Source organism: Dendropsophus ebraccatus, chromosome 5 (assembly GCF_027789765.1).
Source record: "Dendropsophus ebraccatus isolate aDenEbr1 chromosome 5, aDenEbr1.pat, whole genome shotgun sequence".
Lineage (NCBI taxonomy): Eukaryota > Metazoa > Chordata > Amphibia > Anura > Hylidae > Dendropsophus > Dendropsophus ebraccatus.
In genome coordinates, this window is record NC_091458.1 from 43,312,037 (window position 1) to 43,456,215 (window position 144,179).

Genomic DNA, 144,179 nt, shown 5'->3' on the forward strand with positions numbered 1-144,179 from the left:
GGGGTGTAGAAGTACAGGTAGAGATAAGGGGTATAGTAGTAGCACAGGTATAGATGAGTGTGGTAGTAGTACAGGTAAAGATGAGGGGTGTAGTAGTAGTAGTACAGGTAAAGATGAGGGGTGTAGTAGTAGTAGTAGTACAGGTATAGGTGAGGGGTGTAGTAGTAGTACAGGTACAGATGAGGGGTGTAGTAGTAGTAGTACAGGTAAAGATGAGGGGTGTAGTAGTAGTAGTACAGGCAGGGGCGTAGCTAGGGGTTCAGCCTAGGGGGGCGAGTGAATTTCAGTGGGCCCCCAACCAATTATGTTACCCATAGGGAACCTCAGTAGATGACACTCAGTAGAGGCACAGCTCAGCCAGGTGTTATGTTGTCGTGACGCCAGTGCCGGTTGGGCACACAGGTATGCTGGCACATCTGCTTTTATTTGAGTGGCGAGGAGTGCGTGTGTAAGATACAAAGAGAGAGATCATAGGTTAGAAGAAGAAAGAACTCTCATTGGTGTACAGATCCATGTGGTACATAAGCAAAACAATAACCCTTTAGTTCCTACAGCTGTGCAACATCTATGTGCTATACCCTTTCCCCTGTATACAATAACCTGCTGGGCGGTTTTGGGTCCCTTGGGCAATTATCACAGTGGTCCGGAGTGGAGTAGTGACCCACCCGGACTATTTGCACTGCCACCCCCAGAAAGGGGAGATGACCCAAGGAAATAGTGATTACTGTGTGCTTGGTAAAGATACTCGATACAGAGAACATATAATACACTTTCGCCTTGATACGTTGCTTTACACTTTAGAGTCCAGATCTGTACCGAGAGTGAAAAGGTGACACAGCCGTACTGGCTGGGTTGTATGCTGAGAGATAGAAGAGGTTCAGAAGAGTAGAGAGGAGGATGTTGGGAGAGTCTTAACCCAAGTAGTACTGTGCTTTGCCGGAACTTTACAGGTAGAAAAAGTAGAATACTTGAAAATAGAGAGAATACTTGTGCCCGTGTTTTAACTCCTTGGTCTTTGCACCACCTATTGCCCACCGGTGTCGGGTGACCCATCCTAGAGGGTGACACAAGCCCCAAACCTTGTTACCTGGGATGAGCAGAGTGGTAAGAGTTCTCTGATTATACCCACGCTGCGAGATAGAGTGCATAGGCTTCTAGCAACTTTGCTCTATCCAAATCAGTTCCTTTACTTCTTGTGGATACTGTTGTGCACAGTGTTACGATGTCCACAGCGTGGGTTGAGATGATCCCTGACTTGTCCTCTCTAGTAGTGACTTAACACTGCATAGTGTGTAATAAGGTTGTTTGAGGGAAAACTGTGTCTAGAGACATGTGCTCTCCTCCACCTCTAGACCACAACTTGGACTGAGGACCTGGCAGAAGCCAGGGCCTAACTTGACTGCTGTAGGAAGTGTCCTAGTTTGCGTCCTTCCTCTACAGAATCCAAGGCAAGAAGACCTCACACTTCCTCTACCCATGCGACTTCCTTCCTACAGCATGTGTGAACTGTGCTGTGAGTGGACGAGGAGTGCGTAAGATACAAGGAAAGAGATTATAAGTTAGAAGAAGAAAGAACTCTCATTGGTGTACAGATACATGTGGTACATAAGCAAAACAATAACCCTTTGGTTCCTACAGCTGTGCAATATCTGGATATAAATACTTGGAACAACGACATCTAGTGGTAAAACTTTGGTACTGCTACATTACCACTTACTCTTATAAGTACAGGCTTTTGCAAAGGGTGTAACCAATAGCAACAGCCGTAGTGGGACACCGCAAATGCTCTCCTCGCCTTGTCAATATCCCTGATGCATTCAATTGTATGTTCTCCTCACATACAAGTTCATACAGTTAAATGGTCAGATACAACATTCGGTAGCCATGTGGGCCCCCCAGGAGCACTGGTTGTTGGCCAGGGGCCACCCACAGCCAATAGACATTTGTTAAGCCTGTCTGCAAAAACAATAGCTTTTGCGAACAGCATTAACTGGCAAAATCTTCAGTGGGCCCCCTGCCTGTGTGGGCTCGGGAGCGGCCGCCCCCTCTGCCCCCACCAAATTACGCTACTGAGTACAGGTATAGCTGAGGGGTGTAGTAGTACAGGTATAGATGAGGGGTATAGTAGTAGTAGTAGTACAGGTATAGCTGAGGGGTGTAGTAGTAGTAGTACAGGTATAGCTGAGGGGTGTAGTAGTACAGGTATAGATGAGGGGTATAGTAGTAGTAGTACAGGTATAGCTGAGGGGTGTAGTAGTACAGGTATAGATGAGGGGTGTAGTAGTAGTAGTACAGGTACAGATGAGGGGTGTAGTAGTACAGGTACAGATGAGGGGTGTAGTAGTACAAGTATAGATGAGGGGTGTAGTAGTAGTAGTACAGGTATAGGTGAGGGGTGTAGTAGTAGTAGTACAGGTACAGATGAGGGGTGTAGTAGTAGTACAGATATAGATGAGGGGTGTAGTAGTAGTACAGGTATAGGTGAGGGGTGTAGTAGTAGTAGTACAGGTATAGGTGAGGGGTGTAGTAGTAGTACAGGTATAGGTGAGGGGTGTAGTAGAAAGACATGAACAGATAAGGAGCATGGGTGTAGCTAGGAGTCATGGGGCCTTAACTCTGACAGCACCAAAAAGAGTGGGCAACTGGAGCAGCAGCACTGTGGGGTGCACAATTGGAATTGGGGAAGCTGGGAGGTGACTGGGGCAGAGAGGCAGCTGGGGCAGACTGTGGGTGACTGGGACAGACTGTGGGTGACTGTGGGTGATTGGGGCAGACTGGGACAGAGTGGGGGGTGACTGTGGATCACTGTGATCACTGTGCATCCCCTGTCCTCCTGCCCGTCCGCATCCTCTGTCCGCCCGTGCAAAAAAAGATTTTTTGTGAAAATCGAATTTCCGATTTTCACAAAAAATCTAATCGATTATCAAATTCTGGGCAAATTAATCTAATTAATTTAATTACTCGCCCAGCCCTAGGGTCAGTATTTTGTATCGCTATCTGTAAGCCAAGTCAATTCTATGGGCGGATGGCAGATTGAGAAATTCATTGAGTCAATGGGACAAGTGGCCTCCGCTTGAATTTTCCTTGCATATTCCGTAGTGTGAAAATATCCTAAGAGTGTTTTTGACGCACTCCAACTCCCTGAAGTGCTGCCACCCCACAACACTGCTGCTCTAGGCACAGAATCACAAGTGCCTAATGGCAAATACAGCTTTGTGTGTGCCTAGTGCCGACCAGTGATTCATTCCACTTTCTTTCTGTCAGAAGGAGCTAATGCCCTAACTTTATATTCCTAACTTCTTTTCTTTCTCATTGTGCAGGAAGATGCTGGACTAGATAGCCGCTAGTAGCACCAGAGCAGACAACAGTCTTGTCTAATCCAGTGGTTCTCAATCTGTGAGGCGCCCCCTAGTTACTGGTGAGGCACAGCTGAGGGGGCAGCTTTAATAAAAGTGACTGTAAGCTGCACAGCTCTGGAGTTTTGGATACAAATGAAGAGAAGATTGAGCAATAGTTTTTATTTTAGATGGATCACAGATGGTGAGGCCCTAGCGTCCTCTTGGTCAGTCTGGTCATGCCCTGGCATCCTTTTGGTCAGTCTGGTCATGCCCTGGCATCCTCTTGGTCAGTCTGGTCAGGCCCTGGCATCCTCTTGGTCAGTCTGGTCATGCCCTGCATCATCTTGGTCAGTCTGGTAAGGCCCTGGCATCCTCTTGGTCAGTCTGGTTGTGCCCTGGCATCCTCTTGGTCAGTCTGGTCATGCCCTGCATCCTCTTGGTCAGTCTGGTGAGGCGCTGGCATCCTCTTGGTCAGTCTGGTCAGGCCCTGGCATCCTCTTGGTCAGTCTGGTCAGGCCCTGGCATCCTCTTGGTCAGTCTGGTCATGCCCTGGCATCTTCTTGGTCAGTCTGGTCAGGCCCTGGCATCCTCTTGGTCAGTCTGGTCATGCCCTGGCATCCTCTTGGTCAGTCTGGTCATGCCCTGCATCCTCTTGGTCAGTCTGGTGAGGCGCTGGCATCCTCTTGGTCAGTCTGGTCATGCCCTGGCATCCTCTTGGTCAGTCTGGTCAGGCCCTGGCATCCTCTTGGTCAGTCTGGTCATGCCCTGGCATCTTCTTGGTCAGTCTGGTCAGGCCCTGGCATCCTCTTGGTCAGTCTGGTCATGCCCTGCATCCTCTTGGTCAGTCTGGTGAGGCGCTGGCATCCTCTTGGTCAGTCTGGTCATGCCCTGGCATCCTCTTGGTCAGTCTGGTCAGGCCCTGGCATCCTCTTGGTCAGTCTGGTCATGCCCTGGCATCTTCTTGGTCAGTCTGGTCAGGCCCTGGCATCCTCTTGGTCAGTCTGGTCATGCCCTGGCATCCTCTTGGTCAGTCTGGTCAGGCCCTGCATCCTCTTGGTCAGTCTGGTCATGCCCTGGCATCTTCTTGGTCAGTCTGGTCATGCCCTGGCATCCTCTTGGTCAGTCTGGTGAGGCCCTGGCATCATTTTGCTCTGTTGCATGAGGCTCCAGTAGAAAAAGTTTGAGAAGCCCTGGTCTAATCCCTATTTTATCCTATGAACAAAAGTGTTAGGCAAAGCAAGATATAAAAACATTTATACATTTACATCAAGGGTCTAGAACTTGTGGCTGTCATATTATTACTGTTATATAGCTGCAGATTACCATAATGGTGGGGTTGCAGTTCCAGAGTAACTGGGGGGGGGGGGGGGGGGGGGGTCGGCATATTGCAGAACATTGATTGAAATATATCAAGTCAGCAGATTGTTAATAATAAACAAACCACATTATCCACTAACAGTAAGTATTTCAAACAAACATACCATTAGGTCCATCACTTTCTTATTACTTTACAGTAGCCAATCAGCGCCGGTGCGGGGATTCTGATGGAGACGTCCTTCTTTTCAATCACCTCCCACTTCCCATGCTTGACACCGTTCTTTGGCCGAGCACTAGCCCGGCTCTATGCACTGGGGGATTGCCTGCCGCCCCCAGTGAAACCATATGCCCTTCCCTCTGTAATACAGCTCCATTAGAATCAATGGACCAGGTGACTTTAAAAAAAAAAAAAAAAAGTGCAACCGGGATCCCCGCGCTGCAGCCAATCTGTTACTGTAAAAAAAAAAAAAAAAAAAAAAAAAAAAACGATGTACCTAACGGTACATTGTCTTTAATGATAAGCTTTTATAAACTAATATGACTCAGTAAGGTCATCATTGAGGAAGTCCAGATAAGCAGGGGATTTCGACTCTTCCACAGAATTTAGTGGAATATGCAGCACATATACAGTGTAATGCAATACAATATGAAAAAAGAGGAAACCGATAGACTTTACACTTTTACAGAATGTACCCAAAAAGTTTTATCCAGTACACAAAGTAATACTAAATCTGTGAGAGAAAAAATATTGGACTAAGTTGTAATACCAGGCACAGTCAATAAACGAGTGTAACTCTTTTTGGAAAGCAAAGTTGTCATGAAAAAGAATGAATATTTTTTGTTTAAATTATCTTTTTAGTGTTATTCAAAATGTCAGCCTTTTATTAGAGATGGTTTAGGTAGTACTTTATAGATTTTTCAGGTTTCCCTATACCTCCTGACCTCCAGGTGAAAAGTCAGTATATTGCAGCGTCCTACTAAGTATCTTGCAGGGCTTGTTGGTTAAGTGCTATATCTGCTAGTTATGGCATGTGTAGTTGCACTTATAGGCTATGTTCACACAACATAGTTTTTTAATTAATCAAGGCCCTTGTTGCAATTTGCAAGTGTTAATTCTGTGTCAGGTTTTTCTATATTTAAATCTGACTTCTATGATCTCATTTAGTTTCAGTACCTCATCAGTTTCCTAATTATTGTACGGGGTGTACATAAACCAAAATTCAAAACAGGCCTTAGGGAGTATAACAAGGGAGCGATGCCATTATTCTGTGGGCCGCGGGACCACCTTATGGACCTACACAGATGTTTCATGTACTGTATATAGTCAATTCACTCAATATACCTATCCTCCTCCTCCAATATCATCCTATCTGGTCCACTGGAATAACTTGATGATGTGATTTCTATTTCTATTTTAATTAAAAAAAATATTCTAAAAATATTCTCCATGTCCAGTTTAGTAGTGTCTGGTAACTTTATAGTAAAATAGTTCAATGTACAGTATTAGTAGCTATACTCACTGCACTTACTGACAGCAGCTCCCTGTGTACCTCATAGAGCTAAAATCAGACTCCCCTCCTCCAGGCTGTGCTGTCCTGCTCTGTGGTAATTCTGTCATTAAGATGGCCGACATGGAGGAGCATGTGACCATGCCCCGCCCTATGAAGCCTATGAAGGACAGAGGATAGGGCATGATCACATGTTCCTCCATACTCCATCCTACGCCATCTTATGGACAGAATCACCACAGAGCAGGTCAGCCCAGCCTAAAGGTGGGGGCTGTGATTTTAGCTCTGTGAGGTACACTGTCAGTGAGTACAGTTACTAATACTGTACACTGAGCAATTTTACTATAAAGTGGCCAAACAGTTTAACTTAAGATTTATCTGTCTGAAGATAAAGCAGTTACTTACCAAATCATATAATGAACCAACCGATAGCAAACGCTTCATCTCAAAAGTTGTCATCTCTTCATCTGACTTATGAACATTCCCTAAAGTCAATTTGTCAGTTTATGAGAACACTTCTATACCAGTAATTAAGTATAATGAGGAGGCTGATTTATTACAGAAGAGGTTTTCAGCAAAGAACTATAATACTGACAGATGCTTGTTCTTTCTGCTGCCATCAAGGGCATTCTCTACTGAACAAGCAGGATTTTACGGTGCCGATTGCACTTAGGACATCAGGAACCAAATTAGAAAGGAAACAAGGAAATAACATGGGAAGAGATGAGTACCAGCAGCTATCTACACTAGTAAGGAGTTGAGTACTAAAGGTCTCACTATAGCTAGGTGTAAGTCCTGTGTCTTAGGGCCCTATTCCACGGGACGATTATCGTTCGCATAATCGTTAACGATAAACGACCCAAACGACCGCTATTGCGAAAGACCTGACATTGTTCACCCATTTACATGGAAAGATAATCTTTACTTATGATCGTTCTTACGGTCGTCTTGTCGTCGCTATTGTGTTCGTCACTACTGCGAACGACTGAACGACATCCTATTCAATGCGAACGATTTGCGAATGAGCAACGATAAAAATAGGTCCAGGTCTTATTAAACGATCAACGATTTCTCAGTCGGTCGTTAGTCGTTAACTGCTATTCAACCGAATGATTATCGTTTAGATTCGAACAATATAACGATAATCTGAACGATAATCGTGCCATGGAATAGGGCCCTTAAAAACTATATGTTAAAAGAAACCTGTTTCAAGGATACTTCAGCTAGGACTGCCACTGCTGCTTTGGACACTGTGGTCTATGGCTTAGATATTAGAGGTTGTAATAATAGAAATAGCACTGAAGAAGTGGACACAATGCAATAGAAGACTGACTGGTACCCAGGGGATTGTAATGTTTCCCAGGCTGTTTGCAGATATTGTTATCCATTTGGAACATAAAATATTGTTTTGTTTTGTTTTTTTTTTCACAAAAACAAATTTGTATGTAAAACATTTTCAAACAATTTGTAAATTGTAAAAACATCCACAAACATGTAAGAAACATCAGAAACGTGCTTACAAAATAATGTTCTCTGATAAGGATTCCCAGGATATTTATCTCTTACATCACAACAGTGACACATTCACACTACACTTTGCAAATCTCTATACCAGGAATGGGGAACCTTGGCCCTCTAGCTGTTGCCAAACCATGATTCCTATCTGCAAAACCACGATTCCCATCATACAAGACCATTTCTATTTGGATGACAGTCAAGTCCACCGCTCTGGCCCAGGTGTCACTGCTCCACCATTCAGGATCCTGGAATGCTATATTTTCAGCTATATTTTCCTTCTTCTCTCTCTTCTTTCTCAAACCAATTCTCACATTGTACTTTTCATATATCTGTCTGTGCTTCCAGAATGTAGAGAAGTGCTTTCATTCTATGGTACAGGAGTCAAAGTCAAAGGAGTCAAAGGGTTTTCAAAGCTCCTTAAAATGCTTCCTCTCTACTCCTCCTCCCTGCTTGATTGACACCTGAAGTCCCAAGTAAGATCAGGTATGGGAGGGGGAGTAAGGAGGGGCTACAGGTGGCTGCGCTTCAGGTGCTCGTGAAAGCCTCTTTGACTCTTCTTACTGTATAATAAAAGCTTTTTTTTTCTATGTTCTGGAAGCACAGATGGAAATTTAAAAAGTACCATGTGTCTCACAGATCTAACAGCTATCTAGCAGTGTCAGCAGTTTGGAACGTAAATTGCAGACAACAGATTCACAATGTAGAAACAGTATAAACAGTGACAAAAAGTTAGATACCTCCAGTTCATATGAACCTTGAGCTCTAGTGTTGGAAATTATAAGAGAGACAATCAGCCAAGGGTAGGCTATGCTTGGCTGGAGGTAAACACGGGTTGCAATGTCATGATATTCAGAAAGAACACCAGTAATAGAGAACCCCTTTTTTGGCAGCTGTTGGCAGTCCCGGAAACTAAGAAAACATCTGTATAAACAAGGACATGGAAAAAGGCACTGGTTCCCCTCCCTGGTGATCACTCACGAAGCGGTAAAATATATCGCCCCACATAATCTGAAAAATAATTGAAGCCTGGATTCATTTGCTTTATGAAGTTTTAACTCCTCATCTTTAATTCTTTTGAATGGTGATTTATGAACAACAATTATTAATGTCACTCTTGTTTCTGGAGGTTTAAAGTAGTGAAATATACGATAGGTTCTCTTTTGAGTAACAATTACAATATCCAAAAATACATAAAAAGATTATAAAAAGGGGTTATCTAGGCACCAATATGTTTTTATATATGGCTAGTTATGATATGAAAATAAAACAGAAGGCATATTCACCTACCTCAGTCCCCCATAGGTTCCGGTGTGACATCTTCCAGTCCCTGGCTCGTCCGGCTATGTCTTAAAGGGGTAGTGCGGCGTTTAAAAATTATTCACTGAATAACACACATTACAAAGTTATACAACTTTGTAATGGGTGTTATGTAAGTGAATGGCCCCCTTACCTGTGTCCCCCCACCCCCAGAAGTGTGGTGAGGTATATTCACCAGATTGTGTTGTGGAAGAAGTGTGAAGTAGCATTCACCCGTAATTTACAACTTTATGACTTTATTAGTTCCACGGAAAGCGGGAAGGGGAAGGGATTAGGTGCAGACGCGTCCTGGGACAGCCGTTTCGGGGACACCCCCCCTTTGTCGACCAGGTGCATAACTGTGTATAACTGTTGTATAACTTTGTAATGTGTGTTATTTAGTGGATAATTTTAAACACCACACTACCCCTTTAAAGGACAACTCCCACAAAAATGGATTGGCGATCGTCACCGGAGGGATGGTGAGTATGGTGTCTGTGTGTGTCTGTGTTTTTTTTTTTTGGGGGGTCCCGCGGGAGTTGTCCTTTAAGGTCCTATTACATGAAGCAATTATCAGCTGTATTCTGCCGCTACGGACGATAATCGATTTGTGTAATAAAAGACATTCAGGATGTTGGCTGATCGTTGTCTTTCAACAGGCTGAAGCGATCAACGATCAGCCTGGTAACGATCTGCTGCCGCTGCTCCGCGCAGTAGGATAGCAGACCGCCGCTGTCTCTATGTGCTGCCCGGACGATCTGATGATCACCCGGGCAGCCCCCCTCGCAGCTCCACATGGCCATCCTGGCTCTTACCTGCTCCCCCTCGCTCGCTGACGTCAGATGTAATAGCACCCACAGCAGGCGAGGGAACGAGGAGCAAGTGAGCACTGACCTGAGTAAAGAAAAAGAAGAGGTGGGGTACCGGATGACATCACATTGATCACTGCGGAGAACCAATGTAGGTGATTATGCTTTTTTTTACTTTCATATTACTACCAGCTATATATATGTATATATATATATATATATATATATATATATATATAAATGTTGGTACCCAAATAACCCATAAGTAAAAGCAAACACGTTTACTTATACTTATACTGTACTGAAATGCTTATTTACTGATAAACTCTTAATCCTGCACTGTAGTAAAGACACTTCGCAATCTTTATTGCACTTCAACAGAATAACTGTAAATACACCTTTGTGTTCTAATCTCCACTTGATCTGTTCCTTAAGCTGGCTATACACATTAGATTAAAGTTTACCGCTAGTAATTCACCTAAATGTCTATGAAATCACCACTATGCCGTTTATTAGCTTCAGTCACTTGCTGCTTACTCCATTCATTCCATCACTTACTGCAGCCCTTTAGTTCCCTCCTGTACTGTCAGCTGCAGGGGTATCTAACTGCATAGATAAAGACAGAACAGGGAAAAGCAAGCGAGAAATAATTGGCTAGATAATGTAATGGTGTGATTACACTAGCCTCACAAAGGTTCATGCCAGCACTCTCTGCAGTGCAGGCTCGGACTGGCCCAACAAGGAAATCCCCTGGAGGGCCCCAGGCATGATTTGGCCTGGCATCAGCATCCAGGCACCCTTCTCTTAGGGGACTCACTTGGCTGCCAGATTCTACACCTAAACACCTGGCCCTTTAAAGGGAACCAATCAACACATTTGTGCTGATTGAGCTCTCAGAACGGCTGCCATTAACAGGACTCCTTGCCTGTCAATCACCCTACAGAGCGCACTGACAGGTCAGAGAGCCGTGACTAGTCTCCGCCCAGATGACTAGTTCATAGCTCTCCGCCTGCCTTGCGCGTGGGAATAAAATGCATTTTACCTCACATGAAGCCCACAGAGCCTGAGCTCCTCAAAACCACCGGAGAGCCGGCTGCAAGGTTTGGCAGCCATTCTGGGAGCAGTCAGCACAAATGGGCTAATTGGTTTCCTTAACTGTAAGCACTTGTAATGAGCTGTAGTTTAGTTTGCTCTCAGTAACTACAAATCCCAGCAAACCCTGCAGAGCATTCTGAGAGTTGTACTTCAGTTCCACTGAAGGAGCCCATTAATATGTTTGACCAAACACTCCCCCGCTTACTTCAATGTGACTGGGGCCTCCTGCCTGCCCAGTGACAGCAGATTTTGGGGGGAAACTAAGCTTGGTTATATTAGATTTCAGCATGTGTATGGTTAGCTTTAGTCATAACCAATATCATAGCCACTTGTCATCTTAACCTACAGGATGATCTCAGATATCCCAGTATTTGCTTCTTATTCAGTGTCTGTATAAAATGTCTACTGTTATTTTTACCCTGGGAAGTACGAAATGATTTTATCAGCAACCAACAAAATAGTGAATGCAGGTCTGAAAAGTAACTCTACAACCCAGATCAATATGAGAAAAATAATGTCATCTATGTATCTAGAATCTAAAAAAGGATGTACCAATAGTTTAAACATAGGCACAGAATGTGAACTAAGAAATTTTACAGATTACTTTTGGTTCTGGATTTTAGGCAAAAATTCAGAGTAGGATATTTTTATGGAAATGGTTTGGTACATGGTTTAGCCATGTGTGAAATCACTTATTTTTATATGTTGATCTCTTTTGATTTTTTTCCAGGACTTCATATTTTCCAAATTGCCCTACATCATGGTAATACATTCATCCAAATATTTTTACTGGGAAAAAATAAAACTAGAGACCCCATAACAATGCTAAAAGTATCAATAAGAGTCATCTGTGGGGGATATTCTCACCAATTTGGTCCTTATCTAGTACAGGAGAATGGCTTTACAGGAGGTATAAAATACAATAAAATTACATCTTATCCTATGGATAGGTGATAAGTGATCGGTGGGGATCTAACCACACTTGAATACCCATAACATTTTTACACAAGGGCTCTATTTTCTTTCTTTGTGTGTGTGTGTGTGTGTGTGGTGGGGGGGGGTAGTCTTTATTGGTATAATTTTGTTGTCTTTTTCATAGGTAAGTGAATGCTACATTCAAACCTTGATTTTTCTAGAAAAAAAAATGTTTTACTTTCAAAGTGCTCCAATTTAAACTTAAAGTGGTACTTATCTATAGATTAAATTGAGGCTAAAATATTATAAGAGCCATAATTGACAAATTGTTTTAAAAACTACTCCCTTTAAGCCATCTGCTTCACATAAACATCATAAACATGTAGTTAAACAGATTATAAAACACAAAAAAAGAAAAATGTATAATAAATGAACATCCCAGCAGCCTCCAGCCCTGATTGGCCTCTTTAATTAACCATTTTCTTTTAACACCTTTCACTTTCAGCAGGAGGAAAAATGATTGTTATTGTAGAAAATGATAGGGTGTGGACTGTGATTACACCCTGCTACTTCTGTGTATGAATGATGGTTAGGTTTAATGTATATAATATATATGTTTATTTATATAGTGCCGACAGAGCACAAAGCACTTCATGCTTTCACCATACTAAGGATTTGCAGCAAAGCTCCAGAAGCTGAAAATGAATAGTAGCCTCATATAGGAGTTTAAATAATGTTAAAGGGAATGTCTTTCCTTGGGCACTACTGTTTTATCTGAATGGGTTTATTGCTTCAGTGTTTTGAGTTGATGAATTTTGTAATACATCTTTGTAAGAGTTTGTTTAAGTTTTTGTGTGTATGGGGTTTTTTTTAGGGAGAAGGAATCCTCTGAGTATCATATTGGCAGTTCTTTCTTAGCAAAGACTTCAGAAAAGAAGGATTTAAGGGTAGCAATTTGTGACAGCCTTAATTTGAGTCATCAGTGCAACCAAATTGTATGATGGGCTGTATAGTTAAGGGTATAACCAGTAGGAAGAGTGAGATAGAGTTCTAGTGAGATCACTTCTGGAATACTGTGTCTAGTTCCCAAGACCTCACCTACAAAAATATATTGATAGAATAGGAAGGGTCGAATAAAAAAATTGAATACAAGAACATGGGGACAAATTTTGAGGTTAGTTGGAAGTAAGATCAGAAACAACACAAGAAAATATTACTTTACTGAAAAAGTAGTAGGTGCTCGGAACAAACTTTCAGCAGATGTGGTTGGTAAAGTTACAGTAATAGAATTTAAACACGCCTGGGATAAACATATATTAATCCTCAGTAATAAGAAAGGAAAAACTGAAAGGGCAGACTAGATGGACCAGGTAGTCTTCTGCCAACAATCTTCTACGCTTAAAACAAAGCTCAAAATCCCCTGTCTAGATAGAGAGTCTTATCAATTATAAAATTCTGCATCCACCAATAGTTTAGGCTTATGATCTAACCATTGATTTTTCTTTAAAATTTAAAATTTTTTTAATCTTGGCATTCCAGGTAGTACTTTTTTTTAAACATTTCACATTTTATTTAATATTTTATACATTTGTATTTATATATTTTTATTAATTATTATTTTAAGATACACAAAAAGATTCCTCCATGATTTTCTCATTGTGAATCAGGAGATACAGTATAACTCTTATTGGAATCCGGCACTCCAGTGCTGAGCCATAAGCTTTAGAACGTTTATGCAAATTAGGAGATAAAGTCCCCAGGGAGTTTTCCAGGGCTGCAAAAGCCCAGCAATTTTTGAGCTTTGCAGCCCCAGTTGTAGGCCCTGGGCACACTTCCTTTATTGTTGTATTACTATTATGTTTTCAATACTTTGGAGGTTATTAGTGCACATTTTGGGTTTAAATTGTGTGAGTCTACTTTTCTAGGATGGGTCACTATACAAAATATTGCATCTGTATAATAGGAGATGAACTTTTCTCTCAGGTTAAGACCTACAAAATCAACACAAGATCGGTCAGAACCAGAGTTATTCTGTACTAAATAATAATCACCTTGGACAGAGCCAGAGCATGACCAAGATGGAGGCAGTCATCACCCACACATGTACAATGCAATGCAATGGCACATTTATTCATTACCTGCTAAGAGAGTGTGATAAATCGGCAGGTACCACTTAGGGCCCTATCAAGGGCTCCACTGGCTCCATCAGTATTGTTAATGGCAAGAGTACCTGCAGCTTTATTCTTGCCTTCAAAAATAGTGAACCGTATAACAAGACTAGCAATGAACATGATGCTGGCAAGCGGAAATGATAAATCAGAGACTTCTAATGTGCAAACTTCAAACGCAGTTACAAAAAAAACCTCTAAGATATATTCAATACCTGATGTCTTCAAAAAAAAACTAATCAGAATTCAGATGCTATTCCTGATTTATAGGGAAGCAGTTGAACTGTGGATGGAACTCAAACATATCATCAAAGAATAAAAGAAGCTAAGGAAAAAGGTAAGAAGTCAAGTGGATGACAGGAGATACAGAACCATTTCCCATTTTCATTCATAAAGAAGAAGGATAAACATTAAACAGAAAACTAAATCTTAAAGGGCAAGGACTAAAGTCAGAAGATGTCACTGTTATAAGTTATGAGTGATGAAACAAAAATCATACAAAAGTAAAAGGAATATACAAAAGATATGAGCTACATCATAGGAACCTCAGTCTTGGAGAGAGTTGGATTGGCTCATAGATTGTTACCAAAGAGAAAAAAATCAAGATAAATATACTAAATATTTAGACCAAAGTTTGCACTAACATCAGTTTCCTTCTTTTTCTCTTTTTACTCACCTGTCCCTGTTCCAGTGATGACTCCCCACTGGCAGCCATGGCTAAGAAGCCTGACATATATCTCCTTGCTACAGCATTGCCCCTGTGTCAGCAGCTGAGGATCCTTTGCATCCAAGGGGACTCTTGTACCTGGCAGCTCCTGATGATGACAGGGGGACTGTATAGTTAAAGAAGAAGTTGCCATAGATGGCTAAACTATTAATTACGGTGCATTCTTTTATGACTGTTGTTCTTGGCTTATCATCTTGACCGTAAATATGGCTTTTGTTACAGGATGCCATTTTTATTTGGCTCATTAGATTTGTCACCTGATACATATAGGGGGACATTACGTGTGACTTTTCTACAGTTACGTGTGACTTTTCTACAGTTTATTCGTCTGTTTTGTCCTATGGCCTAGCAAAATATTTATAGATTTGAGCAAAAAAAAAGTGGCAAAAAAGTTGCACACAAATTCGCCAGGTACCGACCAGACGTAGGCCTGCACCTTTTTGTGACTTTTTAAGAAGTCGCAAATGATAAATTTCCCAAAAGGTCAGTTAAAAAATAAAATGTTTTGTTTTTCTGTTTTGGTTATGAAGGCAAATCCTAAATCGTATCATAAATTATAACAAATAGAGCAGGGAACATTTGGCGTCCATAGTACATCTACTACTGTACATTCTCCAGCCACGGAGAAACGAGTCTGTATCTCGAAACTACAGTAGATGGATCATAGAGAAGTACAGTATCTTAAGATCAGTCTTCATTGTTACAGGTATTAAATAGGTCAACATGCTCTTGGTGACCTGAAGTCCTCTGATAATCCTGCCTGACATTTGAGGGCTATAAATGAAATAGTTGACTTGTAAAACGATTACAGGTTAACAGTGAACAAAGCAGGTCAGGTAAAAGAATATCAGACAAGAAATCCCTGTGACATTTATACAATGATTGGGAGATTTGAGAAATTTATTATGCTAAAAAAATTATTATTATTATTATTATTATTGCACTGGTACCATCCTATACTTACACTGATACCCAACTATGATGGACAGAGAAACTATTATATTATGTAGAACCATCAAATTCCATAGGAATTTACCAATTACAAAAGATGGTATGGTACAGGCAAATGACAGTGGAACAGAATTACTAAAACTGTCTAGTTCCTAGACAATGTTAACTTAGATGTCATCAAATGCACAAGATTGATAAGAGATTTGGGCTGTTCATCTGCTGTTTAGATCAAGTATTTGTTGGATTACTTCATGCCGAATTGTAGGCCAAAATTTTGGTGCTTTTTTTTTTAAGCGCATAGACCAAGTGTTAGGACTCGGGCCATGCATTCAGCTCGGCGTCCATAGCAGTCAGACTGTTTTTCATGTTTTGCTCTGCTCTGCTATTCCCGGTTGTAGCAGTGTCCAGTGTTGCACTCCACCTGCAGATCAGAACTAGGTGTTTGTGATCACAGTGATTTGACTGACAACTGTCTCTCCCAGTTAGCTGTCAGTATCTGGGCTGGGCTGGGCTGGGCGGTCTAGTCCTATAAGTACTTTCACTTGTCTCAAGTTCTTTGCCTGTGATAGAGCCTAGTTTCCTAGTGCCTCCTTGATCTAGCTTTTTGTGACCTGACCATTCTGTGTATTTTGACCTTTGGCTTTTGTGTCCTCGACTTCTCTTCCGGATATCGATTTTATACCTTTGCTTCCCGTACATTGCAGACTTGGGCCACTGACCCCCCTTTAATTGTGTGTGTATTGTCTCGTTTTGTGTAACCACTTGCTGCAGCATAGGGAACGCCGCCCAGTTGCCCGCTGCCACCTAGGGCAGAGTGCAAGTAGGTAGAGACAGCTGGGGTTGGATCAGCTTTAGGGACTGCACTGTCTGTGTCTTCCCTATTCAATCCTGACACCAAGCCTATTAGCATTAGTAAATCTGGGCCAGTATGTACAAATTACATTCAAAAGTTTGGAATCCACAGCTCCTTAAAAATTGTAGACTTTATTTCAGGTACATTGCCATGAGGCATAGCTGAGCAAGGGTTAGCTGAAAACTTTTTCTATACTTGATGTACAAATTACCTTAGACAGGAGCTGTGCCCATAAGAACCTAAAATCTACAATTAATAGATACAAGGGGTCAAGTAAAATACTAAGCAGCTACAGACATGGAAAAGGGGTTTCTGGATCATTTTTGATTGATGGCCTATTCTGAGCATGTCATTAATATCAGATGATTGGCGTGGTAATATCCGGCACTGCTGTCGATGAGAAGTTTTCCGGAGCCACAGTGCTGGCATAGATAGTGTTAAAAAAAAAAAAAAAATAGCAGAAAGCAGACATTTCCTTTTGGCTAGTGGGCGTGCTCTGTAAAGACGACTCAGCTACCACTGAAGTCAATGAAAGCTGCTGCAGTAACCCAGAGAGGCCACTGCACAATGTATGGCGCTGTCAGTTTCTTGTTCTGTTTAGTCCACATTATATACCATATTTTCCGGTGTATAAGATGACTTTCTAACCTTGAAAAATCAGGGTTAAAGTTGGGGTCGTCTTATACACCGGGTATGGTCACCCCATAAGGTGGGGGCTCAAAAATGGCCCCATCCCCACCGTATGGGGCGACCACTATAAAAAGAAAAAAAAACATTTAACTCACCTAGCCCGGCCTCCGCGTGTCACTCGTACTATTCCCGGCGCAGGCAGTGTGACATACACTACCTGCGCTGGGGACGGGGATCGCCAAAACTCTCCCGGGCAGCCGAGCGTCTCATCGGAGAGGCTCGGAGACGCTCTGCTGCTGGGAGAGCTTCGGGAGAATAAGAGAGGCGCTGGAAGTTCCCAAAGCCTCTCTCATTCTCCCGAAGCTCTCCCGGCAGCCGAGCGTCTCCGAATATCTCTGATGAGGCGCTCGGCTGCCCGGGAGAGTTTCGGCAATCCCCGTCCACGGCGCAGGTAGTGTACGTCACACTGCCTGCACCGGGAACAGTCCGGGAGGCGGTGGAGGTTGGGAACAGGCCCTAGGTGATTTAAAAAAATATTTTTTTTATTTAGCTGCAGTTAACCTCTGCCCGAACGCAGGGGTTAGGTCAGGCAGGGGTTAGCATTTTCCGGCTTATAAGGCGAACCCCTGACAATCTGCTCAAAAGTCAGGGGTCATCTTATACCCCCAGTCGTCTTTTACGCAGGAAAATACGGTACTTGTTAGAAGAGGGACGTTTTTAATGAGTTGGAAAATGTTGGATGGTATTAGGAAATTCCAGAAAGAGTAGAGGTGTGAAAGAAGTCTTGTATGTGAGAGTGGCCGGAGCCGCTCGCTTCATAGTGTGAACTGACAGGGTTTCCTACGGCCGCAATTCATTGAATTGCGGCTGCAGAAAACTGACATGTCAGTTATTTGCGGGGCTGCACGGAATCCCGGCCGGAGCGTATATGATGTGTATACGCTCCGGCCGGGATCCCACTAAAGCATTGTTCCATCGGCAACAACGGGTGTAGTTTTACGTAGTGTGAACATAGCCTAAGGGGTAGGGGGTTAACATTTACCAACTCCAAGGTTTACAATTTCTCCCTCTTCAAGCTTTCAGTTATCTTTGGGTCAGTTCTACACTCTCTTGCATGCTGTGGCAGTAATTCTGTTCTTGGTTAGGATAAGACTAGTCATGGCTGGTTTCACCAAGGCCCCATAAAGTAACATGGACTACCTCCATGGTTGGTTAACCCTTAAACCACACTTCTCTCCAACTAAAACACTTTTGTAAATAGATGCCCATTCTATAAGTAAGCAATGTATTTTTATTATTGGTTTCGCTCAATTTTTGAGCGATAATAATCCTTCTACAGTTGACTCTTTTTAGCTTTGGTTGTCCAGGCTAGATGGGAATTGTAATTTTGCAACAATGTGGGGCCACAAGTTTGACACCTGTGATCTATAAAGAAAAAATGGCTATCATGTCCAATATGTTTAGCTTTGGATCCAGATACATATCAGTTATAAAATATTTTGTTAGCATAGACAACTGAATTGATCACAAGGGGGGTTTTGCATATGGCAGCCCGGAAATTTTTTCTTCGTAACATTTTGCTGCTTTTATAAATAAAGTCTAATAACCCGGTTGAACAATTGAGATCTAACAGCATTGATGTCAGCTTTAGAGAACAAATAGCCACAAATAACAACTAAACTTTACTTTAGAAGTTCTCTTGTGTTTGCAATGAAAGTAAAAACGAGCCCTGTGAAATCACGAAGAAGACACTCAGAAAAAATCTGAAGAAGAGAAAAGCACATTCAATTTAAAAAACCTTTGATTATCATGGAAATAAAAAGGCATTGAAGCTTAATGACATAATTAAAAAGATGTCAGCTTCCATTACACAAGGACCTGATTGAAGGGGGCTCTGGATATAACATTGTATTCATTCTGTTCTTTTTTTCGTCTTCTTCTTCTTCTCTATAAAATTACTGGGCACTTGTCATGCTGTTCAGCCTCAATCCACTTGCATATATTTGCATGAAAACGTATGACTATTATCATGCAAAAAAGTAATTCAGTGGTATTATCTGCTATAGGGTAACACTGCCAGAAAGCTGCAGCAGGCAAAGAATTTCCACTGGGAGAAGGTCCACCTGTGTGACAACGCTTGCATCCTATGAATAATTGTATATACAGGTATAAACCTTGTCATCTGTTGCAAAGGTTTTGTATTTATGAGTGCACTTAAAACATATAGTTTACCTAAGGGCTTCTTAAACTTTTTCTATTCACTGCTTACCATGCAATCCATGTTGATGTTGGGGCCCCGCTGATACATACTACTGCACATCTTTAAATACTGCCACATAGTGCACATATTATCCCCTAGCAGCATCAAGGTGCAGAAATAAATACTTTTATACCAGTTATAAATCATAACCAAAGTGCAGAAATAAATACCTCTCCACCTGTTGTAAAGCAACAGCACAGTGAACCAATAAATACTGCTCCACCTGTAGGAAGTCAGCACCAGAGTGCTCAAATACATACTGCTCCACCTTATGTAACCCAAAACTACAGTGCAGAAATGCATAATGCTCCACCTGAAAGAACCCAACACCACAGTGCAGAGATTCATAAAGTTCTACCTGAAGTAACCCAAAACTACAGTGCAGAAATATATTACTCAACCTGAAATAACCCAACATCACAGGACAGAAATATATAATGTTCCACCTGTAGTAACTCAATACCAGAGTGCTGAAATGCATACTGCTCCACCCGTAGTAACCCAACACCACAGTGCTAAAATGCATACTGCTCCACCTGAAGTAACCCAACACCACCCCACTATCTATCTGGTTTTCACCCCTCCTACCCCCCACCCCCACCCCCCTTTCAATGGTATCTCCTCTCTTTTATTGTTACACCATTTCTCAAATTGAAAACTAATTAGAAGTCTCTAATTATCTCTCCAACCATGGCCATTATTGTATAGGTCTGGAAATCTCTATGTAATGCTGTTGGTCAGCTCTCCATTGTTATCCTGTCATTTACCCACTGCCATAACCCACTTTACTTCCTGCTCTCTGCTTCTGACTGCTGCTATGCCTGTTATATCTCACTATGCTTCTGCCTCATCCCTGTGTAGCATGTACCAGTCTGCTGAGTTGGAGCTAGTTTGCTGATATGAACCTATGTTCCTGACTGTCTCGTCTTGCTGCCTGCCCATGATCTATGCTTGGATCCTGACTTGTCTTGTCTGAGCCCTTGGTGCTTTCCACAACTGTCTTCTGATCCACTGGGCCAGCTACTACCCAAATCAGGACAACTCTTGGGAAGTGACCTACTATCCTCTAGCAGCAGAAGTTCAGCTTCCAACGGGAACAAAGAGTGAAAACCTAGAGGGTACTTATGGTTCTGTTCTTAAACATGACCCAAAACCAAACCGCTTAGGTAACAGCAAATCAGGCCCAAAGAACTGGCTGCAGCCAGGTGAGTATGGGTGTTTTTTTCTTTCAAATTTCAGAGGGGGGCTTGGATGCCTATATGGGGGATGTAACTACCAGGGGAATTACCTACAGGGGGATACAATCTACATGATTAGGCACTGAGAGTGTGAAACGCATTGGTGCGGTTCTCCCAAGGGGAGTAAAATATTTTTTAATCAAGATGAAATAAAGGACTGCTTTTTTTAATCATTTACAAATTTTGGTTGGAGTGCTGGAAGTAAAACCTTTCTTCTGATCTGCATTGGTTGGACAACAGCGTCTAGCCCGCGATTGGGAATCCGCGCACCCTCCTTCTTCAAATCTCAGGTCCATAGAAAAACACAAGTATATGAGGTGAGACGTTCATATTTACTATTTTGCATATATTATCTACAGGAAGGGTGGGCTTACTATCAGGGGAGTGACTTGCTTGGAGGTTACTACCTACTGGGGGGCTAATTAGCTTACTACCTACCAGGGAGACTACCTACAGGGGAGGAGGGTTGCTACATGGAGCATATTACTTACTAGAGGGCCTACTGTACAGAAAGGACTAATTATTATATGGATGCACCTGAGGCTCGAATGGGTATTCCCCTCATAACTTTTATTAGTAAAATGTAGAACCATACTTACCTACATTCTGTAAAATATGCCTCCATTTTCTTTATTGCATCATTCCTGAGCTTGCCGTGCTGATTCTCCCTCTCAGATAAAGAAAACAGCTTCTGTGCAGGTCCCACTCCGACACGTTCCTCTTCCCCCGGACAGAGGTGCATACCAGTGTCTCCCTGCAAGGACCTACAGCTACACCCAGCCTCACACTTGATCGCCTGCACCGCTCCTACCCCACCCCTGACAAAAGTGTCTCCCAGCCAACCCCTTTAGTAGTGGCCGCTGTAGCCAGCAGCACAAACACCCGCCCTCCCAGCCAGCACCTCCTACCTGTGCATCTACTACAGATCACTGTGCTGGGAGTTGTAGTTCCTCAGCAGCTATCAGTAATATGACTGCAGAGCAGGCTTTACATTATTCATAGCTGCTGAGGAACTACAATTCCCAGCATAGTGTTCATTTACTACAGAAAAAGCCAGCTCCAAACCTCTACTGCAGCTCTTAGAACTACATCATTATCAGCTCTGCTTCATGGACCAATCAGGGAGAAGCACTGCATGATGGGAAATGCAGTTTCCTTCCTGGTGCCATCTTGGATATAGACAGGCATTTAGAAAAACTTGTAAACCAGGAACGGCGGCAACTAGAAAGACAGGAGACGACTCACGAACTTGGTGAGTTAAGAACAGCTAGGTTTGGGAGCATTTAATTTTTTACCACTTGGAGGGAATACTCCTTTAACTACTTTATGGGGGCACAGATCTTCCTAACTGCTATATGGAGACAGAGGGGTCTGTCTATATAAGAGCTGAGTTTCAGTAACCAGGTACAACCACTACACAGTGAAGAGAGATGAGAAAACTGCCGCTAATATTGTTCACTGTACACTGTGACAGCCCACTTAGCCAATCACTGATCGCAGCAATGTCCTGCAGTGATTGGATGAGCAGATCATGACTGCCAAGAAAATGAATGTGGGACTGGATGAACTCACACTTAGGGCCCTATTCCACCGGACGATTATCATTTGCATAATCGTTAACGATTAACAATCTCAAAAGACTGCTATTGCGAAAGACCTGAAAACGTTCGCTCATTTCCATGGAACGATAATCGTTACTTATGATCGTATTTGCGATCGGTTTTTCTTTGCTATTGCGTTCGTATCTACTGCGAACGACCGAATGACTTCTTATTCAATGTGAATGTTTTGCGAACGAGCAACGATAAAAATAAGTCCAGGTCTTATAAAGCGATCAACGATTTCTCGTTCAGTCGTTAATCGTTAACTGCATTTCAACCAAACGATTATCGTTTAGATTCAAACGATTTAACGATAATCTGAACAATAATCGTCCGGTGGAATAGGGCCCTAAGAGTTTTGGGTGGGATCCAAGTAGGCTTTTTTTTTTTTCTTTTATAAAAAATGTTATAAATCCAGATAACCCTGTTAGGGTGCGTTCACATGTACAGGATCTGCAGCAGATATGATGCTGTGTTCAGTTATTTAGGTCAAATCTGCTGCGAATCCTGTACGTGTGAACGCACCCTTAAAAAAACTGTCATGCATTGGCTTACATAAAAAGTTTATTTTCTCCCATTTATGTCAGTTGCTGATTGAGTCATCTTTTAATACCTTTCTCTAAATGCGAAGTGGGCATTGTAGAAAGAATCAAGGCTTTTTCTACATTTCCAAGGAGACCACATTTCAGTATATTATATCCTTATACCTTGTCAATATACGGTTAAGGAATACAATGGCCCTCTCAAGTTGTTTATACAGAGATATGTGCGTTACTACTTTAATGGAAGAGACGTGTCACATTCTCTTCAAAGTTATTCGCTTCACCGCAGATTCAATCATATCTCTTGTACATAGGGTGCAAGGCAAGAAGCACAGACAACGTCACATATACAAACTCTTCAGTGCGAAAGCATTGCTAAGGCAAACATAGCCAACCTATCCTACTATCACCTGGTCCTCAAGTGACATCTATGCGATCTGCACAAATATTTATGATCAGTGATGGACCACTTATGTGCATATAGAGGAGGCTCTAATGATTGTTTACATACTTCAGGAAACATAAGACTTCTTATCTTCCCCATGCGGTAATCCCTCAGTCAGAGATAGCCTAGAAAGTACAAAGCAGATGGAAGAAATATTATGAAACTAGGTTATCGACCTTGGTTTAATTGTTAATAGCTCAGTGACCTGGGACCTTCTACTTTAATGATTTATCAATAAAGACAAAGAAAGTTTGCTGTTACATAAAGATGCAATAACAACATGTTTCTCAGTGCAAGGACCAGCACTCTGTGGTCCGGCTGCTTGACCCTCAGTTAACCAGATCCGTCCCTTATCATACATCAGACCTTTGAGTGCAGTCGGAATAGGTCTTCATACCAACCCAATTTCAATATTGTTCTACTACGCTAGTTATGAAGTAGTAAACCTCTATTCCAGTATCCCCATACACCTTCAATAACTGACAGCCGAACGATAATAATCTGGATTATTATCCGTATAATTATAACTGATGGCCAGAATAATACGACCATCAGTTATCTCTCTCGTCCGGTTCCCATCCACCTCATACACAGGAACATTCAGCACAGCTGAGCATTACTGTGTTCTCTATGGGGAAGGGAGGGTTAAGCCGCAGTCAGAGCTCTTTGGCTGCCGCTTAACCCTTCCTTTCCCATAGAGAAGACAGGAACGCTTGGCGGTATATCTTTCGGAACAAAGTGATTTTCCATGCCCAACCTCTATCTCCACCAACATCATCTGTCGGTAGTTGGTCGGAGGAGCCCTATATATCTTATGCCGGAGGCTAAACCTGCAATGGGTACAGCCAACAAAAGTATAATGTACAGTATATGGGGACCATAACAAGTTATATTCTAAAGGTAATGGGGTCATGCCTCAAGGAGGTTTAGGCCTCTCAATAGCGGGAACCCTGTTCTGTACTGATGAGGGGCAATAACCCCCAAAAAGTTGTCTACAGAGACTTTTCCTTTTGGAGAGATTTTTGGCTGGTGATAAATCCCTAGTCAATGTTCTAGGACTCCTAGTTGGATTAAAACATTGGCCTGAAGGAAAAGCCACCTTCTGCATATCCAGGAATTCCAATGGAGCAGGAATGGCTTTTGGGTCTCCATAGGTCTTTATGACACTCTTGCCAAACGTGACCTAGCCTCTCTGGATTCACATGTTCAGAACTCTAGCACTACTGTCTAGCGTGCCTGTACTTTCTAGCGTGCCTGTACGCTCTCCACCACACTGGTCGCCGACTACTGCTTTTCAGAGGTCTACCTACCTAGAAGGCTGAGGATTTACTTGCATATCTACCATACAGACTCCTAGATAAAGGTGTCACCACTAAAATAATAAGACTCTATTGTCTGCAACACTGTTACAAAATAAATTATGCACAAAAACACTTGCATCTGAAAACTGCATTTTCCATTCGTTTATTACTGGTATTGAGTATTGATACTTTCCTTTTGGAGAGATTTTTGGCTTGGCAAATATACCTTGTCAATGTTCTAAGACTCCTAGTCGGAGCGAAACACTGACTTGAAGGAAAAGTCACCTTCTTAAGGTGGTATGAGAGCTATTTTGCATATCCTATATTCCCAGAATTCCCAGTAGGGCAGAAATAGCCTTTAGGTCTTTATGACCCTCTTTCCGAGGAGAATTAGGGTCTTATTACACAGGCCGAACAATACTGTAAACGAGCGTCAATCTGCTAGATCGGTGCTCGTTTACTGGGCCTGATACACGGCCTGATAATTGTTTAACAAGGGCTGCATGCACATCGGTAGCGATGTCGGTGCAGCCTTTTCCCAAACAGTTTACATTACCTGTACTGTTACTGGACAGGTCAGCTATTACACGTAGCGATATACGGTCGATAATTTTTAGGCCTCGTTTCATCGGCTGATCATTGTCTCTATTACACGGAGCAATAATTGTCCAAATCGGGCTGATTCGGGCGATTATCGCTCCATGTAATAGGGCCCTCAGTATCCCTTTTACGTCTTGCAATGAAACACATACCGTATATAGTTAATACGAACACAGTAGTTCACAGCAAAATAAGTTCAGTTCAATAAAGACATAACACTTTGCACTTATTGGTCCCGAAGAAATTTGACATAGTCCACTGGTTACCCCATTTCACCCTCCGTCCAATTCTCCCTCATAAAAATGCACTTATTTATTGCATAACTGATCTGGAAGGAATGAGTTTAAGAAGCTCACATCTTATTCTGTCAGCTAATCTCCCGCAGATTGTTATAAATCTGTCAATTGTGTGATAAATGTGAATATTTAAAGTAAATAGCCAAAGGAATTGCTTTGACAGACAGAATCTTTCATCCGCTCATATCTTCTACATCTCTGCTGCCTCATTTTGGACAAATGCCACAACTTCACTTCGAGGTTTGACTTCATTATAAGAGTAGGCTATAGAAGATTAAGTTGGAGTCTGAAGAACATGGCGAGATGGTGTTCAGGACTGGGCTCTAGTGGATCAGGAGAGGGATTTAATTTACAGTCAAGATGACAAATTGTCTGCTATTGTAATACAGGTCATGTACATAGGTAGAAGGGTGGCCACTCAGCCTCTGACTGCTTTCAGTATAGAGATCCATGCTGATCCATGCTATGTATATACGTGTACAGGGCACATCAATGTATATCAAGGATATGGAACCTTCGGACCTCCAGCTGTTGCAAAACTACAATTCCCATCATGCCTGGACAGCCAAAGCTTTAGCTTTGGCTGTCCAGGCATGATGGGAATTGTAGTTTTGCAACAGCTGGACGGCCGCAGGCTCCCCATCTCTTAGGTATATTGTCAGTGTCGGACTGGGGTATCTGGGGCTCACCAGAGGAAATGATCCTGGGGGACCACCAATGAAGAACCAATGAGAAATGACATATCAGTCAGTGTTTGTGCAGGTTCTTAATCTGGGGGACCACCAGAGGATTCTCCAGTCCTCTGGTGGGCCAGTCCGACACTGTATATTGTCCAATAGACATGCATTAGCAAGATCAGATCATCAATAGAAACATAAAGACATAGAAGAGCTGGGCTAATCTACAGTAAGACTCACTAACCCCCAATTTAATAAATCGGCCATTGATTCATTTAGTCTTGTAAAAGACACTCGTTTCCAATAGTTCTGATTCCCTAAAGATGTCCGGAATGACACAGTCCAGAGTCTCTTAGAAAACTTACAAGACTTAATAAATCACTGAGCATTTTATTAGATGCAGGTGCAGTTAAGCAGCCCATACACATATGGTAAATGTCAGACAACATAACAGATTCTGACATTTTGGCCAATGATCACTTAGAAATTGTATACAATTTATAATTTATGATGGTCAACAACAGATTTAGGTTCAAAATGTGATCTGTTGAGTTAGATTTTAAAGTTTATAGTATGATTGACCCAGTGCCACTCTGTTTTTTTTACATTTTTACATACAGTTCCTGCCAGTATAACATCCTCAATGCCCTGTCAATAGCAATAATGACATTTAAAAGTAAATTAAAAGTAAAGTAAAATGATGCGCACCCCATGGTTTGGGTGACTGATCAGCAAATACACAATGCAAACATGGGGTGCCAATCAGTTAAAGTGGTTGGACACTTTATAGTAAAATAGTTCAGTGTACAGTATTAGTAAGTGTATTCATTGTATATACTGACAGCAGCTTCCTGTGTATATCATAGAGCTAAAATCAGACTCTCCTCCTTCAGGCCTTGCTGTCCTGCTCTCTGTTCAGTCTGTCCATAAGATGGCTGACCTAGAGCAGCATGTGACCATGCCCCGCCCTCTCTGTCCTTTATAGGAATATACAGGCTCAGTGGTGGACACTGGGGCGGGACAGGGTCACATGCTCCTCCATGTCGGCCATCTTATGGACAGACTCGCCACAGAGCAGGACAGCGAAGCCTGGAGGAGGGGAGTCTGAGTTTAGCTCTATGGGGTACACAGGGAGCTGCTGTCAGTATACACAGTGAGTACACTTACTAATACTGTAAACTGAACAATTTTATTATTAAGTGACCTACCTCTTTAATATAGCAGCCAGAGGGCTATTGGAGGCCTTCATGTCTGCCATATTAGCTCTGCTTATACTGCCTGCCTTAGGTAAGCTTTACATGAAGAGTACCAATCTAACTGATCTATGCGAAACAACAACAGCTTACCTACGTCTCTGATTTATGGACAAAGAATGTGTATATAAAGTGAATACAATAGCTGTAACTGGCTGCAGTTATTTTATGCTCTGTGTAACAAAATTCTTATAGGGTTACAAAGGGGTCGAACACTTAGTAGCACAATGCATTCATTAAATTACATTATCGCTCAACTTTTTGCAGGAAAAATGTAAATTTCTAAAACACATATAATCTATTTTAATGTATTTATGACACAGGAAGATGAAGTTTCAATGAAAAGAAGCAATGACCGCTAATATACATTGCTTAATCCTCGAAAAAAAGCAACTGCAGTTCTATATGGGAAAGTTGTAATCTTCCAACAGAGTGGTAAATTAGTGAAGATGGTCACCAGTAATTGTCTCTTTACCTACATAGTAATTTACTTATTATGCTGAATAATGGTGGCTCCTCTTAGGAAAACAATGTGCCCCTTCTGCTTGCTAATTGTTACTAGATCCTAGGAGAATTAAACAGTAATTTATAGAGGAACTTTGGCTTCTCCTGACCAGTCTGTTATAGTAGCTACTTGTATTCCCCATAAAATAACAATTCTAGAGCATTAGAATTGCTCTGTGATGTGTTGTTCCTCTGTTAGTAGAAATGTATGACTAAATAACCAACCAGGTGCTACCAATTGGAGGCGTGTCCCTACTCTGTCTTATGGTCCTTTTACACGGAGCGATAATTAGCCCAATCGAAACGATTAATGATTTCGAAGTGATAATGTGTTTTTTACAGCAATCATTTAGACGGAATGATAGATTGTTTGAAAAAATTGTTACTGCGATTGTTTTAAGATCACTTAACCCCATCTCACACATAGGGTGAATTGGTGAAAGACTGTTTAGATGAAGCGATCTGCTTATTTTCAGTGAACGACCAACGACGATTTGAGAACATGTTGAAAGATCAAAATGAACGATTTCTCGTTCGTCGTTTGATCATTCGCTGTGTTTACACAAGCGATTATCGCTCAAATGCGATAGTTATTGTGAAAATCCGAAGGATAATCGCTCTGTGTAAAAGGACCATTAGCCTGGCCAATCAAATCTGGCAGTGACAGGGTATGGACACGCCTTTATCTGGTAACACCCAGTTGGCTGTTTACTCATATAATTCTAGGAGGAATAACAGAGAACAGCACATCACAGAGCTATAATATAAGAATTATAAGAGGGAATACAAGTATTTACTAAGACAGGTCAGGAGTAGAGATGAGCGAACCGGCCAAGGTTCGGGTTTGTATAAACCTGGACTCTCGGCTTCTGATTCCCGCTGTCTGCCCGCTCCGTGGAAAGAATGGATACAGCCGGAGGACCGCCTAGAAAACTGGGATACAGCCTATGGCTATGGCTGTATCCCAGTTTTCCAGGCAGTCCTCAAGGTTGTATCCACCCTTTTCATGGAGGCTGCAGACAGCGGGGATCAGAAGCCGAGAGTTCAGGTTCATACGAAGCCGAACCTTGGCCGGTTGCTCATCTCTAGTCAGGAGAGGCCACAGGTCCTCTTCAAAGAATATTTCTGTTTCAACACATGAAAGTTAAACAGAAGCAGTAACAAGGGTGTTTGATCCAGCACTCCCAAGGGTGTCGGTAATCTGGTTAAAACACAACTTTTAATATAACCAGCTAAAAATATTTACTAATATTTGGTAAATTAGAATTAAATTAAAATTCGAATTCTGTTTATGTGGCGAATTGCTTGTTTATTCCACATTGGCTGTATACATTTATGATGTTTGTTTTTTCTATTTTCTTTATACTTAGGCCGTGTTATAGGCCTTGTATTATTTTCTTTGAAAAATCTAATAAAAATTAAATTAAAAAAAAAAAGAAGGAAATTAGAATATGTCCTTAAGTCCCTTAATGCACGTTGACCAACAAGCACTAAAATGCTTATTTATACAGTACGGTATAGTAATAAAGGAAATTATAAATATAAATATAAAAAACTTAAACCCTCCACGTCTGTTAGGTTCATCTGATTCTAGATGTCCTTTCTGATCATCCCAGAGAAGACAAACAAACTCCCAGTGACGCACTTTCCTCGTCTGTCCGTCAGATTTTCCCTTTAATTTAGTTTCCCTTCACTGAACTTTTTCATGTGTCATAAAATCTTTTTTAAGATCCGTTGCCAACATTGTACTCAAGTTCTTCTTCTCGCTTATTACAGATTATCTATAACTCAGTGTACTCCTGAATTCTTAAGTCTACCGAAATTTACTAGAAACATAAAATGAATGCGGCCTGGCCCCCAAACATGCACCATTTAGAACCCTCAAGAGGGCGACTGTAAAAAACATACATCAGTATATATGAGACTCTAAGGTTGGTTTAGTAGAAGTAGAAGAGGAGCAGATATGGTCATAACGGGCATAGAATCTGATATTGGCTAGAGATCAGCAGAACTCGAGCATACTTGGATCCGATTATTCGGCATTTGACTATCGGTGGATGAAGAAGTTGGATGCAGCTCTAGAGTCCTGGAAAACATGGATGCAGCCTTTACATTGACCCAACTACAAAGGACTGAAGTAGGCGCCAGGGAGAGCGCTCCTATCATGAGTACAACACAATCCATAGGTTAACTGCATAGGTTATCACTACTATTAACCAAATAGCAATTTTGTAATAATAGAAAAACAGACCCATCCCTGTAATATGATGTCCGTGCATAGAGAAGTGTATGCAGGTGACAGATCCGTTTTATGGATTATTCCTTTTACTCTCTAGAGTCTTCTTCTTCATAAGGATTGCTGCCATAGGCACAGTTTCACCAATAAAGTCACCAATAAATAATGGTTAATGGGAGGCTCAATCCTTTTCCATTTATATCCACCAGGAAGTTATAAAGATGTTTATAATAATAAAAATAATAATAATAATGTTCATTTCAAATAAAATGCAGACTTTATTTCATCCATCATGATTTATAAGTAGTTCTTATACAATTATGTTTTCTCCTCTTATATGTAAGGGGATTCCTTACTATAGTACTGATGGTGTTATGAGAAGCACATTGTAGCTTATATACTGCATACCCTGAATGGCCACTTTATTAGAAACCCCCATCTAGTAGTAGATTTTAGCCTTTAGAACTGCAGAAATTCATGGGACATAGATCCACTAAGTGATGAAATATTGGCCCAAATATTGGCAGCATCACCACCCAGCTGGATGGTAGCTGGATATGTGACACTGCAACAGCAGGAGCTGCAGGGGCTGGCAGCAGTCAGTGATGGCGTGGGGAGGGGTAAGTATACGTTCTTCATTATTATGTTCCCCAATGAGTTTTGAAAAGGTTTGATTTCTATTTTCTTGACTTTACACAACCTGTTTCTTGCCATCCTCCTCTAACCCCTATAGCTAAATTGTTCACATCTCAGGACCCCCTTTAACTGGATGTTTTTTCTCATTCATGCCATTCTTTATATACTGTCAACAACACAGCATTGAAAAGCCTCCCAAACTTGACAATGCAATCCTGGTCCTGGTTAGTCTAGCACCAATGACTAGGCCGTATTCGGAATCCTTCAATGGACTTTCCCATTTAATGTGGAGTCACCCTTAGGCTATGTTCACTAGCTGTATAAACAACGGCTATTCCCATGAGCGGCCATTGTTTAACGCTCATTAATTCCAGCCTTAGGTAGCGTTAAACAAGCGCCATTCACTGGGACCAGCCATTGTTTATACACTGTGTGAACATAGCCTAAAACTGATCCACGAAAATTTTGCTAACATGATTTTATGTCACCCTCTAGGGTCACAGGTCTCATTTCTATACAGGAAAGGGGAAAGGACAAATCTCCCTGATAAAATCACCTTTCAATGCTAATATAATCTATAGTAAAATAGCAAATTAGTAATTATATTGCATTAGTTGTACTGAGTGTGTATTGTAGTCCGCAGCTTCTTTTAGAATCTGGAACCAGGCGACATATATACCTATAAACCAAAACAATAAAGGGTAACTATAATTCAATATGCATTTAAACTTCCGACAAGTCTATATCCTGCTGCTAAAAAGAGAGCAGTATATGGATTGTCCCTTAGACTTGCATTGCAGCACATCTGCTGTGCAGGTCTATGGGACATACTGTAATTCTATATACCGCTCGCTCCCTTAGGGCCAGTTCAAACTGAGCAAGATAGTCGGAATTAAAGAGGAAAGTTTACTGGCCAAAAATCTGGCGTACTAGTTCCGTGCAAATTGCGCGCGGAACTAGTAGGCCAGATTCCTCTTCAATTCCGACAATCTTGCTCAGTGTGAACTGGCCCAAAAATTCTGCTTGAAATTCCTCCCGTAAGGGTGCGTTCACACCTACAGGATCTGCAGCAGATTTGATGCTGTGTTGAGTTATTTAAATGAAATCTGCTGCAGATCCTGTAGGTGTGAACGCACCATAAAAAAATGGACAGAGCAATGTCTCATTGTGTTCAATGGGATTTCCGCTCTGTTGTTCACACTGCAGAATTTCCGATCAGAATTTTCTGCCGCAGATCTGCTATCTGCCTAAAGAATTGACATGTCACTTCTTTGGGCGGATTCTGCTAGAGGAATCCTATGGAAGTCAATGGGGCTTGAATTCTGCTTGAAATCTGCTCAAATTCAGCTTCTATTCTGCTCCTGTTCTGCCAAAGCAGGAATTTCGAGCAGAAATCTTTCCTCTTTTCCTCGTCTTTTACTTAGTGTCCATGAGCCCTTACAAATAGCTATAAACTTATGGGGAAGTTTAAATGTGTATTCTGCTTCCTGAGAATTGTAGTTACTATTTACATTGTAGTTACGCTGCCATTAGGGAAAAATACTGCCAGTAGCTCTGCTGTGAGATCAGGCCAGAAAGGCTAGCTTTCACGAGCCACACATCAATAAGTCTTGGGCTTCCATGACCCTGTTGCCAGTTCCCTGGCTGTCCTTCTTTGGTCCCTCTGATAGGCACTAGCCACTGCATACAAGCAGCACCCCAAAAGGGCTACAGCTTTGGAGATCGACTAACCCAATCATATAGCCTCACAACCTGGTGCAAAAGAACACTTGCTGGCCATCAGTCGTTGATAATCCGAGTATTCCTCTTCCCTCTGGAGCCAGTAGCTGTGTAGGCATGTCATCATGTGTGGCCTGTTCAGTCAAAGGAGAGGACTGTCTCTGTATGGGAGCCAAGGGGAGTATATGTTTTTGTTTTGTTTTTTTCCTCCATAAGGAGGCAGATCTACATAATGGGGGACAACTATACGTACTAGTGGAGCAACTGTACCTAAGTGGGTATAGTTTCTGAAATAGAGATGCCTCACCACCACTGAACCATGTGACAATAGCGGGGACAAGCAAAAATTAACACTTGTAGTCTGTCAGTTTCTGATAATTCGATTTCCTCTTCCCCCTGGTGCCAGGAAGAACTGTGCAGATGCGCAAGATGACGTCCACTATTGTGTCGCCTGTACTAGCATAGGAGAGGTAAAAATATGGAGGGCAGCTCTATGTACATGTACTGTGGAAGACACTACAACCATACCTCCCAACTTTTGCAAAGAGCAAAGAGGGACATGTGCGCCGCGGTCCCCATAGCCACGCCCCCATATCGGCCTCCATAGCCACGCCCCCATAGCAACCCTCCATAGCCACGCCCCCATAGCCACTCCCCTACAGTCACCACATGCTGCTGACTGAATAGTGCCCTATACAGTATCCAATCCCGCCAAAAATGCCCCACATAGTATCCAATGCCCCCATATAATGACCAACATAGTATCCAGTCCCCCATAGTGCCCAATCCCCCACATAGTGCCCCACATAGAATCCAATCCCCCACATAGTGCCCCATATAGAATCCAATCCCCCATAGTGCCCCACATAGTATCCAATGCCCCCATATAGAGCCCCACATAGTAGCCTATGCCCCCATATAGTGCCCCACATAGTATCCAATGCCCCCATATAGTGCCCCACATAGTATCCAATGTCCCCATATAGAGCCCCACATAGTATCCAATGTCCCCATATAGAGCCCCACATAGTAGCCTATGCCCCCATATAGTGCCCCACATAGTAGCCAATCCCCATATAGTAGCCAATCCCCCCATATAGTGCCCACATAGTAGCCAATCCCCATATAGTGTCCCACATAGAAGCCAATCCCCCATAGTGCCCCACATAGTATCCAATGCCCCCATATAGAGCCCCACATAGTAGCCTATGCCCCCATATAGTGCCCCACATAGTATCCAATGCCCCCATATAGAGCCCCACATAGTAGCCTATGCCCCCATATAGTGCCCCACATAGTAGCCAATCCCCATATAGTAGCCAATCCCCCCATATAGTGCCCACATAGTAGCCAATCCCTATAGTGTCCCACATAGTAGCCAATCCCCCATATAGTGCCCCACATAGTATTCAATCCCCTCATATAATGCCCCACATAGTAGCCAATGCCCCCATATAGTGCCCCACATATTATCCAATCCCCCATATAGTGCCCCACATAGTAGCCAATGCCCCCATATAGTAGCCAATCCCCCATATATGCCCACATAGTAGCCAATCCCCCCATATAGTGCCCCACATAGTATCCAATCCCCCATTATAGTGCCCCACATAGTAGCCAATCCCTCCATATAGTGCCCCACATAGTAGCCAATCCCCCAGAGTGCCCTACATAGTAGCCAATCCCCCAGAGTGCCCTACATAGTAGCCAAACCCCCATAGAGTGCCCACATAGTAGCCAATCCCCATATATGCCCCACATAGTAGCCAATCCCCCCATATAGTGCTCCACATAGTAGCCAATCCCCCATATAGTGCCCCACATAGTAGCCAATCCCCATATAGTGCCCCACATAGTAGCCAATCCCTCCATATAGTGCCCCACATAGTAGCCAATCCCCCAGAGTGCCCCACATAGTAGCCAATGCCCCCATATATGCCCCACATAGTATCCAATCCCCCATATAGTGCTCCACATAGTAGCCAATGCCCCCATATATGCCCCACATAGTAGCCAATGCCCCCATATATGCCCCACATAGTAGCCAATGCCCCATATAGTGCCCCACATAATAGCCAATCCCCCATATATGCCCCACATAGTAGCCAATGCCCCCAAATATCCCCCACATAGTAGCCAATCCCCCATATAGTGCCCCACATATTATCCAATCCCCCATATAGTAGCCAATGCCCCATATAGCACCCCACAGAGTAGCCAATACCCCCCATTTGTGTGGCCCCAGCGGAAAAAACAATAAACCAGTAACTCACCTGTCCTCCAGTCCCAGCAGCTCCTCTCCCGGCAGAGCGCGCACTCCCGTCATCCTCCGGGGCGGGCAGCGGGATACAGAGTCACTGACTGTACCGGAAGTGATTCATGATGGAGGCTGCAGGTCACTTCCGGTACAGTCGGTGTCTGTATACTCCGCTGCCCGCCCCGGAGGATGACAGGAGTGCGCGCTCTGCCGGGAGAGGAGCTGCTGGGACCGGAGGACAGGTGAGTTACTGGGTTATTGTTTGTTTTTTTTCGCTGGGGCCACATATAATGCGGGACACGGGGGGGCCGTTCCGGGACTGCGGGTCAGCACCCCGAAAGCGGGACTGTCCCGCGAAATCCGGGACGGTTGGGAGGTATACTACAACTGGGGCAACTCTTATGTACTGGGGGAGCAACTACAGCTAACTGGGGGCAGCTCTATGTATGGGGGGGGGGGCAGGGCAACAATACCTAACTGGGAGCATTTTAACACACTGTTGGGCAGTTCTATATACTAGGGGCAATGATGCTAAATGTGGGCAGGTTACAGGCTGGTAAAAACTATACTTACTAGGAGACAGCTGTAACTAATGGGGTGCGGGTAGCCGGTGGTAACTAATCTCTATATTGTCACACGATGGGGGTATTAGTAATCTGTTTATTGCATTTTTTTTATTTTTTTTTATGCAGTAGTTTTGATGATCGTTTTTGGTCATAAGGCCAAGGTCATTTGTGAAGAGGCGACAATTTGTCTTTTGTATAGTTTTAATTGGTAATATTAGGCTGTGTGTAGTAACACTATGGTTAGTCAGTCACTAAGTGGTGGCAATACCTGGTGTGACAGTATAATTTGATCTTTGTATAATAGAAGTTTGGTGTAGAATCCTTCCTTTCGTAGTGGTTTTTGGCAATTGTATGACTATTATATACAGTCCACTTTTCTGGTACTGTTACACACAAACCTTTACAGAGTTTATCCTCTGGCATCAGAAAAGCTAGAATGAGTCCTGCACTCAATGATCCCACAACTAGTATCAGGCTGGATTCACACATCTGTGCTCGATCCATGAATCCCTCAGTGTACCGGACTATTTCCCCGCATAGCATGATGCATTAAAGTACAACTCTGGTGAAAAGCCTTTTCCCAGTTATTGAAACACATTACATATAACTTTGTAATATGCTTCAGTTACCTATCTGCCCCCTTCCCTATCTTTTCCCCCCTCAACCCCCCCACCAGGAAGTGAAGTAAACTCATTCTTACCTAATGACTGTTGACCCCAGGCTGCACTGTGGCAGCCATTTTATGACAGTGACATCATCTAGAGGGAGGCGGGTCTAAGCCCTGTTAGGCCGGCCTCCCTTTGTCAGATGACTCAGATTGCTCAGCTCTGATTGGCTGAGCAAGCTGTGAGCCATCTAACAGTTCTACAGAGTCAGTTAGACATCACAGGAGACAAAGTGCACCATGGGAAAAACCAGGAAGTGAAGAAAAAAAAAAAAGAAAGAAATGAAGACACCAACTGGAGCTTCAGTTCAGTTTTTTTATTTTCATTAGCGCCGGAGTTGTCCTTTAGGGTATATTCACACGAACGGATCTCGCTGCGAGACCGGCAGGTCCTGGCAGTTCCCACAAACTATATACTCGCTGCGGTCTGAACGACCGCAGAGAGTATGTAATTCTGCCGCCCTTAACCCCTTCTGCTCCCGTCCGGCTCCCCCGCTGTAAGCATACATTACCTGCCCTCGCTGCACGGGTCCGGCGTCCTGCTCTCCCGTCCGGCCAATCAGTGGCTGCGGCTGGGCAACACACTGATTGGCCGGGCGGAAGAGCAGGACGCCGGACCCGTGCAGCGAGGACAGGTAATGTATGCTTACAGCGGGGGAGCCGGCCGGGAGCAGAAGGGGTTAAGGGCGCCAGAATTACATACTCGCTGCAGTGTGAATATACCCTTAATATCATGCAGGAGACTTTTGTGGCACTGTAGTGACTGAGCCACGTGGCTGTCTTAGAGTGCTGCGGGATTCCCCGCTCCTGCCATGATATTGATACATCATGCCGTGGGGGGAAACAGTCCAAGACAAGCATTTACTGTCCATGATTTACAGAGCGAACACAGAACGTATGAATCCATTCTGGAGCAATATTGTGAATTATGCTTCTTAATGTACTAGCTTGATGAGAATAAAGACAGGAGACAAGCAGAGGACAGTCATTTGTAGCATAATTTATATACATTTATGGCTTCATACAACAGATTGTTCTTGTGTCTGTAAATACATCAGGCACTTGTCTGCAGATATTGAATCATGAATTGTTAAGAAAATAAAAATAAACACATGAAAATGCTGCAATACAACAAAAGAAAGCAGGTTTTTTTACATGCCACCATTACACATATTGCTGATTTATTGACTTCATGTTGAATGGATGATTTAAAAAAGAAAAAAAAAAAGAAAAACAGGAAAACAAGTGTCAGAGTCGTTTTGCTTGCATGAACCACTGTGTAGCCTCTAAGGAATATACAACGTAAAATTAATATAAATCAGTCATAAATTAAAAAGGGATTTTACAAATTTTTATAACTAAAATATGAATAAAATATCAGCTGATGCACTGATAACTTTTTTTTTTTTCCAGTGGTTTAACAAGTGCAAATATAGGATTTTAGATTGGTCCGATGAAGAATCCCCCTACATTTAAAAGGGTGTGTTAACCCTTTAAAAGCCTAAATAAAAATCTATATTGTTTTGTTTTTGTTTGTTTTTGTAAATGAAGTTGAGCACAATTTCACACTACACTACTACTGAGGTCTATGAAGAAGAGATCTATGGTCCTGTCTGCTGCAGGTAAGGAATACTAGATCTATTTCCTAAAGAATATTTAAATAAAGGGTCGTTTCTTCCCGAACAGAATTTTGGCTCTACAGTATCCTAGCCCTTGTGGGGGGATATTTTGTTGAAATCTTATTGGCTCCCACAAATTAGGGTAGCGAAAACCGCTTTAGGGCTCATTCACATACAGTCTTTCATTACATATTTAATATGCACTAACAATGCACAGAATTAAAAGTAAGTAGCATAAGGCGTGACAATTATACCATAATATATTTGGCACAACTGTGGGCAAAGATTTTGTCCGTATGCCACAATATGGCTCCTGTAAATGTATGGCCCAAAAAAAGTCTATATTACAGGTGTCAAACTCACGGCCCTCCAGCTGTTGCAAAACTACAATTCCCATCATGCCTGGACAGCTTCGGCTTTAGCTTTCCAGGCATGATGGTAACTGTAGTTTTGAAACAGCAATTTTTTTTCCCATCTGTACTAAGGTCTTAAGTCCAGGCCAGTCTGATGACCTGAACAGACAGCAGTCAGTTCAGATCTTTAGTAGTGTTAGGCTATAGGCTGTATCCATGTTTGTCAGGACTGCATCCAATTGGCAGCCACAAGGAGTCAAAGGCCGAGCACTCCAGAACAGTTCCAGAACAGTTAGGCCTCTCTGCTCAACACTAGTCTTTACATCCACAATTGGGCTTGGACTTGCAGCCTTATCATGGAAGCAAAAAAGCACCTTGTGTGAACCGAGGCTTATAGCGCAAAGATCCTGCAGACTACAACATAGACCTCTACTTTGTGGATCCCAGGTGGTGGAGAATGGGGGGGGGGGAGGGAGGGTAGCGTTGTGCTCAACTCCAATCATATATAAATTTTCAGGTGTTGAGTTAGGCTTAAAGTCTTAAAGCAGTTAGATCCTTGTAGACAAAGATCAGCAGTATAACCTGCTCAGACACCGATCATCGATATCATCACTGAAGCCCACGTGAGCTGGTGCAAAAATTAACAGCTTGCTTACGGTATATATTGCACGTTATACAAAGTTGTCCAGTTACAAACTACTGGCGAGACGGCCACAAATGTCTGCGCAAGCAGGAGGAACTTCAGGCATGATCGCTACGTGGCCACATAATAAGTTAACATACGTAACAAGCTTGCGTTAATGCAAGGACTTAGCTTACTGAAACATCAACAACTGCACCGCTATATGCCTAACTAAACATTATACATAGTACTAATAAAACAAGGCATCTCCACTGACAATGGAACACAACATTAGAACGGCATGGGCGGAGCTGAGAAAAGCTGCATAGATAAATCCTTACAATCCGTACGTTTGGGCACAAGACGGGGTTTTCCACGCTGGAGGCCATGTTTCTTAGAGAGTTTGTTGTCATATGTCTAAGCATCCATGTTAGTGTTTTTGCAGAAGAGAATGAGCACCTACTGAACAGGAGGGAGAATCTTACCCCGAACATTTACCAAAAACACAAACCTCAAGTTAGCTAGACATTTTACATGATACGTATGAGAAAATCAGTTCCAGTTATTAGAAGAGTCTGTATTACTAATAGTGACGGTCACAGGCACGTACCTATAAACTTTTTGAAGTTTTTCGCAAATTTTAGGTGCGGTTACTTTACAGCAGGGATGGGGAACCTTTGGCCCTTCAGCTGTTGCAAAACTACAGTTTCCATTATGCCTGAACAGACTAATCTAATACTTTGGGCAGGAATGATGGGAATTGAAGTTTTGGGCCAAAGGTTCCCCATACCTGCTATACAACAATTCTCCCCAACCTGATCCAAGCTACTGTTTGACAACACCTAGAGAGGCAGAAGCTGGGAACCTTAAGTCTTAAGAAAGGCCAAAAACTCTTCAGGATGTCAATCACCTTCTCTCATCACTTGGTCAATATATTTATCTGTGTAGTAAAATTCATAAACTATTATTGGCTCTTTAAAAGGGAAAAGGTAATAATATAAATGGCTTGTCAGAACTAGGAAATATGGATCTACTGTTTATCTAGAAACACCACCACTCTTACGGGTGGTATCCGGTATTGCCGGGCACAACTATTCAAGAGAATAGAGCTGCAATAGCAGACAGACCCCATAGAATGGAATACAATTACTGTGGAAGGGGAGGAGGAAAGGGAGACCCTGTTATAGAATTCTGGATAAAACCTTTAAAAACATATCTACGAAGTTTTAGCAAAGCTAAGCTATTAAACCAATAAAAGCTCCTTACAGCTGTGATCCTACATTCGCAGATTTGTCGTCTTCCTTGGTCTACATAATTACAGCCTCACTGATTACGTATTCTTGCAATTTTGTCCAAATTGACTGTGAGGGTTATGGCATGTGATCAGTATAACCGGGTGGTTTTCTTGTTGTAAACATTCTTATTAGGCCTGGTAATAGTGATCCCATCGATGAAGGGCTGGTAGGGCTCATAAAATGTGGAGAAACCCATTTTCCAAGGCCCAACAAGCCCAAAAGGATCAGCACTTAGGGTACTTGCACACTACGGGATCCGCGACAGGTTTTCCGTCGGGATTCCGTAGTGTGCACATACCCTTATGTTGGATGTTTAGTGTGTCCAAGAACACCCTGTTATACCACAGCATTAAATAAAATTAAAGGGGCCCTCCATTGATTGTGAGAATGAAAGGGCTGCATCTCCTCAACAGATTGTTTCAGTGCTTAAATAACCATGGCTGACTACAGTTCTCAACACAGTCGGATGGCTCGAAACACAACTAGCACAGGGAAGACTCAGAAGGTGACAGTCCTGGTTTAGCGCATCCCCTTTTATAGCCGCACAATCATTGGGGGTCCCCATATAAGAGCTGACACACTGTAGAATATGGCATCTTTTTATAAGAGCGGAAAACCCTTTTTATTGGGGTTAATTGGGATTGAACAGAACAAAAAAAATGCTGCAAGGGGGCGGATAAATGTTTACTACTTCTACATTGCAGGTATACGTCGCCTTTAAGGCGGCATATAACTAATCCTAATCAGGTTTTATTACCAACCATGGAGACATAATAAGGAATAATGATGCTTTGTATATATAAGACAACACGGAACCTCCTTTTAGTTGTTTAGCGCTCACTATAGGCAAACTCACTGTATATTAAACCTATCACCCCAAAAGATGGCGGCAAACACTTCTTCGCCAACATTGTGCCTGTAAGTTACACATTTTTTGGCCAGGATCATATAGGTTGCAGGTTACCAACTCCAGGCGGGCAGTGGGCGGCCCATCCATGATGTGATTTCATTATAATAGAAGTTTGGTGGAGGGGGCTTTATACATGTAATTGCCAAGTCATGATTTTCTCCCAAGCAAGCGATACAAATAATTATACATTTCTTTTAGGCAAAAATGAAGAAATATTTACTTCTTATTTACACAACTTCCTCCATTTTTCCTTTCATGAAAATATCAAAACACATTGGTGGGGGGGGAGGGGGAAAAAAAAAAAGCACCCAAATCCTGTAGGTACAAAAGCTGGTATAAAGCACACAATGAAATACTGAATGCTTCTGTGCTATGGGAGGACTCTAGAACGCCGCACAGGTCAAACATACATGATTATCCACAATTATTTACCTTAACTGAAAATAAAAAAACAAGATAAAACAATTACAGAGATCTTAAAAACACTCTTTATACAAGTTCTGACATAACCCATTGTCTCTAGAGTTGACTGCTTGTAGGATAAACCCTTGAATTGGATCGACATAAAGCTGTTCCAAGATGTGCTTGAATTTAGGCAGAGAGCAATACAATACAGGCACTATATAGTGAAGAGCCAAAAATACAGAGTATGGCAGGCTCCAATTGACACTTTTATGAGTTTTGCATTAAAGGTAATGTACTTGCTCCCAATTCATTCTCTCTCCTTCTAGTGGATCTAAAGTCAAATATAAAGATATTTTGCAGATTTATGTATCTCTGTAGTAACAGACTACAACAGTCTGGTCATGCAGTCATTCCCTCTACCATGAGTATTTATAGCTAACCTACCAAATGAATATTAGCAAGAAGCCGAAGACTGGAGGGGAAATGTAAAATCTGACTACACACAGCTGGTTTGTAGTCTGCTACCATGGAAACACATAGGGGAGATTTATGGTGTAAAGTGAAACTGGGTCAGTTGCCTCTAGTAACCTATCAGATTCTGATCGGTTGCTACGGGCAACTGAGCCAATTCTACATTATACCAGTTTGATAAATCTCCCCTATAGTCTTCAACCGGTTCCAAAATATTTGTTGGGTTTGAATGTGCAGCTATGGATCTCTGTGCAGACTCATTCCCCATACTCCTGATAAGATAACTCTGTCATGGCAGGACGGTGATGGTACAACTCCATCTATCACCATTATATGGGCAGACTCAAAACAACTCTCTGCAATGGATAAAAGTATTTCAGTCTTTTTTTTACTTTTTTTCTCTCAAAATTTCTTGAAAATTTGTAGGGCAGATAACTTATATTTTTTGTTTTCTTTTCTTTTTTTAATAAAATACTAGCACCAACCCTGGATTATGTATATGTTGGTCCAATAACAGGGAGACTCCCTATTGGTTAGGAATGTAAATAAATTAGACTGTTGCCGCTAAACATACATTTGGCAGTTACCAAAGAGACAAATAGCATTAAAAAAGAATTTGCTGGCGATAGCTCTTTATACTTCTTGTTAGATCATTTAGTGCATTAGGGACTTATGTAGCTTCCAGTCTTGAAAAAAAAATGTAAAAGTCCCATTGCTGAGCCGGATCTCACATCCACAGCAAGCACCTAGAGCAAAGAAGCGGGTACACAACACCATAAAGTCATCATTTCTTTACTGCTTATACAAGCACCCGAATGGCAACGACAACGTGAGCTGTTTTTTTTTCCCCCCAGCAGATTTCTTTTTTTTTAGTCAGTTTGGCACTTCATAAAGAGAGAGGTCCAGGAGCAGCATGGAACTGGCATACACTGGGACACAACCGGATTTCTTCGGGCATGATGTATAACAGGCCAGAGAAGAGCATCTTTGGAGGTTTCTTCCGCTGTCCTTTAGGGTAATGCTGCCAAAAATATAAAGATTATTAGTTTAGGAGTCTAAGAAGTTCTTTTATAGACATGAACAATCTCTGACAAATTGACTTTCTTGTATACTTCTAAATGGCATCACTGAAAAAGACCACCTGATCCATCCAGCCTGCCCCTTTCTTTACTCCTTACCATACACATTAGTGAACAGGCCTGCCTTTTGCATCAAAGTAGCACTCTTGTCCATAGGCTGTATCCAGTATTCTCCATTCGAGCTGTAATATCACATACAGCTTATGGATAAGGGTCCTATTACACGGCCCGATCATAAAGTAGTGTGGCGGTAAAGAATTATTCACAAACTGACACACATTACAAAGTTATACAACTTTGTAATGTATGTTATGTCTGTGAATGGCCCCCCCTCCCCGTGTCCGACCACCCCCGCACGTGTACCCGGAAGTGTTGGTGCATTATACATTACCTGATCTGTGTCGCGCATGTCCTCCATCTTGTGCCAAACATCATCTTTGGCCGGCCAAATCGCTGCCGCTGTTCCCCCTCTGCCGCGTCATAACTGTGCTCATCCGCGATTGGCTGAGCACAGTTATGCTCAGCCAATCGCGGCTGAGCATCAGATGACGCTGCAGAGGGCGGGCGGCATTCGGGACAGTCGGAGCTGTTCGCCGGCCATCTGAAGAAGACGTCACTGACTGAGGATCGGGGACAGGGGTCGGCACGTGACGGGTGGGGGTGGTGGGACACTGGGAAAGGGGCCATTCACAGATATAACATACATTACAAAGTTGTATAACTTTGTAAGGTGTGTTATTCTGTGAATAATTCTTTACCACCGCACTACCCCTTTAACTGAAGTGGAAAATAAGAAAGTACTTACCTTACCATGTTCCCTGATGTCCTCGAGCCTATTCTGGTCTCTGCACTGACAGGCTGCTCAGCCAATCACTGGCTGTGGTCTTGTCTTAGCCAGTGATTGGCTGAGCGGCCTGTCAGTGCAGAGACCGGAATAGATAGAGCTGCAGCTACACCGACTGGAGCAGAAGGGAACAGAAGGCACCAGGGAATGTGATGATGATCGTTTCATTGGCTGATTGTTCTCTCTATTACATGGAGCAATAATCGGCCTGATTCGGATGATTATTGCTCCCTGTAATAGGGCCCTAAGAGTGGTATCATTCCTGAGAAGAAAGAAGGGCTTTGTTCTTATTCTGGAAAACACGTATATAACAGCCGTATACACTGTTTAGCATGCAGTCACCACACCCAATCTCAATGAGCACATTTCTACAAAGTCTGTGGGTAAGAGGCTGCTGCTTGCAGGAAACCAGCAAACTTTGAAGATCCCCCAGCCAAAACCCCACAAAATGGGTAATACTTGAGAGCAGTGTATTGTGGGAAATATAATATATGAGGGCACCTGGCTCACAATGTAGATAATTGGATGCCTGCTTCCAATGGCAATAACTGGGATTGTGAAGGCAGCTATTAATATGAATGGAAAATACAACCAGCCTATTATAGTATAAAACTATAAATCAAAAGTATTAACACTGTTAGGTTGACAGAAAAACTACAGGCACAGGTAATACATAAGGAACTGCATATACTGCTATGATGCAGGCCTGTATCACTGGAAAAGGTGTGATTCATAGAGGAGTGGTCACTACGGCTTCATAGCTAATTAAACACAAGGTTGTTTGGGGTGTTATTATCATACCGCCTCTTTTTTTAGTTATAAGCCATTGTATTGTAGACACTTTCTGCAGGTGCAGAGCAACTTTTGGTCTTCAGGCTAGCTCTTAAATGGGATGATAAAAAAAGAGCCAAGAAGAGCCAAGCAAGTTTGGGATTGGATGCATGAACTGTCTGAAGAATAGGTTTACTTATAGACTATAGGATACTCCACTAAATATACAGCAGTTCCCTAATATGAACAATTCTTGGAACTGAATTCCTATATATACAGAATTCATATAATAAATATTATATATATATATATATATATATATATATATATATATATATATATATATATATATATATATATATATATATATATATACACACAGACACAGCAAAAGATACAAACATTTCAGGGTATATAAGAAAGCTTAAAAACTGATACTTTTTTTCCCTTGAAATCCATACACCTGCACCCTGGTTTAACGCAAAGTTGTCTGCTGGAAAAGACTACTAGAGATGAGTGCATTTTGAGCATGCTCGAGTCCAGTTGTTCAGCATTTGATTATGGGTGGCTGAAGTTTTATTCTGCCCTAATTGAGAAGAAAATCCTGGCGGCACTCACCACTTTCATCATCATCATGCAATTTTATTTGGTTCAACTAGAGATGAGAGAACCTCGAGCATGCTCGAGTCCATCCGAACCCGATCGTTCGGCATTTGATTAGCGGTGGCTGCTGAAGTTGGATAAAGCCCTAAGGCTATGTGGAAAACATGGATATAGTTATTGGCTGTATCCATGTTTTCCAGACAACCTTAGAGCTTTATCCAACTTCAGCAGCCACCGCTAATCAAATGCCGAACGATCGGGTTCAGATGGAGTCGAGCATGCTCGAGGTTCTCTCATCTCTAGTTTCAGCCGATTGCCTTCGTCAAGTGCCTTTAAGCAGTTGAAGAAGGCAAATGGCCAAAACGCGTTCTGCTGTTCACACTGATGCAGTTTATGGAACGGAATCAAATTGCATGATAATGAAGGTGGTGAGTGCCGGGATTTTCTTCTGAATTACTGTACTGGGACTACGTTCTTTTCCTTGTGCACCACCTATATACACAGAGTGCCGCTCTAATCCTTTTCCGGATTCTGCCCTAAGGCTGCCTGGAAAGCATGGATAGAGCCATAGGCTGTATCCATGCTTTCCTGGACTCCCTAGGGCTGCATCCAACTCCTTCAGCCACCAGTATTCAGAAGCAAAATGAGCAGACTCAAGTATGCTCAAGTTACACAACTCTAATGTATACAGAGCTATGTAAGCAGCGAGTCTATCCATTTCTCTATTGTAGTTGTCCGAGGCTTCAATCACCTGAGTATTAGTTATTGCTTTAAAAGTGTCAGAAGTGTGGTCAAAGCCCTACAGGGCACTGTCCACACCTCTATGACACTCCAGAGCAGCAATAATTTATTTTCGTATTTTTCTTAGGTGACTGCAGCGTCTGACAATTACAGTTAGGTTATGTCTCACTGCTTACATAGTTATGTAGACACAAGCAGTTTGGGACGTCTTTCCTAGCTGAAAGTTTCTTTTGAACAGGTAGATAAAACAAAGCCAAGATTTGCAAAAGAAGAGTCCATGGAGCCTCATCAAAGAGTCTCGAAACACAGGACTAGCCAGATATCCCTCCGGAAAGGACCCAGCCAAGGGGTGGCTCCTGTAAGGAAACCACCGAAACCACCATATTAAGTGGCCCTATAAGTCAATGTAATGACAAGGGAAAAACCAAGGCCAGGTATCCATCTACATACAGCTGTTTCGGGGTGTTGCCCCTCATCAGTGTGGAGCAGGATTCTGGCTAGGTGGTTTTGGTGGTTACCTTACAAGAGCCACCCATTGGCTGGGTCCTTCCCGGAAAGCCAAGATTTGAGAGACCACCATACACATTAGAGAGACAGTGCCATCAAAATCGGATGACAATTCTCTAATTCGTATGCAGGCCGTATATAAGTAATTCTTCCAGATTTTTGGAATACTGTAAGATCTGAATGTGAATACATATTTTAAGCTTTATTCATGCAGTCTTTAAAACAGCTGTGAAAAAAAAAAAATCGTATAAAATGTACAAATTAAAAGAGGGTTAATCCAAGATCCACAGTACTGGGGATATCAAGCTGACTGGTAGGGGGTTCTGACGAAAGGGACATTCACCAATCCTAATAACGGAGGTCAGTGCCCCAAATTAATGTTCATGCACCAACAATGCTGCATTTATTCTCTATGGGGCCTCTAAACACTGTATTCAGCAATGTTCAGAAGCCCCATAGAGTATGAAATGAGCACTGGCTGCTCCATTCAGTCCGGGGACAAAGACCTCTGTTGCCAGAATTGGTGAAGTTCTCACCACTGGGACCCCCAGGGGCTTATTCCCTATCCTCTGGATAGGGGGAATACTTTTGATCTTGGGATAACCCCTTAAATACTGCCATACATGTCACATACTTACAACTGTTTGTTTCTATCCCGATACCCAGCTGTGTGTGGTAGTTGTGACACTGTGAGGAAAGCTTTGGTTTGATAATAGGCTATCAAAGTTAAAATCTGCTTCTCCATCTTCCATGAGGTCATTCCGAATAATGGACTCCATGTCACAGTCCAAGCGTTCAACGAACATGTCATCCAAGTCACTAGGCAGCATCTCCTGGTGGATGGAGACTATGCCAACTCTGCCGTAGCCATTACAGCTATGCATGGGATAAGAACCCATACTGGGCATTTGAAGGGGCTGAGACATAGGCACTTGTAATGAAGTTTTCACCGTTGATAGACGGCTGATGCCAGCAGTGTGAGTCATGGTACTCCCAACATGGGGCAAGGCACGACCATTCATGGAGGGCTGCTGAGTATGTTGATGTGTATGGGGAATGGTGTTCATTTTGCTGTGGGGTGGCTGGGTGCCGTATGCAGACATGCCAGAATTGGATGCCATCAACACATTCTGACTTAGAACCCTACCATTGCCTTGAGAGACCACGGGCTCTGAGGCCAACAAATCATTATGTGGTGGGGAATCTGTAGTAAGCAGTTCCTTCAGAAGTCCGGCTGGAACATTGTATGGGCCCACAGCCCTATAGGCCTGTTTACTGTCTGGGACACTTTGCATAGACATCTGTGATATGGAATTCATGCCGGCTTGAGCATATGTATATTTTCTGAACTCTGGATCGGGTGGGCTCATACTTGTGTCTGGTGAGGTGAATAAATACCCAGATTGCTGCTGCATCATTGAGGCGGGTGAGGACTGCGTGGAGACAGTCAATGAGGTGTTTGGGGATAGAAGATTCAGATTATCTAGAAGATTCTCCATATTCTCAGAGTTTCCAATCTCTGATAGACTTGGCAAAGTAGATGCCAATTTAGTAGAAGAAGGAGGATATACAAGACTGTGTACATCAGCATCTCCAAGGTCTTCTTCCTCCGGCATGATGGAGCTTGCATTGGAACTGGTTCTTGGACGAAATGTGTTCCAAGCTTCAAAGTCGTCATTGCTGTGTGAACTAGGGCTTCCCGGCCACTTCGGGAACTGTGAGCCAGGACTATCGCCGCTGCCTTCTTGGCCTGGCTGTAGAGAGGCCTTTTTCTTAGCAGCTCTTCCTCTGCTTTTTGCAAACTTGCTGTTGTTATCCATAGAGGCGGCTCGTCTTCTGGGGGATTTACCATTCTTTCCACCTTCTGGATTTAGGATCCACCATGAACTCTTACCAGTCCCTTCGTTCTGCACCCGCACAAATTTGCTGTGAAGGGACAGATTGTGCCGAATGGAATTCTGTAAGACATAAAGCACATAAAAATGAATATATGGCTCTGTAGGATGTAGTACATTAGCCTCATTGCTTACTATATGAGTAATACTTTCACTTTATTGTTCCCTATGAATCCTTTAAGTATTCATATAGAGCTGTGAAGTCAATTCACCTTGGCTTGTGTGTAGAAACACGGATCCTGTAGCCTTGTGCCTTTATGTGTCAAGGGGCTCTTTAGTGAAATTTCTTATGGTACCATGACATTCTTTGTATATAATAAAATAAAGCAGTGAAATGACGGTCATAGCATACCCTCTATACAAATATACAATCCATTCTACAAAAGTCCATGAACTTCAGTACTTTGAGATGCAGAATATATTGGGGCACTGAACAATTGTGGAATCAGTGTAAGGTAAACCAGGACTATTAATAGAAGGATCAGCTAAAGGCCAAGAATGGATCTTGTTCATACAGTCCACCATCATCAATGCCAAGCTGCTGCCCCAGTCTTAGAAAAACATAGCCGCTTCATTTCAGAAATTGCACCATTCTAGTCTCCAGTTTAGGTGTGGGGTTTGAAGTTTACTTCCATTAAAGTGAATGGAGCTGACTTTTAATACCACACACAACCTTACGACAGGTGTGGTGCAGTTTTTGAAAGCAGCCTGTATATATCCCCTCTTAAGAATCTCTCATTACAACAACTCCATCCATTAGACCATTGGTGTCCAACATGCGACCCTCTAGGTGTTGCAATACTTACTACATTTCCTACAATGCAAATCTGCAAGAAATCCAAGTGTCGGCTCATTGTAACAGTCCTGGTTGGGTCACTACAGGTTTCTCATGCTGGAGCTGTGGCAATCGGTGGCAATACAGAAAAGCTGACTCAGCCACCTTGAAGAGGAAGAAGTCAACTTTCTGACACTTACGTAAAGTAGAGTAGGAATCTATAGACTGAGAAGTTTCTGCTACACTTTTCTTAATAACTAAGACGATAGTATATACCGCTGACTATCCTGACAGGGCACCGAGAAGATCAGACGCGGAGTGCGGATGGATATACCACCTCTGGGATTGCACCATTGTCTCTCTGACAATTACACATCCAGTGTCCTCAACCACAGTTACTACAGCAAGGACATCTGGGGTCACACATTAACTCCGCAGCCAAAAAAGAAAATTATTTTGGAGGGGGGAAAAGCTTAATTTCCTAACAGGAAAGCGTCTGCTTGGCTCATTACACAGATTCCTGTTTTTACAGTTATTAAAATTATCCAAGGTTTTATATCATTGTAATGGCCATACAACTGGTACCATACCAGAATACAGGTAGACATACATCAACCTGGGCACAACACATACATAGCATATACCAAGAGGGAAACTACGTATATGTCATATCAAGCTGGGTACTACATATACATCACAATAAGCCGGACACTACACATACATAGCATATACCAAGAGGGGAACTACGTGTATGTCACTCCAACACACACACACACACACACAAACACACCATACTAAAGACTACACGTTCACAGCATATACCAAGTTGAGCACTTCTCATATATCACATATACTAAGCTAGGCATTACACATAGATGACACCTAGGTGGGAACTAAACATGTACATCAGGCTGCGCACTAGACGTATGTTGCATAAATGCTGGGCACTGTGCATACAGTAAATCACAATGCTGGGCACTATGCATACAGTAAATCACAATGCTGGGCACTATGCATACAGTAAATCACAAAGCTGGGCACTATGCATACAGTAAATCACAAAGCTGGGCACTATGCATACAGTAAATCACAAAGCTGGGCACTATGCATACAGTAAATCACAATGCTGGGCACTATGCATACAGTAAATCACAATGCTGGGCACTATGCATACACTAAGTCGCATAAAGCTGGGCACTATGCATACAGTAAGTCGCATAAAGCTGGGCACTATGCATACAGTAAATCACAATGCTGGGCACTATGCATACAGTAAGTCGCATAAAGCTGGGCACTATGCATACAGTAAATCACAATGCTGGGCACTATGCATACAGTAAATCACAATGCTGGGCACTATGCATACAGTAAATCACAATGCTGGGCACTATGCATACAGTAAGTCGCATAAAGCTGGGCACTATGCATACAGTAAATCACAATGCTGGGCACTATGCATACAGTAAATCACAATGCTGGGCACTATGCATACAGTAAATCACAATGCTGGGCACTATGCATACAGTAAATCACAATGCTGGGCACTATGCATACAGTAAGTCGCATAAAGCTGGGCACTATGCTTACAGTAAGTGCTTTATTACACAGGACGATTATTGTTCGAAAAATCGTTAGATCGTTCAGATTTGAACAATTGCTTAGTGTAATACATATAATAATAACTCACATAATGCCGGGCACTATGCATATAACAACTCACGTAAAGCCGGGCACTATGCATACAGTAAATCACATCATGCCGGGCACTATGCATTCAGTAAACCACATAATGCCAGGCACTATGCATACAGTTAATCACGCAGGACAACTTTAAACAAACTGCAAAAACGCAGTGTGAACCCAGCCTTACATCAAGGTGGGCCCTAGCCATAATGTGCCTTAATGTCCAAACAGCCACTAATGTTGTTGTGCATCATAAGAGCTTGGACCACTGTAAAGTCAGAGATTAATAATTTCATAAGCATTATTTAAGAACAGCTCCACCCTTGTCCATAGGAGGTGTCTAATACTGCAGCACTGCGAGTGACTGGACTACCAGCCTTCTTTCCCCCCTATTATCATGCAACCTAAAATATGGTAGCAATTTACCAAAACCCACAGGTAAACCTCACAGACAAGTGTTATGAACCTATGTACATAAAGCAGAATATTTTTCTATATAATTTTATGTATAAAATCCCCATTAGATGACAGTTCTGTGAGGCTGATCAGCAGCAAAACAATCTCAGCGAGACGACTTATACAGCCAGAGAAGTACATGGGTGGCTTCGGGGTCATGTGATCCCGGCCTTCTGTAAAAACACGCTTGTTGACAGAATTATGGTTTCTGCAGATTTCCATAGAGGGTGCATGGAGAATTTCACTAGCAAATAGAGCCAGGCCTGAAGTCACACTGGAAGCTAAACAAATGACTGAACGCTTGGTGAAGGGATTGGGGCATTTGTTTGAGGCGTCAGACCTGCACATAGCTACTGGAAGAAGGGGGTCCCGGGTGCAGCTGTATTCGTGCCCAGTGCTTCACTGGTCCTGGCAGAATCATGCTCAGGAATGTGTGAAAGGACTAGAAAAAAAATACACTAAATGAATAGAGCCTTCAGCTTGTGAAGCCAAATCCAGCAGCCCTGACTTTAACTCTTTAGGGTCACGCTATACAGATGTAGCAGAGCTGAAGTAGTCTTTGAATAGAAATTTTTAGTGCAACACCACAGGAAAAATAAGTGTACAGGCAGTCCCATGCCGAGTGTGAATTCACATGCCTAGTACTAAAAACACGTATGACAAGGCTAATCCCATAGTTTCCTATGTCGTCCAATTGGTGTCCAGTGATATCAGCTGTGATGCTGGACATCTCAAATTGCATATTATAGCACTGCACAGCAAGTATATAAACAGCAGCTCTAATGGTTTTTTTAATGGTTGAATTTTCACGATAACAACCGCATTTGAGTGATAATCGTCTCGTGTAAACACAGCAATCGCTCAAGCGACAAGCGAGAAATCCTTCATCTTGATCTTTCAACATGCTCTCATTGGTCGTCATTGGTCGCTTACTTAAAATTCGTGTAAACAGTCTTTCACATATTGATCCTATGTGTGAGATCGGCTTAAGCAATCTTAAATCGGTTGAAAAAATTGTTATTGCAATTGTTTTATCTTTTTATCTAAATGCTGATCGTTATAAAAATTATATTGTTCCCTCAAAATGATTAAAGGATCGATTGGCCGAATTATGACTCTGTGTAAAAAGACCATAAGATAACACCTTTTGGGGGATGGCTTTCCCTTCAACTCAGTGTTTGACTGATTAGAAGCCTTAGAACATGATTGGGGATTCAGGCAAAGCCAGAAAACTCTCCAGAAGGAAAAATTGCCCATCTGTAAATAAGTCTATAAGTCTCCATATGTCTTTGCAGCACTCTCCTCAAGGAGACACATTACCCCCACTAGTGTCAAGCTGGACAGAAAAACACTGCATCCAACGTTTCTCGATCTATGGTCGCTAGAAGAGTGCACAAGTGTTTTAGCTCAAACTTCGTTCTACTGCACCTGTAGATAGGAATTAAAGGGGTATTCCCAACCCTGCACATCCAGCTATCCTCTGTCAGTAGGATAGGGGATAGGATATTCAGTGGCAATGTGACTGCTTGGACCCCTAACAATTACAAGAGTAAGTGAATGGCGTGCACCATGCACGTACGATCAATGCCCTATTCATGACAATGATTCAAGCTAAATTTCTGGTATTTTTGTATAAAACCCAAGCCTATTAGTGAGCAGTCACCTTATATAAAGTGTAAGGCGTGCACATGCAGTATATTTGTACCTATACACACACAAACAACCTCGGCCAAGCTCAAAGTTCACCCCCTAGGCTCAGCCTTGCTCACCTTTGCTACACAACAAACAGCCAGGCTTGTGCCACCCCCTGCCTCTCTGTATTCTGTACTGTACATCCTCTGCCCTAGTAACCATGAAATCAGCAGTAAACATGGATTCGGGAGGGAACAGAAGAGAACATAAAATGCAGACTAGATACAAATGTGAAGACCTTGGGGATCAGCGTTTTGCATTTGTTACAATGGAATTCACAGGCTGAAAGCAAATGAAAACATCTCGATAGTAACATGGAGAGAAGAATATCGGGATCCTTCCCGCAGGTTAGCAGTATGAAGCGTATGCCGAGAGCTTATACTCTTACTATTTGTGCCTGACACAGCAAGAAGGGTCACGCAGGAAATTCCTCTCACAGGAAGCTGCAAACGTCTTAAGATATAAGCCAAAGCCAGTAAGGAATAGACCGAGAAGGGCAAAACACCCAGCACCCTACAGAGACCAGCCAGTCCATCAGTGCAAGGCACCAGTCAGGACCCCTCCACATTTATTTCATGAATGGTCAGACTTAGGGTATGTTCACACACAGCTAATGTGCTGAAGAGTTGTTGCTGATTATTCCAATTAAATCCAATACAGAAGCCAAAGTTTGCAACAAATGAATGTGAGCATACCGTTAAAGGGAATGTACCATCAGTCCTAGGCTGAAGCCCAGTGGGAGGAAACCCCTGCCCTTCTATGACACTGCTCTATTAGAATCAATGGAGCTGTATCATAGAGGGACGGGGGGTTCCTCCCACGGGGGGTGGGTTGGCCCGCTTTCAGTGCTTCAGCCCTGGACTGATGGTACATTCCCGTTAAAGTGTTTTTCCAGGATAAATTTATTGACTACCTATCCTCATCAATGTCAGATTGGTGAGATGGTGACAACCAGCACCCCCAATTAACTGTTTGTCAGGGAAATGTGTCTGGCATACACAGTGAATAGGCCTGGAAGCAGACAGCGCCATATATTGTGTAGTGGCAGAATTGGGTTACTGCAGCTCAGATCCCATTGTAGTGAACAGGAGAATAGCAATAACGTGTATAACACATCCTTTCTCCTATGGAGGGGCTGCGGGTGAATTGAAGTAATAAGCTAGGTCTCTTCAGGTGAAAGCGAACTGTTTCCAGCAGTAAAAGAACCAGTGGAAAGCTTATTGTGGGGAGACCGTCTTTATAACGTAGGGCTAAGCACAATATAGTCAGTCCCTGACCACAGCTCTCAGGGAGCACGGATGTTTTTCTAAAGAAAAGAGTCCAGTTAGGTTTTGTATGCAAATCACCACCAACATGTAACGTGTTGGTATAGCAAAGTCACAATAGCTCAGTCCAACATTTTAACACAATGACAGCTGGAAGTACGATTTATAAAGCAGAGCGCTTACCAAACCACAACAAATACAACCACATCATTGGAAATCAAAAAGGAATATTAAACTACACCAACAAAATAACATTAAGCACCACTGCATTTAACCACAACCACCAAAGGTTCATGTCTGATACCATGAATACCTTCATCACTGTTATATGCTAGTTGTGCATGTTGTGAACAGATGCAAAGGAGTAAGACAAAAAAGGTATTAACGAGGACGTACCATCAGGTACCTCCTCTTTAATCTGACCCAGGGATAGAACGGCGCAGTCACGGGAAAGCCGATGCTGCGGTCTATTTTTTTAACCTCGTCCCGCTTCCCGTGTACGGCGCCATTCTATCCACGGGAACCAGGCCGGGGCTGAAGCACAGAAGGCGGGCCGGCCCGCCCCCAGTGGGCGGAATCCCCCACCCCTGTGTGACACGGCTCCATTGATTCTAATGGAGCCATGTCAGAGGGGAGGGAATTCCCTCCCACTGGGGGCTGGCCAGCCCGCCTCCTGTGCTTCAGCCCCGGCCTGGTTCCCGTGGATAGAATGGCGCCGTACACGGGAAGCGGGACGAGGTTAAAAAAAATAGACCGCGGCATCGGCTTTCCCGTGACTGCGCCGTTCTATCCCTGGGTCAGATTAAAGAGGAGGTACCTGATGGATGTTCTTTAAACATCTAAGAGAGACTCTTTCAGTAAGTTTATGAGGTCCTATCTCAGGGTAGTATAAGCTAGTGACAGAGAAGCTGAACAGAATGATGTATTACTTACATTGTTCTGTGCAGCTGATGCAGAGATATCTTCTACCTGTGTAATGTATATACACTGCTGACACCAGAGAGCAATAGCCTGTACTCTCCTGTATATATATATATATATATATATATATATATATATATATATATATATATATATATATATATATATATACTCTACCTGTGTAATGTGTGACACCAGAGAACAATAGCCTGTACTCTCCTGTATTATACACCTACTCTAAATATAATAATGATAGTGCTGTGTCCTGGATTGGGGGGGCTAAAAGCGAATTCCGCACAGGGCGCCATCGACTCTAAGGCCGGTCTGAGGACCATGCGGCAGCGGCGGCCCTTGTACATATGACTTGGCTATTGCTGAAGCGCTTTCCATGGCCCATACACCAAGAGGACAGAGATGAGACCCGAGGGTAGCAGAACAGTGGTCAGGAGACTAGAGAGTTCAGACATTTCCTGGTCAATAACAAACTAAGAGTGTGCCTGTATGAGAGTGCGTGTACGAGCTGCCTGTATGAGAGTGCGTGTACGAGCTGCCTGTATGAGAGTGCGTGTACGAGCTGCCTGTATGAGAGTCAGGGGCGTTGCTAGGGTCCTAAAACATCCGGGGCCCGGGCCCTCTGAGTTTCTCTCCCCCATGCTTTTCTCCCCTCTTTCTCTCCCCCATGCTTTTCTCCCCTCTTTCTCTCCCGCTTCTCTCTCCCATGCTTTCTCCCGTTTCTCTCCCCTGTTTCTCTCCCCATGGTTATCTCTCCTGTTTCTCTCCTCCATTTCTCTCCTCTTACTTTCTCCCCTGTTTCTCTCCTCCATGCTTTCTCCCCTGTTTCTCTCCTGTTTCTCTCCTCCATGCTTTCTCCCCTGTTTCTCTCCTCCATTCTTTCCCCCCTGTTTCTCTCCCCCATGCTTTCCTCCCCTCTTTCTCTCCCCCATGCTTTTCTCCCCTCTTTCTCTCCCCCATGCTTTCCTCCCCTCTTTCTCTCCCCCATGCTTTCCTCCCCTCTTTCTCTCCCCCATGCTTTCTCCCGTTTCTCTCCCCCGTTTCTCTCCCCCCTGTTTCTCTCCCCCATGCTTTCCTCCCCTCTTTCTCTCCCCTCTTTCTCTCCCCCATGCTTTTCTCCCCTCTTTCTCTCCCCCATGCTTTTCTCCCCTCTTTCTCTCCCCCATGCTTTTCTCCCCTCTTTCTCTCCCCCATGCTTTTCTCCCCTCTTTCTCTCCCCCATGCTTTTCTCCCCTCTTTCTCTCCCCCATGCTTTCCTCCCCTCTTTCTCTCCCCCATGCTTTCCTCCCCTTTCTCTCCCCCATGCTTTCTCCCGTTTCTCTCCTCCATTCTTTCTCCCCTGTTTCTCTCCCCCCTGTTTCTCTCCCCCATGCTTTCCTCCCCTCTTTCTCTCCCCTCTTTCTCTCCCCCATGCTTTTCTCCCCTCTTTCTCTCCCCCATGCTTTTCTCCCCTCTTTCTCTCCCCCATGCTTTTCTCCCCTCTTTCTCTCCCCCATGCTTTTCTCCCCCGTTTCGCTCCCCCATGCTTTTCTCCCCCGTTTCTCTCCCCTCTTTCTCTCCCCCATGCTTTCCTCCCCTCTTTCTCTCCCCCATGCTTTCCTCCCCTCTTTCTCTCCCCCATGCTTTCTCCCGTTTCTCTCCTCCATTCTTTCTCCCCTGTTTCTCTCCCCCCTGTTTCTCTCCCCCATGCTTTCTCCCCTTTTTCTCTCCCCCATGCTTTCCTCCCCTCTTTCTCTCCCCTCTCTCTCCCCCATGCTTTCCTCCCCTCTTTCTCTCCCCTCTCTCTCCCCCATGCTTTTCTCCCCTCTCTCTCCCCCATGCTTTTCTCCCCTCTTTCTCTCCCCCATGCTTTTCTCCCCCATGCTTTTCTCCCCCATGCTTTTCTCCCCTCTTTCTCTCCCCCATGCTTTTCTCCCCTCTTTCTCTCCCCCATGCTTTTCTCCCCTCTTTCTCTCCCCCATGCTTTTCTCCCCTCTTTCTCTCCCCCATGCTTTTCTCCCCTCTCTCTCCCCCATGTCTCTCTCCCCCCTTGCTTCTTTCCCCCTGTGCTTCTCGCCCGTTTCTCTCCCCCTGTGCCTGCTCACCTCCTTCTAGATCGCGGCTGCTGCTGACCGCCTCACCTACCGTAGCGGCCGGAGGTGCTCCTACAACTCAATCAGCTCAGAGCGGGAGTGTGGGGCCGCTGCGGTGGGCCGTGGCGCACGCGTTAATTGGATGCGTGCACCACGGCCCACCGCAGCGGCCCCACACTCCCCGTTTCCGCTGATTGGATGGAGGAGCGTGTCCGGGCGCTGCGGGCGGCCAGTAGGTAAGGAGGACAGCAGCAGCTGCAATCTGCGAGCCAGATGCGGCCATCAAAAGAGCCGCATCTGGCTCGCAAGAGCGGGGCAGAAGAGATCCGGGGCAGCAGGCATTTTATTCGGGGCATGAGCCCCGAATAAAACTGCCTAGGGACGCCACTGATGAGAGTGCATGTACAAGCTGCCTGTATGAGAGTGCGTGTACGATGAGCAAATGTACAGTAATAGCAAAATGCTTTGCTATGCTCGACCATCAGTCGGCTACATTTGAGCTCCGCTCCAGGTGTTAGAAAAAGCTGGATACAGTCCTGGGAGAAGTTCCCCAGAGCTGTAACCAGATTTTCCAGAGCATTTTGCTATTACTGTACATTTGCTGATCCCAAGTGTACAGGCATGAGCTGTCTGTATGAGTGTAACAACAAAACTATGTGCATGTGGGGGATGGGCGGTGAGAAGTGCGGGAGGTGAGTGTGGGCAGGCGACCTGTATGTGGTTCTGCAGCAGGTTGAGGTGTATTAGGAGGTTCTGCAGCAGCTGAGGTTTATTTAGAAAGACTAGGGACACGCTTGTATCTGTACTGCTTTGCAGACAACAAAATGGCGCTGCCCAGCAGTACACATAATAGCACCTTTCCCCTCTTTGTTTCCCTGTGAAAAGAGGAGGGAGGTGATGATGTCACTGCAGTTGAGCAGGGACTGCCTCTTTTTTTCAGCAGCTGGCTTTCAGGCTGCTTTTACCAGCATTTTCCTGCTGGAGCTCCCCCTGGTGGCCATCACTGGGAAACATGAAAAATTAGATCGTAAATTTTTCATATTTCCTTACATGTAAAAAAAAATGAAAAACACCTATAAATTAAAAAAAATAACAAATTCAGTGTTAACGCTTTCAAATTTTTTTTTACTTTGCGACACATCCCCTTTAAGGGGTTAAAGATGATCTGCGCCTTCTCCTGACCTGCCCGTTTTAGTAAAACCTTGTGTCATTCATTAAATTATCTGTGCTGTGATGTTCCTGATAATCGAACTGGAAATGTAGGAATGAATAGCCAACTGGGTGTTTCAAGTTAAAGGTGTGTCCCTACACTGCATAAGACTATCCAATCAAAAATAATGGTGCCTGATTGTGAAGGGACGCACCTCTAACTCGCCACACCCAGTTGGCTATTTAGTTATATGTTTCTATTAAGAACAGAACATCACAGAGCTAGGAAAGATGTCCCAGAATTGTTATTATAGGGAATTATAAGCTTATTATTATAATATTTTCTAAGACAGCACAGGTCTAAGAATAAAATAAATAATGGCGAAAGACTGCAAAGTTAGGGCACCACTAAAAGGCTTCCATGGCAAATCAACTGATATACAGAATAATAAATGTTATCTGAATATTTATAGCATTACAATATAGCCTCATGGCTGCCTTCGCAGCTGTGTGCCGGGTACAGACAAGTTCAGTTAAGTTATTTTCCAGAAGTTCATTCATCCTTGGACAGCTGTTCTCCACAAGATAAACTCAGCCGCCACCAGTGGTCACTCATGTATGACCGGGCCAATGACACCAAAATACATCTGCAGGTGGAGACAACCGTTACCGTAAACAGGAACAAAAACTTCTGACTGACAACAGTCGTCGCTAACACATTGACAAAAACTTCATCAATACCGACAGCTCTCACTTTATGCTGGTACAAAAAAAAAAGTTTCAACAGAAAAACATATTGCAAAAGGCGCAAAGTCCAGGAGCCAAATCGATGACCCAAACAGGTTATTTTCCCTCACCTTAAAACTAGGAAGGGTGGTGGGTGTTTGGGGGACAAGGCCAACAGTCACTAACAGGGAAAAACATTGGAAAGGCCTCAACCAGATATCTGGGGTGTGCGTAAGAGAATAAAAACTAATCAGAAAAACAATAAAAAGATCAAAAACTGAAAAATAATGAACTGCAAAAACTACTTTAGGTATGGCACAAAGGTGATATATATATATATATATTATATATACACACACACACAGCTCATACAGAGCTCCAGCGCGCATGGCGCCACTGTAAGGTGTGCATGTCTCGGCCATTTGCATGAAGCCAAATAGTAACAAAACCTGGGCCAGGTGAGGTGAACCAGGGTGAGACAATTCTCCTAGGCCGTTGTCCTAGAAATAGAGTATTCAGTTGCCTTTGTATTGTATGTGAACGCTCACATCTGATGCAATACTTCACAACCCCAACGTCTGCAATTAACTAAAATAAAAGACATTTTCAGACATGAGGCGTATAGAAAGAAGACAATACACAGGGGAAGAAAGAACGTTCACTGTTTATTAACCATCTGCCAGAGGAAAAGAGATTTCACCTATGGTGTCCACAATGGACATGATCTTCCTATTTTAGTCACTGATAAAACCGGTATCAATATCCTAACAACGGCTGAGGGCCTGTGTACAGGTATTAGCAGCCCAGGACACGTTCGGGCTCTCTCATCTGCAGCTTGTCAGTTCTCACGTTAGATCTGCTGCAGATTTATTGTGGACTTTCCTTGTTGTCTTCATTGAGGGAAGTCAAAATCCACAACCACTTTTTTTTTTAAACACAATGGGGGAATTTATCAAGGGCTGCCAGTCATACGGTGTATCTGAAATTCCCCAATTCCACTGTGTGCGGCTCCAACCTGCAAGGTGGTGTGTCTGTCAGCATATTCCTTCTTCTAAAAGAGGCCTGGTCTGAATAAATCTGTAGTCACAAGTAGAGATGGGTGAATGCACAGTATGTTTGGGTTCGCTCAATCCTGGACTTTAAACATTTGACTCCTGGTGGCTGGAAAAGATAGATGCAGCCCTAGAACTGCTTGGAAAACATGGATACAGCCCATGACCCTATCCATGTTTTCCAGGCAGCCCTATAGCTGCATCCATCTTTTCCAGCCGCCAGGAGTCAAATGTCAAGAGTCCAGAATCAAGCGAACCTGAACATGCTGTGGGCTCGCTCACCTTTAGTTGTGATCATTCACTGCTGTCACTCCAACAACTAGTCCCCACTGCTCATCACATCCAGGGATCTCTGTACAGGTTTTTTTTGTTATCACGCTAGACAGCCCCTTCAAAATGATGTATACACACTGTGATCCAGCTGGCAAAACAATCTGTACACATTCTAATTTATTAGGCTGCGATACTGAGCAGATAGGTGGAAACCATATATACCACGTCACAAGCGGCATTAAAAAAAGAAGATCAGAAAAAGACAGTTCTGTGGACTCTGGAGCAGCAGGAAGGAATGGATGTGGCCATGTTGTGGCCCGTTCACATCTCTTTTTGCACTAAGCATGTGGTAAATACAAGGTGTGTGGTGTATGGTCACTCCACTATGGCAGGCGTGAGGTGCAGGAGAGTAGCCCAGTTCCCATTTCGCCATTTACACTCACTGAGTAAACCAAGAACAAAAAAAAACAAAAAAAACACACCAATTAATTTTTGGAACTTTAACAAAACAAAATGTCTTCCCCATCCAATCCAAATGGGTAGTGGGGACTTGTGATGTAAATGGAACAGGGGAAGAGCGATGTATGTTCAGCTAAGGAATGCCCGGTTCGCTCTCATTAACTTCCCGTTAGCATAAACATCACAAGCAGACTTTGAAGTTTCGTTCTTCACAACCTTTGCCCTAGTGGTACAAAGAATGCGGCCTGATAATAGCTTTATGACTTGAAAACAAAGGAAAACAGCTAGTATTGTGGAATACAGGCCCTCACAACTGTTCAGGTCTTGCAGAGTTCCGGTTCTCCTTGTGGAGATCCAGCTTAAACCGCAAAGCCCCCTGGGAGAAAGTATGTAAATTGTCTCTTCTCCAGAGGGAAGAAAAAGTGCCACCTATAGGTAGCCATTTTGTATCTCAAGTCTGAAACACAAATAGGGATCTCAGACAAACATGGGAACTGCTCAAGGTCAAATGACTTAAGACATCAGGGGGGGGGAAGAATTGGGCATGCTGGATTTCAACAGCCTCCCTCTTCTGTTCTCAAAGAGATAAGCTGCCACCAAGGGGTCTGGCAGCGGCTTACTCCCCCTCTGTACATATAGAACACAAGCTTAACATTCACATGTATGGAGGGAATGGGAGAGACAGCCATCAGCTATCGCAGGTGTATGTGTAGCACTTTCTTGTTTGTAGGGATATACTGTACCTTCATTCTGTTACTTACACATCATATAGTATACATACTCAACATACAGGCTGGTCACTACTTTCAGTTTCTGTGTTCTTTGAAGAAGTTTGCCATCTCATTCCCATTTTAATGCCAACAATTTGGGGGCACAAAGGATACCACAAGACATGTCAGGATTCTGAAAGGGGTTATCCAGCGCTACAAAAACATGGCCACTTTCCTCCTACTGTTGTCTCCAGTTTGGGTGGGGTTTTGAAACTCAGTTCCATTGAAGTAAATGGAGCTTAATTGCAAACTGCACCTGAACTGGAGACAACAGTAGGGGGAAAAGTGGGCATGTTTTTGTAGCGCTGGATAACCCCTTTAAGAACCATAGATATAGGATACCTCCCCACAACCCTCCTCTGTCTATTACTAGCTCCTGCACAGAAATGAGAGAAGTTCCTAGTACTGACTGCACACACTTTTACTTCCACATCAAAACCAGGTAAATTCCAGGCCACCTGTACTACAAAAAATTTCTTCACAGTAATTCTCATAAGCGACAGTCTATGTTTCTATGAAGAAATATTCACCGTAACCCAATAACTAAACCAAAACTACCACTACCAGTCATGACAAACCACTTTATATCATAATGGCGAAGTTCAGGATATTATTCCGATAAGAAGAGGAGAAAGCTCAGCACTGACACTACTCGTTACGGCACAGACAAGCTATCTACACAAGGAAGATACCCCCTTTAATGTAACCTCCTATAGGCCAGGCTCGCTACTGTAACATAAGCTATATGAAAACCCAATAAAATGGTAACACCTTTAGGTGATATGGACCCAGAGGCAGATTTCTCCCATGGGCATCAAAAGATTTTATTGTCAAAATTCACAAGGAATCTGCAAACAATGTATTGTTGATGTGAAAATTATTAATTCTTGCCTAACCATCCAGTTCAGAATCCAAGGGGTTTTCCAATTACAAAAAATAAATTGCTACAGGGCAGTGATTGGGATGGGAAATAAGAAGTCTGCCACACTGGCGTCACTGGTCATGTGCACTTCCTCTTACACAAGACTGTTGACATCATCGGGACACCCCTGCCACAATTATTTATATTTTTTAATTCCCTTTCCAATCTCTGTCTCATGGCAATTGGAATCCCTTTAAATAGTGTATGTGATGTATATGAAATCACCACCATGTGTTCATATAGTACTGCACCTGGGCAGGCTCTGGGCTCTGTATTACAATAGAGATGGGTCATGTGAATCGGGGTACTTTGGAGGGAAAAAAATAGTTTTCAAATCAACTGGTATCTGAAAGTCATATAGATTTGTAAAGTACGTCAATTTAAAAATTTCAAGTCTTTCAGTACTTATCTGCTGTATGTCCTGCAGGAAGTAGTGTATTCACAGTACTCTCTGCTGCCACCTTTGTCTATGGCTGCAAAGGTTTTCTATGAGGATTTGCTACTAGTTTGGACAGTTCCTGTCACTGACAGAGGTGGCAGTGGAGAGCACTGTGTCAGTCAAGGTCTAATTTAAAATGGTCTAATTTAAAAAAAAAAAAAAAGGTTGAAGTAACATAAGGACAGCATTCTGCATCAGAGGGACATACAAAAAGCAGAGCATAAAAAGTATCCAGGCATAAAAGCAATATTTATTAGGCAAGTCATGTCTTATGAGGATATACAATACAAGATACCAATAAAGCAACTCACAAAGGAGACATTTTCCATATAAGAGGGCCTGTCCTGAGCTGGCCTAATGTACTGTACTTTGATCATGCTTAGATGAGATTATTACCTAGTAAAAAACGAAAGTGATTAATTGTCTTTCCCGTCTCTGGATCACAACGTGACGAACAGCGAGGCGATCCTCGCCACACCTTGCTTTAATGATATTTAGCATATCTAGTTAATGTGTCACTGCCGCCGAGATTCAGAACAGCCATAAAAATCCATTGTTCATGGCTAAACAAAATGCATACGCTAACACGCAAAAAAAGGAGCGACTCCTCATGACTGACCAGGGCTTCATGAGCGGCTTACAAAAGCCGGGACGCTAACAGTTGCCAACCTTTTCAGTTTCAGATTAGCTCGGCTAAATGTTTTAATCCCAAAGACCTGGAGGGGAAAAAAACAGACCTGTTTTACACATGGTCAGAGGTCAGGAATTTCTAGCCAGGATTCAATAACAACAAACAGTTCCCGATGCGTGTGTTACGTAGGTCAGCACGGAGATCTTATCCAACTATGTCACGAAAACCTACCTGCCAATGACCCTTGGCCCTGCGGCTGTGGACAGTGCAGCACCCCCCAAGGCCATAAAGAAGTACAAACGCAACAAAAGTAACAAAAACAGAAAACGTCACTGGTTACATTGTCACCAATAAACCAGGAGAATAAATATTTATCTGAAACAATAGATCAAAAACATTCATGTGACAATAGTCACTAGAGGAAAAGGTGTACAGGTATGATGGGAATTGTAGTTTTGCAACAGATGGAGGGCCGCAAATTTAACACCTGTGCACTAGACAGAATACATCTATATGATTTACTGTAGTCTACCTTTAAGGGACTTAAAGGGGACGCAGCCAAATCACCTAGAACTTCCACAGTCTAAGGGCCTGTTCACACGGAGCAAAAGTGGAGGAATATCAAGCAGAGCCCGCGGCGCGGACACAGCTTGAAATTCCACCTGTCACTCTCCGCCCAAAGAATTTACATGTTTGAGTGCGGTAAAGGAGACGCAAACAAGCCCCCGTCCAGTGAGTTTGTGGCCTAAAGGCCCTATTCCACTGATCAATTTTCGTCCGTACTTGGCGGACATGGGCCGTTACGGCCGATAATCGTCCCGTGGAATAGAAGGCAACGATCAGCCAACATCGTTCATGTCGGCTGATCATTGCAGTCGTTTGTTTTTCAACATGTTGAAAAAACAAACAACTCATACGGCAACGATCTGTTGCCGTCGCTCCGCAGAATAGGAGCGGCGGCAGCAAACGCTGCTATACGTTATGGGCTTCCCGGACGATCTAGGAAGGGCATGGATTTACAGACTTCCAGAAGGCAATTGAGCAGCAGATGGCAGGGTTGTGGGGTCTTCATGATACCTAACCCTGTATTTTAAGTCATAAATACTGCATATAAAGTTCAAAATAAATCATGTACTTATTGAAGGAAATCTATTAGCACATTGCGGGAGATTTATCAAACTGGTGTAAAGTAGAATTGTCTTAGTTGCCCCTAGCAACCAATCAGATTCCACCTTTTATTTTTCAAAGCGTCTGTGAGGAATGAAAGGTGGAATCTGATTGGTTGCTAGGGGCAATTTGAGCCAGTTTCACTTTACACCAGTTTGATAAATCTCCCCCCATTGCCATGAAACGAGCCAAAGACATTGTTGGATAGACTATAAAGGCCAGTACACAATTTTTAACAGTGACAAAACAACAAGAACGCCACACATCATTTTTCTTTTTCCCCAGAAAGTCGAAATTTCTTTGTGTACTTCCCATTTTCAACCACGTGTTCTACTTCACCCGTACGGCATAGAATTATGTCAGCATTACATAAACTCTATGTAACATATTCCCGGCGTCCAGCACTACACTCAGCCTGTCAGCTCCCTTAGTCACTCCTCATTAAGTAATGGCAGCAATATCCGCACCCAGATTATGGTAACCTCTAATAACATGGCACCTCACTGGATTTAATGGGTCCTAGACAGTGTCATTGCTATGTGGAGTCAATCCCATCCGCGGCTGTAAAATTACAGATTACGGCCAATTAAGCGCTAATTAACATAAACATCTCCATTGATATTTACATCAAAAGCTTAATATAATTGTCACGGAGTAACGCAGATCATTTACTCCGTGGATACGTCGTCTGTGAGCGCTGTAATAAGTAGGTAATCCCCAGACCTGGCGTCCATAGTGTCTGCCTCAACCTGTTCCTTGTGATTAGGTCCTAAAACATCCCGGTGTCAGCAAGTTCAAGTTGAGTCAGGGCTGTAATAATAAATGGGCCCTTCGCAGCGGAGGAAACACATTACGACTTATTGTGGATCGGTGGCAAGGCTATTTTTACAGGAAAATATAAAAATAACTAAGCCATTCTCTTGCAGTTTTTTTTGTTTTTTTTTATTAACAAAGACACCACTGGTACAAATTTTCATAAAGAAATGTTTTCTTAGTATATAGACTCGGAAAAAAAAAGAAATACAATGAGCGGCACATGAAAAACACCAAAAAGGCACAAACAGCTTGGAGGAAAAAACGGAGCGAGAGAACAAGCATACGAGTGTGCCAAAAAGAATTTAATTGATCGGTGCAGAGCCGTAAACAACTGCTGCCTAATACTGAGGCTGACCCTTTGTTATGAAGGAAAACTGGAAAAGAAGCTGATCATATAATATTACTTCTGGGCAGCCTACATGGACCAGTCACTTCTTCTCCATTTTCATGTTTTTGCAGATTAAGTTTAAAAATAAGCATGAGCACAACACGAGTGTGCTATTGTCCAGTGATTTTAAATTCCAGCCCTCATGGCCCACCAAGAGACCATGTTTTGAGGATATCCCATACAAAGAACACATGTGATAATACCTGATACACTGAGTATAAGGGCCCTTGCACACTACAAAAATCGCGCAGATAACTTGCTGCCAGGGCTGTATTTACCACTAGGCACCCGTGGTCCGGAGTCTAGGGCAGTCTTGTCTCTCACCTCCCGTGCCAGCAAATCTGGTGTCTCTTCGAGAGGGGGAGGGGGGTATAGCGGTATTGGTCAGGTCTAGTATGGCTGTATTATCCTGTCACAGTATGGCGGTATTGGTCAAGTCTAGTATGGCTGTATTATCCAGTCACAGTATGGCGGTATTGGTTATGTCTGGTGTGGCTGTGGTAAATGTGACGCCTGGAGCTATTACCTACCAATCCTATGGTGAGAACTTCTTCAGACAATATGCGGACGGCTCGAATCATCAAAAGCATGATGATAATCGGTGAGTGAAGATGGGATGTCCTCAGGTTTAGCGCCTAGGGCGGCGGCAGCAGCAGCTAATGTGGCCCTGCTTGCTGCAAATTCCATCGCTCGCCTCCCTGCGCTCCCGCTTGAAGCTCCGCCGATCCCATAGGCTCCATTCTATGGTGAGGCGGATTCAGACGTCTACACAAAGAATTAACATCTCAATTCTTTGGGCGGTCGGCGGAATCGTCCTTAGCCTAAAATATAGCCTATGGGACGGCCAGATGCGGGAGTGCGCACAGAATCCACGGCAAGTTATCCGCACGATTTCCGTAGTGTGCAAGGGCCCTAATTATACAACCTGTGTTGGTGGACCATGAGGACTGGAATTGAGAAGCACTGCTATAGTCCCACCGTTCGGCATTTTAAGTTTAATGAGGCTATAGGCTGTATAAATGTTTTCCAGGATTCCTTAGGGCTTAATCCAACATATGCCACCGGTAATCAAATGCCAAACGATCAGACTCAAACTTCGTGTTCATCTAATCTAAGGATATCTATGAAGACAAAAATCACCTGGCACAAGTGTTCCAGTCATAATCAACTTATAGTAAGGATCACAGCCAGTAGCAGAGTAGTGGGACTCCAAGAGCAAAGTACTACTATTTGAGGGGAAAAAACAGGTTATCTAAAAATACTCCAATAGTCCCGTATCCAGATTACCAAATCACTGAGTAGTTTCAATGTTCAGTTCTGAGAGTGTCAATTCAGCCATTTACCATCACTTCTGGATCCAAAACCTACTAGACCATCAGTCCAGCTTATTTTGTAACCAGCAGATGCAACGGTATGTAGTCACTGGAGACTAGCAAAATCTAATTTTTCCCAGATGTCCCAAATATTCTGTTAATCTAAAAAGTTGGAAATTAGTTTCAAACAAAATTTCTTAAAATGTCGATTACTATCAGCCCTACATCTTCTGCCTTGTCCATTATGTTCTATACTGTACTGCTGGGTAATCTTACACAGGAAAATATTAATTCACAACACAAGTTTACAGGTGGGGCAACTTCTGATTTGGACCAAATGACCAATGCTAACCAAAATTCAGGATTTCATTTTCTCTATTAGGGTACGTTAACACTGCAGAACAGGCGAGAAGACTTCAAGCAGATTTTGCAGGACAGCCTCTGCCTGGAGTTACGCCACTTCCACAGGCTCAATGATATTTACCAGCGGATTCCGCCTTCCGCCCAAAGAGTTGACACGTCGATTCTTTGGCCGGACAGCGGAATTTGCCAGCAAATATCATTGAGTCTATGAAACGGGCAGAATTTAAAGCGGAGGGCTTCTGGCGGAATCAGCTTGAAGTCTCCACACTGATTCCTTTGGCTCAAGAAGCATCTGCAAAACACGGCTCTTTTTTGATACCCCAGTGAATTATAGAGAAAGGGACAATATTTAGCCATGCAGTCCATAGGCTTCCTTTATCCTGCCAATTTTGGTTGATTTAGGTCCTTTGAGAAGTATCCTACTTTTTTCCCCCATTTCTCTTAGGCCCCGTTCCCACTGAGCAAAACTAGTTCATTCTTCAGCGTGGACAGAGCAGGAGCATGCACCTCCCATAGACTCCCTTTATGAGTGGGAGGCTAACGGCATTCCGCGGCGGACAATTCCGCTAGTTTTGCTCAGTGGGAACGGGGCCTTACAAGGACCAGGAAACCAGACAGGGAAATATCAAGATCTTTAGAGAAAGAAAGCAGCACATGCCTTATGAGGGGTGAAGTCACAGGTGCAACCCTGGCCTGCTGCATCCAATGAAACCAGAAAAATGGCTTTGTCAGGAATGATGAATTGTTTGGACATTTCAGTATGGCACCCGTGATTAAAATCCACAGAGGAGTTTGTGAAAAGTTTTTAAAAGCAACTTCATGACTTGACTTTATGGAGTTATTTCAGGTAAAAATGCCTGCTGAATGCTTAAGAAAAAAAACAAAACACTCCAAGAATTTCAAGCATTTTTTCATAGTACTTTTTTACAAGCATGTTTGGTGACTTATTTTCTTGAATTTGCAAAGCGTTTTTACCAATTTATAGAAAAGTCATAAACAGAAGTTTATAAAAAAAAAAAAAAAAAAAAAGCAAACACACTATGTCAACAGCATGCCATTTCAAAAAAGTACTCCGGGGGAAAAATGGTTTTCAAATCAACTAGTACTAGAAAGTTATAAAAATTTGTACATTACTTCAATTTAAAAATCTCAAGTCTTCCAGTACGTATCAGCTGCTGTATGCCCTGCAGAAAGTGGTCTATTCTTTCCAGTCTTACACAGTGCTCTCTGCCACCACCTCTGTCCATGTCAGGAACTGTCCAGAGCAGGAGAGGTTTTCTATGGGAATTTGCTAATCCTTTGGACAGTTCCTGTCACGGACCAAAGTGGCAGCAGAGAGCATTGTGTCAGACTGGAAAGAATACACAACTTCCTGCAGGGCATACAGCAACTGATAAGTAGTAGAAGACTTGAGATTTTTAAATGGGAGTCATTTACAAATCTGTATAACTGTCTGACACCAGTTGATTTAAAAAAAAAAATTATTTCCTCCAGAGCACCCTTCAAAAATCACCAAAAAACATGAATATACCTAGTTTAAGGGTACAAACACACACACCATATACGCAGCAAATTTGCAGCAGATCTGCAGCAGATTTGATGCTGTGTTCAGTTATTTAGATCTAATCTGCTGCGTATTTGTTGCGTTTTTGCTGCGTATCACAGCAGTAAATACGCTGCGTATACGGTGTGTGGGTTTATACCCTAAGGATACAAACACACACACACCGTATACGCTGCGTATTTACTGCTGCGATACGCAGCAGATTAGATCTATATATCTGAACACAGCATCAAATCTGCTGCAGATCTGCTGCGTATACGGTGTGTGTGTTTGTACCCTCAGGCTGGGTTCACACACAGTATATTTGAGGCTGTATTTGTGAGGCTGTATAGCAACCAAAACCAGGAGTGGATTGAAAACACAGAAAGGATCTGTTCACATAATGTTGTAATTGAGTGGATGGCCGTCATTTAATGGCAAATTTTTGCTGTTATTTTAAAACAACGGCTGTGGTATTGAAATAATGGCAGTTACTTACTGTTATATGGCGGCCATCCACTCAATTTCAACATTGTGTGAACAGAGCCTTTCTGTGTTTTCAATCCACTCCTGGTTTTGGTTGCTATGAGGACCTGACTTGAGGACCAAATACAGCCTGAAATATACGTAGTGTGAACCCAGCCTCAGGGTGCGTTCACACCTACAGGATCCGCAGCAGATTTGATGCTGTGTTCCGCTATTTAAATGATATCTGCTGCGGATCCGCAGCAGAAAATCAGCTGCGGATCCGCAGCAGAAAATCAGCTGCGGATCCGGTAAGTGTGAACGTACCCTTAAGGTTTGTTTGTTTCAGCAAAGCACTATGTGAAGCCAGCCATAAAGTGACATCTATCCCTTAAACACATGGCTAAAGTCACAGTTCACGATTACGTCCATACAGCTTGTCTGTTTTAAGTCCATGTTTTCCCCCACAGAATCTAACAGGAAGATTGGATTGACAGTTCATATGTAGATATATATTTAATTTTTAATTTTAATTATAAGTGCATGGTACTTGTTTTTGAAGTTATGTACGTAATGACTGCAAGTCCTTGGTATTTAAACATTCAAAAATTGCAAGAAGACCTGGTTTGAATAAAACACACTAAAAACACCAAAAGCAAAAAAGGGACATTCACCCCCAAAAAATAAAATAGAGCTTTAAAAATACTACAATACTTCTAAATCAATAAATATAAATCACCATACACTGTATGAGCAGCCTTATAAGTGAGAGATGAAACTGCTGTAGGTCCTCCCATCACACCACGGTGCACAAAGCATAGCCTATGACCCCCGTGGCAGTGAATAAGGACAATGTCTGACCACAGATCTCGGAGCTTTGGGCTCGGAGGATGAGACAGCGTTTATACCAGGATCATGAGATGCTAATGTGTGAAATTAATTGCCGGTCTGGGCTGCGTTCTGTTTAGCTTGCTGTAGGAGGAATTAGAAGCCGCTCTCCGTCCTCACTTAGCAGACAGTAATTATTCATCACTATACTTATTATCCTATTATAATTGCTGCATTTGATCTCGCTGTGTTGGCAAAAGAAATATATAGAAGGACATTTTTTTTTTGTATGCGAAACAGTCGGCTGAAATATTTTATTTAATGTACAAAGTCCTGGCCAAAACGTGCTGAAACTGCAGAAGTGGCTGCAGTCTGTAGCCCGAGCCAGGTATCCGGCTGCATATTCATTGGAAATTTCCTCTGCCGAGATGAGTCGTCAGGAAAATAACTGCTTAAATAAGGTTTTTATGTTAAATATATTTTTTAGGGAATTTTTAGTGACAATTTTCCTACTTTTCCAATTTTTCTCTAATATAAAATAATCCTGAGATCTTGCAGTTTTCATTCTCACCACTGTCTAAAACTAAGGTGAGACTTCCTCTTGTGCCGGTGGTGATAAGAGGAGGCTGCTGTAAAATTATCTGTACAGCATTGCAGCGTCACATAACACCAGTAGATAGAGGAGACAATAGCAGCTCCCTGTAGAATGACCTCCTCAAAGGTTACAGAGCATGCTCAGTAATGTTTCCCATTCATCTAAAGGGTAAAGACTTTAGGGGAGATTTATCAAACTGGTGTAAAGTAGAATTATCTTAGTTGCCCCTAGCAACCAATCAGATTCCACCTTTCATTTTTCAAAGAATCTGTGAGGAATGAAAAGTGGAATCTGATTGATTGCTAGGGGCAACTAGGACAATTCTACTTTAAACCAGTTTGATAAATTTCCCTCTTTGTCTATTGTTGTCTATGTCCAGGAGTCTTCCTGTAAAGCATGTCACTAAATGCTGGTAAAAACAGCTCAGACAAGATGGCGGCCCCCATAACAATGTACAAAAATTTAAAGAAAAAAAAAGTCAGAAAACAGAAATAGAATAAAGAACAATTTTTTTTTTGTTTTTTGTTTTGTTTTTTAAACACACTGTAAGTAGTAAAACACTGTTAGGGTAGCTTCACACGTACCGTATCGCTGCGTTAATAACGCTGCGAGTCGGCTAGGTCCTGGCAGATCACTTTCACTACATACACACAGCGGTTCAGACCGCTGGGTGTATGTAATTCTGGTGGCTGCTTAACCCCTTCAGCTGCCGCCCGGCTCCCGCTCTGTATACATTACCTCTCCTCGCTGCACGGGGTCCCGGCGTACTGCTCTCCCGCCCGGCCAATCAGTGTGTTGCCCTGCCGCAGCCACTGATTGGCCGGGCGGGAGAGCAGTCCGCCGGGACCCCGTGCAGCGAGGACAGGTAATGTATACAGCGGAGTGGGAGTGGGAGCCGGGTGGGAGCTGAAGGGGTTAAGTGGCCAGCAGAATTACATACACGCAGCGGTCGTTCAGAACGCTGCGTGTATGTAGTGACAGTGATCTGCCAGGACCTAGCCAACTCGCAGCGTTATTAACGCTGCGAGTCGGTACGTGTGAAGCTACCCTTAAAGGGGTTTTCTGGCAACAGAAAAATTGCATAAAATCCTCAGACTGGCTTTTTTGTGAGGTTCTTGCTGTAGAGCAGGGATGGGGAACCTTCGGGACCCCCAGCTGTTGCAAAACTACAACTCCCATCATGCCTGGGCAGCTAAAGCTTTAGCTGCCCAGGCATGATGGGAATTGCAGTTTTCCAACAGCTGGAGGGCCGAAGCTTCCCCGTCCCTGCTGTAGAGAGAGATGATTCCCAACATGGGAGAACCCCAAAAAATTATATGATGGTGTCCTCCAAACTGTGGCTCTCCAGCTGCTCTATAATTCAGCAAACCACTACTCCTGGATGAGGGATGAAGGGTTAACTGCGCACAGTCCTGGTTTTAGAGCATGAGAGGATTTACAGTTACCCGGCTGAAGCCTGATGTATAGACATCTGTAACCTGTTAACAGGACTTTTTATAATGTGGTTTATATACCCTTCCAAGTTTATAACTTAAGCTGACCATACACATAAAATAGCCACTGAGGAGTTCTTGTTGGACAACTACCGTCATAGGACAGGACCCAATATAGATTAAAGGGGTTGGCAGATGCCCCAGTAGTCTACAGGGTATCCCTACAGTAATCTATCATCAGTAGCCTTCCTTCTAGATGAGCAATCAGTGCTTGAAGGTCAAATCACACCATATATAAAACATATATAGATAGCAATTTGCATCCACATATTATAACAATTACAAAACCAAGCCTCGGGCTTATAGGGCATCGTTCCCATACGCCGATAAATGTATGCTGACAAATAACACCCCCCCCCATCCGTTCACCAATGGCCGTGAAATGATGTTGATAATCAGGGCAACCCCGCACAGAAGATGCAACTCCACGCAGGTGATGTCCTTGGTTGGATTTAAACCCTGGTCCCCAAGGCTGCATTGCTAACCATGGAGCCTACTTTATTACTGCCTTATATCAGGGCTGGATCCCTGCCTTATATGCCCACCACCAACAGGTTAAATGGAAAAACAATAGGAATGACTAATCTGTATCCCTCTTCTAGCATAGTAATGTGTGCAGACACATGCACAGTATATACAATGATGAGAGTTGCAGTTTAAGGGTACAAACCCACACACCGTATATGCAGCGTATTTACTACTGCGATACGCAGCAAATACGCAGCAGATTAGATCTAAATAACTGAACACAGCATCAAATCTTCACCATCACATCTGCTGCGTATTTGCTGCGTATACGGTGTGTGGGTTTGCGTTCACACTACGTATATTTCAGTCAGTATATGTATATTTCAGTCAGTATTGCAACCAAAACCAGGAGTGGATTAAAAACACAGAAAGGATCTGTTCACATAATGTTGAAACTGAGTGGATGGCCGCCATTTAATGGCAAATATTTGCTGTTATTTTAGAACGGCTGTTATATTGAAATAATGGCCGTTATTTACTGTTATATGGCGGCCATCCACTCAATTTCAACATTGTGTGGACAGAGCCTTTCTGTGTTGTTAATCCACTCCTGGTTTTGGTTGCAATACTGACTGAAATATACTGACTTAAATATACGTAGTGTGAACGCAGCCTAATACGGTACAGAGACTTACACAGGGAGAGAATCGATCTTCAGCTCCAGTCATCCAGGAGTCCTTACGGCAGGCGGTGTGTACACTGTAAATATCATTAGTTACTGCCAGCACAGACACACGCCACTGTTTGCAGCCCAGCGGCAGCGAGCTTCTCCATTCACCTAGCTGGTGTGACAATGTCAGTCAAGACGCTGGTAAACAAGTAGTCTGATGAGTCTTTAAAACGTGGATCGGTCATAAGAAGTCTAGTGAGCAGCCAATATATGGAGAGTCTAATCTGTACCTGTCTGGCTGACTTAAAGGGGTTGTCCAGCGAAAATCTTTTTCTTTCAAATCAACTGGTGTCAGAAAGTTATATAGATTTGTAATTTACTTCTATTTAAAAGTCTCAAGTAGTATGGGGCTGAAATGTGACTCACATAGTCCAGATCTTTATGGTGTTTCATGACCTTCCCATTTTTTACTATTGCGGGTCCCTATCTGTAAGTACTGCCTCTGTATCACGCACACAATGTTTATATGCCAGATCTTCCATCCCCAGCTGACTATTTCTCAGGCAAAGTTAAAGTGTTAACGCTCCTGGTAGATAGCTGTGCTGCTTTTAGGTTAAAGGTTAATGTATGTGCCTCGCTGATCATGTGCTACATGCAATGGTATAATAAGCATTACCGGGAGATCTAACCTTATTATAGAAGGAAGAGTGTGGAAAACAGTTTTATATTGTAAATGCAACATTATTAAAGAGACTGTCAGTAGGTTTATGCTGTCCTATCTCAGGGTAGCATAAACTAGTGACAGAGAAGCTGGACGGAATGATGTATCACTTACATTGTTCTGTGCAGCTGATCCAGAGATATCCTCCTGAATAGCATGTACAAAAAGTATGCATGAGCCCAGTAGTCCTGGATATTCATGAGAAGCAGAAAACTCCGCCCACCAGGTGCTGATTGGCAGTTATCCATCCACATTGTGTATAGACAGTTAACTGTCAATCAGCAGCTGAAGGGCGGGGCAAGGGGTGTGGCAAAAATCTTATTCTCCTGCATATTAAGAGAACGGCTGAACAGAATGACGTAAGTAATACAACAATCTGTGCAGTATTTCCGTCACTAATTTATGCCCTCATTTAAGGCGGAGTAAACCTAGTGACAGATTCCCTTTAAAAAGGCCGAAATGGAAAGACTGCCTGAGCCGAGGCCATGGAAGATGCCTCAGTAAGCGCACAATATAAGGATACGGATGTGAGGTCTCATTTCTAGTGTATTATTCCCCACTAGTTTTGGTAGCTATTTACCAGACACCACGGACAGTACACTGAGCACACCAACTGCAGGCTATGGGCACCACCATTACTAGCTTCCTTGCTTGTCCAGGCTACTAAAATGTCCACTGACAGTCATGAAGCTCATAAACCAACTACTTCTCTATATAAAATGAACACTGACAGCTCCAGTGCTCACTTGGCAGCCCATTAAAGTATACAGGGCTGAGCTGCAGTACCAATTAAAGCCACACTCTTGCATACAGCGCTGATCAGCTGATCAGTGGTGGTCGCCAACCAATCTCAGGGTGCATTTATCTGACAGATTTTGGTAGCCAAAGTCAGGAATGGATTTGAAAAGAGGATAGATCCCAGTCTTTCCTTTATGACCTGATCCCTGTTTATAGTCTGTTCCTGGTTTTGGCTTCAAAGATCTGTCAGATAAATCTGTCTGTGTAAACACACCATTACACATTGATGGCTTAAGGCCCTATTACACTAAGTGATTATTGGCCGTATTCGTCCGGTATCAGCCGATAATAGTCTCGAGTAATAGAAGACAACGATCAACCGACAGATCGTTGTCTTTCAACATAAGTAAATGATGAGGATAGCAGCAGCAGACCTCCGCTATCTTCTATGGGGTGCCCAGACAATCTAGTGACCATCTAGTCCACCTGGGCAGCCCCCGCGGCCCCCACCTCCCGGCTCTTACCAGCGCAGACAGCGAGCGAGGAGCAAACGAGCTCTGACCTAACAAGTTGGTGCTCGCTTGCTCCCTCTAGTCGCCCCGTGTAATAGGGGTTTTATTCTAATCGCGTGTTTACACAGACAGATATATCTGACAGGTTATGACCACCAAAGCCAGGAATGGATTTAAAAGAGGAGAAATCACAGTCTTTCCTTTATGACCTGTTCTCTGTTTAAACTCTGTTCCTGGTTTTGGCTTCAAAAATCTGCCAGACATCAGATAAATCTGTCTGTGTAAACACACCGTAACGTGTGGTAACCAAATCAAAGTCCCAGTCAGGCACTTAAGGGAATTTTCAATCAGGATTTATTCGGATGCCAGCTGTCATCGGCGGCGGCTAGTGTTCCACTTCCCTGCAGTGCCACCACAGGGGACGCCATCCCCTCCAGATCCTGAACAAGGGAAAGCCACATTACTGACAAGGAATGCCATGATAAGGTAAGAGGGGAAAAAAGGGGCTTCCTGGGACTGACAAGCCCCAGACATTTTATGCTAAGGGGGGAGAAGGTGGGGCTCATGAAGATAACCTATAGGTAGTAAATGTCAACTTCGGGAAAACGGCACATACTCCCAGGATACCACTGTTATCGGCTGTTATAAGGCCAGGACTTATTTAAGGGGTTTTCCCACCATAGACTTGTGTAAACTAGATGCCATGAAGCTTATCTGTGGGATTACGTACAGTCCCAGTAGAGAAGTGGTCACCCCCCTTTGAAATGAATGAGTAGATGATACCTGTCTCTGTCATATCTTTATTCACTATACCAGCGGAGGTGTCAGGATCCGTCAACATAACCATCAGACTTGTCAATGTATATGAACAGGCTTTAGGCTTTGTAAATCTCTATATTTTATTGTTGCCCTTTCAGTATAACAGTCTCCATGGTGGGGATAGAATACAGCGCTTTGTTCTACCTGGTGATCTCCAGTCTGAGGCCTTTTACATGAACTCTTTGGGCATTGCTAATGCTGCGGCCCGCTCAGCCCTATTACACTGGCTCTGTCTGGGGACACCGCCTCAGGGTAAACTTCTACATTCCCATTCCTGTAGACTGGATGTCAGGGTCCGGTGTCTGGCGATACTGCCGCCGCCACCACACATGTGCTACTGCACAAACCCTCTGAAAGAGGTTTCATAGCTCTGGGTTGGTTATAACCTGCCTTCCCCTTTAGTAAGGTTAAACTACATAGAAAAGACAATTAAGATCTAAAACATTAAGTGAAAAAAAATGCTTAAAAAGAGAAGATGCACAGAAAATCTAAATGGTGAGGTAATGCATACTGATGTCCTATTGACAGCATTCTCAGTCCTAAGTGACAGCTCTAGCATCCAATCAGAAGGCTGGCAGAGCTGTCACTCAGAGCTACGATTTATACCAGCAAAGACCATGTCACCAGTGCTATACAGCGACTTGTACCAGTACAAACCATGTCACCAGTGCTCTGCAGCGACTTGCACCAGTACAGACCACATCACCAGTGTTATACAGTGACTTGTACCAGTAGAGACCATGTCACCAGTGTTATACAGTGACTTGTACCAGTACAAACCATGTCACCAGTACTATACAGCGACTTGTACCAGTACAGACCATGTCACCAGTGCTATACAGCGACTTGTACCAGTACAAACCATGTCACCAGTGCTCTGCAGCGACTTGTACCAGTACAAACCATGTCACCAGTGCTCTGCAGCGACTTGCACCAGTACAGACCACATCACCAGTGCTATACAGCGACTTGTACCAGTACAGACCATGTCACCAGTGTTATACAGTGACTTGTACCAGTACAGACCATGTCATCAGTGCTATGCAGCGACTTGTACCAGTACAGACCATGTCACCAGTGCTATGCAGCGACTTGTACCTGTACAGACCATGTCACCAGTGCTATGCAGCGACTTGTACCTGTACAGACCATGTCATCAGTGCTATGCAGCGACTTGCACCAGTACAGACCATGTCACCAGTGCTATGCAGCGACTTATACCTGTACAGACCATGTCACCAGTGCTTTGCAGCAAGTTGTACCAGTACAGACCATGTCACCAGTGTTATGCTGGCATGAAGGTACTAAGAAAGGGCAAAGGAACAAAAGTAAAAGTAATACCAAAACAAGTCAGTGCTATAAACAGATATACAGTGTAATACAAACAGCACGTGTAGCCTCCTTGGCACACCTTGCACACTGTCTTACACGGTTGCATAGAGTAGGGCTGGACGGCAGGATACATGCCATGACTCTGGTACCTATTAGTCAGGAATTTCCAGTATTCCCGCTTCTCTGGTATCAGGACACTCCTACTATAGCAGGCTGATGGGTAACTGGGGACGCTGGCTTCTAGCCTGCTCACTATGGCCTGGGCTAGATACCAGTAAGCCAGTCCAATAGGCACCTACAGGTGCGAGCATTTCAGGATAAAAGTCTCATGAACAGACCAGATCCTAAAGACACAATGACATACAGTATACATTACACGGCAGAGGCAGACCAGAAGCTTCCATCATTCAGCTGACAGAGCCAGCCAGGCGCCCTAACCTGCAAACCTCGGGGGCGACAAGAGGAGCAGAAAGACACAGAAGGAGCCGGTTTGCTCGACCAACACTGAGGGCAAACTAAGCGGCGGCGGCAGATCTATTACTGTATATTGTAGTCTACATAGTGCAAAGACTGGAACCGTGCAGAAGGCACCAATATTAGAGTTATTATAGGGAGAATGGAAGTCAGAGCCAGGAAGTGTTGTCATATGGCCTTTACTATGCAGAGGGTGGGGAGAGGAGTGTAATAAAGTTGTGTATTGGACAGGACATGGCCTTCATGACCATGTAACACAGTGTGACGTCCTGGCGGCAGCTACAGTATGTGTCCAGGAGGCGGGCTCTATCCTCTATACTATGATTGGTCACTTAGCCAACAATCACTGTATTGTTCGTGTGGCCATTAACATTCATTGTTATAGTCTGTGCATCTCCTGTTTACACAGATGTCTGGCTGATAACTGATGCACAAAAGATCCAGTGTCGCTTCTGCTGTCACTTTTAAACGGGTCGATCAGCCGAATATTCTAGGAATTGACGATAATCGACCAGTTTAAAAAAAGTCTGTATTAAAAGACGATGGAATGCAATCCAGCACTGCTATCATGGTTTCCCTTACAATAGCAGTGTGAACAGAGCCTAACCTTCCATCAAGGCTGAATTACATGGCCTGATAATCCAGGGGAAGCGAGTTCGTCAGCTCAGTCCTCGCTACCCCCTCATTCCTCACTCACTGCCTGTGCTATTACACACAGACAACAAGCAAGGAGCAGCGGGAGGGGCCACCCAAACAAACCTTATAGTGTTTTTATACAGACAAGATTCATCTGACGTATATATGACAGATTATTGAAGCCAAGGCCAGAAATGGATTTAAAAAGAGGAGAAGTCTCAATCTGTTCCTGGCTTTGGTCTCAATAGGCCAAGTAAGGCCGATAATTAGTGAGATAGGGTCTTAAGCAACAGCAATCTGGCAAAAACAGAGCCTGAGGCAGTGTTCACATCTGTGATTGAGGCTCCGAGTCTCCGCTGCAGATTCCTTCACATCTGATGGAGCGTGCAGCAAGGAATCTAAATTATAATTATATGTCACAAGGATCCATCAGACGCTACTGGTGTCCACCACGCACAGAGCCGGCACTCCATTTTTACTTCCTATGACAGAACAGAGGGGGGAATAAAAAGGAGTAGATGACACGGACGTGAACTCTTCTTTCTTCAGCAGAAGGCCATAAAGCTTATGCAGCAGTTCCTCCAAACCCTCAGGTCACCCCACACATCCACAATACTGAACACTCATCAGATCACATACAAACAATATGAGGCTCCAAGCCCTGGGGTGAGTAACCTGAAGCCCAGGCGTGAGTAACCTATGCAAATAGCACATCTCTACAGGGACATTTATCTGAGTATTGGGGAATTAGTCATACTACAAATGACGCTCAGCTTATTCACATCTGCCACACTTGTGGGTTTCTGTCAGTCTGCTCCACCCCTGCTATTTCCTCTGCTGAAACAAGCATGGCCCCGAATACTCATCTATGGAGCTCGTACATCCATACGTGTCTGTTTCTTACATGCACTAGGTATACCACTGGATGATTTATCACTAAATACACCCATGACATGTATAGAATATATATAGGTGAGGTGCAGATAAATGGACATATATTGCACTGGGCGATATAGGCCTGATCTGACCTATAATCATGTTATAGAGGCTTTATGCTGTTATTCTGCACGTAGTATTGAGGTGCATGGGGCAGCAGCAGAAATTCATGCAACGAACCAGCTGTAGGGATGTAAGGATACAGGGGGAGATTTATCAAACATGGTGTAAAGTCAAACTCTCAGTTGCCCCTAGCAACCAATCAGATTCCACATTTCACTTCCCAAACAGTCTGTGAGGAATGAAAGGTGGAATCTGATTGGTTGCTAGGGGCAACTGAGCCAGTTTCACTTTACACCAATTTGACAAAACTCCCCCATATTCTCTGGGCACATTAACACTGAGGACAGGAGGCAGAAAGTCCAAGCGGAATCCTCGCTGCAGACTGAGGCAGGTGGAATTGCGCTAGGCATTTCCGCCTCTTTTCCTCAGTGTGAACGTACCCTTAGTGTAGACACTAGGGTCGCATTCCCATGTGACTATGATCATATACAGTTAACATGCGCCCCCTCCCATGCGTTTACCTATGGCTATGCCATGTTCCCAGGATTATTGGCTGCAAGTCTTCTCTGGCATGTGGGAACACGGCCAAAGGGTATACTTAACGGGGAAAGAAAAAAAAAAAAAGCTCATTGCATGTACAGGTCACTACTTCTGGGCTCCCACTAAAATCAATAACAGTGAAAATTAAATTGCTCCCATATAAATCCATACGGTGGCCACACACCTTCAATAACTTATGGTGTGTTTACACACAGATTTTTTAAGCCAAAGCCAAGAACAGGTAACAGAGAACAGGTCATAAAGAAAAGACTTCTCCTTTCAAATACATTCCTGGCTTTGGCTTCAATAATCTGTCAGATAAATCTCTGTAAACGCACCAATATCAGCAGACTGGAAGCTCTGCAATATAATTATCAGTCATCCAAAGCAGACAAGTCCCTGAAGGGAACAGCCACACAGGTTTAATCCACTGCAGATTTCATGGTGCAGATTTAAAGGGGTATTACCATTTCGGCTAATATAGTTATACTTATAGGACTAGTTTTTTTTGCAAATACATTCATTTAGTAACCGTGTCTTCTCCTTCTGATATGCTGCTCTTTACCTCCCATTGTTGGCAGCTTGTTGCCTAGGTTACTGACCACCACTCTGCTCTAAAATCAGTGGTTGATACACACACACACAGGTCAGATACACACACACTCCCTCTCTGCATTTACATTATAGCTATATACATACCTGCCAGGTCACTGCTTTTAGAGCAGAGTGGTGGTCTAGAATCAGTTGTCAACAATGGGAAGGAAAGGGCGGCATATCAGGAGAAGGAGACAAGTTTGATAAATGAATGCATTTACAAATATTTAACTAATATAGTCCTACATGTATAACTAGTTGAGATGGGAATACCCCTTTAACTGATGTAAATAACAGCTGAATCGTGCCCGACTTACCTAAAATGAACATAAGCAACAAACAAAACATGCATAAAACACTCCAAAAAAAAAAAAAAAAAGAGTTTGGAAATGTGAGGCTCATTTTGACTGTATTTCCAAGCATCAAAATAAATTGTGTGAACACTGCCCTAGGGGCAACATACAGGACCTGTACACAGGGCTTCACTATGTAATAAGGATAACTCCGTTGTTCTTTTTTCCCCTTTTAACCCGAGAACCTGAGAACTCACACCTGAGAGCTGTGTGTAGATTATATATAGTATATTTACACTAGGATGAAAGCAAACCACAGTGCACACTTGTGTATCCTTGAGTCCCCATCTCCCATACATGCCGTTCTTCAGTCATACACTTGCAGCACGCTCATTATTTTCCAGTTAGTACCTCATTACTTTTACAGCGTATTTGTCGTCAGTAGTATTTGTTGCTATTGTTATAAAAACTCCGGAATAAGCCTCAGCCTTCATTTATAGTCAAGGTTTTATGGTGCAATTTGCAGGCAAACCCTCCGTGTCATTACAGGTAGCGAGGCCATTTTGCCGACTCAGAAAAATAAATTTTTCAACTAAATATTATTGGCCCTTCTGGGGAAAGAAAAAAAACCCAGAAACAATGCCTTTGTTACATGGACGGCATGTGAAGTTTAATCCCTAAAGAATGTAGGAAAACCTTCAGGATCGAGGACCTGACTCTCTTGAACGGTCTGCAGAACAGACACCGAGTGGACTTTGAGCATGAAGATTTGGATACAAAGAGCTGTCAGTACTCAACCTAATGCTCTCCAGATTGTGTACAACTACAACTCCCATCATGTACTCACAGCCAAAGCAGCTGCAAAACTACTATTCCCATCAGCCTTTAGGCTAACCTACGGCATTCTTGCTGTGGCAAAACTACAACTCCCATCATGCCCTCAAAGTCAAAGTTGTAGTTGTGCCACAGGAAAGTAAACACTACATTAGAGTCCAGGCAGTACTTCAATCCTCTTCACTCTTACACAACTCTTATCACGGACATGGTAAGTGTCGTAGTTTTCATCAACTACACGGCAACAGGTTGAAGGAAACGTCTGTGTATAACAATAAGTCACTTGGTAAGGGACAGGACAGCTTGGCACCAACAAAAAGGACCAATAAAGTCTACAGTACAGGTGTCAAACCTGTAGCCCTCCAGCTGTTATAAAACTACAATCCCCATCAGGCGTGGACAGCCAAAGTTCAGAACACAAACCAGAAACTACAATTCCCACTATGCCCTGGCTGCAATCATGCGGACAGTACATGATGGGAGTTGTAGTTTCCCAACCTCTGGAGAGCCTCAGGCTGTAAAACACTGTCCCACAGTCATCCTAGACTTTTCATAGAGAACTATGTACAAATAATGATACAAATCTAAAGAATAAAACCGTAAATAGATAAATAATCAGCAATAAGTGTTGAGTCATTAGGTTGCAGCCATTGATGGGCCAGGTAGGAGGAGAGCAAATACTCCCACACTTGTCTAGTCAGAGAACAGTCATAACCCACTAGAGAATGGTAACAGGAAGATTTAAAGGGGAAATCCAGCTTTATCAGGCTAACTCAAATTGCCTTTTTCCTAGCTGTAGGAATCATAAAACACATTTATTTCAAACCCTGAACCCTTCCCCAGTGTGTATATACACAGAGATCCTATGCAAGTTCTCCTAATGCACAGAATATCCAAGGATCCAGGGCTTCCTGACGCTTTAGAGAGCATCAGGACCTTCTCTAAGACGGCTGGGAAAAGCACTCTCTGGGACTTTGAATCATTTCCTGGACTTCCCCTTCAAGGGTCTACAATGAAAACAACAACCATCAACATACATGTGTATAGGAAACAAGAAAGCAAGATGTGAGGAAGCATCAGAGAAGATGCTGGGAAGCAGCGGGATGTCCATACACTGTTCTGCTGGATAGAACAGGTGCAATATCCAGTGATAGGGTACGTTCACACCATGTGGAGCAGGCGGTGATTACTGTAGCTGCAACTGATTTCACTTTTATTTAAAAGCAGGATTGCAGATTTTTTGCCACTGATCTGCATTGTGTGAACATACCTTAAAGAACAGCACTAGAGGTATATTACCCATCCTATACCAGGAGTGTCAAACGTGCAGCCCACCAGCTGGTACAAACAATATCGTCATTCCTGGAGAACCAAAGCTTTAGCTCTCCAGGCATGATGGGAATTGTAGTTCTGCAACAACTGGAGGGTCACAAGTTTGACAAGTGACCTATACCAAACCACTAAGCAGAACGTTATATATATGGGGGATCTCCAACCTTTCTGGCTATTGTGAATATACAGCACCCCCTTATACACACCAGGCAGCTGGACAGTCACAGGTTAATATGAAGGTTACCCATAAGAACTGTTCTCAGATCAAACAACCACAAAGAAATAACAGGTCAAGGTCCCTTTATGCCTAAAATAGAGCTGAACATAACACAACCTAATAAAACACAGCATAAAGGAAGACCCAAGGGCTCAAGGTATATGCTCCCCGCACAATCATCAGCGTTTTCCTCCGAGGAGTAACCTGACAATGAGCTCTTCCTCAGGATACTCTCCGGAGGAAATAAAGAGTGGAGAGAATGTGTCACTACACAATGTACTATGGGGAGGGGGGCCACAATGAAGATGCTGCACACATACAACCCACTATAAGTATCGGCCATAGCGGAGAGAGCGGGACATATGGGATCTGCTAAGAGTAGCATCTACTAAGTAGTGTACAACCCACTATAAGTATCAGCCATATAGGAGAGAGCGGGACATATGGGACCTGCTAAGAGTAGCATCTACTAAGTAGTGTACAATCCACTATAAGTATCAGCCATATAGGAGAAAGCGGGACATATGGGACCTGCTAAGAGTAGCATCTATAATAGACAGGGCATGCATGTATACAACCCACTATAAGTATATCGGAGAGAGTGGGACATATGTAGTATAGAGTAGTATCTATAATGGACAGGGCATGCATGTATACAACCCACTATAAGTATCAGCCATACGGGAGAGTGTGTGACCTGCTAAGAGTAGTACCTACTAAGTAGTATACAACCCACTATAAGTATCGGCCATAGCGGAGAGAGGGGGACATATAGAACCTGCTAAGAGTAGTATATACTAAGAGTAGTATTCAACCCACTATAAGTATCAGCCATAGCGGAGAGAGCGTGGCATATGGGACCTGCTAAGAGTAGTATCTATAGTAGACAGGGCATGCATGCATGTATACAACCCACTATAAGTATATCGGAGAGAGTGGGACATATGTAGTATAGAGTAGTATCTATAATAGACAGGGCATGCATGTATACAACCCACTATAAGTATATCGGAGAGAGTGGGACATATGTAGTATAGAGTAGTATCTATAATAGACAGGGCATGCATGTATACAACCCACTATAAGTATATCGGAGAGAGTGGGACATATGTAGTATAGAGTAGTATCTATAGTAGACAGGGCATGCATGTATACAACCCACTATAAGTATATCGGAGAGAGTGGGACATATGTAGTATAGAGTAGTATCTATAGTAGACAGGGCATGCATGTATACAACCCACTATAAGTATCAGCCATAGCAGAGAGAGCGTGGCATATGGGACCTGCTAAGAGTAGTATCTATAATAGACAGGGCATGCATGTATACAACCCACTATAAGTATATTGGAGAGAGTGGGACATATGTAGTATAGAGTAGTATCTATAGTAGACAGGGCATGCATGTATACAACACACAATAAGTATCAGCCATACAGGAGAGTGTGTGACCTGCTAAGAGTAGTATACAACCCACTATAATAAGTACTATGTTTAGTAGAGAAAGCATGCCATATGTATAACCTAGTAAAAGTACTATCCTCAGCAGGACACACACACAACCTGTAAGTATGAGAACCTGCCATACCTACAGTACGTCCTCCTAAATGTACTATCCATAGCAGAGACAGCATGTCAAATATTACAACCTCCTAAAAGTAGTATCCCTAGTAAAGAAGACATGCCATAAATACCGAGTGCTATCCAGCACGCCACTCACATAACCCACTATAAGTACTATCTATAGCAGACAAAACACGCCATCCATGCAACCTTCTACAAGGACTATGTAGGAAGCCTTGAGAGTTCCTATGGCTAGCAGTACGAGCACATTGCACATACAGCTGTAAGAGCGCATTACACGTACAGAAAGCATTAGCTGTAAGAGCCCATTCACATATAGAGGAAGCCACTCTTACAGCCCAGCACATGTACTCTCTACAGCAGCCGTCACACATGATACAAGTACTCTTCCCAGCATGGCATACACTGCCAGCAGTCTCCAGCAGTCTCCAGCAGCACATGGCAACTCCTCTGAGCCCTATTATATTAGATTGAGGATTATCATGGGGCTAGCTGCAGTAATGAGCCCCGAGCCCTGGAGCCCGTCTGATAGCGGCGGCAGCAGCGCAGACACACTCCCTAGCGTCTCGGCCAATCCAGACAATCCCCTTAGTCCGGATCATCCCATTGTCAGGAAGTGGCACTGCCGGGGTACTACACGGAGCTGGGTTACCTGGTGCCAGCGACACCTCCTAGCAGGTTATCACCTGGGGACATCACACTACAGTAACCTGACACTCTGGTTACACATCAGCCATTGTGTCAGGTGTCTGCACTGGAGGCAACCAGCAGCCGCTACACTCACCAGCACTGATTTACTGACAAGGACTCTCTGCAAACTACAACTCCCAGCAGGCTATGACAGTCCTGGCATCATGACAGATATCATATAACAGAGCCAAGCTGTGTCTCTTCTAGGGTAGCATCACAGCACAATCCTGGCTGATCCCTAACAGTGAGAGTCCCTCATGTTGTACACTAGTTATATCTCCGGCTGTTGTAAAACTACAACTCCCAGCAGGCTACAGTCCTGGCTTTATAACAGATATATAAGTTAGAGCCAAGCTGTGACTCTTCAAGGGTACCATCACAGCACAACCAATCCTGATTGACCCTTAGTAGTGCGAGAGTCCCTCTAAGCATCACCTTGTACATGCTAGGAGTTGTAGTTCTGCCACAGCTAGATACAGATGCATCAAACTCAACAAATCCCATGGCGATCAGTGGCCATCCATGCTGGGAGTTGTAGTACTGCAATAGCTTAAGAACATAGAGAAGCAGCAGGTTCCCCAAGTCACACCGACCCGTGGCCATAGAGCGGTAGCAAAACTACAACTCCCAGCATCGATAGCAGGACATGCTGGGAGTTGTAGTCCCACAACAGTGGAAAGATGCAACAGGTTCACTATTTCTAGTGACCAGTGGCTGGAATGCAACTACAACTACCAGCAATTCTATAAGTGCAAAAACTACAACTGCCAGGGCCTGCTGGGAGTTGTAGTTTTACAACAGCTGGAAAGCGGCGCTCTGCAACCATCCAGCTATTGGAAAACGACAACCGTGAGCATGCTGGGAGTTGTAGTGGTGTACAGAGTGATATAGAGAGAGTAGTCCTCACCTTCCAGCCGGCGGAGCTGTTGCTGTCCCCCTTGTCCTTGAAGTAGGGGACACTCTTGACCATCCAGTCGTAGATCTGGGACAGGGTGAGCCGCTTCTCCGGGGAGCTCTCTATGGCCTGGCTGATCAGGTCGGCGTAGGACAGGTTGCCCCAGGCGTTGCGGCGGGAGGAGCTGCTCTTGCGGGGCTGCTGGGCTCCCAGGGGGGCCGGGGAGGATGCGGGGGACAGGGCAGGCACGGCGGGGGGCGCATGCAGGGGCTGGGGGTGCTGCTGCTGGGGGGTGTGAGGGGGATGCGGCTGCAGCTGCAGCACGTCCTGGCACTGGAAGTCCCCGCACAGCCCGGGCTCGTAGTCCTCGCCCTCCTCCAGCAGGCTCATGAAGTCCACATTGCCGGCTGCCGCTTCGGGCTGCACAGACGGAGCCGGGGACGAGTTGGCTGAATTACTGGGATTAAACTCAGGACGGGGCAGCGGCCAAGTGCAAGACCGGGGCCGGGATAGAGGCTCGAAATCCGGGTCTATCTCCACCACCGGGGGCGGCGGGGCTTCAGCCATGACTCGGCAAAGGGAGTCCCGAAAAACTTTGCCGCAAAAATAGATTGAAAGAAAAAAAAAAAAGTTTCACTCACTTCATGAGCGGCGCTGAGTCTGCGTCACTCACGGGCTGCGTCACTTTTGCAACACTCCAGAGTGCGTCACTGCGGCCGGGCGCGCGCTCACCAGCTCCTCACTCCTCGGCGGCCGCCTGTTGAATGTCCGACCTGCCCCCCGGCAACAGGCTGCAGTTTACTGGAACCTACCGTCACGAGCCGGCCCCTCCCACTTCTACAAAGAAGGAAAAGGAGGGGTGGGCGGGGTCTCCCCCTGACAGGCCGTAAGCCAATCGTAGCGTTCCATCGCTGTCTCCACCCCCTCCTATAACTTTTTCCCCGAGTCGGCTGCCTGAGTGGGCGGAGACGGGAAAGTGACGTCACTGCGTTAACCCTGTCATCGCCTTCCCTAAGTGGGTGAATGGGCGTCTGTGATTGGCTGAGCTAAGGCGGAAGGGGTTAAAATCCAGCGCCGGCCGATCCCGTGCTCTTATTATGGTTGTGTGTGTGGGAGGAGGAGGAGTGCGGTTTGTTTATGTCCCTTGCGTGCAACGTGTCTGCCGCGCTCGCCGCAAAACAGCCGGAGCTATCCAAAGAGCAGCGAGGGGAATGACCCCCTGCAGATAAGGCGGCTGCTGCCGGGCCCGCGGAGCACGCGTCTCCGGAGTGATCACAATAACAAGCGCCTCATCCAGCATCCAGCGCTTCATATAGGGAATCACAGGGGGCAGTGACGTCACGTTTACGTCACTTTATCACTTTTTCTGAATGGATCCTGTAGTGTTCTCTGGTTGTTGCCAAACTACAACTCCCCTGACATCATAAGGGCCCAATTCTACGGGACGATTAGATAATCGTTAAATAGTTCGGATTGAAGCCATAATCGTTTGGTTAAATATCGGTTAACGATTAAACGACGAACGAGAAATCATTGTTTGCTTAATGAGACCTGGACCTATTTTTAACGTTGCTTGTTAAAATGACGTTCTCAGTGGCGACAAACGCAGTAGCGACGACAAGACGACCGCAACAACGATCATAAGTAACGATCATTGTTCCGTGTAAATGGGTGAACGATTTCAGGTTGTTCTCAATAGCGGTCCTTTGAGATCGTTTATCGTTAACGATTATGTGAACGATAATCGTCCCGTGGAATAGGGCCCATCCTCTCACATTGGAATGAAAGGCACCATATTGGGATCCAGTTTTGCTCAGTGCAATGCCTAAGGGTCCATTTACACAGAAAGATTATCTGCCAAAGATTTGAAGCCAAAGCCAGGAATGGATTTGAAAAGAGGAGGCTTTCCTCTATGACCTGATCTCTGTTTATAGTCTGTTTCTGGCTTTGGCTTCAAATCTTTGGCAGATAATCTTTCTGTGTTAATGGACCCTAACCCCTTTGACTTTCTATGGGACGCTGACTGGTGGGTATTAGATGGGTGAGTTCATACTTAGGCCGTGTTCGCATCTGTGTTATATGTGCAGTTAGGAGCATTGATCAGAACATGACGGAAATCCAACAATCAGTGGGGACCGTGGGGCTCTGTCGGTGTCCGTCATGCAGCAGATTTGGTGCCTTCTGTTTTGTGTTTTGTGTGGAAGGGTAATATTACACTGAGCGATTTTTAACGAAAACCGATCGCAAACGAGATTGTTTATCGTTAACCTGAAATCGTTCACCATATTACACAGAACGATAATCGTTAGTTATGATCGTTACTATGATTGTTATTGTGATCGTTACTATGATTGTTATTATGATCGTTACTATGATTGTTATTGTGATCGTTACTATGATCATTTATTCCTTCTGATCCCAGAAAAACAATGAACGATGTGCAATTAGACTGAACGATTAGTGAATAAATGCGGAACTTGAACGAACGTGGAATTACAGCGAACGATTAACGATAATTTTAGGTTCAGATCTATATCAACGATTTTTCGATTGTTGCCTGCAATTACACAGAACGATTATCGTTTAAATTTTAACGATTTTTCGCACGATAATCGTTCCGTGTAATAGGGCCTGAAGATGACTTATTTAAGTCTTTGTTCATATGTGGGAGCAGAATTGTGCGGCAAAGCTCTCCGACGCAGAATCCCGCATGCCGTCTGTGGCAATGGGAGGGCTTGCGTGCCTCCGCTTCCACGGCCCTCCGCTCAAAGAGTGAACATGTCAATTCTTTGAGCAGAGAGCGGCTGAAACAGAGGCTCGGGAGTCCTCCCAGCGAAGCAAACGGTATTCCGCGGCGGAGAGCTCTGTCGCACAATTCTGACAATTTTACTCTGTGTGAACTGGCCCATAGAGAGAAGAAGGCGCTTCTATAGAGTTATTATTGGCTGGCCTGCACAATATCAGGTATCACTCTGCTAACTGTATACAAAAGGAAAGGGGAGTGGAGATTAAGCCACCGAGCATGTGTGACCACCAGCACCGTCACATGAGGTGGACGCCATAAGTAGTCTGAAACAATAGTTTTAAAAAAAAATTGAATTTTAAAAAAGTGTTACATTTAGTGCGGTCTGCCGCTGTAAATTAATATTTATCTGTTTGACAACAAACACTATTTATAGAAAGTGATACACCTCCCATAGCCACAATAAGCAGAATTACATGGCTGGTTAAAGGGGATGAAAGATGTTTTTATATAGTGCTGCAATTATGTAGAAAATAATAAACATGCTATTCTTACCTCACCGCTCTCACCCGGGGTCCTCCTGCAGCGTCTCCAGGACCCTGGCTGAACGTTCCACCCAGCACTTCCGAGACTCTTCCTAGCAGTGACAGCCTCCTCACCAATCACTGGAACAGGACAGTGCAGCAGCCAGTGAGTGGGCTGTCGCTGTTGAGACAAGTCCGTCTTGGAGGTGGCTGCAGGATCATTCAGGAGAACCCAGGGAGCGCAGAGAGGTAAGTATAACATGTTTATTATTTTCTATATAACTGCAGCATTATATCAAAAGTTCTCTCATGCCAGAGTTCCCCTTTAAAGAATTAAAAATCTTAGAAAAAAAAAATTGTAAAACAGTAGCCATGGCTTTAAAACAGAGGGACTTCTTTTGAGCAGCTGATCAGCTTTATTTATAATGTACATAACCTCTGGTACTGCATACGGCTTCATGTCTTTTTTACAGATTTCCAAACCATAGTGATTATTGGACCATTTATCCTTAAATGTTCACCACACGTTCAACAAACTTATCATAAATCAACAATTCAAGCAAATATGAGAAACTTTGTCATATATGTTATCAGAGGCAAGTACCTTTTCTCTACTTATAAGCCACTTCTCCTCCTCCCCCATCACCTTCTGCATCGATCATAGACTCTTCACTGCAAAATGTGCCTTTAGAGACCTATGTACCTTTAAAAACTATGGTTTCACTGAGGGGTCAATTATAGCTGCCCATTGTAGTCTATGGAAGGAGGGGTGGGAAAGGAGGGAACGTGGCTGGAGAGATACAGCTAGAGACAGGACTGCAGCTTGTAGTATTATATTTCACAACAGTTCTTGAGTCACAGCTTACACTGCTCCCTACTGCTCTATAATGTCCTCCATGTTGATGCTTATAAGGCTGTGCTGTAGAAGCATAGTGGAGCAGGATCTCCTTTTCTGTGTGCAGTGATAGGAGACTTGATAGCCGCTAGTTTTTCCAATAAGTTTAGGGAAAACAGAGAGAGAGAGGAAAAACTCTGTAGAAAGGAAAAACTGGTAAAAAATGTCAGATACTATGGCCCAAAAAAAAAAAATATACATATATATATATATATATATATATACACACACAAAGGCAACACAATTGAATTGTGTTTCCATATGAATGCAGGAAATTACCCACAAAGGGGGTTACCATCACAGCAGAAATGTTGTTATGTCACCATCATTGGTGGATTCTAAGGGTTTATTTACATGTAGCAGATTGGTTGTATACATTAGCTTGTTCCATTTATCACAATGGGGCCTACAGAAATTCTTATATTTCCTGCTAGACTGACTTCATTCAGATAAGTAGAACCGCTTGAGAACATTTCTGCAACAAATCTTGGTCTCAGTGGGGGTCATACTACCAATAGTCATAAAGTGTTAGAATACCCTAGGCCAGGGGTAGGGAACTTTGGCTCTCTAGCTGTTGCAAAACTACAACTCCCATCATGCCTGGACAGCCAAAGCTTTAGCTTTGGCTGTCCAGGCATGATGAGAGTTGTAGTTTTGAAACATCTAGAGAGCCAAGGTTCCCTACCCCTGCCCTAAGCATATGCCATCACTCCCTTAGCTGGGACATACCCCCTGTGAGCATTGCACTAGTAAATATGTTGAATTGTGAACCCATGAGCAATATGTTATCTTCATTGCTTAGGGCTGAGCATGCAGGGTTTCTAAAGAAAAACCCTCACATTCAGGTGATCATATTCCAGTTACACATGTCTCTGTCTTTTTAAGACAGCACTTATTCAAAGAATGCAGACCTGTAACATCTACATTACCAGAGTGTCTACATATAATGGATGATTGTAGAATGCCTACACTATGCAGAGGATCCCCTGGACCAGAAGAATTTAGCAACAGTCATAACTTTTCGTTTCACATCGACTTAAAGTATGGGTCTCCAAACTGTTGCGAAACCACAACTCCCATCATGCCAGGTCAGCTAAAGCTTTGGATTTGGCTGTCCAGGCATGATGGGAAATGTAGTTTTACAACAGCTGGAGGGCCGCAGTTTTGAGACCCATGACTTAAAGGGACACTACAAAAAAACTGGTTTCAAATTAACTGGTACCAGAAAGTTATATAGATTTCTAAATTACTTCCAGTGTTCCAGTACTTATCAGCAGCTGTATGTCCTGCAGGAATTGAAATTTTCTTTCCAGACTGACATGGTGCTCTGTGTCGCCACCTCTGTCTATGACAGGAACTGTCCAGAGCAGGAGAGGTTTTCTGTGGGATTTGTTGCTGCTCTGGATAGTTCTTGACATGGACAGAGGTGGCAACAGAGAGCACTGTGTCAGACTGCAAAGAATATATCATTTCCTGCAGGACATACAACAGCTGATAAGTACTGGAAGGGTTGAGATTTTTTTTTTTTATTTTCCTGAGAGAGCAGTGGGTGAGGTTAGTCAATTAGCTGTTCCACCAGGCAGAAAGAGAAAGGTAGCTAAAATCTCAGCTAGAGTGTACAGCAGGAACAGGAAGTCCATTACAAGATGTACACCAGATCCAGACTATATTGTAAAATAATCCTTGAAATTCTCCTCTTGCCCACTAGGCTTAAAACTAAGTTAACACTTTCTGTTCTGTTTGTGATGATAAATAGGGGTAACTGGAAAGTAATCTGTACAGAGTAAGGCTATGTTCACACAACGTCAAAAATATATTGAAAAGGCGGCCGATTTTCATATTTAAAAAAACGCCTGTTTTTGCAAAGATTTAACTGACTGCAATGGCAATGCACACAGTTTTTCTTTTTTCACCGTTCTTTCTCCGTTTTTACTATTAAATTCAATGGACTTATTAATTAGGCCACATCCAAAGGCCAATTAGTAACCCCAAACTAGAATAATGTACCAACAGCCGTCATTGCACAAGGGGAGTCCAGGCTGCTAAATAACGTCCGTTATTTAAGACGCAAAATAACAGACGTCATTTTAAACAGAGCTGAAAAAATGTTGTGTGAACATAGCCTAACAGTGAAAAATGACACTAAAGAAAAACAAATCTAGGCGATACATGCCCTTTAAACTGCAGTGCCCTCCATTCATCTCACACATGGACCCAATATTAACAGGGAAGCTGTTTCTTTTCATCTTATTCTGCAGCTCTAGAACCAGTTTGGGTGACTGGAGTCTGCTCTGTTCTATAGGGGACTTTTTGTTCTTAATGAACAGCTAAATAGGTTCAAGTTTCAGTTTTCTGTTGACTAAACAACAGCACAAGAACCCTGCAGCACCTGAATTCACGCAGAATGTCAATAGTACAATTTTTTATTTATTTCATTTTCTGTTTATTTATTTTTACTGGTTCTCCACCTACAATTATTTATTTGTTTTGTTTGTTTATTTTTACTAATTCTCCACCTACAATTATTGTTTCACATTTGTAATTAATATAGAATTGGGCCTAGTCTTTATATCACTCACCTATTCTGCACCACCACATTACAATATATCTACTAACAGTTCATCACATACACAAGAGAAGCGAGGTCCCTGCATACAGTCGATAAAAGTGCCCGTTCATTTAACAGTCCACCCAGTTTTGTACACTGCTCCAAAAAATAAAGGGAACACGCAACACATCCTAGATTGGAATGAATGAAATATTCTCATTGAATGCTTTGTTCTGTACAAGGTCGAATGTGCTGACAACAAAATCACACAAAAATCATCAATGGAAATCAGATTTATTAACCAATGGAGGCCTGGATTTGGAGTCACACACAAAATTAAAGTGGAAAAACACCTGGGCATGCTCCTGATGAGGTGGCGGATGGTCTCCTGAGGGATCTCATCCCAGACCTGGACTAAAGCATTCACCAACTCCTGGACAGTCTGTGGTGCAATGTGACGTTGGTGGATGGAGCGAGACATGATGTCCCAGATGTGCTCAATCAGATTCAGGTCTGGGGTACTGCTGGGCCAGTCCATAGCTTCAATGCCTTCATCTTGCAGGAACTGCTGACACACTCCAGCCACATAAGGTCTAGCATTGTCCTGCATTAGGAGGAACCCAGGGCCAACCGCACCAGTATATGGTCTTACAAGGGGTCTCAGGATCTCATCTACCTAATGGCAGTCCGGCTACCTCTGGCGAGCACATGGAGGGCTGTGGGGCGCTGCAAAGAAATGCCACCCCACACCATTACTGACCCACTGCCAAACCGCTCATGCTGGAGGCAGCAGATCGCCCTCCAGCAGATGACCCTGTCACATCTATCACATGTGCTCAGTATAAACCTGCTTTCATCTTTGAAGAGCACAGGGCACCAGTAGCGAATTTGCTAATCCTGGTGTTCTGTGGCAGATGCCAAGCGTCCTCCATGATGTTGGGCTGTTAGCACAACCCCCGTCTGTGGACGTTGGGCCCTCATACCATCCTCATGGAATCGTCTTCTGATTGCTTGTGCAGATACATGCACATTTGTGGCCAGCTGGAGGTCATTTTGCAGGGCTCTGGCATGGCTCCTCCTGTTTTTCCTTGCACAAAGGCAGAGGAAGCGGTCCTATGGGTTGTTGCCCTCCTAAGGCCTCCTCCACTATGCTGACAGACACAGCAAACCTTATTGCCACAGCTCGCATTGATGTGCCATCTTGGATGAGCTGCACTACCTGAGTCCCTTGTGTGGGTTGTAGGGTCCGTTTCATGCTACCACAAGTGTGAAAGCACCACCAACATTCAAAAGTGACCAAATCAGCCAGAAAGCATAGGTACTGAGAAGTGGTCTGTGGCCTGCAGAACCATTCCTTTAATGAGTGTGTCTTACTAATTGCCAATAATTTCCAACTGTTGTCTATTGGTGGTTTCACACGGAACGATTATCGTTCAAATATGCACAATAGCGATCGCATTTGAGCGATAATCGTACGTGTAAACACAGCGAACGATCAAGTGACGATCAAGAAATCGTTCATTTTGATCTTTTAACAAGTTCTCAAATCGTGGTTGGTCGTTCGCAAAAAATTTGCAGATCGTTCCGTGTAAACAGTCGTTCACCGATTTAACCTGTGTGCGAGATAGGCTTAAGCGATCGCAAAGCGATTTTTCTGTACAATATATCATTCCGTCTAAACGCTGATCGTTAATGATCGCAAAATCGTTAATCGTGCTATCGGGCGAATTATCGCTCAGTGTAAAAGTACCAAGTCATTTCCACAATAGCATGTGAAATTGATTGTCAATCAGTTTTGCTTCCTAAGTGGACAGCTTGATTTCACAGAAGTTTGATTTAGGGTGCGTTCACACAGGACGATTCGCAGTGGAAATCTAGCTGCGAGTTTTGCAAAGAGATCTGGGAATAGAGATAGGGAATGTAATAATGCAGCCTTTCTGTTAGATTTATATCAATAAAATATGCATTACTTACTGATCAGTTGGAGTCCGACCATTGAGATCCCCACTGATCACTTGAGTGAACACAGAATTTTTGCCTGCACAGTGTTATGGCCATCCAGCTGCAACAACTCATCCCCATAGAGTTAAATAAGGTTGAGAAACACAGCACCTAGAAGGAAGCAACAGTATGCAAAGAAGATGCCTAATGGACTGAGGCCCCTTTTAATTCATAAACCATGGGGGTCCCTGAGCTCAGCAAGTGCTGGCATGTACTAGTGATAGCTCACTACTTGCCCTGGTTGCAGTATGTCTTTACTACTTTATAGTTTTAAAGTCATTATTAACAGATAATTATGTTAAAACTTTATTTACATCTAGCTCACATAAGTAAAATATTTTGCATATACATTCAGGCCTCGTTGTCCTGATATGCTGCTCTTTTCCTCCCATATTAATAGCTCATTATGTAGGTTACCGACCACCACTCTGCTCTAAAAGCAGTGGCCTAGTTGGAGTATACATTAATATAGTGTACATGTAGGATAGTGTACATGTATAGGCATATGGGGGAGAATTATCAAAGATGGTGTAAGTTAGAACTGGCCCAGTTGCCCCTAGCAACCAATCAGATTCCACTTTTCATTTTCCAAAGAGTCTGTGAGGAATGAGAGGTGGAATCTGATTGGTTGCTAGGGGCAACTGAGACAGTTTCACTTTTGATAGTTACACCAACTGAGCCAGTTACACCACATTTGATAAATCTCTCATATATATATATATATATATATATATATATATATATATATATAAAACTATGTATACTATAGCTATGTAAATACCAGCCAAACCACTGCTTTTAGAGCAGTGAGCTGTTAACAATGGGAGGGAAAGAGCAGCTCGTCAGGAGGAGGAGGCAAGTTCAGTAAATGAATGTATATGCAAAACATTTTAACTTGATGAGCCCAGGCTTAGCTTCATTAGTTGAGAGTTGAGTCACTTTAAAAATAAAAAAAAACTTACATGTCAGGTACGGCATGTGACCCACAGCTCTATTCATTTCTATGGAGTGATGGAAAGAGTCGAGTACGGTGCTCTTCTGGCATACTCGGCTCTTTCCGTCGCTCCATAGGAATGAATAAAGGTACGGGTCACATGCTAAACCCATGGCTCTATTCATAATACCAGGCCTGATACAGAGATCGGCAGGGGGTACAATCTCATACTTTTCCCCTATCCTGTGGATCGGGGAAAAGTTAATTTTTTAATGCTGCAAATAGCACATAGCTAGGCCCATCATTGCCCGGCTGTCTGTCTTTTCTATCTTGCTAAAAGAGACAGTATCCAATGTAAGGGTCCATTTACAAAGAAAGATCATATGACAGATAATCTGCCAAAGATTTGAAGCCAAAGCCAGGAATGGATTTGAAAAGAGGAGAAATCTCAGGCTTTCCTTTATGATCTGGTCTCTGTTTATAGTCTGTTTCTGGCTTTGGCTTCAAATCTTTAGCAGATAATCTGTCAGATAATCTTTCTGGGTAAATGGACCCTAAGAGGGACATTTATGAAGTCCGGCATTTTTTACGCCAGGCTTACAAATGTCCCCGCAGCTCCGGAGCTCAGGGGATTTATGTAGAGGCGCATTGCCTCTACATAAATCCCGATCGCACGGAGCCCGTCCGTACGTCTCAGTAATATTTTTCCACCGGAAAAATGATAAATGCGGCGCACGCAGAGCCCCCTCTGTGTGCAGCTGCACCCCCCCCCCCCCGTAGCGCCCCCTCTCCACCCCCTTTTTGCGCGGATTTGCCCAATCTGCGCCTAAAAAAGGCATTTACGCCTTTTCATACATGTCCCTTTAAGCCTATAAAGTGTGTCTCCTGCAGCAAGGCAGTAAGTGAAGTGATTATTGGGGTCTGGGCACACAGTCTCTGATGAAAATTTTTTAACCTGTCTCTAGAACATGTCAAAAGTTTAGTTTAGTTTTTTTTAAAGAGACGGGGACACTTTAAGAATAAAACTCCCTATTTTCAGGCATAAATCCTCATCACTGACTACATCCAATACCATTTAACAGGGCATTTTATAACCCATTCACAGAAAAATATCCACAAAATATGCAGATTTTATCGTCTGCATTATGCTCTATATTCTGCAGAGAGCCTCAGATGAATGGGACTAAACTTTTCAGCTCCATGGCAAAAATCAGAGGTTTTGACAGATATTTTTTAAAATACATATCAAGAAGAAATTCCCATATATTCTAGATATCTTTTCATTATATATTTCTATATAAATGCTGTTTTTGTTCACATTTTTGCTCTTTCCTTTGGAAAAAAAAAACCTCACTATTATATAAGCCTCACAGGACTCAAGTGAAATAGAGGACTTAGAAAGCAGAGGAACGATTGCCATGATATGTTGTAAACCAACATTCCTATTTCGAAAGAGAGAACTGTATGTGACATTTTTTTACCAGAAAGTCAGGGACAATCCATGAACAGGACACAAGAGCCAGCTGGCACAATCGCAAGCACTAGTTTGTACAGAGAGGGCTTTCATAGGAGGTCCTCTCTCTTCTGGCTCCATCCTGGCTGAAGCAGCTTTCTGTGGCTGACCGTCAGAGCCAGATCCTCTGAACTCGCTCTCGTCATGACTGGCAATATGAAACTTATGCAGAAGGGAGCTTAAAAAAAAAAACAGCCTATGCTGGAAGGCGAAATCCATGACTCTGCATATATTTAATCTCTGTGCAACAGCTAACATTGATTTAGCAAGAGGGAAGACGTGCAGTGCTCTATTGTAAGTTTCCTATCCCCCATCATAGAAGCCTCAGACTAATGGCAAGGAATGGCAATGTAAAATGAATACAAAAACACCTAGGTATTCTGTATAGAGCTGGGACAATCAATCTGCAATAGCTCAATGAATTACGACTCATGGTTACTATTATGGTGGACAATGTAATGGAAGTTATAGGTATTGCACATGGCTGCATATACCGTGTTTCCCCAAAAATGACACAGTGTCTTGCATTAATTTTTGCTCCCAAAGATGCATTGGGTCTTTTTTTTTAGGATATGTCTTATTCACATGTCAAATGTACAACAGGGACAGAGCGTACGGTATGGTGGTTTCCAGCCACCAGGGGGAGCTCACGACAGCACACATGTACAGCACAGCAGGGACAGCCTGCGGTATGGTGTCAGGCAATGGCATAACGGCAGAAAGAATTACAGCCGCATGCCCTAGTGTCCTGTTTGGTGGCATGCTTCCAAACAAAAACTTTGCTAGGTCTTACTTCTGGGGGAGGCCTTTTATGTAGCAATTCAGCAAAACCTCTACCAGGTCTTATTTTCAGGGGATATCTTATTTCAGGAAACAGGGTAACTCAGAGATGGGGAAGCTTCGGCCTTCGAGCTGCTGCAAATATACAATTCCCATCATGCCTGGACAGCCTTTGGAAGGTCTCTGGGGTCCATTTCCTAAAGAGACAAGTATATAACAAGAGAAAGGCACAAATATTACCATGATATGTAGACAGGGGGGCACAGGATGGGACGCACAGAGCCTGTTTCAGAACTGGAGATACGTGATACGTGAAATCACCACACTAAGAGAATCTTCCCTGCGGCTTTTTTTTCTTACTTTTTAGAAAGATGTAAATCACAGATGTGACAGAAAACAATATTTTTTTTAGTAGCTGTCTACATGTCACATGCCTGAAAGAAAAAAAAAAAGTTAGTCTGCAGTTAATAGGTAGTGGAGGTGCATACTCAGCGTACCGAACTAATAGTAAATAAATTTGCTCTTAGTGTGGTAAGACTAACTACACAACTATTTGGAGATTAAGGGGGACATTTATGAAGGTTATGGCCCGGGCATACGCCAGGGAGAAGGTGCAAATTCTCCCCTCTTATCTCTGGCGTACGCCTTCCGTATCCCCCACTCGCCCGATGGGCGGACAGGAAGGCCTCCTCCCGTTCCTCTTTTATCATGATCTGCTGGAAGCCTCTTAGTGAATCCAGGCAGGGAAAGGGGCGGGGCCTAATTTAAGACTGGCGTATGAGAATGATAGTCTTGATAAGCCCCCCCCCCCCAAGTATACATGCTATGTTCTTGTTTAGCGCTCAGCAATTTTTGGAAATCTCATAGTGAATAGAGAGCGAGTGGTACATGTGAGGTGCGCTCCACTTATTCCTGGGGACATTTTACTTCTGTTCAATGGATCGATGGGGGTCCCAGGGATTAGATCCCCACCAATCAGCATGATTTGCTTTATCATGTGGATAAGGAATACACCTTTAAATTCCCAGGTGTTATCCATTGGTAATGTCTACTACATATTTAGTGAACACCTTTCCATTTGAGCTTGTTGGCATCTGTATATTATAGTTACCCATATTTAATCTGAATTAACTTCTATAAAGTTGAGGCATTTGTACCAGCAATTATAATCATAACCCTTCGGGCTGCGTACTTGTTTGAGCAGAGATCTTGTTTCTATAGCATCCCGTTTAAAATGTTTTAATTATGTAATTATTATGATTACTGTGTGTTTAAGCCATCCTGACTCACATCACTGCCTGGCAGCGTTATATAAATGTGTATGGGGAAATTCCTTCAAAGCAGCTATAGCTATAAAACCTCATGTGGGAATGTATCTCAAGATACTGCAGAAAACAAGGGTGCGTTCACACCTACAGGATCCACAGCAGATCTGCAGCAGATTTGATGGTGTAGATTCGATGCTGTGTTTAGTTATTTAAAAGAAATCTGCTACGGATCTGCTGCAGATCCGCTGCGGATCCGCAGCAGAAAATAAGCTGTGGATCCGGTAAGTGTGAACGTACCCTTAGATTGAAAGGGGTTGTTCTATTTTTGTAAAAAAAAAAATAATAATATACATATATACATATATATATGTACTCACCTTTCTGATTCCTCACTGTTCACCACTATCCGATCCCCGTCTGAAAACAGGGCCCACTCAGTCAGTAACTGGCTGAAAGGGGTCACTGCTATAGTAAGTAATTGGTTGAGCAGTTGCAGGTCTCCTGCTGAAAACTTTTGAAAACAATGGATGCTGCAGTTTAGAGAACGATAAATTCAGATTAAATTCAGCAGGGAAGAGATTGGAGGACAAAAACTGGAGGACAGCTCACATGGCTGCAGATATAGAGAAGAGCAGATACAAAGAAGCCCGCCTCCGATGCTTCAACACTGACCCGCCCCCCCAGCGGGAGGAAATCCCCAGTGGGAGGAAAGCCCGTCTCCAGTGGTTTTTGCACCATAGTAATTACAAATAAAAAAAAAACCTTCAAAGGTGTTCATAGCCTTTAATATCATTCATTACTTTTTTGTTATAGCCTCTTTTCAAATTATTTTGTAGTTGTTGTTTTTTTTTCCTTTCTTTACTTTCTCTTTTGTTTAGCCAAAAGCAGGGGTCATGTACTTAAGACTTGACAAGTCTCTTCTTTGTTGAGTACAGAGGTGTTGAAAATGTGAAGGAAGTTATAACTAAGGTATTATTCACAAGTCCTGTAAAATTGTCCGTGGTCGCAGCTTTGCGACCTTGGACAATTTTAGGGCCTATTAAATCTTATGTGTGCATTTATACCATCCGTGCCATCATCCATGCCATGATCCTTGCTGTGAAAAAATAGGAAAGGTCATAGTACGGATCGCGGCATGAATGCCTCTCCCTGTTTCTGTCACCCGCTCCCATCTCCCTGCTCCTGTCACCGCTCCTCTCTCTCCCTGCTCCTGTCTCTCCCCACCTTTCCGCCCCGGACAACAACAGCGCCTTCCCCCCCCAACTTCTGGCTCACGGCTCACAAAGCGGACTCACGGTCCTTGAAAAACACTGGACATGAGGCCTTACATCTCAACTGGGGAAAACTTTTCAGAATACAGCCAGTCTGATAATCCGCTGATCACTGAAGACTGAAGCTGATATTACTAGGGCAAGATGTGGACGCCACACAGTCAACCCGCAGCAGAAATGTAGGTAATAATTAGATGGCCATGGAATGCATGGCCATGTAGAGTTCTCCAAAGGGGAAACTCCTGTCCATAGCTGCTCTGGCAAACAGAGGAATAAGAAAGATAGAGAAGCATTGTGCCTAGTGTAGGTCTTTCAGAGTCTATATGGCTCAGTCGTTGAACAAGTGACCACCAAAAGTAGTTCATGTAGCAAAAAAAAATCTAAATTTTTTCGGAGGGGCAAATAGGATATTTACACCATACTCTACTGCTCAAGCTACTGTTTTGCGGCCTGACTCTCCGACCTATGTGCACAGCTGTCAAAAAAGCCAGATCGCCAAGTAACATTTCCTGTCTTCTCTCAGGCTGAGAACTGGCAGAAAAGTTACTTTTCATGCACTTATCAAACAATAAATTCTGCTAAATGGGGCAGCCAAAATTGTAATAAAATATTTCCAACTGTTTGGCATATGAAGTTTCGTCAGCGATGAAGGAAATACTAAGCCATTTGCATGAATTCTCTGCAGGCACTTTTCAACACTTAATAGATTGACATCAATGAGCCATAATAAATAAGTCAGACATGGGCACTGAAAACATAACGTGCATCTTATTAATGGACCTGTTTGTTGGAACAAAAGTAAAGAAGAAAGAGAAATTAGCTTACACTACCACAACTTTCCTATTGACTCTCTGTAGAGGCGGTGAACTGTATTTGCTGAGTATTATGTATTCACTCTATTTTAGTGCTAGTCAATGGACACCATGGCATGAACGGATTTCCTGGCATATTAAATACCTGATTTTTAATCCAGATACAGAATAACAAGATTGTTCCTACCCTCATTCTGTAGAGCTTGTTTTGTAGAGTACTTTGGATCTGATTTATCCAAGTGTCAGGACTAACTTGAAAGTGGCCTTATGATATAAAAACTTTTTTCATGTAACAAACATCATATTTCTCATATTTACCAAACAGCTAATGATATTTTTCAAGACTTTTAATGATATCGAAGTTATTTCTACCTCCATATGGGTCAGTATATGGGGAGATACTGGTCTTTGTATAGTGAATGTTATGTAGTAATGGTATGGGGGTATAAGTCACTATGTGATGAAGGTGTTTTGATAGGTGATGGTAATGGTAATAGGTGATGTGGATATGGTGGCGTGGTTATGGGGGTGTGGCTATAGGGGGCATGGTGCATTGCCGTGAATGTCCCTCTTTCCTCCCAGCAAAAGTTGAGAGGTATGTCTATCCATCTATCTATGTATCTATTTATCACACGTATCTGTATACTAGCAATGTTACTGGCAAAATTTGGTCATTATCTTGTGTTTTTTGGGAAAAAAGTATATATATTTATGAAAAAATTGGAGAAATTATCCTTTTTTTTTTCCCCAAAGTGAATGTGCCGTCACCAGTCAATTCATGGTTAAAACAGAAAAGCGATGCATCGCTGGTACATTCACTTTAAGGTCCCCATACACTTTAGACAGACGTTGGCTAGAGAACAATTTGGCCAACAAGAGTGCTGCTTTCAAGAAGACCATGTCTACGTTGTACTTGCAGTTATGATTGTGGGGTCTTATAACCACCTCTGGTAGTCAAACCTCAGTATCTCTAACTATTCACTCAGGAATAGCTGTCGGTTGTGAGCTCAACACTTTATCATACAAAGAGGTTGGACAGGATTACATGTAAGAGTCGTGCCGTAGAAGAAAGGATGTGAAACCAGAAAAATCTGTTGTGGAGGTTGAACGAGAACCTGACTGAGATCTCAATCTAAGGCCAACTATTTAAATGGAAAGTGAGCGACAATTGTGTCAAAGATTACATGGTGCCTGAATATACATTGGGAATATTGATGTTTTCATTTAGCTACATGAATAACAATGGTCTCATAAGTGATAAAATAAGAGATATGGCTGGAGATGTGGCGGATAGAGACGTAGAACAATGATGCAAGAATGTGGTGGTAGCCTTTAGGGTATTCTTTAATGTAGGATTAACCAGTAGATTTACATCAACATTAGATCCATTGATTATGGGTTTCCTACTAACTAAACAAGATAATTATATAATATAATTACTTTAACATTAAAATGACTTGACCCAAGAAGAGTTTCATGGCATTGAAGACAGCACAACAAACAGTAGTGACTGATTTATGGGTTAAATCTGTTATAATATGTGATCATAAAACAGTAATTGTCGACTGTTATACATCAGGCGGAGAGTTTATTAAATTGCCTGGTAAGTAAAGAGGTTGCTATCAGCCAGTAAGTAAGTAGTGTGTTGTATGGTATTAAATAAAGATGAGAAAATCACTGGGAAGTTTGTTTAGCAAAGTTAGCGAATATTCGAGAATAGCATACAAAATTTGTTTTATTAAAACAGGAAAACTATAGTAGTTACAATAGTGGGACTATTACAGAGTAGCAACGGTCAGTAGTGGACATTGGTGGATCAGCGGCATAATATTAATTTTCTCCCAGGACAGCAGTGGACATTGGTAAATGAGCACCAATTGAAGTATTAAGATGGACACTGTGTTCACTGTGACATCCTATAATGCACACCCAGCACCCAGCGACTTGGTATAATGCACACCCAGCACCCAGTGACTTGGTATAATATACACACCCAGCACCCAGTGACTTGGTATAATGTACAACAGTCACCCAGTTACTTGGTATAATAAACAATGGCTTCACTGCTCCCACAGAAAACCACCCACAATCCACCCTCCTCTCCTCTCTGTCCCAAACTCTATGTATTTCTCTCCCTGCTCTAACTGCCTGCTGCAACCTATTCTCCACTATACACAACTGACTGGCCGCTACCAGGAGGCCAATCCCCTTATATAGAGGGTGAGGGGGGGGTCACTGACATCACAGTGGGGGTTTGCAGTTGATTGGACGGGTGCTAAGGATTATGGCTAATCCAAGAAGCACCGTGTGACCACTGGCTACTTTGCAATGACTTAAGTATATATATATATATATATATATATATATATATATATATTTGTGTGTGTGTGTATGTAAGTGTAACGCCTGGAGTAGTGGATCCACTGGACCGTCACTAGCGATGGCACTAAACCGCACCAGGGAGCAGAGTCTAAGGGGCCGCTGGTTTTCACCAGAGCCCGCCGCAAGGCGGGATGGGCTTGCTGCGGCAGGCAACCCCCAGGTCGCTACCCCTGGTTTGGTTGCTAGTGACTGCAGGCGAGGCGAGGCAGGAGCAGTAGGCAGGAGATGGTGCTGGCAGAGGTCTGTAGGCGTAACCGCAGGTGACAGGCTGAACACAGGAGCAATAGTGTGACAGAGGAGCAGGAACCAGGAACAAGGACTAGGGACTGGGTAGCGGACCGGAATCAGGAACAAGGACTAGGGACCAGGTAGCGGACAGGAATCAGGAACAACAGGGAGCTGGGCCAAACGCTATGGGAAGCATGTAGAGGCTCCAACACCTGGAAGGGGGCAGGGCTGGAACTTATAGGAAAGTGATAAACATACAAGCCAATTAGGAGCGCACTGCCTCTTTAAATCCGAGACAGCCGGCGCGCGCGCCCTAAGAGACGGGGACGCGCGCGCGCCGGCCGGCACAGCGACGGGCAGGAGCACGGTGAGGTGAGGCGCCCCCCCGGGGCCGAAGCAACAGCAGCGCCGGGTCCCTGCATATGGACACCGGCTGCTGCAGAAGTGGGAGAGAGGGTGCGGCGGCGGTCCGGAGCACGGGACTCCGCCGTGGCCCTAACAGTACCCCCCCCCTTTGGCCTCCCCCTCTTTCTGGTCTGCAAGAATTCCTTGATGAGATCCCGATCCAGGATATTAGATTCGGGTTCCCAGGATCTCTCCTCAGGACCAAAACCTCTCCAGTCCACTAGGAAGAAACGTCTTCCTCTGACAGTTTTCATCGCTAGGATGTCTTTAACAATGTAAATGTCGTCAGAGACGGCTTGTGGGGTGGAGGACGAAGCTTTACTGGAGAATCGGTTGAGGACCACTCGCTTCAAGAGGGAGACATGGAAGGAGTTCGGGATTCGCATAGTAGGGGGTAGACAGAGTTTGTAGGTGACTGGGTTAATGCGTTTCAGCACTGAGAAAGGACCAAGAAATCGAGGACCCAACTTGTAGCTGGGAATCTTGAGACGGACATACTTGGCCGAGAGCCAGACTTTGTCACCTGGGAGAAAGTTTGTGGCAGGTCTCCTCTTCTTATCTGCCTGGTCCTTCATGCGTTCAGAGGCTTTGAGTAAGGACTGTCGAGTCTGTTCCCAGATCGACTGAAGGTCAGAGATCAATTCCTCCACGGCAGGAACCTCGGATGATGGAGAGAGAGGCATAGGAGGACGAGGTTGATGCCCGTAGACCACATAGAAAGGAGACTTGCCTGTGGAACTCGAGTCCAGATGGTTATAAGAAAACTTTGCCCATGGAAGTAGATCGGACCAGTTGTCTTGGCGGCTGGAAACAAAATGACGTAGATAGTTACCCAGGATCTGATTGACTCTCTCCACTTGCCCGTTGGTCTGGGGATGATAGGCAGATGAGAAGTCCAGCTTCACTTGGAGCTGCGAGCAGAGGGCACGCCAACTTAATAGCCAGGAGTTCACGGTTTCCAATCGTATAGTTTCTCTCGGCAGGGGAGAAAGTCTTAGAAAAGAACCCGCAGGTTCTGGTCTTGCCTGATGTGTCCCTTTGCGAGAGGATGGCTCCTGCGCCCACAGACGATACATCGACTTTGAGAGAAAATGGCTTGGAGACATCTGGACGGACTAGAGCCGGAGCAGAGGAAAAGGCAGACTTTAGGCTATTGAAGGCTTGTTCGGCCTCTGGAGGCCAACGTCTGGGATCCGCCTTCTTCTTGGTGAGAGCCACTATGGGTGCGACCAGGGTAGAGAAGTGAGGGATGAACTGCCGATAGTAGTTGGCAAATCCAAGGAAACGTTGGATAGCTCTAAGTCCCACAGGACGTGGCCACTGGAGAACAGCTGAGAGCTTGGCTGGATCCATCTGTAGACCCTGGTCGGCGACAATGTATCCAAGAAACGGCAGGCTGCGCTGATGGAAAACGCACTTCTCCAGCTTGGCATACAAATGGTTGGCCCGTAGTCTTCGTAGAACCTGCCGTACATGGGACACGTGGGTCTGCTGGTCGTGGGAGAAGACCAGGATGTCATCAAGATAGACAATGACGCAGACATAGAGGAGATTGCGGAATATATCATTCACAAATTCCTGGAAGACCGCTGGGGCGTTGCATAGGCCGAATGGCATGACCAGATATTCGTAGTGCCCATCTCTGGTGTTGAAAGCGGTCTTCCATTCGTCTCCTTCACGAATACGGATCAAGTTATACGCTCCCCTGAGATCCAGCTTGGAGAAGATCCTAGCTCCACGGAGACGGTCGAATAGTTCGGGGATTAGAGGAAGAGGATAGCGGTTCTTGACAGTCACCTTATTTAAGCCCCGGTAGTCTATGCATGGGCGGAGGGAACCGTCCTTCTTCTGCACAAAGAAAAATCCAGCGCCAGCGAGAGATGTGGATTTACGGATGAAGCCCTTCTGTAAGTTCTCCCGGATGTAGGGGGACATGGCTTCAGTCTTGGGCACAGAGAGAGGGTATACTCGACCACGTGGAGGAGAAGTTCCTGGAAGAAGGTCTATAGGGCAATCATAGGGCTGATGAGGTGGTAGAGAGTCCGCCTCCTTGGCCGAGAAGACATCAACAAAGTCTTGGTATTCCTCCGGTAGTCCGGATAGAGGCTTGGCGTAAGCAGGTGACCTCGTAGAGCACTTGGGTTGAGGAGACCTCAGACACTGATTAGGACAGTCCTGACCCCAGCTGAGAACCTCTTCAGTTCTCCAGTCCAGCTTAGGGGTATGTAATTGCAGCCAAGGGAGACCCAGCAGGATGTTGGAAGAGGAATGACGCAAGACGTAGAAGGAGATCCTCTCCTGATGTAAGGCACCCACCTGGAGGACTAGAGGTGCAGTCTGGCAGTGCACAGCTTCGGTAAGAATCTCGCCCGTGACCGAAGAGATAGACCGGGGTTGGGCTAGTTGGATCACAGGTAGCCACCATCTTTGGACCAACGAAGCAGAAATGAAACTGCCAGCAGCGCCAGAGTCGATGAGGGCAGTAGTCTGGAGAACTTGCCCTGAGGGTGTCAGGATGGAGACTGGCATAGTCAACCTTGGAGAGGTGGCATTCACACCTAGGGAGGCCTCTCCTACCGGACCTAGGTGCGAGCGTTTCCCGGACGCTGAGGACGTTGGGGACGTCTCTGCCGATAGTGATCAGCGCCACCGCAATAGAGGCAGAGATTCAGCTCCAGTCGACGGGCCCTCTCATCAGTCGTCAGGCGAGCTCGTTACACCTGCATAGGAACTTCTGGAGACAACTGGGGCATAGGAGCAACGGGATTCTGGAACACCGGTGCCAGCCGGGGATGGCGACAGGGCAGACTAAAACGCCGTTCTTGCCGCGGGACCTCCTCCTCTCTCTCGGAAAACCTGGTGTAGACTCTGGTAGCCAGTAGAATGAGTTCGTTCAAGGAGGTAGGAAGGTCTCGGGCAGCGAGCACATCTTTCACTCGACTGGACAGACCCTTTTTAAAGGTGGCAATTAGGGCGGCCTCATTCCAGTCTAGTTCTGCAGCCAGGGTGCGGAACTGGATGGCGTAATCACCAACGGAGGATGTTCCTTGAGATAGATTGAGGAGAGCAGTCTCAGCCGAAGACGCACGGGCAGGTTCCTCAAAGACAGAGCGGAACTCGGCCAGGAAGATTCGGAGATTAGCAGCAACAGGGTCATCACGGTCCCACAGCGGTGTGGCCCAGGCCAGAGCTCTACCTTCCAATAGGCTAATGATGAAAGCCACTTTAGAGCGCTCGGTGGCAAACTGACTGCTTAGAAGTTCAATATGCGTAGTGCATTGAGTCAGGAATCCTCTGCACAACTTGGGGTCACCTCCATATTTACTTGGGAGAGCCAGTCGTAGTTTAGAAGAGGCTGCAGGAGGTCATGAATGCTGAGCTGTGGTATGCTGCTGTACGGCTGCAGTCACTTGTTGGATCAGCTGTGACTGTTGCTGGATCTGTTGAGCCTGTAGGGTGACCACTCGGGCTACTTCACGGATATCAGGCACCTCGCCGGGATCCATGGTTGGAGCCTACTGTAACGCCTGGAGTAGTGGATCCACTGAGCCGACACTAGCGATGCCACTAAACCGCACCAGGGAGCGGAGTCTAAGGGGCCGCTGGTTTTCACCAGAGCCCGCCGCAAGGCGGGATGGGCTTGCTGCGGCAGGCAACCCCCAGGTCGCTACCCCTGGTTTGGTTGCTAGTGACTGCAGGCGAGGCGGGGCAGGAGCAGTAGGCAGGAGATGGTGCTGGCAGAAGTCTGTAGGCGTAACCGCAGGTGACAGGCTGAACACAGGAGCAATAGTGTGACAGAGGAGCAGGAACCAGGAACAAGGACTAGGGACCGGGTAGCGGACCGGAATCAGGAACGAGGACTAGGGACCAGGTAGCGGACAGGAATCAGGAACAACAGGGAGCTGGGCCAAACGCTATGGGAAGCATGTAGAGGCTCCAACACCTGGAAGGGGGCAGGGCTGGAACTTATAGGGGAGTGATAAACATACAAGCCAATTAGGAGCGCACTGCCCCTTTAAATCTGAGTCAGCCGGCGCGCGCGCGCCCTGGGAGGCGGGGACGCGCGCGCCAGCCGGCACAGCGACGGGCAGGAGCGCGGTGAGGTGAGGCGCCCCCCGGGGCCGAAGCAACAGCAGCGCCGGGTCCCTGCATATGGACACCGTCTGCTGCAGAAGTGGGAGAGAGGGTGCGGCGGCGGTCCGGAGCACGGGACGCCGCCGTGGCCCTAACAGTAAGTGACTACAACATAGAGCGAAGGGATATGTTTATTGGGAAAACTGCACAATTGAAAAAAGGCTCTAGAAATATTATGATTAGGTATGAAGACATATAAGTTCCGTATTCTTTACACACCAAACCAAGCATAAAAACAGCTATTACCTGATAAATCTGTGCACTTTCCACTCTGGGCCTACCAAATTTTATAGAAATAGAGTGCTGCTACTATATCCAATACAAGCTCCTGATGCACCTTTGGCCACAGCTTTTGCAGCTGGGCCTGTAGGTCCTGCACACGTATAGGTGGATGAGGCTGGAATCCCCGTTGGTCCTATAGATACTGAATTGATGAAAGATCTAGTGACTGATCAGGCCAAGGAAGTGTTGAAGACCCTTGTTATTAGTGGCCAAGCATTATCTTGCTAAAGAATGCCAATAGGAAACCACGAGAGACAACAAAGGTGGCTGCAGGATGTCCTGTACATATCACTGGGATCTTAGGGCCCTATTCCACCGGACAATTATCGTTTGCATAATCGTTAACGATTAACGATCTCAAACGACCGCTATTGCGAAAGACCTGAAAACGTTCACTCATTTCCATGGAACGATAATCGTTACTTATGATCGTAATTGGGATAGTTTTTTCTTCGCTATTTATTCGCTATTGCGTTCGTATCTATTGCGAACGACCGAACAATGTCTTATTCAATGCGAATGTTTTGCGAACATTTTGCGAACGAGCAAGGATAAAAATAGGTCCAGGTCTTATAAAGCGATCAACGATTTCTCGTTCGGTCGTTTATCGTTAACTGCATTTCAACCGAACGATTATCGTTTAGATTCGAACGATTTAACGATAATCTGAACGATAATCGTCCGGTGGAATAGGGCCCTTAGTGTCCCTCATATCACTACTAGGGGTGATCACTGTCATATGTGATGGCTTCCCAGATTATTACACCAGCAGAGGGCAGTGTGCTGCTCCACCGCAGTGGTAGGATTACCACTAACCATAAGGCCTCCATAGAAAAACTCGTCCATTGTCAAATGCCAAACAAAATCTGGAATAATTGCTAAAGATTATATGGATTCAGGGGGAGATTTATCAAACATGGTGTAAAGTGAAACTGGCTCAGTTGCCCCTAGCAACCAATCAGATTCCACTTTTCATTCCTCACAGACTCTTTACAAAATGAAAGGTGGAATCTGATTGGTTGCCAGGTTTCTCTTTCACCACAACACTGCAAACTAAAGCAGAGGGTGCCTGGCTGTCAGTGTCAGGATATGTAATGAGCAATGTTACAACAAATTTCCTTCTGCTAAGTGCCTGGAAATGGTCCGGGCAGAGACAGGGGGTGTAATGGAGGAGCCTACTGTGTGTGGATGGTAGACTAGAAAGCTGGAGCTGCTTGTACCTATCAATGGATCAAAGCTTCCTCTCTATGGTAGATCTGTCTAGGCCGTCTGTAGCCTGTTCACCATGTGTACATGCCCTTATATAACCACTGCTCCCAACACCTCCTAACAGCTTGCTTATCCCAGACCAAGGGTATGTTCACACTGAGAAAATACGGTATAATCCCGCCGTGCTTAGTGTCCTGCTGTGAGTGAATGAGAGGGCGCGCGCTCCTCTGCTGCCGCCGCTCTCCCCTCAATGAAGTGACATGTCATTTCTTTGATCTGAGAGTGGCGGCTGCGGAGGAGCGCATGCTCTCCCATTGAAATATGACACACTGAGGCAGGCGTAATTCCGCGGTGGGGAGTTTCGCCACGGAATTATGCCTATTTTACTCAGTGTTACATACCCCAATGGTGCGCCCATCTAAAAGTCTATTAATTTAAATTGTCTTCCAGCGTGTCATAGAGGGATGCTTAGCAGTCATTGATCTCTCACTAAGAGAAACACTATCTAAAAGTAGCCTCTGAGGGCTTTTTTTTTCTAGAGCCATGGGGGAAGCACTTTTACATCCTCATGTGACAAGACCCAATGTCTAATCAGACCACATCCATAATAATTTACATATCTGCCTGACATATAGCTGCAGACCAGGTTCTGGGTTCACGTATGTGGGTAGTGGGTGTACTTTAAATTTAATGTATTGTCAATGGTGTCAACGCTCAGTTTATAAGATTCACACCAGAGGGCGTAGACATCTACTAGAGATTACAAAGTCAAAACCAACCTTTTGAGAAGCCCTATTTTTTTCTATTGAGGTTCAGGAGCAGCTTTCTCATATATAGTACACCATGTTCTGTTAACCGCTTGTTTTTCACCTTACTTTCTATCTATTAAGTAATTTATTAGTATAGACCACAAAAGGCAAGTTTCCATTTTGCTTCATTACATATAGTAACTTACATCTTCATACTGTGGAATCTTTGGTGGGTGTAGCCTGAAACTATGGTGGAAATACCCACCCTGACAGCCATCACACAATAGTCTCAGACCAAAACTTGTTCGGCAGCTTTGGTTTTACCTTCCTTTCTGGATAGATGCAGGATGCATACAGTCGCCCTTTCTGGTGACATCTGTTTTATATACAGCATAACTCTTCAGGCACTGCTATGAAATGATTATGTAAAATGACAATTTAAAGGGACTCTGTCACCTCCAATCCTTCCTCCTTAAAAATCTAAGCTAAACTCATCTGTAAGTAGGATAAAGGATGCTGATTCCAAATCTGTAATTTGTAGATTTCTACTCCTTTGTATTTTATGGTTGTAAGCCTACAGACTGGGCATGTTGCTGTATAGAGAGGGCTACTTAGCTCAAGAATATAATGGAGAAGACTACTTAAGGCCCTATTACACGGAACGATTTTAGGGGGTTACGGCCGATAATCGTCCCCTGTAATAGAAGGCAACGATCAGCCGACATGAACGATGTCGGCTGATCGTTGCAGTCGTTTGTCGTTCAGCAAGTGGAAAGACAAACGACTGTGGTAACAGCGATCTGCTGCAGTTGCTGCGTGGAATAGAAGCGGCAGCAGCAGACCTCCGCTATCCTCTATGGGCTGCCCGGACGATCTAGCAACCACCTGGGCAGCCCCCCGCAGCTTCTCGCAACCCCTCCACCCCATACTCACCCGCAGGCTGCCGCTCCGTATAATAGCGACAGCAGCGAGCGGGGAATGAGGAGCAAACAAGCGCTGACAGCGCTCGTTTGCTACTCTAGTCGCCCCGTGTAATAGGGGCTTTAGCCTCCTTCAGTTGTAGCTTATAGCAAAGTAATGCAAGAACATAGAAAGATACAAATTGCAGATATAGAATCAGCGTTGTATACTTTACTGATGTATAATCTACTGATAACTTAAAGGGGTTATCCAGTGCTACAAGAACATGGCCACTTTCTTTCAGGGACAACACGACTCTTGTCCCCAGTTCAGATGCGGTTTGCAATTAAGCTCCATTCACTTCAATGGAACTGAGCAGCAAAACCCCGCCCAAGCTGGAGACAAGTGTGGGGCTGTCTCTGGAAGAAAGTGGCCATGTTTTTGTAGCGCTGGATAACCCCTTTAAGTTTAGCGGGTGTTTTGAAGGTGACAAAGTCCCTTTACCATCGTTACCATCACTAGGAAACCAGTTTAAAAAGTATCATTCAACAATTATCAATCTACAAGAAAACAAACTCAATTTAAAGGAAATTTCATAGGATTTTGCCTTTAATAATCAGGTCTATTTCATTAACACCACCCCCACTCATATTCCCTGTTCAGATGTCTGTATGTCATAGAGGCGGGTCTCCCCACAGAAGAATTAAAGGGAAGCATCATGAGTCATAGTTCATGTGCCTTGAAAGTGACAACAGGTTCACATTAAACAAAGGCTTCTGGACTTTCCCACAACTGATGACTAAGCGGCCCAGTAGATGGATTCTCTATAATAGGGAATTCTTCTAATAAAAAGAGAGTGTCAAAAAATTATACCCCAGGATATTCCTTTTAAATCTGTATACAATAAGCTCCCCCTAGTGGTGTCAGCAGGCATCCAGAATGTTATAGGGGTTTTCACATCAGGTCATATAATAAAATATATAACTATAAATAAAAATATTATTACATCCTGATCAGTGAGAGATTCACTTGGAGCTTAAATTGAAGATTCTGTGGCCTATTTGCCAACTTCTATGCAGAGCAACAACATTCTACCCTATTCATGTCATGAATGTGCCTGTACCGAACTCCGTGCGCCCCTTGGCTCGTGCTGTGCGCCTGAGATGGCGCTGATATTCAGTGTTTTTGTATGTTTGTGCAGTGTCCTGAACCTTGTCTGAACACTGCTCTATTTCCTTCTGTGTTTGTTCAGCCACACCCGCTTTGCCTGAGATACTCCTGGCCACTCCGGAGTTAACTATGATGCTGGTTAGCTAGTCTGATTGACTGTTCTCTCTGCCAGTCAGGTTGCTCTTGCCCCAGATGTTCTGAGGAGATTAGGGGTCTGGTCCAATCAGCTCCTGCACTGGACCTCTGGTCTCCTATATAGTGTCTGCCAGCCTGCCTCTCACTGCTGGATATTGAGCTTGTCTCTGCCTGGTTCTGTGTTTGCTATTCTTGCTCTGTTTATTCTGACTCTGCTTTGTATTTCTGACCTTTCCTGCTTGCTGCCTGCCCCTGACCATATTGCCTGTTTATTGACCTTGCCTTTGGATTGTGATTTTGTACTTTTGCTGCCCGATTGTTGTGACCCGGACTGTCGACCATTCTTTATTGTGTTTTGTCTGTCTGTCTTGTCCTTGTGTCCCACCTAGCCAGTGCAGGGACTGACGCCCAGTTGCTCGCCGCCATCTTAGGGCGGATTGTGGCAAATAGGTAGAGGACAGTGGGCGGGGCTGAGCTTAGGGCTCACTGTGTTGTCTTGTCCTGCTGTCCGGTTCCTGACAATTCAATTGGAAGAAACAAAGCTTTTACATTGAACATACAATTTAAGACCTATTTAAATGGAATTATATGTACAACTAGAAAAAGTACCCGGCGCTGTGTCAGTGTGTTAATTAGATTTGTTCCAAGGTCGCCCAGGAGGCAAATCTATGCCCTTGTTTTTTCTAAGGAGAAATCAACAGGAGCCCTATATATCCCTTTATACGCTATACACCCCGACAGTTCTGCACTGTTTATGTAAATTGTAGGTTACAAATAAACTAAAAACTTTAAACATCCTAAATACCTAATAGCCAAACTGAGATGTCATCATGTGATCAGACTGTGTACTGAGCCTGGTTATATACAACATTGGCAGTGTTATATACAGCCTGATTATATACAACATTGGTAGTGTAATATACAGCCTGGTTATATACAACATTGTCAGTGTTATACAGAGCCTGGTTATATACAAAATTGTCAGTGTTATACAGAGCCTGGTTATATGCAACATTGTTAGTGTTATGCTGAGCCTGGTTATATGCAACATTGGCAGTGTTATATACAGCCTGGTTATATACAACATTAGCAGTGTTATATACAGCCTGGTTTTATACATTAGCAGTATTATATACAGCCTGGTTATGTACAACATTGGTAGTGTTATGCTGAGCCTAGTTATATACAACATTGACAGTGTTAGTGGAGGTCCTGTATACCTGTAGTATATAGTTGGTGGAGGTCCTGTATACCTGTATTGTATAATTCTGGGGTCCTGTATACCTGTAGTGTGTAGTTTGGGGGGGGGGTGCAGAAAACCTGCAGCATATAATAATAATATACACAATCCTGCATCATCATCTGGTGAGGACAACACAGAAGAGGTTTCAAAGTTTCTAATACTGTATACACTCCCCCACCTTTAGGCTTTAAAGGGTCTACATATGTATCTAAGACAAAGGCCTAATAATATGTCGTCTACTCCTATCCCTGAGACCACCAAGAGATACAATTTATTTTTCTAGACCTAAGATGAGCCTAAAATTACATATTTGCAAACTGCATATATAGCATATAGAGGTAAATGAATTCCCTAAAATATGTTTCAGGACTGATTCTTGAGAATCATCAATCAGATTGGATTCTTTCAGCTTCAGTCAGGTTTTACATCGGAATCACATTGGCAACCTGTTAAAGGGAATCTGTCGGCACCCGGGCCTTACCTGAGCTGTCAGTCAGTATATGACAACAGAGGACTGATTTGCAATTAGATATAGTTGAACCTCCTAGCCTGTGATGGAGCTGTGGTCTAGGGGTAAATCATCTGTCTAGAGACCAGTTTGTTTGCTTTGGTCTGATTCCCCTGATGAAAATGAAATTTACAAGTAGCTATTTATTTATATTTTCTCATTATTGTATCATTTTTTAGGCTATGTTCACACTACGTATATTTCAGTCAGTATATGTATATTTCAGTCAGTATTGCAACCAAAACCAGGAGTGGATTAAAAACACAGAAAGGATCTGTTCACACAATGTTGAAATTGAGTGGATGCTGCCATTTAATGGCAAATATTTGCTGTTATTTTAGAACAACGACTGTTATATTGAAATAATGTCAGTTATTTACTGTTTTATGGCGGCCATCCACTCAATTTCACCATTGTGTGAACAGATCCTTTCTGTGTTGTTAATCCACTCCTGGTTTTGGTTGCAATACTGACTGAAATATACGTAGTGTGAACGCAGCCTATAGGCTATGTTCACACTACGTATATTTGAGGCTGTATGTTTGAGGCTGTATAGCAACCAAAACCAGGAGTGGATTGAAAACACAGAAAGGCTCTGTTCACATAATGTTGTAATTGAGTGAATGGCCGCCATTTAATGGCAAATATTTGCTGTTATTTTAAAACAACGGCCGTTATATTGAAATAATGGAAGTTATTTACCGTTATATGGCGGCCATCCACTTAATTTCAACATTGTGTGAACAGATCCTTTCTGTGTTTTTAATCCACTCCTGGTTTTGGTTGCAATATGAGGACCACAATACTGACTGAAATATACGTAGTGTGAACCCAGCCTAAGCCAGCAGAAGGCATATTGTGTGACCTCTAGAAACCTGCTGTACCTAAGAGATTGACAGCTGGCTCACAATACTTACAAGAGCCCTCTTCTTCCAAATAAAAAGTCACGAGCCATTGGCAGATATGATACAGTACAGGCTGCTGACCTGCCATGATTGCCTGTAAAAGATTGCTACCAGCATGAATTCATCACTTTCAAGTACTTAGCTTTATTACAACAATCCACCACCATCATCATCCGTCATTCAGCATCAGTTACGGCTGACAGCTTGACATGATAAGGTCATTCTTTTACCACTTTACGTTGTCACCTAGAAAAGGCGGCACGCAAACATTGCCAGTTAATGGATTACAAGGATTGATGCTCCTGGCTGTTGGATGTGCTGGAAAAGATTCACCTCACGTAATGCAGAGCAATTGTTACATAGACAGAAAAGTATTTTATGCTCCCAGACAATCTGTATAAGAGAATCCATCATTTTTATGTCATTAAATAGGAAAATAGGTTTTCTCTGTAAGGGTTGTAACCAGAGACCCGCAATGATGCTGATTCTGGGTTCTATATACCCCAAAGGCTACGCTCTCTAGAGGGTACTTGCATACTAGATTAAAGGGATTATCCAGCCAAAACATCTTTCTTTCAGATCAACTGGTTTCAGAAAGTTATATACATTTATAATTTACTTCTATTTAACAATCTCAAGTCTTCCCATACTTATCAGCCGTTGCATGTCCTGCAGGAAATGTTGTTTTCTTTTCAGTCTGACACAGTGCTCTCTGCTGCCATCTCTGTCCGAGACAGGAACTGTCCAGAGCAGCAGCAAGTTTCCATAGAAAACTTTTCCTGCTTTGGACAGTTCCTGTCTCGGACAGAGATGGCAGCAGAGAGCACTGTGTCAGACTGAAAAGAAAACAACGTTTCCTACAGGACATACAGCTGCTGAAAAGTATGGGAAGACTTGAGATTTTTAAATGGAAGTAAATTACAAATCTATATAACTTTCTGAAACCAGTTGATTTGAAAGAAAAAGATTTTCGCTGGAGTACCCCTTTAACTCGGAGGCTCTGAAAGAAAGGGGTCTGGAATATGACACATTTATATAAGACAATACATCTGAGTAGAAAAAAGTAATACACTGAAGTACCATAACATTAAAATCACCAGCTCTGACCTGTTCAGGCATTGACACCACAAGATGAAGCAGTCCTTTGGTATCTGGCATCAAGATGTCAGCAGCAGATTAGATAGAACACTATGCTGTCCTTTTCATACCATAGTAATCATGTGTACAAAGCAACTCATCTTGTAAGATACTCACATATATCTCAGCATTGAGATCACCATCAATCAAGTATCCAACGACTTTGGCTATAAAACAACCCTATTTTATCAGGTTCCTCCACCACCGAACTTGACCGAAATTTCTCCGAAACTTCACCGAAATTTCTCAATCTGTTGGGCCCCCATTTCCCTTGATTCTTCCGGACCTGTTTGCACCCACCAGAGCCCAGTCTATTTATTTCCGTCTCATTGCCCTAAATCCCCCGCTTCCAATCTTATACTGTCAACTTTTTGAACTTTTTTGCAAACTCGAGCCAGTGCTTCTTATGACGATACTGAAGTCATGGCTTCTTCCCTTTTTTTCAGGCCACCATTCCAAACTTGTGTAATGCTTCCAACCGTCATGGCACTCACATTGTGCCGTTTGGCATTTTTCTTGACCAAGAGACAGCTATCAATGAGCTAGCAATACGGTTTCCTTTTTCTTGGGAAACCTTCTTCATGGCTGCTCCTAGATTCAAACCAGTGACCTTTCACTTGGGAATCAACCTAATAACACACTGAGCTATTAGAGAATGTGAGAACAGGTTGTAATTGTTCCACCACCAGGGGCAAAACAGTAATAGTGCAGTTACATGACAAGAATCTGCATAAATAAGCATATGCTAAATAGCTGCAAGTCAAATTTATGTATGAGATAGCCAAGATGATAAAATCATGGCAGTCTCACTTTCAAAGCTGTAGTGGATGGTAAGATATGGAGCCTGAAAGTCAAACATTCCAAATATTGTTATTCTTTTGCATTTGGCATAGCTTTGAAACTTTGGGTCCTATTACACGGAGCGATTTTTAACGACTAACGATAAACGATCGCAAACGAGATTTTTTATTGTTAACCTAAAATCGTTCACCATATTACACAGAACGATGGTCGTTAGCTCCGATCATTACTACGATCGTTACTGCGATCTTTACTATGATCGTTTACTCCTTCTGATCCCAGCAAAATAATGAACAATGTGCAATTACACGGAACGATTAGTGAACAAATGCGGAACTTGAGCAAACGAATGCGGAATTACAGCGAATGATTAGTGTACGAGTAACGATAGTTTTAGGTTGAGATCTAAATCAACAATCAACGACATAGAAATTATTTTTCCACAGAACAATTATCATTCAAATTCGAACGATATAACGATTTTTCGCACAATAATCGTCTCGTGTAATAGGGCCCTTACATAAACAGTAGAGCTTAAAGGGTTATGCCATTTTTGCCGCTACCATTAAAGTTAATGGGATTTAAATAAATTGCATACCTCCTGTGATTGAGCTGTTTTCGGATTCCCGACCACCTCTAGCTGCTGCAAACAGGCCAATGGCCGTCAAGAAATTTTTTTACAAGATGGAAATAACCCATTAAATCCTGTAATTTGTGAGGTGGAGTTATTTAGGGTGAATTAGTATAGAAGCAGGGACTTCTATCAAAGACAGGAGTCCCTGCTCCTATATTTATTGAGCAGCAAGGCCCCAGCAAATGACTGTCGCCCAGAGGTTAGGGCAATGCTATATACATCACTGCAGAATCCGAATCAGCCATCAAACCCAAATGGAATCGGCCAATTTACAGTTTTACAATCTTTAGTGTGACTTCTGTACATAGTGGCAGTTTTTCTACAGCTGCATTTCCTCCAGGCATCTTTGCTTCCTCCCACATCCACAATTCTAGGTCAATTGGTTTTCTATGAAATTAACCCCTTTAAGCATGTAGGCAAAGAGTTAAGAGAACTTTGTAGATTTGCCTGGAGATAATACATAACAATATTACAATGAGATGCTCCAAATGAAAAACGCAGCTCTGCTACAAGTATATCTGACTATACACCACTTAATACTTACTAAAACCTTCTGATTAAATGTGGATAATGCAACTTAAGCTGGCCATAGATATTAGAAAAAGTCATGTCTATGGGGCCTGTCAGACCTTGTTGTCAGGGAGAACATGGTACAAACAGGTTGGATTATTCCCATTGAATGCTCTTGCTTCACTAGTGTCCATTGCTTCCTTTGTCCTGGCGACCTTATAGTCAGTAATGCTATCATTTGTTTTGCTTTGGTTGGGTTACTATGTTGTTTTTTATGTGTTTTGTTTCTAAGTATATACTGACATGCAAGATATTATGCTATTGTAATTTAGGTATATACTGGAGGAAATATATACAGTAAGAATATCTGATATATCTGGTATTTTAAAGGGGTTATCCAGGCTTAGAAAAACATGGCCGCTTTCTTCTATAAATGCACCTCTCTTGTCTTCAGTTTAGGTGTGGGTTTTGCAGCCAAGTTCTATTGGAGTGAATTGTAATACCACTCACAACCTAAGGACACTAGGTGGCACTATTTTGGCAGTAGTGCTTTTTCTAATCCTAACCTGCTGATAGTTCCCCTTTAATAATTTTCAGATATAATTTGTATTAATTTCTTATAGTTTTCAGGATCTCTGCTTGCTGTGATTCAGTAGTAGATGTCTATGGATTTGAATCTGTACCGCTCATGTGATGAACATAGAAGTGCAGGGCTCCCGAACACAGCACTGACAACTCTAGTGAAGGTCTAACAAGCCGAGCACCTATCCTACTAGGCATAATACAGCATATACTAAGGGCCCTATTCCACCGGACGATTATCGTTTGCATAATCGTTAACGATTAACGATCTCAAACGACCGCTATTGCGAAAGACCTGAAAACGTTCACTCATTTCCATGAAACAATAATCGTTACTTTTGATCGTAATTACGATAGTTTTTCTTCACTATTTATTCGCTATTGCGTTCGTATCTATTGCAAACGACTGAATGATGTCTTATTCAATGCGAACGATTTGCGAACGTTTTGCGAACGAGCAACGATAAAAATAGGTCCAGGTCTTATAAAGCGATCAACGATTTCTCGTTCGGTCGTTAATCGTTAACTACATTTCAACCGAACGATTATCGTTTAGATTCGAACGATTTAACGATAATCTGAACGATAATCGTCCGGTAGAATAGGGCCCTAATGCCCCTATTCCACAGGTCGTTTAGAGGAGCAAAAGAGCGCTCTCAGCGCTCGTTTGCTCCTCGTTCCCCGCTCGCTGCCGCCGCTATTCAACGCGGCTGCAGCGAGCGGGTGAGTGCGGGAGGGGCGGCGGGGAGCTGCGGGGGGGGCTGCCCGGGGGATCGCTGATCGTCCGGGCAGCCCATAGGATACAGCAGCGTCTGCTGACGATGCTCCTATTTAACGGAGCGACGGCAGCAGATCGCTGCTATATCAGTCGCTTGTTTTTCAACATGTTGAAAAACAAGCGACTGCAACGATCAGCCGACATGAACGATGTCGGCTGATCGTTGCACTCTATTCCACCGGACGATTATCGTCCGTAGCGGCCGATATCGGCCGAATATGAACGATAATCGTTCCGTGCAATAGGGCCTTAAGCATATACAACCAATTACAGAGGAAAAAAAAATCTTTGTATGAACTGTTATATTAGGAGGAGAAAGCAGCTGTATAAACACCTCTAGGTGACTTGTGAAACAAACTGAACAGCTGCTCGTGCCTTGGTGCATGATGTTATATTAAATCCCAGGAAAGTTGTGCCTTGATATTTTTATTCTCTGTACATATAGTTACATAGTTAATAAGGTTGAAAAAAGACCAGAATCCATCAAGTTAAACCTATCACCCTACAGTATTGATCACAGTACTATATTATATATCAGTAGCATTGTATGAAGATAAAATATTATCTGTTTATTAGGTTGTTGCATTTCATGGCTGCGTTCACACACTGCCTTTTTTTGGCAATTTTGAGGCCAAATAATGTCAGTTATTTAAAGATAACCCTCATTATTTGTATAATCCCACCCGTCTTTATGAAATATTGGACGTTATTTGTCCTTAAAGCGAATATTCCATCTAATGGCCAATACTGAGATTGACATACCAGTCTGTCGGTATCGGCTGATGTGGAGCTTTTCTCAATCGGACGTATGGTTGCTGGTTTTTTTTTGCCCCTAATCTGCTAGGCCAGGGGTAGGGAACCATGGCTTTGGCTATCCAGGTATGATGGAAAAGAGCCAAGGTTCCCTACCCCTGCGTAATGCTTATACAATCCCATTAAGCACTGGTGGCCGGGGGGCAATTCAAAACTATCCTTCCCCATCCCCATGACGCACACCTTCTGATCTGATCCAGGCATTCCGCCAGTCTGCCTCATAGCCCCACCTCCTGCTTCCTGCCCAGCCGGCCAGTCATTACGTTGGGATCTCAAGCACCATCATCAGAGCAGTGTATGAGTTCTACAGTTCATACCCAGCTCTGATGATGGGGACAGACCGGAGGCATGCCTGGATCAGAAGAGGCGGCCTGCGTCATAGGGGGTGGAGGAGGATAGCTTTAAATCGTCCGCCGGCCTCAAGTGCTCAACAGCACCTCACTAGCCTAGCGGATAAGAGGCGAAAATAACGGCAACCGTGCTACCGATGGAAAAAGACTCCACACTAACTGATTATTCTTAGCGTGCCGACAGGCTGATATGTAAATCTCAGTACTAGCTGTTAGATGGTATGTTCACTTTAAAATCACAGCCCTTAAATGGCCAAAAAAAGACGTTGTGTCAACATAGCCTATGAGTGCACAAAGAACTCGCAGAAAACTGCATCAACACAGTAGTGCACAAAGATGATTTTGGGGTTAATACCATACAAAAAATATCACAAACAAAGCACAATGTGGGGATAGGATTTAAAGAGTACTTGCAATTTCAGCTGACTTCTTCAGGATGTGCTGTCATATAAGGAGTAGAACTATTTCTGGACATTGTATTACTTATATATGGCGTTTTTTGCCAGTTATTACCCTCTCCACACGGTTTTTGTTTAACTGTTTTCATTCCATTCCATTCAATTTGGTGTATACAACAAAGTACTGTAGCCCACTTTTGTATATAGCAAAAAAAGTGTGGGTTTTTTTTTAACAATGGGAGTCTAGCTTCTATGATATTTCCCATACACCCCCTATACCTCTACGTTTGTTAAAGGGGTTATCCAGCGCTGCAAAAACATGGCCACTTTTCCCCCTACTGTTGTCTCCAGTTCAGTTGCGGTTTGTAATTAAGCTCCATTTACTTCAATGGAACTGAGTTTTAAAACCCCATCCAAACTGGAGACAACAGTAGGGGGAAAGTGGCCATGTTTTTGTAGTGCTGGATAACCCCTTTAAGCAATCCTACAGTAAATGCAGTCTAACCCAAACTTGATGGATCGCCCTTTGATTGCTTTAGTTCATATAAATTATTGCCACTTTAAAAGTGCTCTAGTTGCCTGGAAAAGTCCAGGATGACAGTCTTAGGTATCCTAGGACTGTATCCATTTTTACAAAACATCCAGAGCATTTTGAAAGTGACTCTAATTTCTGCAAATTAAAGCAAAAGTTGAGCCAGCAGGATTGGGTTCTGCTGCATATATTAGTGTTTGCTCAGCAATAATCTCTACTATAACCCCCAAGATGCAGAGGCAGCAGCATGGAGGACGTTATAGAACTGTGCTAAGCAGTCTTAAGGTGCCTTCACACCTACCGGGTCCGCAGCATATCCAGTCCAATTCATTTCTATAGAGCACATACTCGCAGCGGAATTGACATCCCGCTTTGAGTATGTGCTTTAACCCCCTGTTGCCCGCAGCCCCGTCGCCTGTAGCCCCGCAGCCGAGATCATACATTACCTGCTCTGGCAAAACGGCTGCATGTCAGGCTCCCGCTGACATGCAGCCGCGTCGCCAGAGCAGGCAATGCAGGTAAAGCACATACTCAAAGCGGGATGTCAATCCCACTGCGAGTATGTGCTCTATAGAAATGAATGGGACTGGATCCGCAGTGGATCTCGCTGCTAATCCGCAGCATGAGATCTGCTGCGGATCCAGTAGGTGTGAAGGCACCCTTAGGGCCCCATTACACGGAGTGATAATCAGCCAAATCATGGCCAATTCGACCGATTATCGCTCCGTGTAAGGGTCCATTTACACAGAAAGATTATCTGACAGATTTATCTGCCAAAGATCTGAAGCCAAAGCCAGGAATGGATTTGAAAAGAGAAAAACATCTCAGGATTTCCTTTATGACCTGATCTCTGCTTATAGTCTGTTCCTGGCTTTGGCTTCAAATCTTTGGCAGATAATCTTTCTGTGTAAATGGACCCTTATAGACAGAATGATCAGCCAATGTAACGATCATTGGTTGACATCACTAACAATGTCCGTGCAATGTCAATGCCCTTGCTGCCTGATAGTCAGCCTGTGTAATTGCTCAGTAAACAAGCGCCAATCTAGCTGATTGGCACTCGTTTACAGTTTATGATTGGCCATGCAATAGGACCCTTAGCCTTAAATAAACAAAGGAGTAAGCTAAAATACTAGAATAAAGCCCAGGGGGGCTGTCCCTGGCAACCGAAGCTCCCAGAGAGGTAGGATTACAGCCAACTTTAGCACACCATCCGTGACTAGTTTGGCGCGGAGGTGCAGGACATTTACAAATGTAAAGGGAGATTTATCAAACATGGCATAAAGTGAAACTGGCTCAGTTGCCCCTAGCAACCAATCAGATTCCACTGTTCATTCCTCACAGACTCTTTGGAAAAAGGTGGAATCTGATTGGTTGCTAGGGGCAACTGAGCCAGTTTCACTTTACACCATGTTTGATAAATCTTCCCCATAGTTTTTGGGGGTATGTGCAAAGCTCATAGGTGTCAGTTACATGCTTGGAAACAGTGCAGAGGGCTTTATAACACCATACGTATAGCTTCCTGGGCATTTTTTGAGTGATTGTTTCCCTTTAAATAAAAGAATGACATTTCTTGACTATATAGTGTGTATAGCAAAGATCTTCTTTATTTGTGAAAGCCTGCGGTGGACACACTTGAAAAAGCATGTTCTTTCACTCAGCTGGAAAACACCTCCATGGATATTGCTTTACAGGACATACTGTCCAAGGATAGCTACAGCCAAAATGTTTGTGTGAGGTAAAAGCAAAGGTCATCTGAATAACATTTGCTATACGCCTGTCCTCAGTGGACATGTGTGCAGTGGAAACATCTTATAGTAGTGCTATAACATCCTGATAGGGTAACTAGTACAATCTGTTGACATGAATGCAGAGAGGCTGCGTTCACACTACGTATATTTCAGTCAGTATTGTGGTCCTCATATTGCAACCAAAACCAGGAGTGGATTAAAAACACAGAAAGGATCTGTTCACACAATGGTGAAATTGAGTGGATGGCCGCCATATAACAGTAAATAACTGCCATTATTTCAATATAACAGCCGTTGTTCTAAAATAACAGCAAATATTTGCCATTAAATGGCGGCCATCCACTCAATTTCAACATTGTGTGAACAGATCCTTTCTGTGTTTTTAATCCACTCCTGGTTTTGGTTGCAATTCTGACTGAAATATACTGACTGAAATATACATATGATGACTGAAATATACGTAGTGTGAACGCAGCCTTATAAAAGTGGATACAGACTAGAATCTCAGTATATACCTGAGGTCAACAGATTGGAGCAGTCTGTGGCATGTGTTCAATGTCTGACATATAAGTATCGCAATAGATCCAACCTGAATAATTGTGTCCATGTTATTTTTTGGAAATTCTTCTAAATGATGGAGATTTTTTTGCTTGAATTTTCTGCAGTTCTGTGAGCAGGCCAAATCCAAGGGTTGGCATGACACTTTCTAAAAGTAACACACAGATAAGCAGATTGGAGGGTGCAAAGGGGCATACCAACATCTTTTTGTGTGACATTTGTTGTGTTTTACTGGGTCTTTTCCTTTGCCCTATAATCATTGTAATTCCTGGTTGAGCAGTTGCTCAATTGTACAATTCCCAGAATGTACTGCTTTCCCTCAGATGTTTATCACAGCCCTTCCACCCTACTTGCTCCCTTCCCACAGCACTTCTGCCAGTTCTTTGTGCAAAGATGCTGCAGAACATTGTTCTATGCTATGAGAGTTTGTATCTCTCCACACAGCAAATCTACAAATACTGCTGTATTGCTTTTTCCCGCTCTGGCAGCTTCTGGGTCTAAGCCGGGTCCCGGGTCGTGACATGTCATCCCCGCTCAGCCAGTCAGCGGCCGAGGTGGGATCCATGCGCTAGAGCCTAGGAGGTTGGTGCATGTTGTTATATACAACTACCTCCTTCCTGGCTCTTTTGAAAAAAATGGCCTAAACCAGACTGGGTATGGAGGAATCAGGAGAGATATCTGTCAATTAAACAAGCGAGCTGCTGCCAGCAATCTAAGGCCGGGTTCACTACTGTGTCCATTGCAGATTCTGTTCAGTTAGTGTAAATGAAGCAGGAAGGACCGCTGCACAATGGACACCAGCAGAACCTGACTGACCTTATTGACTTTAGTGGAGATCTGTTGGGTTTCCTATTGGTGTCTGTGCATGCAGTATTGCATTTATCTCAGTTTGTAAATTAAATCTGCAATGGAGTTTCCAACATAGATGTACCTAATATGTATGACCAGCCTGAGGCCCTTGTTTACACAGGAGTATTTTAGACCGTATTTCACATTAGTATTTGTAAGCCATCACTGGGTGTAATTGTGTGATTACACAGAGAGATTTATCTGACATATTTTTAAAGCCAAAGCCAGGAATGGATTTGAAAAGATGAGAAATCTTAATCTTTCCTTTATGACCTGTTCTCTGTTTATAGTCTGTTTCTGGCTTTGGCTTCAAAAATCTGTCAGATAAATTTCTTAACACACCATGGGGGGAGATTTATCAAACATGGTGCAAAGTGAAACTGGCTCAGTTGCCCCTAGCAACCAATCTGATTCCACCTTTAATTCCTCACAGACTCTTTGGAAAATGAAAGGTGGAATCTGATTGGTTGCTAGGGGCAACTGAGGCAGTTTCACTTTACACCATGTTTGATAAATCTCCCTATAAGTCTAAAGAATGATAAATGTAAAAATCTTTCTGTTATAGTTTTCTCGGTGTAGGTTTTGGATTTCAAATACTGATGTCACAGCTCCAGTATAAAATCTAAAAAATTTTAAAGGTTGACAGCTTCCATGGCTGTAGCTATATAAGAAGGTAATAAGGCAGTGACAACAGGCCAAAAGGCTGAAGATACAAAACAATATAAAAAAATTAAAAAAAGTTTTTGCATGAAAAATTCATTATTATGTACAAAAAAAGTAAAAAGTACAAATAACTGGAATCATTGCAGCTTTAACAACATGTAACAAAAGCATTTGTTTATTTATATTCCGCATGGTGAACTACATTGATCCAGACATACTCGTGTATACAGGGGCATAGCTATGGCGGTCGCAACAGTCGCAGTTACGACCCGGGCCGCCAGCGAGGGGGGCCCGTGGCCCTCCTCCTTGCCACCCCACTGCCCGCCCGCCGCCCGCCGCATTGATTGATTACTCTTGTGACCGCAAGCAGTGTGCTGCTTGCGGTCACAAGAGTCAGTGTTTGACGGCCCCCGGGCTGATCCTGGCTCCCTGGGGTTGTCCCCAGGATTCCCGAGCAGGACACACACCAGGGAGCTGTGTGCGCCTGGGCTGTTACTTCCTGGTCAGGGAGCCTGCCCGGGAATCCCGGGGACACCCCCAGGGAGCCAGGATCAGCCCGGGGGCCCATCCAACACCGCATAGGAAGAGAGAAGAAGGGAACTGCGATGGGGGGGAGCGAGGTGTTAGGTGAGTTTTTTTTTTCTTTGTTTTTATTTGCTTTGCGGGGGACGAGATAAGGGGGGCAAATATAAGAAGACAACACGGGGGAGCTCTACAAGGGGGGAACAACATAAGGGGGCAACAAGGGGGGGCAACACAGAGGGGTCCATCTATAAAGGGGGGGCAACATAGAGGGGTCCATCTATAAGGGGGGCAACATAAGGGGAACAACACAGGGGGCATGTATAAGGGGGCATCTGCAAGGGGGGTAACGTAAGGTGGGCATGTATAGGGGGACAACAATGGGGGCAACACAGAGGGGGCCATCTATAAGGGGAGGGCAACATAAGGGGGACAAAACAGGGGGCATGTATAAGGGGGCATCTACAAGGGGGGCAACATAAGGGGGGCATGTATAAGAGGCCAACACAGGGGCCATCTACAAGGGGGGCCTGTATAAGAGGACAACATGGGGGCATCTACAAAGGGGGGGGCAATATAAGGGGGACAACACAGATGGGCAGTTTATAAGGGGGGCATGTATAGGGGGACCATCTATAAGGGGGACAACACAGGACCATCTAAAAGGGGGGCAGAGGGGGACAACACAGGGGGCATCTCTAAGGGGGACTGCACAGAGGGAGCCATATATAAGAGGGAATACACAGATGGGCAATCTGTAAGGGACAATACACAAAGGGGGTATCTATAAGGGGGACTACAGAGAGGAGGGGCTGTATACTATAGGGGATACAAAGAGGGGACCATCTATAAGGGGTACATCAAAGGGGTCATCTGTAAGGGGGACTACATGGGGGGGCATCTACTATAGGGGGACTACACAGAGGGGCTGTCAAGGAGATGCACATGGGGCCATCTATATGGAAGACTGAACAAGGGGCCATCTACACAGGGGTGGCATATACTATTAGAGGATAATATAGTCTCAGGGCTACCAACTAAATGAGGGTGTAAAGGGGCCAATGCAGATGTGCAGTTTGTATAGAGATGAGGATGGTGCCAGAGTGAGGAGTCTAATATATCTGTCTGGCAGATTCTGTGGATTCGTGGCTCGGAGAAGTTCTCATAATGGCCCAGGGCGGATGGAGAAGAAGATGAAAAGGGTAGAACTTTGATCAGAGAAGATGTCCCCTGTGAGTCACCTGATATAACTGCAGTGTAATGTATATGGAGTACAGAACCTGTGTGGAGCTGGGCTTGCCACTATATGACTGGATGAGGTGATAGTGATCTGTGTACAGTGGATTATTCAGTAGCAGCAGTGGTGTTAGTATGTGGTGGTATTAGTCAGTAGCAGCGGTGGTGTTAGTCAGTATGTGGTGGTAATATTTATTACCTGTTATCTGGTACTGTGTTTTATTGGTCTTAGTATACAGGATTTGGTCAGTAACAATATGGTGGTGATGGTAGTGGCTGTGGTGCAGTGGTAATATTTCCCCCTTGTATACTGGTACTATTGGTAATATTGGTCTCACTATACAGGATTTAGTCAGTAACAGTATAGTGGTAATATGTATGGTGATAATATTAACTATATACTCCTAAATAATCTTTTATCTATCTATCTTTCTATCATCTTTGTATCGCATTGCTTGGTCGAGGAAGGGGGGGGGGGGCAAGTTGAACTCTTGCACCAGGGCCCAAGGGACATAAGCTACGCCCCTGCGTGTATATATCAGCTAATGCTTCCAGTTGCTATACACATTCTGACAGTATTAATCTCTAGTATGTGATTTATCTCAGTCTTGTCTCAGCAAATCAGATGCCCTCTTCCTACTTCTCAGTAGTGTCTTACATGGCAACAGTGATCAAGACGGCTCAGGGATGAATGGCACAAAGCTTCAAGGATTAGTGCACGTTGGTCTGGCTGAATTTTCTAGCTTCTTAAATGACAAAACCTAAGCTGTCTGCCTTCTGGCTTTGTCTACAAAGACAATCGTCAGATCACCTTCTTGTATGCTATATTAGTTCATTATATAATCCTTATATACTGTATTCTTATTATAATGTTATATGTCATTTTGTAACGTATAGTCAGTTAGGCTGATAAAAGGCGACCAATGTGTCTAGTTCAAGCTAATAAGCTAAAGGATCGCTCAATAATCACAGACTCCAGACATTGGGGAACAGATTCTGCAAGGTGGTGAATGTCCTCTGTACCCAACTTGACCTGTGTCAGCTCCAGAAGCTCCATCACATGGTGACATTTTTATAGGGGTAACAGCTGATCCCACAGCCTGATCCATCATATCCAAAACATGTAGGATGAGGTTACAGACTGGTGAGTTTGGGGGCAATCCATGGTTGTGTTTCTCCAACCTCTCCATCTTAGCCCAATGGTACAGAACATTGTCCTGTCAAAAGATGGCACTGTGGTCAGAGGAGACCTCCTAAAGATACAGGTGTAGATGGTCAGCTAACAGGTCCCTATAGTTTTCTCCAATGAAGATTTGTGGTATGATGACCAATAGTTTTAGGACGTGCTAGAAAAACATCCCCTAGATCATGACACCACCATCACCGGCCTGGCAAAGTCTGGTGCCCCCATAGGATATGGCTTTATGCTGCATACAAAATGGGACTCATCACTCCAGACAAATGTTGTTGGCTTTTTTTCTTTGCCCATGCCAGATAGCCCATCAAATTGTACAGGTTTGATAACTCCTGATGGGTGGCAATCCCTGGGCTACAGGAATAAGCAGGTAAAGACAAGGCTAAGGTAAAACTAGCGGTCCCTCCAGAAGTATAACTAAATTCTCATGGGCCCCAGGGCAATTTTGTTCACCTTGGCTCCCATATGGTTAGATACCATCTCCACACAAGTACAAGAAGTGACTTTAACACAGTCCACAGTTGGCGTTAGGGATGGAACATCTAAGAAATACCACTTTACCGTGTTCAACAATACACAGTTCACAGAAACTTTATATGTACTTTCTTTGTCTCTTGCGCCATGTTTTACTTGCAAAAGAAGGATACCTAGAGACCCCAGGGCCTGTATAAATCTGTCAATGGTTCAACCACTTCTAATCCCTTATACCTCCCCAGACAGCAAGTCACTGGCTTCATTGCAACTGTCTCTGACTCATCAGCCTCACACTCTCTGAGTGACATCCTCTAAGAGCTTCTTCTCCAAGACCGATCTTACACGTCAGCCTACGCTCTCCTTATACTGTAGTTTCATGGGCTCCACAGCTCCTTGCGCACCCAGTCACTCCTCTGGCCATTTCTGTCTCTCCCACTGGTGAGCTCCTTGGTAGCTGACCTCCACCCAGTCTTACTGTCACTCATATGCTTACTCTGCCCTAAGCTGCCAAAATGGACGCACCTTCTAGCACCACAACATCCACAATAAGTTAGACCCAAAGCTCCATATAATGGCTCTCCCTGACTGACACCTCCTCCTACAGGATGACAGTCCAGGAACATCATGCATATATGCCATCTATAATACATCCTGTGATCTTATTTGCTTTGGAAGCAGCTGCCTGGCACTGGTTGCTACAATTCAGCCGCCAAGTCTTGAGTCCTTTTCCATTTAATATGTAATGTACCATGCCTGTCATTTATAAGTAATGTTCTTAATAACTTTCAATTCATCAAGGTTACACTTCAATGGTCACTTTTAGGTTTTTAAAAGTCAAAAAATTTGAAAATCCATGAAAGAATCAGAGAATCAGGACCTAAGTCTAATGCCTGTACCAGTCTGGTAACATGAATTCAAGTTCTTTACCAAGAAGCTGTCACCTCAAAAATAAATATATCATTTACCCTTCAAGGAAGCCTTTTAAGCCCTTACAACTTATTATGATTATTATAAATTATTAATAGTTTTTTTTGCTGTTGTGTTTTTTAACTTAGTAAATAAAAATTTAGAATTCAATTTTAGATTTTTGTTTGTCTTCTATGTTCATGGATGTCTAAATGATTAATTGCAATTTCACTTCTTAGAACTTGTTATATTTTAATTTGTAAATAAAAATACTTTAACAGAATATTCCTCCTTCCTGGCTTTTAATATCTTCATCATTTATATCAGGGCTTAAAAAGGTTGTCCAGGATTTTGAAAAAGGATTAGCTCTTTTTTCTCAGACATCTGTCCATGGCCTCTGTTTGGTATTGAAGTTTAGCTCTATTCACTTGCCTGGAAATGAGCTACAATACCACACATGGTCCATGCAATGTGGTGCCATTTATTTCTGGGGAACATATATCGTTGGTTAACCCCTTAAGAGCATTGTCAAAAAACTTGCCACAAAGACATGTCAAAATAGGGTTTTTTACCAACTGCTAAAAGGAGCCTGGAGAAGCGCTCAGCTGAGCTCTTCTTTCCCTGGCTGGTTGCACCAGACAATTCTATAATAAGTCTATGGAGTCTATTTGCTGCAGCGAGATGGGGAGAACAACACTCAGCCACGTGCGTCTCCTGGCATGTTCTACTAAACATCCAGACCCTGACCATTTAAAACTTTTGACATGTCCCTGTGAAATGTCAAAAGCTTTTTTGAAATGATAGTAATGATAGTATTTTCATTCAGTTCTCTAATCAGCTCTGTGGAAATGACATGGTCCTTAGAACTTGGAAGCTCAGAGTAATGGCATGTTACCAAATGTTTTCTAAAATCAATCTATTAGGGTCCAGAAAAAAAAACTTGGATTGCTGAGTAAAGGTTCTCAAAATAGAACATTAGAACTGAATCCTCCTAAAGGTGCCAGCACAAACTTCATCTTATTGCCTGGAAAATCTAAATCATCTTTCCCTTTTCCCTAAAGGAAAAATGTCCACTTAGAAGGATCTTGTGCTTATTTCATCACATGTCTAAGTGTGAAAATTCAGCCGAATACAAAATGTACTAAGTACTCTTACGACACAAAGTTGGCCCGGTACCTAGAACTTTATTTATGATGTCATTAGGAATCTGATATCCCACTGATCTTTCTGTTATGCTTCTTTGGCGTTCTGAAATGTTGGCACCCAACTAAACTGCCTACACCCTAGATGCCTTAGCGGATACATTTCGCAGCCAGCAAATCAATCTCACCAGGCCTGACATTTTTGAAGTGTCTGTCTGTCTGTACATGAAACAACTCCTAGTTCTCCTCTTAGATCAGGACGATCTTCTCTCAAGACCCTGAGGAAGCCGAGGAAACTTGTTGAATTTGTTGTCGCCTATGACTCATTGTACTATTGTTTTTGGTTGTGATGTACGCACACGTTAGCATTGCTGTCATACTTAAGAGGACGACTTGCATTGTGTCATATGGAGGGGTGAGGCAGCCGAAAAAGAAAAACAGGTGCTTCCAGCTCATAAAAGGTCTCCGAGACGTAAGAACACCTCTGAAATGTAGACTTCATGAAAACAGCGACGCAAATAACTAGGTGACCTCAAGTAAAAGACTCATGACAACCTTTTTCTATTATGTAGCTGACTTCAGAAATCCCCAGACATTAATGGTTATGGCTGGAAAAGCATCTTGTCACCATAAAGATATAAAGATGGCCGTCCACGTATTACGGACTTGTCAGGTTGAACAGAGCCCTAACAGTTAGCCATAATAAGATCACCCAGGTACCAAGACACATTTTCTAATATTTGGGCTAATATTTTTTTTTCTTTCTTATATAGCCTTGCAGTATAAGTCTATTAAAGAAAATTGCTTTTTTTTTTTCATTTTGGCAGCAGTCAGGGGTTACATGGACCGCTTTGCTGCAACAAATGACTGAGTTGGGAACAGCAGGGCTGCATAAGCCCTGATGTAAACCCTGCATTTCCTGACACAGCCATTGGTGGCAGCACAGGGGCCGTATCACCCCTTACTGCTGCCATTCAATGCATAAATGTAAAAATGAATGTAATTTCACACAACGGCACAGTGAAGCAACTGTCAATCATCACTCATTCTGTGCCGCAGCTGCAGCACTCCTGGCACAGTATGCTTCCCCAGTTGTAATGTCTGTTCTAATGCTGATATTTATTAGAATAGACATTAGGGGAGGCTCACTATCTGCATGCTTATCGTGCTAACGATATGTAATTGTGTCAAGACCAGGGCTTGTGCAGACCTACAGTTCCTTACACAGCCATTGGCGGAGACTTATGAGATGTGACTTCTCTTCTATTTTCTTCCCTTCTCACCTGCTCTCAAGGTCCAGCCTAACCTCTTTTCCCCTTAACCCCCCCCCCCTCCTCCCCGTTGCTGTCCTGTCTTATTCACTTGGCTATTCGCCATACAACATGGACTTTCTAATGGACACTGGTTATTTGTGCATTTCTTCCTTAGTCCCCAAACCCTATTCTCCCTTTACGGTTATGTCATCATTGAATGATATGTTCAATAACATGTCTATGCTTTATATCTAATAAAAACAGATTTGATAAAAAAAAAAAAATCTTTAGTAAAGTTATTTTCAAAATTTATATTAAAAAAAATGTAAAAAAAAATTATTCGCCTGAATCTCCTTATAATCTAAATCATAGTAATACAAAAATAAACCATTAAAGGGTTATTCCTATATAGCTATAGCTTTTCCGTTCACTGGGACACTCCCGGCCCCCCGCTGTGCATGGAATTGCAGTACCGGTCTGTCCAATATTTATAATTTCATTGATTCTTTACTTTGAGGAATTTTGGCCCATTCTTCAAGGAGGACTGTTTCAGCACATGACTGTTTGGACTGTCTTGCATCACACCCTTTTTCAGTTCCTTCCAAAACATCTGGATTAAGGTATGTAAATGTCTTCATCTATTCCAAAATAAGATATTTAAGATCTTAACTCATAGTTCCATCCCAGGGACAGGAAAACAGTCTCGTATCATAACATATCATATCTACGGTTGGGATAATTTGATTCAAAATGGTACTAATCACCTTGGAAAACTTTTTCAAGGTGAAAGGTTTTGATCGGTTGAGGTGTTCAGACCCTCATCAATCATCAAAATTAAACAATAATCGTTTTGTGGAAATATAGGCAACGATCAAACGACCAACAGGGAATCGTTTGTCTGGTGCTGACAACAAAATCATTGTTAATCATTCGCTGTAAATAATAATAATAATAATTCCGCCTTCGTTTATTAATCGCTCACTAAGGGTATGTTCACACTGAGTAAAACAGGTGGAACTTTCTGCCCCAGAATCCCGTCTGTCTCAGTGTGTCATAGCTTGTCTATGGGAGAGTGTGCGCTCCCCCGTTGCCGCCGGTCTCCGCTCAAAGAAGTGTGAACATATCCTTATCGTTCAGTGTAATTATACATCATTCCTTCATTTGCTGGGATCAGATGGAGTAAACAACTCGTGGAGTAAACAATTGTAACTAACGATTATTGTTCTGAGTAATATAGTGAACGATTTCAGGTTAACAATCTCATTTCCACTTGTTTATCGGTAATCAGACCCTTTGGCTTAGAACTTCACTGCTTTTCCCATCAGGCTGTAGGGGATGATCTTTTTTGTAAGTCTATGGAGGCCGTTTCCTGCAGTAAGACTGTGATCTCAGGGAAGCGAGCACTTCTATAATGTTGGTCTTGATGGGTATAACAGTTATATGTATGGTGGTATTTGTTCCTTTTATATTGGTATTATTTGGTAACTGGATGTCCATTGCATAGAGACACACAGTCCATTTTGATAGAACTGTGTTAGGGTATGTTCGCACTACGGAATAGGCGAGGAATTTCAAGTGGAATGCAAATTTGAAATCTTTTGGGCGGTTTGCGAATTGCGCTTGAGAAAAAATGGGACAGGCTTAAATTCAAGCGGAAACCTCAGCGCGCATTCCACTTGAAATTCCTCACCTATTCCATAGTGTGAACACACGCTTATGCTGCAGATTTTCCTTTGGTGGGGCGGGGAGCCATTTCAATTTCAATCAGCTGTGTTCTTCTTCCGGCTCATTCTTTTTGACATGTCTCTATTACATGTCAAAAGTTTTGTTCAATGACAGTAATACTTAAAGCCTTAGGGCCATATTTCAGATCACATAACAGAGTCCAGTCACTAGCATTACTCAGGGACATAAAATGTCTCTATCATAGCTAATCGTGGCTTCGATAAAAGTCATAACTTCAAATTGATAATAAACTTACTTCAAAAAACACAGTTTCAGCTATTTCTGACTTTAAGAGCTTGGGCTAGTTTCTAGATAAGAGTCAATACACCTGCATCAATGTTTACCACTTACACCATTTCATCTGCTACCAGATCCACCGCACTAATGCTGATCTCATTGATTGTATCTTCTTGCTGTAGAAAATTGTTTGGTGTGCACATCCATATTGATTTCCTCAGATATACGGACAACCTGCATAACCTGCTTGACCTTTTTCCATCTGCAAATAATGATAATAGTAACACCAGTAGTAATAATAATTTTCCCATCAAATGGACTTAAACGGAATCTATCAGCTGGTTAGGAAATGTTAACCTGCCGTCGGCTATTGTTCCAGAGAGGTGGCTGGGTATTCATTAGGGGGAGTCACTAAACAGTAAGCAAGCGGCTGTTTTGGGCACTGAGGGGTTAAGGAACCACCCCAGTCACTTAACAGGCTAATAAGTAGAGTTAACAAAAATTATATAGTCCTCTAAGTCACAGCAGCCCTATGTGATATAGTATTGAAGCATAATAAAATAACAATATAAAATGCTGATTTAATTAGAATATACAAAATCACATGTAATGATCATGGAAACAATAAAATACAATAAAGGTACTAGTAAAAATGCCGCCGGGCCCTGGCGGGAAAATGAATAAATGAATATTTGGATACCAGCACTGCGGGTTTATAAGTCTGCAATGGGTGATGTCCGAACGGCATACTGTGCCACTGATGAAGGAGTGAACCTGACACTCTGAAACGCGTATGGATAAACCTTATGCTCCCACACATGTGTAAGAGCAAGTCCTATACACCATTTTAACTATTGGGGCCCCATTCAACATATGCCATTTTCTCCAAACAAACTGCTGGTTACACCTGAAAATTGCTGCATCAGAAACTGCAAAACAAGAGTCCGTGGAGCCTCAGTTACGAGTCTCAAAACACGGGATAGCCAGATATCTCTAGCCTGTTGCCAACGGGGTGCCTCCATGATGGGGAGAGCACCACACCACCCTGATAAATAACCCCTTAAGTCCCACTCGGTTGCGAGTATTGGAACATAGACAGGGAAACAACAGGGTGGCCCCTTTTGTCAATGTCTAACTCAAGGTGCGAGTATTGCGATCATGACAAGGGCTTGCAAAGGCAGGCTTCCACCCACAGACAGCCGTTTCGGGGTTTTTGCCCCTCGTCAGTGTGGGGTAGGATTCTGGCTAGTTGGGGCAATGAAAAATCAACCAACAAAACACAGTAATCACTGAACTCAAGGAGAACAGCGAAAAAAATTCCAATGAAGTACTCAATCAAGAGTCTCCACTGATGCCCCCAAAAATTTAAATATGCAAAACAAGAGTCCGTGGAGCCTCAGTTACGAGTCTCAAAACACGGGATAGCCAGATATCTCTAGCCTGTTGCCAACGGGGTGCCTCCATGATGGGGAGAGCACCACACCACCCTGATAAATAACCCCTTAAGTCCCACTCGGTTGCGAGTATTGGAACATAGACAGGGAAACAACAGGGTGGCCCCTTTTGTCAATGTCTAACTCAAGGTGCGAGTATTGCGATCATGACAAGGGCTTGCAAAGGCAGGCTTCCACCCACAGACAGCCGTTTCGGGGTTTTTGCCCCTCGTCAGTGTGGGGTAGGATTCTGGCTAGTTGGGGCAATGAAAAATCAACCAACAAAACACAGTAATCACTGAACTCAAGGAGAACAGCGAAAAAAATTCCAATGAAGTACTCAATCAAGAGTCTCCACTGATGCCCCCAAAACTTTAAATATGCAAAACAAGAGTCCGTGGAGCCTCAGTTACGAGTCTCAAAACACGGGATAGCCAGATATCTCTAGCCTGTTGCCAACGGGGTGCCTCCATGATGGGGAGAGCACCACACCACCCTGATAAATAACCCCTTAAGTCCCACTCGGTTGCGAGTATTGGAACATAGACAGGGAAACAACAGGGTGGCCCCTTTTGTCAATGTCTAACTCAAGGTGCGAGTATTGCGATCATGACAAGGGCTTGCAAAGGCAGGCTTCCACCCACAGACAGCCGTTTCGGGGTTTTTGCCCCTCGTCAGTGTGGGGTAGGATTCTGGCTAGTTGGGGCAATGAAAAATCAACCAACAAAACACAGTAATCACTGAACTCAAGGAGAACAGCAAAAAAAATTCCAATGAAGTACTCAATCAAGAGTCTCCACTGATGCCCCCAAAAATTTAAATATGCAAAACAAGAGTCCGTGGAGCCTCAGTTACGAGTCTCAAAACACGGGATAGCCAGATATCTCTAGCCTGTTGCCAACGGGGTGCCTCCATGATGGGGAGAGCACCACACCACCCTGATAAATAACCCCTTAAGTCCCACTCGGTTGCGAGTATTGGAACATAGACAGGGAAACAACAGGGTGGCCCCTTTTGTCAATGTCTAACTCAAGGTGCGAGTATTGCGATCATGACAAGGGCTTGCAAAGGCAGGCTTCCACCCACAGACAGCCGTTTCGGGGTTTTTGCCCCTCGTCAGTGTGGGGTAGGATTCTGGCTAGTTGGGGCAATGAAAAATCAACCAACAAAACACAGTAATCACTGAACTCAAGGAGAACAGCGAAAAAAATTCCAATGAAGTACTCAATCAAGAGTCTCCACTGATGCCCCCAAAAATTTAAATATGCAAAACAAGAGTCCGTGGAGCCTCAGTTACGAGTCTCAAAACACGGGATAGCCAGATATCTCTAGCCTGTTGCCAACGGGGTGCCTCCATGATGGGGAGAGCACCACACCACCCTGATAAATAACCCCTTAAGTCCCACTCGGTTGCGAGTATTGGAACATAGACAGGGAAACAACAGGGTGGCCCCTTTTGTCAATGTCTAACTCAAGGTGCGAGTATTGCGATCATGACAAGGGCTTGCAAAGGCAGGCTTCCACCCACAGACAGCCGTTTCGGGGTTTTTGCCCCTCGTCAGTGTGGGGTAGGATTCTGGCTAGTTGGGGCAATGAAAAATCAACCAACAAAACACAGTAATCACTGAACTCAAGGAGAACAGCGAAAAAAATTCCAATGAAGTACTCAATCAAGAGTCTCCACTGATGCCCCCAAAAATTTAAATATGCAAAACAAGAGTCCGTGGAGCCTCAGTTACGAGTCTCAAAACACGGGATAGCCAGATATCTCTAGCCTGTTGCCAACGGGGTGCCTCCATGATGGGGAGAGCACCACACCACCCTGATAAATAACCCCTTAAGTCCCACTCGGTTGCGAGTATTGGAACATAGACAGGGAAACAACAGGGTGGCCCCTTTTGTCAATGTCTAACTCAAGGTGCGAGTATTGCGATCATGACAAGGGCTTGCAAAGGCAGGCTTCCACCCACAGACAGCCGTTTCGGGGTTTTTGCCCCTCGTCAGTGTGGGGTAGGATTCTGGCTAGTTGGGGCAATGAAAAATCAACCAACAAAACACAGTAATCACTGAACTCAAGGAGAACAGCGAAAAAAATTCCAATGAAGTACTCAATCAAGAGTCTCCACTGATGCCCCCAAAAATTTAAATATGCAAAACAAGAGTCCGTGGAGCCTCAGTTACGAGTCTCAAAACACGGGATAGCCAGATATCTCTAGCCTGTTGCCAACGGGGTGCCTCCATGATGGGGAGAGCACCACACCACCCTGATAAATAACCCCTTAAGTCCCACTCGGTTGCGAGTATTGGAACATAGACAGGGAAACAACAGGGTGGCCCCTTTTGTCAATGTCTAACTCAAGGTGCGAGTATTGCGATCATGACAAGGGCTTGCAAAGGCAGGCTTCCACCCACAGACAGCCGTTTCGGGGTTTTTGCCCCTCGTCAGTGTGGGGTAGGATTCTGGCTAGTTGGGGCAATGAAAAATCAACCAACAAAACACAGTAATCACTGAACTCAAGGAGAACAGCGAAAAAAATTCCAATGAAGTACTCAATCAAGAGTCTCCACTGATGCCCCCAAAAATTTAAATATGCAAAACAAGAGTCCGTGGAGCCTCAGTTACGAGTCTCAAAACACGGGATAGCCAGATATCTCTAGCCTGTTGCCAACGGGGTGCCTCCATGATGGGGAGAGCACCACACCACCCTGATAAATAACCCCTTAAGTCCCACTCGGTTGCGAGTATTGGAACATAGACAGGGAAACAACAGGGTGGCCCCTTTTGTCAATGTCTAACTCAAGGTGCGAGTATTGCGATCATGACAAGGGCTTGCAAAGGCAGGCTTCCACCCACAGACAGCCGTTTCGGGGTTTTTGCCCCTCGTCAGTGTGGGGTAGGATTCTGGCTAGTTGGGGCAATGAAAAATCAACCAACAAAACACAGTAATCACTGAACTCAAGGAGAACAGCGAAAAAAATTCCAATGAAGTACTCAATCAAGAGTCTCCACTGATGCCCCCAAAAATTTAAATATGCAAAACAAGAGTCCGTGGAGCCTCAGTTACGAGTCTCAAAACACGGGATAGCCAGATATCTCTAGCCTGTTGCCAACGGGGTGCCTCCATGATGGGGAGAGCACCACACCACCCTGATAAATAACCCCTTAAGTCCCACTCGGTTGCGAGTATTGGAACATAGACAGGGAAACAACAGGGTGGCCCCTTTTGTCAATGTCTAACTCAAGGTGCGAGTATTGCGATCATGACAAGGGCTTGCAAAGGCAGGCTTCCACCCACAGACAGCCGTTTCGGGGTTTTTGCCCCTCGTCAGTGTGGGGTAGGATTCTGGCTAGTTGGGGCAATGAAAAATCAACCAACAAAACACAGTAATCACTGAACTCAAGGAGAACAGCGAAAAAAATTCCAATGAAGTACTCAATCAAGAGTCTCCACTGATGCCCCCAAAAATTTAAATATGCAAAACAAGAGTCCGTGGAGCCTCAGTTACGAGTCTCAAAACACGGGATAGCCAGATATCTCTAGCCTGTTGCCAACGGGGTGCCTCCATGATGGGGAGAGCACCACACCACCCTGATAAATAACCCCTTAAGTCCCACTCGGTTGCGAGTATTGGAACATAGACAGGGAAACAACAGGGTGGCCCCTTTTGTCAATGTCTAACTCAAGGTGCGAGTATTGCGATCATGACAAGGGCTTGCAAAGGCAGGCTTCCACCCACAGACAGCCGTTTCGGGGTTTTTGCCCCTCGTCAGTGTGGGGTAGGATTCTGGCTAGTTGGGGCAATGAAAAATCAACCAACAAAACACAGTAATCACTGAACTCAAGGAGAACAGCGAAAAAAATTCCAATGAAGTACTCAATCAAGAGTCTCCACTGATGCCCCCAAAAATTTAAATATGCAAAACAAGAGTCCGTGGAGCCTCAGTTACGAGTCTCAAAACACGGGATAGCCAGATATCTCTAGCCTGTTGCCAACGGGGTGCCTCCATGATGGGGAGAGCACCACACCACCCTGATAAATAACCCCTTAAGTCCCACTCGGTTGCGAGTATTGGAACATAGACAGGGAAACAACAGGGTGGCCCCTTTTGTAAATGTCTAACTCAAGGTGCGAGTATTGCGATCATGACAAGGGCTTGCAAAGGCAGGCTTCCACCCACAGACAGCCGTTTCGGGGTTTTTGCCCCTCGTCAGTGTGGGGTAGGATTCTGGCTAGTTGGGGCAATGAAAAATCAACCAACAAAACACAGTAATCACTGAACTCAAGGAGAACAGCGAAAAAAATTCCAATGAAGTACTCAATCAAGAGTCTCCACTGATCAGAAACTGACAAAAAGAGGACGGTGAGAACATCCAGAGCGCGGCCGCGCAGAATGTGTGAACTGCTCCTGCCACTACACAAGGACGCATTGCCACAGGCTGGCCCTGATCGCTTCTGCTGCTGTATCTCCATCGGGACGGGTGAGAGGTGTCACAGACACCAGACGCTTTCTTTACTACTACACAACCTCCACCCTATACAAATAAGCATGTGTCTGTAGAATGTACTTGGACTGGCACTGTATAGTACTACAGATCCCAGCAATCCCATTCATTCCAGTACTGGTATACTGAAAAACACACTACAGATCCCAGCAATCTCAGCCATTTCAGTACCAGTATACTGACATACCATAGATACTCACCAACTCATGTCTCCAGAGCGGTTTTTGGCAGCAGCTTATGACTAAGAATCCTGCTAAAAATCTACAGTTTGTGATTTTCTACTGTTGGTTATAGACTATCTATGGATTGCTATCCGTTTATCCAGCAAAACATTCATTGTTGCTGATTAATACAAGGTTGCTACTTTGTGGAGCACAAACTGCCACAACTACGTGACTGCATCTGAACTACTGTAACCAGCAAACTCTGTGGCACATAGCTGCCTATTATATCTATAACTACTCTGCCTATTGCTGTTCGGACATCACCCATTACAGACTTAACCCGCAGTGCTGGTATCTAAATATTCATTTATTCATTTTCCCGCCAGGGCCCGGCGGCATTTTTACTAGTACCTTTATTGTATTTTATTGTTTCCATGATCATTACATGTGATTTTATATATTCTAATTAAATCAGCATTTTATATTGTTATTTTATTATGTTTCAATACTATATCACATAGGGCTGCTGTGACTTAGAGGACTATATAATTTTTGTTGACACTTCTTGGTACTCATATGCCACTATAGGTAGGGGAAGACTATATTTTAACCTCAGTCATTTGCACTTAGACCTGTGAGCTGCACCACTTCCCCCTTTCGTTCTAATAAGTAGAGTTGTTCGAACCTCGGGAAATCCTAGGATCGATCGAACTTGAACATTCACGAACCTTCCGCGTTTGATTCCTGATGCCTTCCCAGTCCTTGGGGAAGGAGGAGAGTGCCTGGGTACCGTCTGAAATTCCAGGATTCAGTCTAGGTAATAGGCTGAATCCTGGAATTCCAGGCGGTACCCAGGCAGTCTCCTCCTTCCCCACGCACCGGGAAGGCATCAGCAATAAAATGCAGGAGGTTCGTGAATGTTCGAGTTCGATCTAACCTAGGATTTCCTGAGTATATCTACAGTATTTAAAAAAAAAATGTCCTAAAAATAAGGCACTGAAGCACCATAGTAGTAGTACCCTATTAGAAGCTATCAGCAGGTTAGGGCATCCTGTCAACTGCAATTCAGGTCCAAACCACTGACACTGTTGGATGACTTTCAAGGAGACACATGGTACCTTTCATAAGAATTTGACTCATGGTATCTTTCATAGGAATTTATGCCTCTATTCTGTGGACTATTGGAACTCCCTCAGACCTTACTACAGTGGAAGGTACTTATAATTCATACCATCCTATCCAACTTAACTCTGTCCATACCTCTACAACTCCCATTGTCCAAATTAATGGGCTGCCACTTTCTCACCCTTTTGCATTTAGCCCCTGTCATTGATCACTCAATAATCAAATATCTTATACTCTACCCATCCCCAAACAGTCCCTATACCCTGATACCTTTCTATATATGATGCTTTTCTACTTGCCCCAGTCAGCCCCATTACCTGGCAATTCCCTGGTGCCCATTCCTCACCAGTCTGTGTATTGCCCATCCTTCACTAACAGGAGTTTGGTCCAAGACAACAGATGTAGCAGCCACCAACCTGATTGGCACACCTCTAGATGTTGGTAGAGGAGCAGGGACTACTGACTATGGCTAGTCTCCTTGCCCTTGTACGTTATGAACATTGATGCATTACAGTGTATGCATTGCCACTCACTTCATGTACCTTGGGCCAGTTTGGTGAATGTATAGTGTACAGTGGTGAATTTTGGGCCCAGGTAAACCATCCCCCCCCCCCATCTTACCCCACTAGCTAGAACACAGCCCCAGCCATCACTGAAATGTAGCCATGTTGCAGAGTCGTGACTTAGATTGGTGGGAATCCGAGAGGTTAGACCCCCATCCAATTAAAATGCTATGGTATATCTTAGGGATATGTCACAGTGTTTTAAGATAGGAGAAACCCTTTGACCTTTGCCAGTGAAATGAATTCCTCTTTTAAGAAATGGAATTAGCTGATATACGTAAGAGAAGGGCTCTACAAACCGCTGAATGTCTATGTGCCATCTTGACTTTGACCTCTCCTCTCATTGCTACTGAGCTATTCATAAGGTATACGAGGCTGCACGAATCATATACATAGTGCAAGGATATGTTTCCACTCTCTTTACTATGTCTATGGCCAATGTGTTCTGAAATGATTCGCTGATCACTAGTTCTCTATTCTGGATCCTTAGTTACATTGTTATTCATTGGTCTGACAACAAGATTGTAGACTGTTTCCAATGATGTCCAACACAACCCTCAATGATATAGTCCATCTATGATATAGTACAGGTTTTAACTTCAACATATACTGTATAATTCAATATATCTACAAGGTTACTCCACCTATGATGTGGATTATATTCACAAATTAACTGTGAACAGTATATAAAGGTGGATGTCCCCTTTAAGGGGAACTAACAGCAGGTTAGAGGCATCTAACTTGCTGTTATGTGCCTGTAGCGCACAGGGCGTAGACGATGAAGGTCTTATCTTGATCTTCACAGTTTATTTAATTTGTAAATGAGGTGGTTTGGTGCATCAAGATTGGCCCATCCTTTCTGTTCAATATTGCGGCAACTCTACGTGGTGCCATCACTCTGGCACTCCATTGCATTAACTGTAACTCTGTACCCACAATCTGACCCCCCCCCCCCAAACCGCTTGTACCTTCAGATAGCTGGGGGGGAGGGTTGGTCCCAGAAGTAGGGCCCACACTTAAAGGGGTATTCCACTCAAACATAACTTTTGATATGTTGCTACCTATGGTGAGACTTACAATTCATCCCACACTTGTTATTATCTATTCAGTCTCCTTTCCTAGTTGTCGGCTGCTGCTTTCTGCTGAAGACACA

The 144,179-nt window shown here is 43.6% G+C and overlaps 1 protein-coding gene across 1 annotated transcript; it reads right to left on the reverse strand.

Annotated features, from left to right (window-relative positions):
* Window positions 1-38,004: 38,004 nt before the first annotated feature.
* On the reverse strand, window positions 38,005-87,841 carry FOXO1 (forkhead box O1). Its single transcript, XM_069969954.1, has 3 exons — window positions 86,664-87,841; window positions 46,779-48,098; window positions 38,005-42,616 (listed from the first exon to the last, which is right to left on the reverse strand). Exons 1-2 carry the CDS (start codon window positions 87,216-87,218, stop codon window positions 46,791-46,793), a joined length of 1,863 nt encoding a protein of 620 aa, XP_069826055.1. The 5' UTR covers window positions 87,219-87,841; the 3' UTR covers window positions 38,005-42,616; window positions 46,779-46,790.
* Between the last annotated feature and the right edge of the window lie 56,338 nt (window positions 87,842-144,179).

Excerpts from the sequence above, each read along its gene's own strand:
- FOXO1 (XM_069969954.1), bottom strand. The coding sequence starts at position 87,218 with ATGGCTGAAGCCCCGCCGCCCCCGGTGGTGGAGATAGACCCGGATTTC. Across the intron at positions 48,099-86,663 it reads ACAGCTCCGCCGGCTGGAAG|AATTCCATTCGGCACAATCT; the intron begins GTGAGGACTACT and ends TATGTCTTACAG.